Source organism: Lottia gigantea, assembly GCF_000327385.1.
Source record: "Lottia gigantea unplaced genomic scaffold LOTGIsca_15, whole genome shotgun sequence".
NCBI lineage: Eukaryota > Metazoa > Mollusca > Gastropoda > Lottiidae > Lottia > Lottia gigantea.
Genome location: NW_008707797.1, coordinates 3571840 through 3716018, shown reverse-complemented (window position 1 = coordinate 3716018; position 144179 = coordinate 3571840). Strand labels below are relative to the sequence as shown.

Here is a 144179-nt window from a genome sequence, read left to right as displayed (position 1 = left end):
AGCAGTCAATTATGCCGGAGAAAAAATAATGGAAGGAAAAATTACCAGCGTTCATCAACCATCTAAAACAGCTTACACTCTTAATCTTCAATGTATGTTCATGAATAGTGTCGACGCCTCATTTGAACACACTGGAACACCAATCTCAGATTGTCATACTAAATTGAGTGCATCCGTGGGCGACCTTATCTCTGGTACCTACAACTCTGACATGACAATCAACGGAAATAATGCAGACATTCATCTGGAAGGTACATACAAATACTATGAAATGAATAACAAAGCTTCTCTCAATTTGAAGAAAGAGGGTGAGTGGTCAAATGGAAAAATGAGTGCTGATGCCAAGATCAGCGACAAAGATGTTTCTGCCTCTGCTACCTATAACATTAGAAGAAACAACGTGAATGTCGAAACTATTGTCAATACTCCTTTTGATGGATTTAGAGACCTTGCAGCCAATTTAGATTATGCTAACCGACGCCAACGTGTTGTCAAAGCATCTGTAAGATATATGGATGGGCAAGAGGTTACATCTGAAATGAAGCTGTTGAATGATGGATGGAAGGATGTTACTGCCTCGGCTACTGTAGACACTCCATTCCAAGGGTATGAACGAACAACAGTCAAATACAATCATGCTTTGGACGATACGTCATTGAAATCAGGAATCACAGCTAAATATGGACGAAACATGGAGATTTCTACCACACTTGCAATTGAATCTGATGAAGAAAACCTATTCGAATTAGAAGTTTCAACACCATTTATAGGATACCGTGACACCAAATTTTCTGCCAAAATGAACAAAAACCGATCCACACCAAGTGCTGCTGTTACCTTGACAAACGGTCGATCCACGGTTTATGGTTTACAAGGTGAAATGGATCTCTCATCAACTCCAATGAACGGTGGGCTCCACATCACAACTCCCTACAACCAATACAGAAAGGCCGATATTACCTTCACCCACTCAGGAGAATGGTCAGATTTCAGATCCACTGCTAACGTCAACTCTGAATTAACTGGACCAATGGAAGGAGATGTATCATTTGTTTACAATTCTCCAAAATCTCTTGATACTTCTGTAACTTTCAAGAGTGAATTTGCCAACTTTGAGGATTTGAGCTTCAGTGCTAAGAGCACACCAAACAGTGATGGCGTTGATAGCACTATCGTTGCTGAATGGGCTCCGATGAAGAAAATTGAATATGACAGTTCTTATAACAGACATAAGGGATGGTCCTCAGTGGAACATGTTGGAAGCATGAGCTTATCCACTCCATTTGAAGCACTGAAATCAGCCATGGTGAAAATGTCAGTTGAACAAGCTGGTGACAAATACACAAAGAAGATTACTATCTCCCATAACGATGATGAGTTAGTTGATATAACTGGAATCGCCAACCTCGGCGATAACAAAGACATCACTGTGGATATTGAAAGCCCAAGACCAATGCAAATAGTTGTTAGCTTACAGAAGGACCATGCTCATAACGGAGAAGTTTTTGTCAACTGGAATAAAAGGGAACAGAACAGTCAAGTCCGATTACAAGGGTCTGTGACTCCAAATGGTGGTCGATTTGATAATGATAAAGACTTTGAAATCAAGCTGATTCATCCAGTGAGAACCATGGGTCTCAGTGGCACTCTCCAGTCCTCCGACAGAGTTCTCAAGAGCAAAGGAGCTTTGCTGTGGAACGAAAACAAAGGTCAAAGATTTGCATATGATTTAGATATGTCAAGCCTGAATCGACGACGAAAACAGATTATGGACTCATCATTGAAAATTGAGCTGCCAACAAGAACATTAGAATTTACTGGAGTGGTCAACAAGAATTCCTATGAACAATCGATTGATGGTTCCGTTATGTGGGATGCTGCTGAAGATAAGTCCAAGAAAGTTGGTGTTAAAGCCACTTTTACTCCAGGAAGCAAGACCAATAAGATGGAAGTTATTCTGAATTTACCCACCATCCAGAGAGTGAGTATAGACAATTGAATTCAATCTATCGATTTTTATTTTTTTTTACTTATTTCATCATTTGAACTTCGTACAAAGTTCTTAGAAAGATGCATTATATCATGATAAATCGCAATGAACAGGTGTAAGGCGTCCAATACACCTGTAAGGTTAGGAAAATTCAGATGGTACAATACTTTCAATCAATGACATTCATTCATTTCGTTTTTTGTACCATCTTCATGGTGTGGAGGTATTGCAGTAATGAACGCCAACTTTATGTTACGATTTGATCGATTTTGAGCTTTAAGAATTTAGAGTTTTTCTTCTTTTATTCATTGTGTAAAAGTATTTCCAATCGATGCTTAGAATCTATCAAAATAACAGTTTTGACCTTATTTGTTTTTCAGGATATCCGAATTGGCTCGGAAATGACTCTGGACAATGGAAAAGTAATCTTTGATGGAAAGACAGAGTTCTCTTACTCACCAGACAGCCGAAAAACATTGGTTCTTACCTCAAACCTGAAGGATGTATCTTATGACAGAAGTTTGAAGAACTACACCATGTCTCTTGGCATCAGGCATCTTTACACCAACACCGATCTCTTCCTCACTTCTCATCTTGGACAATCAACTGATAAACTTAGCACTGGAATGTCCATGCAATATTTAACTGCTTCAAGACAAAGAATGAACATGATGCTTCTTGGAGAAATTGATCAGCTCCGAAGAAGAATCAACGTCGATGTAAGTAGAATAAGTGTATCAGTTCACATACTTGATGGTTTCAGCGACGTAGTTGGTGAAGTGTTTACATTATGACTGTAGTATACCATATGTACTAGAGCAACAATAACGATTTGATCAATAAGTCTCGAAAGTTTCAGCCATGTAGGCGTATCAAAAAGAAATAAAATAACTTATAGATAATGTTTGGATATGGATATTTATATTTTGTTTGAACATATCCAATGAAGGTCCAAAGTCCTATGAGCTCTAATACTATATGAGTTGATAATAGTTTGTTCCTTTGAAAATTACCTTCCGTTTGCACCAATAATTTGCGTCTTGGAAGTGGACATAATTAATGTACTATGCCTAATTAATAAATATGCACCGAGATCCAGTGTTTTGTTTATTTCGCCAAATGTCCACTTTACCTATAATATGTTTCATTACAGGTCATCAGTCCAATGAAAAGAGTTAAAGTTGTAGGAGAAGTTGATAGCATCAAACCATTCCATGCTTCAATCCAAAACGAGATCGATGACGCACCAGGAATGTCAGCTGAACTAGCTGTTGATTGTGAAAAGAAGACATTCGACTTCCAAGCCAAATATGATCCAAGTAAGTACCATAGACCAGAAAGGGAGTGATAGGTATCGTTTCAAATACCAACGCATCTTTAATCTTTTGTGCGACGTGTATACGATTCTCTCATCTGGCAAAAATAATCTCTATTATGATCAAGGTTATGCCATTTTCAGTATAAACTTATGGTCATTTAAATTTGTTACTTATACATGTAGACCTTCTACATTCTTAATAGTTATTGCTTCGTCCTCTTTCTCCGTCTTCATTAGCACACATGGTGCAGAAAAGTAGGACGTAAAACTCCATTCATTTCATTTCATTTCCGTCTTAACTCTGTTTCAGGCGATCTTTCCAACACCTTATATATCGAAGGCCGATATCCCAATAGAAGTGCTATCCGAGCTGAAGTTTACACTATCAAACAAGGTAGAAGAATCAGTGAGAGTATCATGGGAATCAGATTGAACACTTCCAGAATCATTCACACTAAAGTTACATGGAGACCAGAAATTTCTCAGGAAATCCAGGTTAGTTGGTTAAATCGTGATTTGATTTCGGGGAAAAAGGGTTTGATTCTACCATATGTACAGGTTTAGGATGAAACAAATACTTCATTGAGAAATTGGAATAAGAGGTCTGGAATCGTTGGGTATTTTTCTTCTGTTCTGATAAAATAATATGTCGCCCAATGATAAAAAATGGAACAATCTTACAATTTGGAAAATTTTAAAGTTGATTAAAGGGATGAAATAGTTGCACGACATTCTACTCTTGGTCATTTCGAACAGTTTTACCAGATCAATGGAGTTTTGAATTATGATTCTTACTATTTTTAAGATTTTGTCACGTTATCATAATGAAATTTAATATGTACATATTCCAGGCTTTAGCTGGTAAAGGCTACAGATCCATGATGAGAGAGATGATGGTAATGGACAAAAAAATCAGCGAGGAACTCACAACAAAATACTCCAAAATAGCTGATGCTACTGTCGAGGAATTGATGCCATTCATTGCAATGATTGATCGTGAATTAACTGACCTCGGAAAAGACATGGAAATCGTCGCCACTGAAATGAGACGAATGTACGGACGAAATGACCTGTTTATCAGAGATATGGGTGAATATGTACAAGGAAAATATTTAGAAGCACAGTAAGTCATTTAAATCTTAGCATATCAGTTCTCAAACCACTTAATAGAAATAGGTTTGACGCGGCAGTTGATTTTAGCATTAAAACGCCTTAATATGCTCAAAGCGAAACTTACGGAATTCTTTCTCGACTGAGCTATCCCACTGCCTTGGTGTAAAAAAGCGATATACAAATACGGTGGAATAAGACGCATGAGTGTATAACGTACTGTACTGCTCATTTATTCGCGTACTGGATCAGTAAGCGGTTTTTAACATTAAAGAGCAATATTAACATTACGCCTGAGTTAGTTTGTAAAAACCTTTCTGGCACCACAAAAAAAGAATTGTGTCCAAATCGAATCAAACTTGTGACGTCATTAGTATTGAGTTCAATGTTTGGATATTCTATAATCTGAGCTGTAATCGGAAGGATGTCAGATTCAAATATTAAGGCTCACCCTCACAGACTATATAATACGACCTCTGTTTTTCAGTGTCAGTTTTAGGCGTTTAATTGAACAATACAAGACAATGGCAGCCATCATGGTTCAAGATCTAACCACAATGGTACAAACCATTAAACACTATCCTATCACAGAAGAATATTATAAATTTATCAACACAATCAAGGTAGGCCTAACACTTTGGTTATATTCCTTTCATCCCCTATCCAATTTAGCTTCGTCTTCATTAACCCACACAGGTGCAGAAAATAGGTCGTAAAACTCCAGTTCATTTCATTACATTTTCAAATCAGCTATTCGAAAGTTTTCTTTTTGGGGTGTCGTTAATTTAACAGATTGAATTTAAAACAGAAGAGCAATAAAGGGAAATAATTCACCCTTAGATAAGAATTTAAGACAACTGTTGTTTTAACTTTCTTGACAATAATGATGATAATAATAACTGGTTGCGTGTCGCCACCGAGCAGCGCCACCTACACCTATCGAAATACAAATATACTATCCAGATTCAAATATGTCTCTTATAAACGTCTTCTTCACATCAGTAAGATGAGCATACGATTGACAAAAAAATAAAACGGCAAAATAACAAAAAAAAAAATGAATTCATTAGACACTTAGCTTATTTCATTATCGCTAAAAGATCTAAAAGTATAACCCATTTTTATTGTATTTCCAGATGTACCGTGTTGCTCAAATGGAGAAGATGTCCGCCTATTTAGATACTGTGATTGCTGATTTGAAAGGAAAAACGCAGATGTACACTGATAAATATTCACAACATATTTTAGGTGAGTGACGAGGGACATACCTCCATGATAATAATACATGTGTATGACTATAGCGAATTGTTCCGCTTTGATAATGTACACCATACTGAACGGATGATAACGGTCGTCAAAGCAGTAAACTAGATGTTACGTGATTCTTTATCTGACGAGTTTTAAGCATTTGGTTTCACATTTCCCTACCTAGATCTGGTATTATACTGCTCAAGTTTGAGCTATTTTAGACAAATGGAGCGTGGTTCGAAAAGCAAATATTCAAACTACTTTATCCTTTGAATTACAGTGTACTCCATTATATTGTCTTTCTAGAATTGAAATCGAAAATAGCTAATCATCACAGTGTACAAGCTTTGAAGAGAAAGATCAGTGAATTACAGCAGATGGATTACAGTCGATACATCGCAGACTTTACTAATACTGTAGGTGAACAGTTTGGCAAATTAAACTTACCAGAAAAATATAATGCAGCTATCACCAATGTCCATTCTATTATTAATGATAATCTAGACAGTATTATGAGAAGACAGGAGATGAAATATCTACATTCAGCTGGTAATGAAGTCTATCAACAGGTAAATTTGCTTGCTTTGTCTCTTCTTCTTATAGACAATTTTCACAAGGTATGTGAACTTCGAAGAGTTCGTAATGCATTGACATTATCAAGATGCACAATATAGACTACTTCGTCTGATATTAGACGAGCTGGTAATGCACTGACCTTGTGAAGATGCATAAGTACCCGCTGGTTCTACTACAGCAAAGCAAGCATCTCATATTGGACTACTACTCATTCCCATTAGCTTCATGGGTGGGATGGTTCGGAATAGGAACTATTCTTAGATATACCAGATGTATTCTGAATTTTCGAGTCGATATCTGGCTCACTAGAACGCCGAATACCCCCCCCCCCCCCTTTAAATTTGCCGAGACGCATCAATAGCTAGATGTGAAGCTACAGTTGTCTCGTGATTTCAGGGCAAATGGGCATACGGTTACTGGGGAGTAGAAGAAAACGTAAAAAACCAAATTCATCAAATCGTCGAACTGGTTAAAAAAATGATTAAAGAAGAATACACCAAATTCCAACAAATCATGGCTGGACCACGTGTTAATGTGACAGTGTACGATCCCGTCCGTGGTGAATTCCAAGCTGATGTCTACCTCATCCTCCCACTAGAAACCCTAGATGAACTTCCACGTGTTACTAATTATATCGATGAAGCAACCAATGTTATGACCAATTATCTCCCTTCTAAAGACACAGTTGTCCAGATGTACAATAATGTAAGTATATGTATACTTTGATATAAAATTACCTTACAAGGTAATGAAACACATATTGAAGAACATATTGAATAGGATAAAGATAGAATTTGCTTAAATGAGCAGCTGAGACAATGATATGTCCTTGACACCGCTGCTTTCTTGACAAATCAGGTGTCAAAATCCGATCAGGACTGGAGCATTTCTGTTTTTCTCACTATTTGCTCGATTTCCTTTTCAGTATTTCCCAGAATCCAACACCACCGATCCTGAGTTCAAACAAGAACTGAATGTAAGTACAAGTCTTACCTTATAGATAGACTTGGTCGTCCTAGGTGGGTTGGGGAAAAGATGGTTTTTTGTGAGCATCGAAACCCCGTGAATAAAACCATATGTATATTTAGTATTTTACTGGGCATGAATATCTCTGATCTCCTGGGAACATGAGCATTCCAGTTTAATTTTGTAACAAAAACCACTAGTACAGAATTGATCCAATAGCCATTTTTATTGTACACACACACACACACACATGGGGAATACAGGTTATGATTGGTGGAATATTTTAGTAGTAGTATGTCATGTGCAGTATAACTGTGGTAATTGATTCATAATGGTTATGGAACCAAATCATAATCCAAAGTTTCTATTCATATTTTCAGGAGTACATCACCTCTAAACCAAAAAGACGAATGAGAAATTTGAATCGTCGAAAGAATGTAAGAAACGCGAGAAACTAAAACTGTCTTATTTGTAAAATATTGAATTATGTTCATTTATTTATTAATTTTTAATTTTTAATTAAAATTGTGCTATTATCTGTTGTGATGGAATGTGGTCTACAAAAGGAGAGGGGTCGATTTTTCCCACCACTAACATTTGATTCAACTCTGCTACGGAGTTTCTGAACGCAGCACTAAGGAAAGTTCTCGTCATATTTATCAGGAATTTAACAAGTATGTCTGTCAACAAATATCTACATCAGCACAAAGTCCTTTTCAGAAACTTTGTATGTGTCTTTGATGAAGAGTCCTTATGAATAGATCTAATACTAACTGAGGATTGGACAGTTAGAAATATAGCCAAGATTGTTCATTACGAATTGGGTTTAATACATAACCAAATCAATAAAAGATAATAATAACTTTATATAAAAAATATATACATGAAAAAATGTAAACAGGATTTAAAAATTTTCAAAATGATGACAATAAGTTGGTCCTTCAATAGAATTGAGTAAAGTACATGCAGCTTGAACTGAGTTGGTCATTGGACCTGGACCACAACTAAATACTCCAAATCTCTCCACCTGCAATAAAAACATCACAATTGAAAAGAACGTTCCGCACAATGATACTTACACTTAGTTAAATTCAACAAGACCAGTGTCCAGCTGCTTAAGCTTGCATTCGAACAACTAGACACTTATTTCAAGTTTACATATTATGTTCACTGTTAAGAACAGTGGAGTTAGCATACTGAATTTTCGATTCTCAACTGAAGACTGATTTTTAATGTGGAAGCTCGCGCACACAGGGCCTAGATTATCGATTCTAGCGACAAGATGATTATCCGAGTCACCATATGGAACCTGCATCCTTGAAAAAAATACCCAATTTATGCTATATTACCGAAGAAATTTTCTGATGATATCCCTTTTCGTCTCACCGCTGTCTAAACATGTCTTCAGAATGTACCCATTATTATTTAATCCACATAAGAACTAATCGTCCCATCTCAAAACGCTTATTGCTTATTGCATCACTTTTGCATCCTAAAATGTCCTCAGAATATACCCTTATTACATAAAAGATTTAAGCCAACCCTACCTCTGGATATTCATGATGTAAACTGTGTAAAAAGTCTTCCATCTTTGGTCGACCAAAATGTGTAACGGCTCTGAGTCCAGTGAATAAACTTTTATTTTCCACTTTTTGGAAATTTCGTTCACAAATATACTAAAAATACAAAATAGTTTATAAGTTAAGAAGTTGAGGAAAGTAAGCAGTGGCGAGCTAAAGGGAGGGGGGGGGGGGGGGGATAGACCCGCCCCATCCTCCCCTCGCAGCGCCGAAAGCAAAAATCTCATAAGTAGGTTAGAGATTCGGGCAATATCTCGACCGCTCTCGGACGTAAACCTGGCTCCGCCACTGAAAGTAAGATAGATTAGAATGTAGTTCTATGAATGTGTGATAGGTAGAGCTATCACATGCATCGTACAAGACCTACCGTTACTTGGCAAGACTGACTTACCAACATGGTGGTTCTCAGATCATATTTCTGTGTGAATTGAGTGATAAAAATATGAACATTGACAATTTCTAGCACATCCTGCTCTTCTACATCTCTAATAATATCTATCAACCATTCAAAATGTTTCTGACTCCTCGTTATCCACACAAAATATACCTGAAACACAGTCATTAGACTATCACTATATAGAAGGGAAGTGCAGGAGCAACATATCTTTTGCCAGGGTAGGGAATTTCAACCCTAATGTTTCTTTCTTTCGCATTGCTCGGATATTAATATTGCTCTAATTTTTCCATGTAATGCATCTAAACACATATATGCTATGAATTGAAGAATTATCAGTTTTTAAGTTCAGAAGTTGTTAACACTGACAAAAGCAGTATCCTGATACGCATCATCAAATTTCCTTAATTTGGGTCTATTTCACAGAGTAAGTAAAAACAGAAGAATGTTTAAGAATGTATTAACCTCACCTTTTTACAGTTTATTTTTATTCCAGCTTTAGACTTAAAGGCAATATCTTTTAATATTGAAGCGAACGGAGTCACCCCGATTCCTCCACCAACTAGTACAGCAACATCAAAGGTGAACCAATCCTGATGACCTTCTCCAAATGGACCATCAACATATAACTGTAATATGGCGAAAGAAGAAACTGGGCTTAGTGAAAATGAAGATGAAATGAACAATATTCCAGCGATTGACTACTCTCCAATGAATGGAGTTGCTTCCTTTGTTCTGATATGCGCCTGACTGCCCAAAGAAGACATTGTTTTCTAGCGTTAAAGTAAGGGGCTTGTAAAGCATAGCAGTATTGGTCTATTATAATTCCTTATGTGAAAAGTTCATTAGTTGCTACCAATGTTTCGCCATCATGTTTTTTTTTTTTTATTTGGGGTTTCGTTTGGTGGTTCGGATCGTTCCTACTTGCTTTATTTATTCTAGGTCTTGGAATCGTTAACGCGTACAGTTTGTAGCAATGGGGTTTTGGTTATTATCTGTTTCTACGTATTTTTTCCAAGCGTATCTCTTTTTAAAAAAGTATATTATACATACCAATGGTAAAGGTTTGTTTCCAATGCTGTAAAACTCATATATCTTCCTCAGGTTCTTTGTCCATGGACCAACAGCTCTGATGTGAAGACTCAAATTTTCTTCATGAGGAGCGGACGTCAGAGTAAATGGGTGGTATTCTCCCTTGCCCAATTTTAGACAAGCAATCCGTACCCATTGGCCGGATCTATAGTCAAAGTTTGCAGGTCTTCTGAACACCAATTCTGTCACATCTGCAAAACAAGATAAGGGAGTACTATTTCAGAAACAAGTAGCGTTACCTTACTTTCGGTATCAGAGGGGGGTGCTCTTCAGTACTGTTATCTACATGCGGATGAATCAGACATTATTGAACACAGTTTAACGGTGTATCCGTTATTGTACATTCTTCTCCTTTGCTTTAGACAATTTTCTTTTGACAGGCTTGATACCCATAACAAGTATGAATAGAAAGTGTTGAGATGTCACTTACCAGAGGGTAAGATGGACACTTTCTTCACTCGGATTTCAACACGATTTCGACTCAAACTGGCAAGTTTATCAAACACAAATAATACCAATGGACCAAAGAGATAGTAGGGAAATATGGGGGCCTGAACCAGTACTCCTATCCCGTGTAATATAGTCAATGGATACACTGTTAAATATAAACTATGTGTTAACCAAAAAGCTGTGAAATGATTCCGTCTTGCGAACTGTGTAGCAAACACATACATTATGAATATCACAATTGTAACAACAACTCCAGCCAAACCTGGAAATAAAAGAACAAATCAGTCCTTATGCACAATTCAGTAACTACATGTTATAGAGTTTGATTCTTGACAAAGATGATGGCACAGCTTTGGCAACTAAACGTAATATATCTGGTCTCACCTCCTTATTTAATTAGGAGTGTATTTTGAGAGAGGGGGTAAAATAAAGAACACCATTGGACCTTTAGCATTATATGAATTTTCAAATCCATCACTTGAAGCTTGAGGAATATGCTAACTTACCTGTTATGGTTTGGTAGGCCCAATAATGGAATGTGGCTATTTCATGGGATCTGTAATAAAGAAAGGCAAAATCTATTTGAAGTCTACAGAGAACTTACATCCAACAAAAGACATGCAATGTGCTTTCGTTTGCCCTTTTGATACGCTTGTGTAATTATCTAGAACTTATATTCTCCATTGCTTCATCTCAAAGCAATTCCAAGCGATGTTACCTGGTTGGATTACATGTAAGGACATTAACGCCATGATATCAAGTTCTACATACCCTCTAAAGTACTCTCTGAAGAGACAACTAACATCTTGTGGAGGTTGGGTAACAACACAATACAGATTCACAGCGTGACCAAATATATGTACAACTGAAAATAATAATTTCCCAATACAGCATGCGTGTGTAGAAGAACACCACAAAGCATACGAAAAGATTTAAGGTCAAAAAGACAAATATTCGTTAAATGGTGAAAACAGTATCTTTATGATCCTTAGTAGTACCAACTGATGGATTTTAGCAAAATGGATTTGCAATAAAGGGAAAGAAAAATGATCACCTAAATATAATGAAACAGTATTATTATACAAATCTATAATAAAAATTGAAAGGGAAACACTTACTTGTGCCTATCATTGCAAGAACAGCAATGTATTTATGGAAAGCTACCGCTGAATCAAAAGGTATAAACCGATGAAGAACTGTCTCTCGGAGTAGTGTGATGGTGTTTCGACACATCGTGACTAACAGACTAACATAGGTAAACATAATCACACTGGCTGACCCACGAATCATTGCAGTCGTCCAGGCTCCAGATAGTCTCCGCAATCCGGCGTGTTCACGACCCTCAGCATAGTCTGAAAATGAAATTAGAAAGCTGCAATGTGGTGTCCCATCATACGGAATTGTCTTGTACAAGAAGCTAGCGGATTGTAGCGGTACAATATCTAGTGATCTATTGATGCAGTTCGATCAATATGAGATCAGAGAACAGACGCCAGTACATATTGCATTGTCAAGAAAAAGTCATCAAAATGAAATACAGTGTCCTTTAATATATTATATGAGTGATTGATGGTCAAACTAACAGATGAATATCATTATACTACTTACAATATGCCCTTTCAATAAAGATACCACACGTTACGAGAGTATATAATAACACCCAGAATATATGAAGTCGATAGATCTCTATATATTTAGTTATAGCATAGATCTTCTCTTGAATTCCTGTAGGTCCCTTCACTGGTGTCGCTTCACTCTCTAATGTGACTTTACTTCTTCTATTCTTTCTATTAATAACACCTTTCTCCCGTTTTCCTCTATAATGCACGTGTATTATATTAAATAGGCCATTTGGTGGATATGAATCCAGATCGTCATTGTAAATGTTGTACTTAGTTTTAAATAAACCCTTGTAAATCCTATTGACTAAAGAACAAAATACTTCTCAAACATAGAAAGCATAAATTGTGCATGGGTAATTGCTGAATATAAAATAGCCTAAGTCCTAAAAAATGAAGACCACAGTTATGAAACAAGAAAAACGTAAAGAATATCACACAGTGATGAAGATTTGGAACATACTTGTAGCTTTGGATCAATGTGTGTCTTCTATTCCTTATTCCTTGGTTGTCTTTCGCTTTACTTGTTACTGAAATATAATGTTACATGTTATGTTCCTTTGGGCAGAACCATGCCACTTTGGTGTCATGTACCTAATTCTGACCCATGTTAAATAAAGAGTTTATTTTCATCAAAAGCAATCATTCCCTCAAAAAAGATCATTCATAACCATTTTCGGAACTACGGTGGCCTAAGACGAGTGGGAATGAGAACCAACATGGCTTCTCTGGACGTTTAATTTCAACATCTGCTGAGCATAACTTCAAAGCTGTTATGGTAATCGTCTGAAGGAATTGTTATTACAACATAATGACAGTATCTTGCACACTCTGACTACAGAGACCGAACTCTCTAGTTGGAAAGGACCAGTTCAAGCGTTTCTCACCTTGATCTGCCAATGTTGCGGATTGAAATGTAGTTTTATATTCGTCTGATGCAAACACTTTTTTAAAATCGTCAAAGTTCATAGTGTCTCTGTTGTTTAAACCAGCTTGACTATACATGACTTCTATTAGTTCCTTCACCTTGTCATCGTTTAACTTGGCTTCAGACAGATCTAACAGAGACCTGAATTTAAAACAGATTTTGAAATACAAAGGAATTGGGATACATAAATTTGATAATCAATTAGAATTACCCAATTTGTGCTGATATTAATTTTTCAATGAATTTAGATGGAATTTTACGCCCTAATTTTCTGCATCTGATTTAAGCTTTCAGCAGCTTTGTTCTTGACTTCGTTAGAGCTTCTACCAATGTAATGAGAGTATTATGTTTTGCGGTTGGGATCGTTAGTACTTGTTTTTGACATATTAGGAACATAAGTGATAGAAAGCATTATTTCATTTTATTCATGTATTAATCTTTCAAATAAAATATATTTAATGATTACTTGATCATCTTCTCAAAGTCTCTTCTATTCAATATTCCTTTGCGTTTGATATCATATACATTAAACATCAACCTGGCCTTCTCTTCAGCAGAACCTGCGATAATAACATAATCTTTTCATCACCGGGAAACATTTGAAATCTTGGTAAATCTCATTCAGAGTCACTTTAAATCAGGGTTTTTTCAACCTTTTTCTTTCTATTACCCATCTCAGCATTCTTATCGATTGCAGTAAAAGAATTGTTGCAATAGATCTAATTGGTTAAGAATAAAAGCATCGACCAATTAAATTCAAAACGGAAATACTGCGTTGCTGTATGAAGTCCTCTAAAGTTTGAATCAACCATCCCTTATAATAGAGCTTGAACTACCATGAAAGAGATAAGCTTCACTAACCTCGTGCAAATATGGCAAACATGTCCAGAAATTCTCTAAAACACAGGAACCCATCCTTATCCTTATCAGCCAAGAGAAAAACATTCCTAACAAATATTGATGATGGTTGTAGACCTAGAGCTTCAGCAAACTCTGTACGTGTCAGTTTTATATTGATAACCTCACTAGCTTGTTCTGTATCAAAATCTGTTGTTGTTGGATCGTCATTTAGGGTCTGAAATTATTTTCATAATCAAATCTCCGAATTTCAGATTATTAAACTTGTCAGAAACAAATTTATTTAGGACATCTATCAGTTTATAAATATTTTTCCGAAAGAAAATTTGCTAAGGGATCAAGGAAGAGGAGCACCGAGCCAGAGCAAAACATGTAAGATAATTACTTGGTTGCTTAAAGTGGGGTCAAAGAAACTATTAAGAGGATCAGAGTAAGGTATAGGAACGATTAGAAAAATAGTTCAGAAAATGTCCTAAAGAAACGAGAAAAGCGGACTGTGGAAAAGTGGAAACCTCGATTTTTCATTTTCAAAATCAAGCTCAATAAAGAACTGTACCTGTAAACAGACAACTCTAAAGAAAGCATCGAGTATTTTCTGGCGATCGTCCCTGTTATTGGATGTGGTTAAAATAACTTTCTCGGCCTGCTCTGTTCTCGTGATCTCTATATTTAATTCCCCTCCAAACTTCTCCAGATCAACTACAAACTCTTGGCGTTCTGTTAAGCTTTCAAATCGTAGAATCTGAAAAATCAATGACATTATTTATCATAAATTATCATGATTAAAACTAAACACTCTACTGGGGAACAGCGTAGTCCATGTTTCGCCTCAGTTGAAACCTGACAATAGCATCAGAACGTGAGCTCCTATGACTCAAATAATAGAACCTTAAGCATGCTATTGAAAGCAAAATAAGACTGGCAAGGTTATATACATCTAAAAGGCCGACCAATCCTAAAGCGTCTTGTGCAAAGGTCTTGACTAAAGCAACTTGGCGCTGGTTGAAACCTGACAACTAAAAGTGAGCTACTTTGACGTTTTCTGTAATTGGGTGTTCTTGAATTGCTGAAAGTCTGGTTATTGATGTAGATGATAAAAACTCTTACCAAATCCACTTCGCCAGGAACCCTGACTAAAACCAGATTAAATTGTTTATCGTAGGACAATTTGATTTGTATCTTGGGCACTTGTCGTAAGTTGATGAACCTAACATTCTGACCACGACAATTCTTGACGTTTATCTTCTTCCTGTCTTGCTGAAACTCTACTTTCACTTTTCTGTTTTCTGATTTCATTCCCAGCCATTCTTCAGCTGAAAGGGATTATATTATGACCTAAGGTAAGTTTGAAAAGAAGAAAAAAACAATGAAACAGCAGAAGAAAAAGCCGAACAATGGATATGGGACACTAAGTAATACATGACCGTACAAGCAAAAACACCCCATTAACCAACAACAAAAAATCGTCCGAAACATGACATTAGTGGACTCCTCAAACATCAGATGTGTCAATATGTTGTTTTACTCAGTTTCGTGTTATACTCTTTGAGAACATTATTTGCCCAATAAATTACGTAGAACGCCATGCAAAATAACGTGAACTCACCGATGTAGCAATTTGCTGATTTCTGTTTCAATGTAATTTTCTTCGATTTTGCTTCAAATTTCTTTTTACGCATTCGAATCAGCAACATTAAAACCATGAAGGATCCTTGAATAAAAAACATTTTGTCGTTATACAAGACAGTACAAGGACAAATACAAATCCGGACCCCTTCCACATAATCTCACCATAAATTCCTCACTGTAGATATTCTTCGTAATTGCTTTTTTGTAGAGCGGGACACGAACAATGGACGATTACTGTGTGATAATCATAATTAATGTTTGCGATGCTGGTCATTTTGCATAACCGAAAAGCCAGTCTGTGGAAGTTGAAGTTGAAGATGATGGAAATCGAAAAAGAGTAATGGCGCAAGGTGAAAAGTTCAATGTCGTTACCTGGTATCACCAGAAATAAAGCTAGAAACGAAAGAGCAAACGACACTTCACTTCCACTAAAATAATCATACAGTTCTAGTTGGGAACATTGATCATATCGAGTATCATTGTTACTGTCGATATTAGGTGGGTCTCTACACTGACACGAATCGGGAGCATCTGAAACAATACAACCAGAATACAAATGTACCAAATCCAGATTAAGAACGGATATATAAAAAAATGTTTCTACTGAGGCTACCATGGCTTTAGCTGAACCAATTCGATATTTACGCCAACTAAAGTAAAAGCAAGTGCTATGTTTTTATACTTCTTACGACGGTAATAAGATGCCAACCCCAATCCTTAATGAACCAACTGCTGCACAATTCTAAAAAAAATTGAGGCTATTTCATTATCATTAATGGTGTCCAATAAAAACTTACCATTACAATTAAACGCATCCGGAAGTATCTGGCCAGGTGATGACGTCACATTTCGTAAAATATCAGAAAATGTTATTCTGTTGATATCAGCTATTTCTGTCGGTGTAAACAATCTAAAGAATATAAAACATATAATCATCACTGACTTTGAGATGTATCGGGCGATTTAAGGTATGTTATATAGTCGATTGTATTCCTTTTATTGTCTGTGATAGTTAGATAGGATGAGCTCCAAGTGCTTGAAATGTTGAAAATCTGAGCCTGAAATTTCCTATGCTACATAGCAATAATCATTATTCTTGGGTCAAATATAGGTACAGAAAGGAGTAGCGTAAAAACACACTTTGCTCAATGTTTAGTGGGGTGTGACAAATATAAGGACCAAGCATTTACTACTGAAAAAACATATTTCAAACGAGTTATCATCTGAGCAGTCGGAATCGGTTACTGGTTGATGTCAATATATTCAGATCGCTATGAACCTTACCCATTGTTTGGATTTTCGTACCAGAACCTATCACCATCTCTAATCCTTGTAAACTGATCAACTATAATAGCTCGAAATAGTTGCCCGGGGTTGTTATCTTGTATTTCCAGTAACCCGCCAGTATAAAGGTCAAGGTCATCTGTGGTACCAAATAAATCCACCAAGGCATTTATCATCTAAAATACAAATAGTAAAATTACCAAGACACCTATTTTATCATATAGATTATCAGTTTTGATTCAGTTGTACTTTAACAAGGCATTCTCGCGTCATGCTACAGAATCAATATTCACCTCACACCTTGCATATAAACTAGAATGAATTGGTGTTAAATCTCATAAATTGTCGAACCCTAACCCATGTGTTTATGTATAACGTAAGGCTGATTGGAAATGTTTTAAGATATGGTTTATTATCATTTGCGTTATTTCAGGTAAGCATTTTAGTTGGGAATATGCTAAGCCAGATAAAATAATAAAACCCCGTCTTTCACGAGTACGATGGGAAAAACACGTTAAAACACACAAAATATTACATTAAACCAGTGAAGTATTTATTTTACATACCGTAGAGTTACCGGAACTAAAATCAAACCACGACTCCAAGGGAGATAATCTTAGCGATGTTCTAACAGTATTATAGGATGGAAGACCATGATCTCGGCCTTGCTGAATTGTCACTGCTACTTGGTCTCTTCTTGAGAATTCCAGTGGCCCCGGATAATATTCTGTAAAAACAAAATATGGGTTCAGGAGAAAATGTTGTCAACAATTCCCTGAATGTGTTTGGCTGAATCAAAGGATGTTCCAGTGTTATAATTCAGAAGTGTTGTCTTACCATGTATCTTATAAATTTAATAAAAAAATTTATCATATCTAGGTTGTTGTAATGTTGATCAGCTTGTGATCTAGAACATGTTACATTTCCTCGTTCTGAGCTTTGGACATGGACTAGCTGATTGACAGGATCCCGGGTCTCCTCATTATCCCAGTCCACCTAGATGAAATGTGTACGGGTAGTACACTGACAAAAGCTTTTGAGGTTGACCTAGTTGTAACCCGTAGGTTTAGTTTACTGCAAGAGAGGTTTTTTGGAAGGAGCAGATGATAGACGGGTTCATTGTAGAAAAATTGGTTCTTTCGTTTATTCTTGTGATGGTTTTGCTAGATTAACAAGAATGTTATATACCTCTAATATCTGCTACAACATCTAAATCTTCCTTTTCTGCTCTTGTATAAACCATTCCTCTGATGATAGACTCGAAATTATTTTCAACCACGTCCTAAATTGTAACAATATTTCGACTAAGATGTTATCCAAAAGTATTCTTAGCAACAATAAGTTATTACATAGTTTCCGTAAATCCATCTCAGTAACTTTATATGAGTTTTTTTCCAACTTTTGTTTCTTTTTGGCTTATATTCAGTTCTTTTCTCAATTCAGAAATAGGTTTATCATTATAATATCGTCACTTGAATTGTCAGGTTAGCTTTAAAATGGATTTGGTCATATATCCCTAAGAAATCCAGATGAGATTTAAAGAACTTAACTGTACGTCCAGATTATTTACGTGTTTGATTTCCGTTTTCGTTAAATTCTATATTATCATATTATTTTGCTCAATGACAGACTATGAATAATAATTATTTGTATAACGCTATATTAGGAAGGCGATTTACCTGTGGATCCCAATAGGTGTTACATAATCTCACGGCTTCCACTTTTACTCCTTCATTTTGTCTATTTAATACTGTAGTTGGGCTGATTTGGCAAGTATCACTGAAAAATTAAAAAAAAACGATTTTTTTCATGCTATGTACATTGTTCATGTAACACATGCCAACCAGCCTCACTTACAGTTGCGGCCTGTTTCTGGAATGCTTGAGGAAACCGGATCGGAAGGTTCATGTTGCCACAAAAGATTCGTTCAAATAGTTGATATTTGACAGATGAAGTGATAGCAGCTGCTGAATACTGGCGAGTGATATCATGTTCACTCTTCTTGAACACTGATGTTACTTTGAGCCTGATTTTGTCAACTTGGCATCTGTTTCCAAGAGTTCACATAACAAATGATGCTTGTATGCCGAGTATGGCATATATCTTGTGTAATTGGCAATTCTGGCGAAGCTGTGGTCAGATTAAATCGATTGAATTAATTCACAACATACCTCAAGGTAAAGACGCCACCGGGAGTCATTGTGTGGCTTATAGCTTCCATCGCCACTTGGAATTCTTGAGTTGCTCCCGGATGAACGGAGTTCTGATATCCTGTGAAATAGAACGTCAACAATATCATGAAATATTCAGAAATATAAATTATTCATTCTTGCATACAATATGAATAATATCGTGTTTTAACTTTGCACTATTGTTGTTGTCAAACACGCACCCAAGTATCTAACGTTATTCGAGATCACTATCTACTTATTTTGCAGATCATCTGAAATCACAATTCATAATTATCTTAATTAAATTTGAACACACATAAAAAGTACGAAATTTCCAGTGTCCATTTAGGATTCTAAAAGTCAAATTACCTTTATATGGAGGAAGTGGTGAAGAATCATTGGTTGATAATAGAAACTTTAACCAATCATTAATCACTATTTTCTGAAATTAAACATCGATTCTGATATCATAATACTAATAACCTCTTTGTATACTCCCATCAACTTATTTTGATACATTTTTACGTGATTTTTTTATATGCTTTTCCTTTTAAACAATTGACATTTGAAACGATATTACTTTTATAATGGGCTACTGGCCAAAACAATTTTTTACTTAGTGGTTTTACTTGGAAAGTGCGTGCAATATGCGACTACACAACGAGTTGTTAAAAGAGAGGAAAAGGAAGACACAAAAAGTGAATTAGCGGCTCTTTGCTATACTGCGTCTGTTTTAAAAATTAAAGTGGTTCAATCTCCCCATGAGAAAAAAAATTATTGTGAAAATTTATATCTGCCAACAATTGAGTGAGGCCAAGCTTTATCAGATCCACCCACTATTTTCAGAACCATGTGTCATGAATATGAATGCATGACCACTGGCAATGAGGCTGATGAAAAATTAACCTTTTAATATATCTGACATTATCAAGTAAATGAGTTAAAACAATTGTCAATGTGAAGGAGATAACCCAATAATTTTGACAATATTACAAAATTGGCTTGGATACTTATATTGTGCTTGGTTGAGTACTTTTAAACATTAAACAGTTCATTTTATGTCCATGAGTTCAGCAAAAAACCGTTTCTTGCTCATTCGTCAAAGTATGTTTCCTTTAAAACCAGTGTTTTCATACCGTAAAGCTAAGTTGACTGTTGACTTACAAATGAAAACAATGTTATTTTAAGTTATTAACAATTAGCCAAGTACCTGGAAATGGGCTGTTACTCTTTTTCTAGCTTCGGTAAAAATCCGTTCATCTTTCCAACCGGTGTTAGCAGCGTGGAGCTGTTCTGCGACCTGATTATGCCATCGATACCATACAATTTGTAGAGACAGAAGATAAGGATTCATGTGACCCCTGGCATTACCAATTCCTAGATGTAAAGATTAGCCGGGCTACATTAACAGATACCACCTGAATACCTTGTACCAGAATACAATTGTATTCATTGTCTTAGAATAACCTTGCTTTGATAACAATGCCATTGGTAACATTTTCAACCAAACTGTGACAAGTTTGGAACGAAATTTAAAAGAAATATGCAAAATTTAACATATTTATCAACACTAAGTCATTTCAAATCAGTACCATTTTGAAGCTGGTGTTCTCAAGCACTTTAAAATAATTGTTAAAATCCAATAGTGGCCAATGAGAATGCGAATAATGGTTTCAAAGGTTTGCGGATGCAACCAGTAGTTTTAAAGCTAAAATTAATGTTTTCAACTCACGTACTGAAAAATCTGGTTGCTGGTTTCAACGTGTGATCACGTGGCACTGCTGCGTTAACCAATGGTAGTCGTATATCATTTTTGGCGGGAAAGCGTGTGGATGTTTGGTCACTGGCCTTCAGACGACCATTTCGAAATTCTCGGATCTGGTCAGTGAAAAACTTGGTTGTTCCATAGAGAAACCCTGCATCGAGAAACGATGTTACTCCATTTTGCTAAAAAATCAAATCAATAAAAATAAGAATATACTTCGAATTATCCAACAATTTATCATTTGACCGCCTTATTTCAGTTAAGTCTACCAAAAATCCGCGAAAGATTAATCCCAGGATGTATGGCCAAGAATAATAAGGTAAAAAAATTTTTCAATATGCTTTATCGGCGACTTAACAAGAAATTGAAGAAAAGCCGAGGCATTTTTTTAATTGATCACTTTTAAATTCCTTTTTCTATACCTGTTGGCGAGGACGATTCGGTGAATTGCCAGTTTTAGCATTATAACCACTTCTCTGATACGTCATTTCCGTTGCTAGGGCTCTGTATTTATGACCCTCTGGTATAGGAATATTAGTGTATTCTGGTGGACACCCAGGGTTACCGGTACTGATCATTTCATCGGCAACCAGCTGACCTGAAATATGTGATCTTATGTGATATTCTTGTGAATTGGTAATGAATGTCTATAACCGGGGAATGCAATTTGAACGAGGTACCATCTGTAACAGTAACAGGTTTTTCTATTAAAGTTATTGATAATAATGGTGAACATTATGTTAAAGTGCCCTCACATCATAGCGATTAGCAGTTGCGTATAACCTATATCGTTTTGCAGATAGATATAACCTATGTCGTTATGCACCATAACTCACCACCACGCAATTACACTTTATCATGTAATAATGATTCGTTTTGTAATCTACCGCTGATAAGTTTTGTGCACACATCAAAAATTTGAGATAAGATCAAAATATTCACTAAATTACTTCTTCTTTAAAATCCCTTTAACAAAGCGTTTTATTGGCTACATTATAATTGACGTCATCCAATGATTATATAAAACACAGTTTGAGAACTCTGCCATCTACCGACAAAACATCAGAACTAGTTACAACTATTACAAACTTCGTCTTATACCTTGACTGCAGTAGTAATTATTTCTGTATCACACAAGCTTGTAAATGCAGCGATTTCTTGATTAGATCGTACCCTATCGTAAACAGTCCATCAAAGCTCTCGATAGAATATCTATAAACAACAAGCCACAAGGTTTACAGTATTTCCGTCCAGATCTCTGATTGGCTATATCCAGGAACGTACAATCCAATCAAATAGCTGCAGTCCATCATACAAAAATAGTGGCTATTGCAGTCAAGGTATATGACGAAATTCGTAACAACTTGATATTGTGAGAAACCATAAGAACTATTTAGAGCTATTTGTTTAGACTGAAGTCACCCTTAAATTTGTCTCAAGTAGTTTGGTCTAACTATCCAAACAAACGAAATGAAACCTTAAGATTTGTGAAAAAATAAAAATTCCCTTTTCTTTTCACTCGTCAATAATAATAACAAAAAAAAAAAATGCTTGTTTATTCTTGTTGTGTTATAGTCAAAGAATATTTTATGAAACCGCCGGGTTGAAAAAATAAAAATATATCAATGAAACTTTCAATGTATATAATTATAATACAATATAATAAAAAGTTATACATATTCATGTTTGTATAAGCAATAATATCGATTATTATGACTGATTCACTATTTATTTTAATATATACCTTTGTCATGGTACAACAAGGAAACCGATACTGCAGGCTATACATAGATCAAAGAGATCGAACGATTGCTAACCCGGAAGTGAAATCCAATACTTGTGATAACTTCCTAAACGATCATTATACGGTTTTCGATCCAAACCTCATTATTATTATGTATGGGGTTCGCGGAGTTGCCATGCTACAAATTCATATCCTCAAAAATATTCGAGATTTTAAACAAACAAAACTGCGATGGAAGTATTTACGTTCCATGGTTCCACAGTTACCTACGAGAATTTTCATGCAAAATAGACAAAACGCAAATGACTTTGTCGATCTTTGATTATAATAGTCAATAGTAATTTTGGGGGGAGAATGGAACAAACGGAAGACAACATGCGAACTTACCGAAGAACACAAATAAGGCATTTCGTCCTGTTGTTGAAGCCTTTCCACTTGGTCCATTATGTATTGTATCGCTGATAACCATAGGATTCGGTCTTGAAACACCTGATGGTTCGTAAGCACCATCACTATAATCAGGGGGAGACAACCTTCGTAGTTGATTTCCTAAAAAATGGAATCAAGTTTTACGTGCTACTTTTCTGTTCCTCATTGCGATAATGACATCTTGCGGCCCGAAAAGTTTAATGGTTTTGTTCTCTATCTTTCAATGTTGTTAGCTGTTTGCAGCAAGATAATTGTAAGCTGCTACGAAAGCAGATATTATTTTGCCTTTGTTAAATGTTGGTAGCATTTAACATTTACCTCTGAAGGCAGAAAAGCGTCTTTATTATTGCTCATGACGATAACAGAGATACTACCTATCTTGCTATAAGCAGGTAAGATAAGTATAAACCAATCGAGTGGTTATCGCCAATAGAATCTAACCCTAAGGATTACTTCAGTCTTGTTTCCTAAGTGAATTGTACCCTGCTAACGATAGTCTTTTTCATCTTATAGAATATTTATACCATATTACAGGTCAAATTTGCATTTAACAAGTGCAAAAGGTAGCTGAAATTGAGCTCTAACGTATGAAGAAGCTAGTATTAAATTAAGTCTTAACTTATGTGAATTACCTGATATTCCCCAGTCCGGGTTGAATAAATTATTATAGTATCCGTTCAACGGATGTAATTCTATCTCGTCACTTCTTGTATAGGCTGCATTTACAACTGAAAAAAAAAAAAACGCATGACGTAGACATTTAAGACATCCGGGATTGAGAAAGGGGTTTGCAGGGTTGAACTTGTACAAGTTGCCCAATAGATAGCATAGCATTTAAAGGAAAATAAAAGTATAATTACGATATTTCTAATATTAATTTCAGCTTCCATATTACTTTTCTGAGAGCAAAAAGACATCTTTTTGCCTGTAAATGATTGAAACAAGACCCTCGGGGGATGTTTTTCGCCTACGAAATAAAAACACGAAAGTGGTCTCGAGTGTTGCTATGTGAAAATGATTAAGTATTTGTGTGTATAAAAGCTTAACTTGCTCAGTATAATGATATTCTATGGTTTACAATGTATTATGATTCATCTGTGATCGAATTGTATGTGTGTAAACTTGACAATAACCAATTCGTCCCACGCTCATTGAGGAGAAACTTCCGAAATCTTCGGCTTCTGACTTGGTTTGAAAGAGGAACCACGGCTAGAGTTAAAACGAACATAAACTGCACACATGCAAGCACTATAAATAGACACTGAAAAGTTATGTCAAATACTGTGTATTTTGTTAACTGCTTGACTCTTATCCCGTTTAAAAAAATACAGTATAGCTCTTCACAAACCGCTTAAATCTAAGGTGGTTGAATAGAGCAAGTAAGAAACTTTTCCTGGCGCCATGGTAGTTTTATTTGTGGTCAGAGTGGGGATATATTTCAAAAACGAAAGAAACACCCTGAAGAGTAACAGCTAAAGTTTACAATGACCTTTTTACCTGCTGGTCCCCAAAAAACCTCTTGGCATTGATCGTTCCTGAATTATCTGTACCCAATTACAGCTGGGTCGAATGAATTAATGGAAGATCAGTAGATGGCAATCAGTCAGAATATATGGAGTGTGTTAATTTCGCTGATAGTTCAAGCCTCTGATACTAGTGTACGTGTTTCATGTTTCACGAATTTCGCAGCATAATTGCATATCAAGTACCTTCCTTGTCCAATAACAATGTCTTTTGTTCATTGGTTGTAGTTTTATTAATTACGATTTAACAAAGAGTATGAGTCGTGTAATAAGTCATTTAATACATGGTATTTTAATCAGATTGTATGTGTGCATTGTGTTTTAAAAAGTAAGGTATTTACATGCATATTATGTAAAATATTTTCATTGTTAAAAAAGTGCTCAATACATTAATTGTGCAGCGATATAGTAAAAATAGGTCAGATATGTGAAGATCGCATAGCGTGAAACTCTGAGTAACAACATTAATAGGTCCTATTTTGATATTTGCACATATATGTGTAATTATACAAGTATATCCACTTCAAAATGCAAAAATTATAAAAACGTTTTATACTAATACGCCCAATACACATAATTAATTCTACATTTTATATGAAAATTATTGAAAATATGATCAGGCGTTTATATGTAAAAACCTTAAGATTTGACTCGCTCGCCGGTGTCTTAGTTTGGATGAGTATTAGACTGATATCAGATGCTTTTAAACAACAATATGAGTTGAAAGTAGATCTTTAACTGTTTCCAAACTTTGTAGAGGCATGACGATGAAATATATTTTGAACGTCCAAATTACAATATTTAAATCCAAAGTGAAACTTTATGATGTTTTTGTGTGTAGGTTAAACAATTTGAAACGTTCAGATGATTTAGTTGTCTACATTTTAGTCAACGCAGATTTTCAGAATGAAATTCACAACATCCGGTCTGCAATTGAACTCAAATTTAAGTAGGAAGTGACACTATCCTCTGTTTCCATGTCGTTAATAGCATGCAGATTTGACTGATTACAGTGATATAGAGACGCCCGCGACTAGAAGTCACTCATCATTTAGGTTTTAATGTATTCTTATTTCAACAAGTGCTAGGGATAGCTCAAAGGCATCTAAATCAGTTCTGCGAATAATTTAGTGTGAGCATACAAGATTTACAGGTTTATAGTGCCTAATACAGGGTTGCAAAAGCACGTCTGTAATAGCAGCCATCCATTTCCAATCCTTGCAGTTAAAGCAAAAAACACGTTTGATATAAGGCATATAACCTAAAAACGTATTTACTCTACCAGCTGATCGAGTTCAATTTCAGACATCTCACTCAATTTAAACGACTAACCCACTTTAATAGTATCAGTCAATTTGGTGACCTCCCAACTATAGAAACAGATGTGTGAAGATTAACTCAATGCGGCTTTGAATGAATAAATTATTCCTCAGAATAGCGTTTCAGCGTTCAGACCGTTAGAGCAATCATTTGAACCTCTCACACACCCAAATTTGTCATGACGTGAGGTTTTTTCTCAACTTAAAATAACTTGAAATAACTTTCTCTCCTACACTAGTTGGCAACACCCCTGATACCCCAGCCTCACTAGGATCCATAACACCCTAGGTTGGGAACCGGGGTGCTAGAAGCTCGGATCATATCCAAATTGTAGAATGGATTGTTTAATTATTTACCTACATTTTACCTTTCAAGCTGATGATCTAAATTATGCTATTGATTTTGTTACCTAAGCATACATTGCACCTGTCATGCATTAAACTAGAATTCGCGTTCTTATCTATAAAAACCATACAGTTATATACTTCATACGAAAATACCGTGTCCAAATAGCCAGACAAATAGTACATTGCTTAACACAATGACAGTTCTTGTATTTAATTAGCGATAGATACCCCATGTGATACCATGTTATACAGTATAATTAATATACTTACTGATGACAAATGCAATGATCCATGAGGCCATGATGTAAAAACAAATGGTACTACTCCTTTAACAATGATGCCATCCACAACATATCCGACATGCGATCTGTTCTTTCTTGATGTTATCGCACAATAACTGTTCCTCTGTGTTCAACTGTATTCAATGCACTTGTAAATAATAATAACGTCGTGACAAGGGTTGTATGGTAATACAAATATATATATATATAAATATTCAAACTTGAATCGTAACTATCTTATACCGGAAGAAAATTGTTCATGATTCAAGTAGAACGATATCTATTCTTATATTTAAAATCTAAGTAATAGGATATGTAAAATATAGTCCGATGAAATTCTAATAAAATGCATGCCACTTAAAGCATTAAAAATATTGCAGTGTAATACATGTATGTTAGGCCGTTGATCGATCTTCCGCACGATATCAATGTAATTTTCATCCACTTGGCGAAAATAATCAAGATTAATCAAATATCTGTATGCCGGATGGTTTAAAACTTCTATGAGTTCATGTTCTTTATCATAAACCAAATTATATTTTCAGAGGAAATATGTAAACACATTAGTTTTTTATTTAAATCACGTGACATACAAAATTCATTTTCATAGAATAAGAAAACGAAATCCGAATCCACAATGAAACTGCACGATTTCTAAATCCTGTAGTCCAACGAGTCCAGTATTTTGCAATGCCACTCGGCAGAGTTGTAGAATTGTATTGTTTCAGTAACAGCTCTGGTTCGGCGTGACGAGATCTTGGCACTCTTGTGATCGCACCATCCTATTACGAGCGAGCTAGTTATTTTTTGTCTACTCACGCTATTCTGTTAAAGGGAGGAAAAGAATCACACGCCTATGCACTATGTAATAGAATAAAGTTGTGTCCGAGCGGTTCATATCTTATATAAAGAAATAGAGATAATAAACATGTTTGTATATGTATATTGTTATAAATATAAACCGGAAAATGCTCATTGCTGATTCAAAACCGGAATATCCTGATTGTGTCGAGTGGGTGAAATTGGAGACGTTTAGCATAATTCTTATCTCTATCTTACCCGTATTACGCATGCCAGATATCAATTCCACTTCCGCAAAACCCTGTTACAGAAATTGGTAAATGGCTACACTTGTGTTTTCTTTTGATTCTAAGATATCAATGCTACATAAGTAAGTGACAGTTTTTTGAGGATTAAAGCTTATTTTGCACGATCTCCGTTGTCTTTTTTATAAGGAGGCACTAAATAGTTTGCAATATTCTTATGTCACTCATAGCAAGAGTAAGAAGGCGGGGTTGTGGTGGATATGAGAATCCCATTTCCAGATTTTAAATCTATAACACAAAAAGAAACTGTTAAAAATGAAATTAAAACTAAATATAGTGCGAAACGTCTCTAAAACCAGGATGTATTTTGGTTCCATAGAAATACTATGGGAAAGAAAGAATTGCTTTGTCATTTGAATTGGTGAATAAATCACAATATTATTGTTGTTTTCATTTTCATTGTCTTTACAATTACGGATATTAAATTTTCAGTTTCCACTCCGACTACCTGCTAATAATAGAGAAATATTTACTTAGAATAGTAAAATTAAACTTCCTGAGTAAGACATCGGGGTATAAAATTCTTTTAGGGTTTTGAAAAATCCAGGATATATTTTAGTTCAATAGACCAACGCCGATTGGCATTTATGGCTTATGGCATTCGTTTTCTAAATATCCAAGCGACGTATTTTGCCATAAACATATAAATGTTCTGAAACATGTTAAACGTCTGAAGGAAAAGCCTTGGATTATTTGGATCTCTACCAACAACATGTCTGATCGACAATGCAGGGATATCGTTCACTTTTTTGTCTGGATTACTGCTCGATATTGATTAAGAGGGTTTGAATATATTGTGTTCATGTAGTTCAACAGATTTGGCACAACGGCAGTCCTTAGTCAGATGGAGTCTAAGATATTGTCCATCGTTTCCATTAAATATTGATATTCCATGATACCAGCCGAGGCCTAATGATACAGTGTCGAGCTATTTTCTGTCTTACCAGCAAAGCTCCAAAGTAAATGAAAGAGCTTTTTCAACACTCATACACTTCTCTTGTCTTTATTCGCAACTGTGCGCGGACAAAGTCAGATTCGATGATATAAGCTACTATGGCAAGAAACTTCTTATATGAAATTCCAAAATGGCGGTTCTCTGAGTCAGAGAGCTTTTCTGACTTTAATAACGGTGTAGTGTAAATATGAGAATATGAAGAGATAAGCCATATGTTAGTGAAGACTAATTCCTGATACGATGGAATTCTCATCAGTACATTTCGTCTATAGACTTTCAGGTGAAATGGAACTATAGTCTATTAGTACAATTGGGTGAGAATTGTTTTTTTCTAAGATATATTCTAAAAAAACTGTATTTTCTTTAGCAATGCTTGTTATTATAACACCATTAGTTGCACTTTTTCGCTTTTTTTTAATGAATATTTATTTAGTTTTTTAAGGCTGTATGTTTAGCTCTAACTTTAGCACCTACTTCATAAACAATGTATAACTTTTATAATGTTCTTCTGTTTGCTTTCTTAACCCAGACAGCCAACACTTTTTATTGAAGATTCATTCAATGTGATAAAAACACTGTCGTTTCTTCCTCTGAGATGTGGTCCTACAAATACATTCATTTTTCGGAAAGAGTGTCTATATAAATTGTGTCAGTATTAGTTACACAAGTTCATATATAAAACCTTTCATTTAAAATTGATATCTAAAGTAGAGATATAAACTTTAAATGAAACAGTTTATTCTTTAGTGTTCTATTTGATTTATACGCCTTTTTTCTGTGTATATACTGGGTTTTTTGTAAAGAAAGACTCATTCATCCTTTATCGATAAAAAAGGTACTTTTCTAATGTAATTACGTGTTTTGTTTTTTGATTTTGGTGTTCTTGTGATTGTATCAATTCGTTGTGAATTTCAATTCAAAGAAATTGGTAGGGTTTATGAAATAATCTAATATTACACAGTTTCTTGTTTTATTAACAATTCGCAACACCTGCTAAACATCTAAAAAACATGGTAGAGAAATTATAAATTACAGCTAATGGACTGATAAATGAGTTTTCACTCCTTCATAGCTACATTCGACACACGCGTGGTCACTGTTTAAAGAAAAGCGTCATTCGACAAACTTGTGTCAATGCAATCAAAGAGAAAGTGCGGAATTTAAGAATCTTTATCAATATACCATGTAATTTAGACTTGACGAGAATCCTAAACAAATCATTATAAGCACTGAATATTTGGCTGACTGTCAATATTACTCTTTTATCTGTTTCTTCACACCATTGTCTTAGACGGTGTTGGCGGTTTCGTAATCTACCCCGGAATAGTGCCAAGTTCCTATCAACGTGTTAATTTCTGTGTATTTTATGACAAATGGGGATGATGAACTCTGGTGTTTTGTTTTCTGAAGGTTAATGTTGATCTCGAACGGCTTGTGCTAAGTCAACTTTTTTACCATACCGTTAGATATGAATTTAATAACGTAATGGTAGAAACGGAAGTCATAACGGTCAATGCAATGTGGTCGGATAAGGGTATAGGTCAAGATTACCAAAGGGTTGGTTATTATTGAGATACAAATAGCTTATCTTTCGGATTCAGAGTACACTGCATGGACCGACACGGGTAAAACAGTTTTATGTTCCCCTGCCTGTTGACAGACAGGATGACTGTGTCTCTTCCTATTTGAAGATGCTCTTGAATTTTTACCTAGAATTATAGACTCGGATACTTGTAGTAAACTTGTTCACATTATATCTGAAGCATACATGCGTATTATCAAAGATTTGGGGAAGAAACTGAAGACTGTTTATCTTATTGATCTTAAATTTCAAGTTGTTATTTTTACACTGAGATAAGGGAGGGGTGAGACGGAGATCGAGGCACCCTAGGTCATATGATTCATCAGAATTACTAATCAGTTTCAATATAGAGTTATGTATAGCGTTGTATTTTTATATGCGGTTTTGTATGAACCACTTTCAGCATGGAATCTTAAATGAATTAAAGATATGAATTGTACCTGAATAAGAGTTTAAAAAATAAAATCTCAGTGATATCCTAAACATTTATTATTTACTATAATACACTTGTAAATTTGGTAAAATCCTATAAAGTAAATTAGATAAGACTTCTACAAATAGGATATAAGTTTTCAGAATCAATTGAAGTATGAATTAACCTTTATAAATATGGAAAGTATATCATAAAAACCCCAAAACTATTCCGTCAATCAAAATCTCGTCCAAAGAATGGCAAAATTGGTGGTATAGTAGTGGAATCCTCTAAAGAGAGGTACCATCAATTGTTTCGAAAAGAGTAAGCAATATCTGTTTCGCAAGCGACACCCACCACTACTACACTGGTCAAAATCATGACATACAACCAGATCAATTCAATGCCTGCTTTTCTCAGAAGTAAAACGGATAGCTGTATCATCTGTTGAAGGATATATTAGACAACAATTCATGGTTTTGCTTCCTGAGTAAAAGGTGTATTGTGAAAAAATTAATCTTAAAGCTGAATAAAACAGAGATAACGTCTGAACTTGTGCATGGTTTTCATGTACTAGACTAGCCCAGGTGAAAATAAGAAACACGCCTGTATCATTCTGTTAACATGATTAATCTTTGAAGATAAAAAATACTATAGGCCTGCTTCGTCAAATTACAAACTAGTAATAGTATACAACGAAATACAGTCTGGTGATAGCTTCCCTCAGTTAGATACACCGGGTCTCGGCATCAACTATCAGCCATTGCTGTCTGTTCCTGTAATTTGAATCTTGGTATTGCTTTGCTGACTTCATTTTTGGCTAAATGGATTTTGGATGTTGAAGAAAGGGCAGAACCCAATTGAATAATGTGATAACGGCCCCTTATTAAGTTTGTAGAAATGTTGCACACGGTGCTTGCCTTGGCACTCCATAGTAGTATATCTCGATATAGTCTAAATGTAGTATAGAAGTAAACCCCCTTCTTTATCGAGTAGTCTCCCATTCACTAGACTAGACGTCGACACATTCAAAGGATAACTGACAACTAAATAGAATACTTATATTATTTTAATCATAACCATTTCTAACTATTTTTTACACTAACTCATCCTTTGATTTTGTTTCCTACTTCATGACCTAGACCAGTGCTTTTTTAGAACCATAATCTCATCTCACTCTTTACACGTTTGTAAATTTGTATTTATAACCCACCGTATCTTCTTCTGATGACATTACAATAATATGAGTGCAGTAACATGTTTAACGAAAACCTGCCAAATTCCAAGGGTGTGATGTTATGGTGTAGGCGATACGTTATTAACATGTCATTGAGTCAACCTGCAGTCGTCAAAATACATGTTTTATTTCAATTCTACTTAGTCTGAAACGACTTAAAGCAGCAATCCTAGATGACTATCTGATGTCTATCAGGCCCGTAGCTGAGGGTGGTGGTTGGACGTTGCAGATTCACAAAAGGTTGTGGTATTTTTAACTTGAAGAATTTCAAAAACAGAAGTTCTCTATCTCACTATTTGTCTTTGATGTTAAAGTTTCATCATATTTCACCATGTAAATATTCGTTATTTAAATCGCTATGTGAGGTTTGTTGTTTGTTTGCAGATTGCATTGTGAATATTTAAAGGTTGTAATACGAATACGTACACGCAATAGCAATTGACATAAATAAACGTAATCTGGCTAATAATAAACGACTGTTTTCCACTCTGATGCATGTAAGTAATGACGTAAACATTAATGAATTCCAAAGCAATTGTTTGCCATTTTGATTCATATAATGTTGAACATATTCCAAACATTGAACACAGTTGATTTGGAATCATTAATATTATATCATATATTCATGTACAAATGTAAATCATTCCATTTTTCAACACAGGTGTCTATGGTTCCTGTAATTCCAGAAGCTGGAGAAGAGTATATATACCCATTGGCACGTACAAAAAGCCGAACACCCCTTTAATATTCAGTTAGTGGCATTAAATTAGATTCATCCGAGTCTTGTTGCCGTTTGCTACTTCTATAATACGACTGCCAGAGATTCATGAACATTTTCTCAAATAATTTCCCCGTTATTGATTATATTCTAAAATGTTGATCCAACTAATCCACTTGAATTCTTTGAGATATTTCCAAATAATTTCATAATCGATTTGACTATTTGTATTTCAGACGCTTGGGCCAACTATCTATCTTTAATATACACAAATGTAGAGAAGCTGGATTTTTTTTGAAGAAAATAAAGAGCCTAGAATACGATGCACTCCTCACGAGGTTTTTCCAACATCGTTCTAAACAAAGGCTGACTCTGGATAACACTTTCGATGAGCGGACAGATTTGGAAATAAAGACTGGAGATAAAAGGTAACGTATAATAATATATTATTTAAAAAGTGAATATCAAAAGTTATGAAATCTTTCAACTGTAAAGTGTTTATCTTATCACTTAGGGTTTTCACACTAAATTATGTGTAAATATTATAGGGTGCATTGTGTAAGGGGAGGAATTCAATGAAAGAGAAAACAAGGTTCTTGTGTAAACTTTGCTCTTCAGCCATTATCAAGTATATGAAAGTACATATTTAATACTTAAAAAATGTGAGATAGCTCACGACAAAAGATATTTCGATGATAAAAAATTCAGTATTTGGATTATGATTTTTATTCTTACGTACGCGGATTAACTGGACTATTGATATTGTATGAATTGAAACCTCACATAATCTTCAAAATTAGGCTTTCAACCCGGACATTAAAATCATGAAGCATGTTTTTTTCCAAAAATACGAACAAATCTGGCCTAAGATGGCTAACAATATGGGAAACGTAACGTTTCATGAGGATTACATTTTTGTGGTTTTCGTAATCTCATTATAAACTAGACAGCTAAAAGATAAATAAAGTTTGTTGTTTGTATTGATGGCAGTTAAAAGACGAGTATCATAACTGAATATAACATGGTGTGGATTTCGAACGTTCAAAAAACTTTGTTGTACTAATATGACTTTGAACTATTTGCAGGATGTATGATACCAAGAGGAATAGGATGTCAAGAAGCAGATATTAGATTTTAACTCAAAATTCAGCTTGCACATTAGTGACGATTATCAGCGAGGACAAAGTTTTTGGATGTGTCCTCACAGTAACTTATGATTTAATGCACACTTTAAAGTGATATATTCGTCTACAGTGATACTATATCTGCTGATAAATCTCAGTATTTGCGAGATATTGTGTGATTTATGTATGCGGTCATGTGAGATTATGCTCTCCATTGATGTACCCAATGAATTTGACCAGCGTGGCGATACGATGAAATCAACGCTCATTTGACATTTGAAGTCAGGTTAATACACTTTGCAGTGCACATAATTACACTGATGCATAATATATAGTATAGTGTTCTATATTTGACAATAATGCATTCTATTTCCATAGTGTTTGATGGATCGTGATGGTTTTAAGCGACAAGGTGTGGGAATTGAGACAAAGTGACATAAAATAGATTGAAATAAAATGAAATTAGATGTTAAAAAAGATTGTTATTCGATAGCGATAAATTGTTGTGAAGGCCATATTATATAAGCTATGCACACACCTCTGAGATGCTCTATTTCATATGCACTATGAGACTTAAAATTAGAATTAAATTATAAAGATAAATTCTGTGATATTAAGAAGACATGCAATGAGATATCAGATATGTATTGTGTAATTTGTGATTAATAAAGTGCAAGTTGAAAATGGATTTCAAAACAAAAGGAATGAAGGCGTATTTATCAGCAATAGAGAAGGACAAAACACCCGTCATTTCTGCAACATCTGTGAAATATAGAAAAAAGGTAAGCAGTTTTTCCAAATCCACTGTGAATTTGAAGGATTATTAATTCACTTATGCATTGATTTGTGAGTGAGTTATTTATTCCTTTGCAATGTACGAAACTTAATATGCATTTCTGTGCAACCTCATTAAATTGCCGTAGTGTACATTCAACGTTTTATTTCAAATATGGTAGCCTATACGCAGCCCAGGACGTTAATAATCGCGTGAGAATGACTCAGAGGGCTGAAGATATAAAGTAAGCTAGGCATCTAGTCAACATGACGACCTTCAATTTTTATTCAACATCTATACATGTATTGACTATCAATTCAACATCTTCTCTTTAAAATCTATCAACTATGACGACTAGCCAATATTATCTTGCTATCTTTTTCCTTTAACATTCACGGTGTTGTAATGTTTATGTTTATTCTCCATCTAAAGAGATAAATACCGGGTAAATATTTCCCTATCATTATTGATTATTCTTCGTATGTCAACTCGAGATAATACCTTCCGATTTCTAAGCCCGGTATCCCATGTCAGTGATGCAGGTAAGAGGGGCCGACATGGAAAAAGAAAAACCGAGGCCCCGTGTGCTACGGGCTGTGCTCGTTAAAGATCCCTCGACAGTTGTAAATCGAAAAAAGATCCAGATAATGCCACTGTCCTGGCAAAATTTTCCTCATTGCCTGGCGTTGCCCATCTTCATTAGACCACATGGTGCAGAAAAGTAGGACGTAAAACTCCATGTATTTCGTATGTAAACTACTTGCTATACTCTTATTGACAAACAATGGCAACAATAATACAAGAGATATAAACCTCTACAGGTTGTTATATATTTAAGATGTTTTAAGATCAGTAGCCTACGATGATGAGGTTTTTGTCGAGATTCCTACCTTACATGTTAAACTTAAGCTGTTCATTATGACAGACACATGTGATGTTAACAGGAATTTAAATTGGACTGGAGATCATCGAGTACAATCATTCGTTATCAAACTCTATCGAATAGTGACTAAGTAAACAAATAAAACAAGAAAGACAACATACAGCATATTTTCAAAAATGAAAAACTTTGGGAATGCAGATTGACCTTACGACTTCAAAAATTTTGGAACATTTGGATTTTCAACGACTGATAGCAACTGGTATAAATGAAACGAATGTCGATTGCCATCAGTTACCAAAATTTAAATGTGATTATTGATCTTAGAATTTGATATTAGCTACTGTCCAGTTCATCGCAGATACTAGTAGCTCGAGTTTTCAAAATAAGCGTTGCACAGGTGTCGACGGCATTGGTAACACGTTTATGACCGTTTCCAGCTACAACTATAGGTAATTGTTGGTAGGCGTAGTTGCTAGTAGGATCTGGATCCACTGGATTGCTTTGTTCTGTTGGTTTGTAAGTTGAGAAGCATTCTTAACGTATCCACCATCTGAAGGTATATTTGTACCTTTTGACCACGACAGGCTATTTTCAATGATTTGTATAGGATTAGAGACTTGGTAGTATTATCAACAAAGGTAAAACAAACATGACTTATAGTATTAGAATGCCATTCTTAAATCTAACATACTTTTTTACTACTACAATCGCAACTTTCTCTTTGTTTTTAAAACAGAAATCGTATCAGTTGGGTTTATAGATATTTTTGAGGTTGGCAGTTCGAAACACTGACTTTTTTACAGCTTTATTCAAATGACTTTAGATATCTTTTAAATTATATTTTGAAGTAAGGTGCAGAGAGGGTATTTGGTACTATTTTCCTGTCTACAGGTGTAACTTGTAGCTAAGTATCTTAGCTCGTTTGAAGTGTTTTCATTAGAAACAGAAAGACCCTCTTGATATCAGAGGTATATTTCGAACTAAACATTGACTCTAGTTCCAGAATGTAATAAATTGTAAGACTTTTAGCAGACGAAGTTTCCATAACCTTTTCTTCTGACGTCTGTTTTCGGTTCTGACTGTGATGGCGGCCAGGAGTCGACTTTCTACTCGGCATGAAAATCTTCGATTCTGAAGAAACAGTGATATTTAGTTGGAAATCTAGCTTTTAATCGTTTTCCAAACTTGATGGGTGCCAAGAAACAATAAAATATGGCTTATTATTATCAAAAACTTCGTTCAGCCGTGAATTTCGGATTTTGGCGCACTGGATATTACTCGTTCTTCGACCCTGATGCCGAGTCGGTAAGGATGTTGATTTTTAATTTTAGAACCTGATATACACATGTAAATAGGCCGAGAGGAATCTACATTGGAACACAAAACATATCGCATTTTTCAGTATAAATATTAGAAATAAGAAACGAGATTCTTTGAAAATGATGTTATTCAATATAAGAAAATGTTTAATTCTGATGAAATACAGATAGTTTAAAAACAAAATCAATCTAACGACTATTTTTCTTCAATATTGATTTATGTTACAGTATGAGCTTACAACAATCCTTATTTGATGCTATTTCGTTCTCATCAAAACCAAAGTTAACTCATAAAACTAATCATAGAATCAACACATTCTTTGAATCGTTGCTTATCTTAACTGACTAACTTTGACTTTGTTACGGTTTGGGTGAATCTGAATGATTCTGTATCAAAACACTATTTGACCTGCCAAGTAAAATATTGTATATTTTGTGCATTGAAGAAGCTATTTTATCAATCACGAAAAATTTTTACGATGCTGTTATTGAAAGTCTTTGAAGGTAACAAATGTTTTGGTCTAACATGAATATATCATGCTTTTATTGTTAATTAATAGGATTCAATTGCTTAAAGGGTCAGGTGTACCATTATTTTTTTTTGGGGGGGGGGGGGGGGGTTGATTTTAGTCTTGAATAGGTGTAAATATTCTTCAGAAGTACAAGAAATATACGAATATCACGAATTTCATTAAAAATACTCCAAACTAGGAATTTTACTCACTATTTCTATATATATGTTTTCTATATATCACAGAGTATCTTAAATTGAAAAGTCGTCATTGTAACATTCAAACGCAGATAACTCAGGATACACATGGATTTGAAGGCTCAAATTTCGACCGTGATCTGTGAACACTATTATTGATTGGCTCATCTAACAAAATTCCAGTTTCTAAAGTATGATTGGTCAAAAAAATGGCATACCTGTCCCTTTAAGGTCTCAAGAGGGGCTGCAATTTTTATTAAAATGATCATAAATGTTGGAATAAATTATCAATTAGCTCATGCATGCCTCTACATCTATATAGTTGTATTCTATATTCACTGTTTCTCACGAATTTGATGTCACGTGTTTTGGTATTATATTACTAACATCTGCAAACCATTCCTCTCGTATTTTGTCACTCCACGGGATCAACTTCTAGTCTAGCTTCCGGGTTCTTCAAATATTTCTGAATGTAACTTCCCCAATGGATAGCTTAAAATTGGTGAACTGGTGTTTCGATTTAGATTTATTACTCAAACATTGGAATTAAGATATGTTTAGATATCAACAATAGCTAATATCTTCCATCATCTACCCTACTTATACCAATTTCAACAGGCGTGGTTGTATTTTATTTCTATCAATAATTTGGACTGGAATCAGAACCTGCCATTACGTTGAATAATAAAATATATCCCTGGCACGATGCCGAGACAATTCTTCAGATATTTCTCTTTTCACTGATAAAATAAACCATCAGATCAGTTATTAAATTAAAAATAGATTTTATAATAAATTACTCTGATAACTGACATCAGGATGTTAAACAAAACGGTCATATAAATATACTGCATATTCAAATTAAACAAAAAATAGTAACATCACCTAAAGTGATGTCGAGTTGACAATCGCAGTCGCAGAGTCACTGTGACATCACGTGGTACGTTAATGGTACACTCAAGAGCTTAGAGCTATTCATGTTCTTTAAGCAACGGCACGATTATTTACATCTATCATTATATCATGTTACGGTGCTTAAGAAACATGATAACTATTATGTTGAAGAACAGAATTTATATTAGTCCTGGCATATTAGAAGCACAAGTTATAGATAAATAAGACAATTATATGGATATATACTTCTAGAATATTTATTACTTCAACGTTTCAATTTATATTGTTATCATCGTTATTTGTAAGGGTGGGTTAGACTACATCTTCCATTTAACCACACCAGGCAGGGCAAGGGCTTTATTCATCCTAACATAGGGTGCCTTTTAAAATCGGCATTTTTAGACCCATCATGTCCATACCACAACCCTATTCGTCATACTTCCTCATGGTCAATAAGACTATGGCGAACCCCGTATTCGGGATATGAAAAACGTTATACAGTGATGGTTAAGTGATTTAAATATGAAGTAGGATCCAATTATTATTGAATTTCACAACTGAATCCTGTTTCAATTGTTTTTTAGTAGTAAAAGTTGTATCACATGTCTATATATAGGTCACAACAATCTATTGTTTATTTATCTCTAGGCAATATGATATCATCACACGTGTTTCACTAGGGTCTCTCTTGTATTCCATTATCAATATAATACCTTTAACATGTGGATCATCTTGAAGCCTTATCTTGGTTAGACAATATATAACTAAATAGTTATAGTTGTAAAATGCAGATTGAGGCAACTTCAAACAAGCTGTTGGGGAATTCGTGAAATTAAGGCACATGTGTTTGTAACTCGCCCTCTCCTAGGCACTTCCGGTGTGATCCGTTAGGTTGGCTGAAGAGCGATACCAACCCTGTGGTCTCTTATAAAGCTACCGTTAGCGGTGCTCGGGTTTGTACTATACCATTGATTACTTACATAGAAAGATAATGTATAATGATTGATCCCTGTCTCACACCTGGTTTATCTTGTTAGTAGGTCATTTATTCTTCATTCTGACTGATCGTTACTGTGTTTTATTATTAGCCAAGAATAGTCTCTACTTCACCATAATCCACTGACTTTTTGAGTCGATATAAGCAAAAAGCGGGGGACATCTTGATTACAAATCCTTATACATGTCCATGGACTAATCAAAACGGAATGGCATTTACTTTTGAGAAATCCGATTAAAGAGATTCGGAGAAGTACCTTGTTAGATCTTGGATGACACGAAACGAAACGAACATATCTGCATGATTTTAATAATATTGCTTTAAATGCACAAAAGGTAAAAAGGAATATTACTAGAGGTTGCTCTTCTATCTCATTTTGAGCTTAGACAGCTATGAATAGAATTCTTATGTATCTTGTCGGTCCCTTGATGTCTACTGTGGAGGTCGGTCATTGGGCTATAACAATTAATTTTATTTAATTATGAACGAACGTGACGTAGACGTTGTGCTAAATATTTATATAGAATTAAACTGTAAGCTATGGGGATACCTTCAGGCTTATTAGTACATATATTCATTTTGACGTATTCTACTCTGTAATATGATGTAAACATTAGCTAACGAGCAAGTGGATGGTAACGAGATTCATACCTCATTAACTTTGCATCATAATCCAATTAACAACATTGCTAATTACCGAACATAGTAGGACACATTATTAATACAGACATTTCTCACTTACTTTCATCTTTCGTGTTTACCCCGTCGTCCTCAGGCACATAATGACACGAGGTGATGGGCAAACTATATATACATTAATGCTTATTAACTTTAACCAGTGATTATTGTTCCATAAAGCTATGTCTATATACCTTCTTGACCCAATACCTGTATGATATATATGTTATTCTAGCGCTAGCATGACTAACTAATTAACCCATGATGCGGTTTAACATGGAATTCTTTCAGTACCAGCTTTCAGTAGAAGCCGTAACAATTGGATAAAGCAATATGGGATTGTATCAAAATGTTCGACATTTGATTATGAAGGGATTGTTGCCTCTTATCTTTCCGGCTTATGCCCCGAAAAAGAACTCTCTGGTTTTATTGAGGATGAGAAGGTAAAGTAGGGAACCGAATACGTAGAGTATTGCTCTAAAGCCATTTAATATATTTTGAAGTACTGTTATTAATGGGTTGTTAAGTAATCAGTGAACCATGTCGTTATAATATGATTTTAATTTTTAATTTATCGCCCTATACACTAGTGATATAATGTTTTTTAAGAGTGATATGATTGATTGGTGAACTTCCTCCATAACACCTTAAAAAACTTTCCTATTTTTCCTCTGTTTAGTAGTGGTCAGATTATGGTCGTACGAGTTCAATATTGATGTGATATTGGTTTGAAAATAATGTTTATGAAATTTTGTTGACTTTGTGAAGTTTTGAGAATGCACTCTCTTTATGGTTAAGCATTATTGTGGATTATAATCGTGCAGTCGTGTGGATTGTTGGGGAACTATTAATTATGCCTGGAACTAGCTTGGATTCTCAGACCTGTTTTCAATAGTTAATGCTTCTGGAGGACAAACTGGAATCGTAGAGTTTGGACCAAATTCTAGTGATACGTTCCAATGTGGCATTGCCATGCACAGTTTACGCTGGTATTGATACTATCTCTATGATTTGTATCATTTATGTGCCTTGAACACCCACCACCAGTGACAAATTCAGATCAAATTTGTAAGAGATATTTCAAACTCTAAATGGACCACATTTGAAATACATGAACCCAGCTTTGTGATAACATATTTTGTTTAACGACGATGCATTAATAAGATAAAGCACAAACGTGGATAAAACCATCTTTATCTCAAAACCAAATCAGATTCGACAACAGGGCAACAAAGTTGAACTTTTGTAACAAGCTTAGAAATCTATGAAACCATGTAACTTTCTACGAGAGAAAGAGAGAGTCCAAGGGAAGCTATTAGTACTAAGTACTAATCTAACTAATTACTGGTGACATATTTCAAGTTATCTTCCTAACCTGATTCCCCATCATTTTATCATAATACGGATATGATTGAAGTTCAATGGTTTAATGAACATTTGAATATACCAATTAATGAAGGAAGTATTTTCGTTTGTGATTTGTGGAGATTAGTTTCAATTTGTGCATTTGATTGCTGTGTTGTATGAATTAGATTGCGGACGTTATTGCTGTTTACACGGACAATATTTCTGTCATCTAGAAAGCACATTTATGTTCAAATGTAAGTATTGTTTATTATTATATATATATCAGTTTTGTCTTTTGCAAAGATATATCGATATATTGTTCCATCTAAATTACTGCTTTTGTTTTCGATGTCAGATTATCTGTATGACGGGCGAGAAATAGGCTTCGAACCGAATGTTAATACCTCTAACCCTGGAACTCTATAAGGTTAGCAAGAAAGTGAATAATAAACGAATGCAAATAAGGTGCAAATAGGGTCCCTTCTTTCAATATCAGTAGATCTGCATGACTGACAGGGGAATTGTGTTGAAAACGGAAGTTATTATCTCAACTTTGGATTAGCAACGAAGTGACCAACTCACTGTACGACTACCTTTAAAGAACGTTAACCTACCAGTTACCTTTGAACTGCACATAATTATTATTTTTTTCTTTTTAATTGTGTATTTTTGTCTGATTTGACGTGTAAGCTGTCATATTTAAATCAAAATGTCGGAAAGTTTAATAATTTTTGCCTGATCATGTCTCATATTTGATATGGTATGTATCGGTCTGCGCTTACCGAGCCTTAATTAATGGCAGTTGGGCATAGTTTCCATCAGTTACTTATAGTCTACTTTCTAGCAAAAATGCACCCTGGTGTCGACTTCAAGGTTCGGAATCCATTCAGTTTATGCATCGGATCGCCAGTGAATCTGAAACCACCTTATTAATAGTTATACAAAAATATACATTATATGTATGTATTATAGTGCATTAATATCATTTATAGTAACTCGAGGCTATTTAATTTTTAAATCGTAAACTTGACATTTAGGTACACGGCTATGAACTTCACATTGCATCGTCAGCTACTGTATACATCTAGATTAAAGGCATATTTATAATTTCATTCTTGACGCTATTTCAAAAGGGGAATTCAATGAAAATAACAAAGGAGATCTATAAAATGTAAATATTGAATTGATGTCTGATACGTAATCTCATCAAGGAATCACCGCGTCCTTAATAAGTTCTGACCACGAAAACATACCATTGTTCCAATCAATCTGCTTGCTAACTTTTTTACCTTTGATCCTCAATATTGTTACAAAGACGAAAATGATGAAGAATTGTTTTTTTGGAATAACAGTATTCGGCTTTTTCATAAGTTAATAATTGATTTCGACATCAATTCAATTTTCACCTGGTGTGACGACAAAAAACCGTATGCATCACAATTAAATAATGCACAAGACCAGCAGTATAATTCCCATTAATGTATATTTGGAAAATTATCAACAACGAAGATACGCTGTCTTAGATGACACCTATATAGTCACATGAGGATGACTATTGTTACGTACAGGTTTTATTAGGGTAATGAATATAATATAACCTAGTGACTAGTGATATAAATATATCTATATAAGATAGGTTTAGGAGAGATAGACATACGACACTATATGATTATAGATGGTATAATATGACAATTGAATACCCACATCATCTTGTATCTATATCAACACTTATTACCAACTTAATTAACGTTATTTACATAATGAGGGTATATCAAAAAGTCTTCACTATCGTTGCATTGCAACAGTACGCCCTGTATACTGCAACAATATTATCCTTTTGTGTACAAAACCAGCTTATTAACGGCTATTTATATTGTAAGGGTATATCAAAAAGTTTTCACTAGGAAAGAACAGCAGTATAACTTCTTAGTGAAGGTTGGTGTGAACTGACTTCACTAACCAAACCAAGCACTCAGTGGTTGTAGTTTTTATAAAAGTCGTAAATTGAGGGTCAGATATCCTGACTGTTGCAGTTCAGGGTTGTTCAAATGGGATTAGGCAGTATGCCTATACACAGACTACAAACTGTATCCCAAAATAAACTTTTTGATACCCCCTTGTAACTATCAGCTGTTGGGTGATATTAATTACAGATCCGGTTTCAGTGGGGACAGGGTAAGTTAAGAGTCAAAATACCATAACATTGTTAGTTTATTGTAACTTCTGTCTACCTAACACAGGGCACTGACCCTGTGTAACATTGGCACATTATTATTGTATTATATGCCTAGGTGGTTGACAAATTACTATTCAACAGAAGGCACTGTACATTATTAGAGTATTTGTAGTATTGTTTTATACACCTAGATTACCCTATGATAGGGTCAACCAGACATTCATTTGATAACGATGTAACTCTAGAATAGAATATTAGATAGATTAACAGGTGCTTGATACCGTTTTCTATCCCATGTTCTGAATTAAAAAGTGTCTCGAGTTTTTTCCCTTGAATAATTATAATTGCTCTAGTTGTCGGGTTGAGTTACTGTACAGCTTTATGCTCTACTTCTTTTAAGAGTGTTTTTTCGTGTTTGGGTTATTTCCCTTGAATGATAGAAATATTTTTAAGTTCGGGAATTCATAATAACTGTGTATTCTTAATAGCCTATAGCCTGAACAATAGTAGATCTGTGCAATGCAGTATGCAGTAATATTGTTTTGTATACAATATAACAAATAAACAGTGTTAAGAGTTATTGAAATGCATTGATATACACGTACAGCCTAATTTCAAGGGCTTATTATTTATAGTTTAGTTTTTTTTAATTTTAAAAAAGACCCATATATAGGTTGTGTCAAGCGAATACTGAATTATAAGAAGTGGACTCGGGATTTATAAAACAACAGTGGATCAGGCTTACTTCCAGAAACTCGTATGATAATATGTAAGTTCTTGGTTACGAGCCATCTTTTAAACATTTAAATATATTTCCCACGCTATATTTAGGCAGGGAGGAATGTTTATCTATTTCGTAAAACAGGAATAATAACCAAGTCCTGTCTGGCAGTGACCAATAATATATAAATATTATGAATAAATATTTTGGTTTTCAAAAACCGTCCGATTTTTAGATAGTTATCATCATTATAAGTCACTTTGTGGGCTGGTAGATTTGAACGGAGGGGAGAGGGTGGAAGGCTAGATAAGATTGTCGAAGAGAAACTGTGGCGAGAAGGGTTAGGGGCGGTTCAAACGTTGAATTCGTACCATCTTAGCAAGGTATTGGGCCATCACCAGTGTCTCAAGCAACCAGTTATCTTGTTTTAATCATTTGAAATAATAGAGGAAGTATTTATTCAGTCTGCCCTGGCAGTTGAGAGGTCGGAATAATTTATTATATTTAACTCTACAGGAATTTACTTCCTAGTAAACAATGACAGTTGTTTGTTTCTTGATTTGGCTATCAGAGAACTTTTATTCGCATTAAAAAACGATATTAGTTCGGTGTCAAAACCATACACCTGTAAATATTTTACAAGGGTTAAGAGGTCGGTATTTTTTTCGAGGTACTGAGAGTTACTTAAATTAACGTATACATATTGATTACTTCGTACTATAGGATTCATTTTACAATTCCCAGATAATTGTTCTTAAATCAGACCATTGTTCGGCTTTACACAGTACAATTTTATTGAGAATATTGAAAAATTACCAATGTCCAAAGTGCTAGAAGTTAAACTTGCAGACAGTACAGTGACATAGGAGTAAAATGCTGAACAGTTAAATTTAAAACTTGTCAAATTTTTAATACCATAAGATATATGGCAATGAACATGTTACATTATTAAAAAATATTTTCGTGAATATAAATTATATTATGTTAGATAAAGTTTTCAACCAGGAAGATTAAACTATGCAATATGAACTTCGACGCTCTAGATTTCAAAACAAAGGCGTTCGTAGTGTGGTAATAAACATCCTTGTTTTGTATAGCCACTTGGTCTGTTCTAGGTTTTGCTTTTCGAGAATGTTAGTGAGAGGTCACCTATATTTGGTGGACTGGACTATAAACCCGATTTCCTACTGTCTATCAACGTCTATCGTCCTAATTAATAACTATTGCTAATGATTTTATGTTAATTATGAAATAGGTGTTGTGTTTCGCCAGAGGGTGAATAGTTATCACAACATAGGCGTACGAAAATCTTAATTTTTAGGGAACAGGCTTTAAAACAATACTGCGTAAATATGCCTAGATGCCATTTTAGGATAATCTTTGTAAGGATTTTTGATTTTAACCTTGCGAAAAGGGTAATATTGCGAAAAGGGTAATATTTATTAAATTCAATGTAGAAGAGCGGTAGAATCAAACTCATGATGGAATCATTCAATAATTTACTATCCAGTAATTATCAAAGTAATATTCAGACAACTGTTGATGCCACACGGAATTTTCAAAATTCCGTGCAGCCCAAATAGATCACGACTCTCCCTCTACGTACGCCTGTGGTGTGTAATATGTAATAAGTTAACGAGTTGATAACGTCACGACGAGCTTAATTTACTTCCTAATAGAAATTATACTTTAATAATTCATATCAAGCTTACTGTTCTCGGAATATCCCCCCTTTACTAGGTTTAAACAATGTTTTCGTTTTAAAAAACTAAATTTGGATATAGTTTGTATATTATTTTACCAACAGCACAATGTCGGTAAGTTCTTTAAAACTTTTAAGTTCAAATAAAGAAATGAAATGTGTTCAAATTGTTGAATTAAGTTTTTCTCAATTGTGTACGAAATGATTTTTAGTATGAAGACTACACAATTTGGGATTTTCAAGTAGGCACAGTTGTACTTGTTGAAAAGATGGAGCGAAGTTCACAATGAAAATATCTTATAGTACTAATTAGAAGGTTGTAGGGGTAAAGGAGAGACAGTCCAGTCCTGGAGGGGGACACAGAGCGAAATATAGAGAAGGTTGTGGCCACACCTTTTCTTGAGTCTTTGTTACCACTGTTTTCCACTCGAACTTGGCTCTTGAATGCGTTCTGCTCTCGGGACGAAATCATTCTGAAAAGATTTAAGACCAAACTCTTTGGAGTTCTGATATTACTGTATTCCTACTTTACATTCAGCGGCCCGTGACCACACCTAGACATATGTAATATCAATGTACCCTTGGGTAACCCCCAAATCAGTTTTTTACCCTCTCTTAACAAATGATCATGAATTGTTTGTCCATTCGTGATGAAAGGATATTTACTCTTGACAGACCCACTAGTTTATAGTTATCTTCTAATACGTAATCGAAAATTAAAATTGGTTGAAGATTAATTGATAAATGCTGAAATATCATGTTACTAAATATTATACTAACATCATGGAATACTGGGGTTTCTAGTTGTGATCGTAAGCCATCACCCTTCCCCTTTTTAGGGTAGGAATCCTCGTATTTAGAATATTATTATTAATAATTATCTTTGCTGTTTGAGCAAACTGTTCAAACAAAGAATAAAGATGTCCGTTTGCAGTTGTTGTCAATATGACAAAATATTTGAGTTTATTTGGAGCTATGTTTTTATAATAGATAACGTATAATCATGTATTCAAGTAGACCCCGTCTTTATTCGATATGGTTCAACACATGACATAGTTTTCTTTTGTATAAACATAGATATATTGTACTGATGAATTTTCCCACAACGTCACCCTAAAGGAAGTTATTTTTATGTACATTGAATACTGTAGGGAATTTTAGAAAATAACCATTTCATTCAATTAGTTATTTTAAGATATCATTCATTCATTGATTCATTCATTCATTATTTATTGATTTATTCATTTATTCATTTATTCATTTATTCATTTATTCATTCAGTATTTTATTATATTATTTATTAATTCATTCATTATCTTGAAATATTGTTCATTCATTTTATTTATATATTTATTTTATTTTATTTTATTGATTTATTTTAAGATATTATTCATTCATTCATTCATTCATTCATTCATTCATTCATTCATTCATTCATTCATTCATTCATTATTTTTCCTTTATTCATTCATTTATTCATTATTTTTCATTTATTTATTCATTCTCTCGATTGACTACTAGTATGTCAGTTACGTCAATGTAAAAAAATGTAAGAAATTTAACCTGAATGACTTAGCTGTAGGGGATGATTGCAGGTCAGGTTAATTAGTTTTACACCTATAATTACCTGGTGATTTCAAGTATATTGAATAAATCAGTTATTCAACTTGTCACAGCAGCCAAAGACGCAATCTGAATGAAGTATGGCTCTGCATAATGGCCGTGAAAAAAGAGTAAATACGAGGCCAATTGTCTTCTATTTCAACGGACAAATTCAATATCCGTGATTAATGTGGAGATATTATTATAGATAGATAGAATATACAGATATACACTTTAATAGATGCGAGACTTCTGTCCAGTTTAAGAAATAATCTTGGCCTAAAACTCGAACCCTGTACATGTCTAGTTGTTGAATATTTGAGCTAAGTTCTAAGTAGTATTTGGCCATTACTAAACTGTTAACTGTTTCCATTTCAGAGTGTCGACGACGGCGAGGTGTATGATGATGGAACAGCTATAAAGAACATAAGCGTGTCAGGAGTTGCTAAGAAAGCCGCCATGTTTGAACCAAAATCAGGAAAGACAACTCCACCAGTACTTCGGAAGTTTCGTGGACAGCAGCAAATAAATGCTAATGGGGGTGATTCGACTAAATTAAATCAACCTGAGGAAAAAACAACACCATCGTGGGTGAAGAAACCAGTTACCAATGGCGCTGTTCCACCCAAACCGGATGTCATTCCGAAATCTCGTACATCACCTGTATCACCAAAACCCCCGCTAGCCATTCCAAAGAAAACAGTTGGAGTCACACATAAATGGTCTCATGTAAATTCATCTGCGTCTTCAACTGTCGCAAAATCGAAAGAAACACCTGTAACAAATACATTCCGTAAACTTTCAACTGATACAAACAAACCAGATAGTCCAGTGTTAAAGGATATTAACCACAATGTAAAAACTCAACCTTTGAAATCTAATTCCGACATAGCTTCAGGCAATAAACGGTCTAGTGTAGCGGACTTACAAAAAAGTTTCCAATCTGATTCCAATAGCTCGAGTTCAGAAACTCGGGCTACAAATGTAAAACCCCTAAAAGAAAACACAAGCCCAGTGGAAACAAAACAATCGGAAGAGGTAATCCGAAGAACCTCTAATGTGTCCTCAGTTTCAGACAGCAAAAGTTCTATATTAGATCGGATTGCTTCCCTCGAAACATCTTCTGGAGCAAAAAACATTACATTTAACCGTAAATCTATGGTTACTCGAAAAGGAGATAGTAAACTGTTTAAAAGATTTATTATTTCTAAGAATGATAAAAGTTTCGACGGACCCCCTCCTTCCAAACCTCCTAAACTTACTGACATTGATTTGGAACCTATCAAAGCGGAATATAAACAATTACATAGTAAACAGGGTGAGTATAGAGTTCTCTTCTTATTCTCGTAGTGGTCTCCATTACACACAGAACATATTCTAAGGCATTCTTTCACTATGTAAAATAATCAATACTTTGAAAGTGGGGGCCAAACCCGGGCACGCCCCCTCCCCTCCACCCCCTGGCCACCATGTAGAAACGCCACTGTTGATAACCTCACCATCAATGTATATTATTTACAGATGCAGCAGGTTTTGAGGATGAAGATTTTTATGATGATATTGGAAATGTTATGTCTCAGTTCTCAGTCATGTAGGTATTTTCGTGGTTTTATTTTTGGGTGGGGGAGGGGGGATTGAAATGACGTATTCGAGATCAAATGTGAACATCATACTAAATAAATATTGCACGAATTCTCTGAACACAAGTTTAATGTTTAATTGTTGGATTGGGCAGATTTTTTTTTCTGATATTTTTCATCTCCATGGAACAGGTCCGTTGTTTGTAACTACACAAAAATGTAATCAAATTTACATTAAATTACATTGGACATGCCACTAAAATCTAATTTATATTCTTGTTGTGTATTATTAACGAAGTATTAAACCATTTCCATGTAACTATTTTAGACAACCCATGACAGAAGAAGAGGAATATGGTGATGTGGGTAACGTGATGGCGGATGATATGGAGGAATACGATGATTGCTCTACAGCAACTGCTGCTCTACAAGAACCCGATGAAGTTTATGAGCCTATTGATGAAGAACAGTATGTATACATCATATTTTTTTTTGCTTAGTGCTACGAATTATACATGTTTAGATGCTTAGATTTTATTTATTTCTGTTGTTTACTTGATGATCTGACGAAATTCAACATTAAACTGTGTGCAATTTCAGGCAAATTTAAATCCAATAACGTCATATTTTTTATTCATGTATGAAAGCCCCCCCCCCCCCCCCACCCCCAATTGTTGGAGAAATACTGTGAAAAAGTGGCATCTTTACATTGAGTCTGTTATTGTCTTGGTTGAAAATTTTAACGAACTTATTCATTCGATAAGATAATCGATGGCACTCAGTGCCGTTTCTAGGAAACATCAGGTGAGCAGGGGCCACAAAATGTTCTAAGGTGGGGTTGGGGCACTGGTGGTACTGCTACCTAACTTTCACAAAGAACTATCGAATTCAATAATAAATTTGGCGGGGGCAGGTTTACGACCGAGATAGGGCGAGATATCTGAAATTGTCCGAATCTCTAACCTAATTATGAGATTTTTGCCCGAAAAATTGCTTTCGGGGACGGCTGTCCCCTCTGTCCCCCTTAGGCTCCGCCACTGGATTAACTTGGTGTTTGTTCTTGTTGTTCAGAGCAATCAGTGGCGGCTCCGTGTCGTCTAAAACTAAAGAAAGTGAAAAGGAGAGAAAGAAACGAGATAAGGAGAAAAAAGATCAAGAAAGGAAAGCGAAAGAAGAGTTGAAGAAGAAGGAAAGGGAAGAAGAGGTAATTACCAATTGTCCAATACTTTATATATATTTTTCAGACTTACTTACATGTGACTGTTCACAATACAGTCGTTTTGACAGCATGTGGTTGCTGATTTCCTATAGTTGAACGTCAGTTGCTAACAGCAGTGATGTTTATAGGAAACATCAACTGAGGGGGCCGAGCAGGGACCACAAAATTTACCAAGGGGGCAACAATAATTAAAAAAAAATTGAAAAAAGGGGCCTGTCCCTCTTCTTAAAAATAGAACGCCACTGGCTAACTGTTACATTACTTAAAGAAAACTTAACAAATATCATGGATACTGATTAAGACACTTTGACTGTTTCAGAACCGACAAATCGAAGGAAAAAGAAGAAAAGAAATTGTTGAAAGCCTTAAAGGTAAGATCGTGAGTTCCCTCTTATATTCTAAAACTAACCAAGAAAGAAAAATGAGGAAAAATCTCATTTACGGTTTTCGTTTTCAAAATATGAGGAAGAAAACCTATGAAAAATAGTTTCGTGTCATTAGTGGTGGTATTTTCAGAGGAACCAGTGGAGGAAATCTGGTTGAAACCTTCTAATATACAATTGAATCGGCCACAATTCAATTTCCTAATCTGTAGTATCTAACTCTACTGATGTTCTCTCTTAAATGTTAGTAGTAGTTATCATTCGTACATGTACTATGAAGTGAAAAGGATGTCACGATTTTAAACAAAACAGGAAAATAACCATTTAAAACAGGAATTCCGTTTAATGAACAAAATATCACATGACAAAGATGTCAAATGTATAATCTGTCAATCCGTTAAAAGTAAAATGAGTTCAATAACCATCCTGTATATTGCCAACAAAATTTTTAAAGCTCAAGCGCACGTGAGCTCCATCTGCATCTGTACCGGTCAATAAGGGGCACAAGCTACTATTTGAAATATGATAAGATGATGGTTTACAATTGCAGGTTAGACAATCATTGTAGAATTTATAATGTAAAATTGATCATTATGGAAGAATTTAGAGTATAAATTTATAATTGTAGACTGATATAATATAGTTTTAACATTCCATTGTAGAATTTTATAGATTTATAATTGTAGATTTTAAATGTAGATTTAAACAATTGTCGTTTTATGATTGTAAACATATAATTACAATTCATGTAGATCCTTATCTTAAATTTTAAAATGTAGATTTAATATTGTAGATTTACACAATGTAGATATGTAATTGTAGATTTTATAATGTAGATTTATTATTGTAGATTTATAATATTAAGATTTTATAATTGTAGATCTATATTTTGTAGATTACTGGTAGTGAACCGAAACAGGGTGAAGGTATAATAAGAGAAGATTGTACTGGTACTAAGTTAGATTTGTCACTAAAGAAGGGTGATAGGGTCGATATTATTAGAATGGATAAAAATCCATCAGGAAAATGGCTCGTTAAAGCCACGGATGGACGATGTAAGTAACTTCAATATAAAAATATTTTTCAAAACATTTTTAATATGTTTTGGTTCTGCTATAAACGTGGGTATAAACATTGATGATAGTCCCAGTTGGATGAACAATTTTGAATATATGATAACATATTCCTTTATCAGTTAAAATTATAGATTTCAATTTGAATCATTGCGATTTTCCTTCCGACATCTGTAATTTCTAAAATCTTTTCTTCAGAATATATATTGAAATATTAAAAAAGCGTTTTCTGTTCGATTCTATTGTATGGAAGAGTATTTGTGCCAAAAGTATCGATTGTGCAGTATAATCTGAATGTTTAAATGTTATATTTTGCAGGGGGTTATGTTGACTCTTCTAATGTCGAGGTAGCTACATCCACTATACGTCAAGTAAGCTTGCTTCTGCTTATATATATAACTATATCGCACAGAGAGAAAAAATCATCACACGATAACCTACAAACACAAACAGTAGGTAAAAAGGCGATAAGATTAGAGCAAATGTAGTTAATTGTATCGACTTTTTATCTACTGTTTGCACGTTATTGTGTGATTCGTCTTTTTATTTTTTATTTATCGTACACATCGGTTTCAATTTACTAACAACTGTCCCACCAGATTATTTCAGTTTCAATTCGTGAATAAGTTTCCTATTAGAATGCCCTGTTGAAACTAAAACTGTTACGGTCAAGGTCGGAGGAAATATTACTAAAAGTACTAATAAGTCGCTGTTAGCCCAATCGGGAGCAGAATATTAGTAAAAAAAAAGACACTTTACCTAGCGCTTTATGGAGTTTACAGTCTAATTACAACACAGATACCTTTGTATTTATCTCAATAAGAATATGATTTGATTCGTAACGTCACAAGCCCCTAATGAATAAATTTCACGTGACGACGAACTTCATATAGATTACAAAATTGAAACCGAAAAACTATTCCCAACCAATCGTAAATCTATATATAAAACCGATGTGTACGAGTAACTCTTACTGTCTGTTGTAATCTTGTATTTCTTGCTGTCGCATGTATCTCTCTTGTGTGTCCTTTATAAACTCTACAGTTCGTTGATTTCCTTACTCTGTAGAGCTAGAGCAACTAGCTTGTTACAAGAAATAAGGCACACGTATTTGGTTTGTGTTGGTATTTGGGTTGGTAATGATCTACATATATAGAGGGATAGGGGCTAGAAAGATAACTGTGCACATCCGGATTCGATTCAAACATAAAATCTAACAGTCTACTTTGTTCTGGTGATTGTGGTTGAAATTCGACTCTCGGAAGCACTGGCCGTGGATTATATGGAAATCGTATCTAAGGCTAGAGGACTTGATTGTGTTAACCGTACTTCTTAAAGTACCATAAATTATGTGAACTGCTTTTGAATCATACCTGGGTGTGCACAAATACCTGTGACCTAGAATACTTTATGTAAATATAAATGTGTTAATGTCAGGTAACCAAAATGATCCTGTTGGTCTAATCCTGTGTTGATGTGCTCTCTTTATTCGTGTTCTAATGTGTGTTGTTGTTTTGTACATGTATAAGCGTGTTCAGTCGCATCTATTTGATAGACTGTGGCTCAACTATATAAGTGGGGGGCCTGTTGTCTTAAGTGGGTTGGGGTCCTTCCCTCCGGGAATTCTTTTTAAACATAATATACTCTCCTGCATTTTATCTAGCTATAAAACTCCGTTACCGAAAAAACGGATTCCCCCCTGACAAAATTATAACAACCCATGCTTATTTGTTTTGAATATATGATCTGATATGCTTGTAGAGTTATATAGGTTTTCTACTTCCTCCGAGACTACAGAATATAGTAAGTTAAAACAGGCTGTCCAATATATAATGTCCACAAAATATAAAGAGAAACCGCTTCTTGGTACATTTTCATTCACTGGCTTATGGGACAGGTGCACCTTTTTTAGGGGGTTGATTTAGGTCTTGAATATATGCAAATAGACTTCAGAAGCACTAGAAAATAGCATAATTCCTCTAAAGATACTTCAAACTAGGAATTTTACTCACTATTTCTATATTTGTCTTTTCTATATATCACAGAGTATCTTAAAATGACGACAAACGCAGATAATTCTGGACACACATAGATTTTGAGGCTCAAATTTCGACGGTGAGCTGTGAACACTACTACTGATTCTCGTTTCTGAGACTAAGGTTCCATTTATCAAAACAAAAAAATCGCGCACCTGTCCCTTTCCAATTTTCATGTCAAAGATTTGAACTGTGATAATTAGCCGTCCACATGATTATTATCACTAATCATCAAGGACTTGCTTGTCCAAAATATACTTTGCAATTGTGCTTATTATCTTTCAAAAAGTGTACAATTTAGCTAAGAAGGGAGTTTCTCTTCAAATCACAGCCAATCAGTAGCCCATGTCCAAGGGGCACGTGCTTTAGGGTTATATACAAGCTGGGTTATGTTATATTTCCCTGATCCCTTGGAGGGTGAGATATAAAACCATCCTATAGCATAACCAATACATATATACTATACCGCATGTACACTGAACTTTATTAACAACTATTTATTATGTATGATTAGTATGATCTATATTATGAATAAAACCACTATGCACGTGCAATTACGCTTTTGCTCTATTTTTAAAAGGTGATGATAGATTATATACTTCAAGAAACGAGGACTAAATGTCTAAGTTTAGGAAGTCTGGAATTCTTAAAGGGATATTCAGTAGGTTCTTCCACCTTCTATATTCTTATGGGAATTTTTATATTGAATACTTTAGGTGTTGGGATTTTGTTAAAAAAAAATTTGTATTAACAATAAAACTTGGAGGTCAATTTTTTCTTACAAATTACTTTTTTTCAGATACGGCCATCTAACCATTATTTTTTTCTTTTGGCTTTTTACACGTCGAACTACTTTCTTTGTACCCCTCGAATATGTTTATTCTCCTTTTTTGTTATGAAGTTTGAATTTGGTTTTGTTTTTATTATTATAAAGGGTCTATATTTTAATAAGGGCAAACTGGTTTAGTCAGGCAATTGTCCGAATTTGACTTTTGAGCCAGGAAATTTTATTTATTATCTTTAAACATTACATATTTTGTCTTTTTTTTACTTTTAATTTGTTTTTATTTCCAATAAGTTACATTTTAATAAAACAAATATTTTTTTGATAATATAATAAGTATTTATATTAATGTAAATATATGTTTTAATTATGTAAATTTCTATAATTATATTTAAAAGTGAAAATGTAAATATGTATTATCGTGTAAATATTTATATATATGCAAAAATATAACAATGCAACAATATTTATAACAATGCAAAAAAATCTATACCGATAAGTATTGTTTTTTTATAAAATGCATAATACATTGAATTTCTGAAATTTGTTAATTTATTAGGCCTATATCTGTAAACCTTTTCTCATCTCTTTTTCTTAAACGACCACTTTAAAGTGATAGATTGAAATAGTCACTTTAATCTAATCTGAAATTTCTATCAATTTATGAAATTCTTTTTTTCTCAAATATTCTATCTTAAATATATTTTATGATCATGGTCAAATTTTTTGAGCCCTCGTAGAATATCTAGCCCTAATATTAAAGGAATATTTATAATATTTACAGTGGATGAACGATGAACAAGAGTATATGGTTGCCGATGATATGCAAGCCAATGGGTAAGCATACAATTTGTTACATTGATTATTGATAAACTATTTTTCTAGGTTTGTTCAGCAATATCTTTATTATATAACTGTCGCTTTAAATGTTGTATAACGTTATGATTTTAAAATCCAGATTTATTATGTAGCGTTATTCTGTATATTCCTCACCATCACCGTATATTTCTATATAGCTCTACAATTGATGTATTAAGCACTATCTGAACAGTTATATCTCTATATCGCCCTACAATTGATGTATTGAACACTATTTTAACACTGGTATTTCTATATCACTCTACAATTGATGTATTAAGCACTATCTTAACAATGGTATTTCTATATCACTCTATAATTGATGTATTAAGCACTATCGTAACAGTGGTATTTCTATATCGCTCTACAGTTGATGTATTGAGCACTATTTTTACACTGGTATTTCTATATCGCTCTACAATTGATGTATTGAGCACTATTTTAACAGTGGTATTTCTATATCGCTCTACAATTGATGTATTGAGCACTATTTTAACAGTGGTATATCTATATCACTCTACAATTGATGTATTGAGCACTATTTTAACAGTGGTATATCTATATAGCTCTATAATTGATACATACATAATAAAACAAATGGACCAAGTATGTATTATGCAAAATTACAGAATTACGGGTACAGAATATTGAGTGGTATGAGATGGGGGTAGGGGGTCATCTCTTAGTGACAGTTTCAAACAATTAAACTATATGATTTCAGCTGTCTGTCTTCTAATCTACCAATTATACATACCCATATTAAAAAACGACCGAGAAGGGATCGTAAATCTCATTCTTGGTATTATTTATGTAAGTTTATAAATGTTCCCCTGTTTTAAATCCTAGCCCTTTTTAGATATTGTACATTTTTTAATTTACTGACTGTCAATATATTAATATTAATATTTTTTTGTCAGATTTTCTACGGGCTCTGATGTTTTTTTTACATGACCCAGGAGATCAGTTCAGAATTTCAAACTCAAGGAAAAAAAATGGAGCATTTAGAAGCTCAAATTTTCGGTCCAGAATAACCTAAAAAAGGCTGTAATAAAATATGTTTGGGTGCTTTTCAAAAAAAGAAAACCGCCGAGATGAATTAAGCAAGATATTTTTTTGATTTTCTCATATTCTCGTAATGTCTTGCGGTCAAAAGCTAAGGTTTGATTGGCACTGAAAAAGATAATACTTATAATTACATCTTATCATAAATCAATTTAAAAAATAACAAGCTATGTCCACCTTTAATCAAACATTGAATTCAATGTTACCATTTAATATTGTCAGTTTTCTAACAAAGTTTATTTCTATTCATATTTTTTAATATTTTTTATTTGTTACATCCCCGTATTTAATTTTGTTGTTTGTATGCCTGTGGATGATTATTTCTTTTATCGTTGTTGCAATTTGTGTACTCCAACAATATTGTTCAAAGTGATATTTTGAAAGAAGATCAGTATATCATTTGAATTGTTTTACAACGGTCATTTGTGATACAATGCTACATACTATATTGTTATGTGACAAGTGGTATGTAAGATGGCATTTCCATGAAGTAATGATGTGACATGGCATTATTTTGGTATTACAATATTGCTATGTGCAGTACTTTGACATGACATTGTGTCTACATGACAATATCATATAGTAATGCTGTGACATGATGCTATTGTTGTATACTCTTTACTTTACTATCACTCGAAAATACTTTGACATGGCAATTAATTTTGCACATTATTAACTTTGGCTTTTTTTTGTTTTTTTCAGAATAGACGGTGAGTACTTTTTTCATTCAAAGAGCAGGGGTGGGGTCATAATTACGTTGAATTTGTGTTATATCCCACATTTTAACACAAATATGCATTAAGCAAAATCACTTAAATATAAAAAGTGTCTGCAATTGCCATAGCTTAGATGGTTAGAGTACTCTGTATGGGCGTGTCATAAAATTAATAGCTCGATGTTTGATAACGCTGATTTACTGTCCACCGACCTACATCTCGATATCGCCGATTGATTGAATAATGATCTAAATATCAATATCGAAGATTGCCAGTCTAATGACCTATATTTCGATGCTGCCTATTGACAGTCTTAAAGCCTTTATCTCGATATCGTCGATTGACGGTCTACTTACCCATATCTCGACAACGCGATTGGTAATATAAATGCGTATATATCAATATCGTCGACTGACAGTCAAATGACCATACCTCAATATTGCCAATATATAACTAATGACTTATATCTCGGCATCGCGATTGGTAATCTAAATGCCTATATCTCGATATCGCTGATTGCAGTCTATTGACCTATATCTCGATATCGCCGATTGGCAGTCTATTGACCAATATCTCGATATCGCCGATTGACATTCAAATAACCTACATCTCAATATCGAAGATTGGAAGTCAGATAGACTACTTGATTTGATTGAAAGTCTGGGAACTCGATATCGGCCATGTATAATCAATAATCAAGAGACAGGTGGATTTGAATATATACTCTTCTCTCAATATTCCAGCAGTCAATAGATACAGATGATCTGGGTAAGATCCTGATGGACTAAGGGCTGTCCTTGTACAATAACAATGGTGTATTCGTATTGCTTATCCTCTCGTTCCCTTGTAGGGTTAGCTTGTCTTCTTTCTCTCTATATATATATACCTTATATACTTTCATTACAGAAAAATACCAAGAACGACTCGTATAAATCACCATTATGAATTCTATTTCATCTTTCAAATGTTGATTTTTCTGTAAAAGTCTATTTTCTACATCTAAATTTGATTTATCGGTCACTAAAATTTGATTTTCTATCTCTAAAATTTGATTTTTTTGTGTCTAAAATTAGGTTTTTCTCATTATAAAATGTGGTTTTCTGTCTCTGAATTTTGAAATTTTAGAATGAATTTCTTCTGAAAACATTGAAATTAATTTTTTAAACAAACAGCAATTCTTTCAAACTTTCAACTAAACAAATACTTACTTCAACATAGTCATGGACTCCGGGTATTATTGCTAAGTAACAAATAATAACTAGGTACATGACCTCTATATAGGGAATTTCTCATCCAACATCATCATCATCATCTACGGTGAAATAACTTCATCATGTATATTAATATATAGATAACTTATAGATTGAAAACATTATCATTCTACTAAATGGGTCGATTAACAATATCACCAACTCATGGTGCCTGGTTGTTCGGGAATCATTCCTTAACCATTATTTAAAATCTGATAAACAACAGTTTACATTAGTTAGACGGGGCGGCACAGAAGATGGCCATCTTTGTAGCTATCCTGACCATAATATTTGCAAGGTTGATGTTGAGATGGGGGGATGGGGTGGGCTCAAACAAGACAGAGCAGTGCAGAGCAAGCATCATGGTCGTCCTAAATTATTGAAAACATGTTCAAAACCGTTGAAACAGGGCGTCCTGTAGATCTATTGTCGATAGTTACACTTTGGGGATTCAAAGAATGCATAAGGATCGCTCATACAGCCACATAGAAAACGATTTGTTTGGTTTTGGTGACCATTGAGCAGTTTGGATGGCTCAAATATAGTCACTTAAGGTCGTGGGGGGAGGGGGATATTACTTCATTCATTTTGGTCATTTTCATTCATTAGAGACAACATTTTTAATCGGGATTTAAATAAGCTTGACCAGATATAGCAGAAGTAACAACATTACAATGGATTTCGCTCCTTCATCAACATTGCTCACTTACTAATGTGGTAATGAAGGTTGTTTGATTTTATTATATTTCAGATGATGTTTATGAGGAACTTTAACAAAGAACTAATGATGGTGCTAATTAACGCTTCATACTAATTAATTTTGAAATTTCAATTTTATTTATTTCATTTTAAACTATTGTTCATTATTATATAATATTTAATAGACCAAATACATGTATTTGGATAATGGTAGATAAAAAGTCTTCGCCCCCTTTACTAGATTACAAATAGGACGTAAAACTCCATTTATTTCTACCAGATTATAATTGTTGTACTGACAAAATGTTACCATTCGATACATCGAAATGCCTTTACGAACAACGAAAATATTTATAACAAATGGAGACAAATGATTGAACGTTGTTACTGGACGTTTTATGAACTTACTCCTAAGTAAACATTTGAACATTCAGATAGCTCAGAATCCTGGCCTCGTATTCTCGAAACGATCTTAGCGCTGGGGTGTCCTAGGTTCTTACCTTCTAACATTGATTCTAGGACATCCTAGCGCTAAGATCGATTCGAGAATACGGGGCCTGGGCAGTAGGCTAAACAATTGTGCAAATATCAAATATTTTCACTGTTATTATTGTTATTATATTGTATAATATGCTTTTTCTTCATGATTATATTATGTTGTTGTACAACCTTTGTTATTTGTTGTGGGGTTATTGAAGTAATTGAACTAAATGTATTCTGAAAAGCTTGGTGTTGAATTCGAATTCGAGTTTTTTGAGCCGTTATAGTTATAATTATTCGTACCATGACATTTTATAAAAATTATGTTTAAATTGTTATTTATTAATTAAGTTGATTGAACAGATCATTAAATACAGTAGAATGATTCCACTGAGACTTTCTTTTCAATTTAGTTTATTTTTTGCGATACAATAATCAAGCTTTCGTTATTTTGGTTTTTAAAGTAATAATAACCATTGTTTATTTATTTTTAGGCCTAATTATTTTTTACCTTGTCTTGATGTCATTTCTTATCTTTAGTTTCATTTTTTTTTCGCAAGAAATATCATGTTTTTGACAAGGAAATACAGACTTGATAGCTTTAATGTACTGTAGTGCTGTGCATATTACTAAACTGAAGGGTAGGCTACAGCATTGTACAGTATACGTCGTATCAGTGCTCTATCGATTGTTGAAACCATAAATATTTAAAAAGAAAAAAACCTGTATGATAAAACCATAACTTGTTTGTTACATTTTGTAGATAGACTGGTGCTTCTATCATCCATATCATCTCTTTCATTCAATTTATAATAAACTTTGTTAATGCCTTTGTTATCTTATTTGATAACCTAAATACGCCATTTGATTTAACTATACACCTCTCTCGTTGTTTGCTGGCACTGCCCAGTGTGAACGTTATACGCAGAATGTCTACCCATCGTATCACGAATACGGGTTTTGACATATTCTTACTAACCCCGAAGAAGTATGACGAATGGGGTGTGGTTTGGACACGATGACTGTCTACCGTGAAAGTTCTGTCGGAGCTCTGCAACAGATCCAGCTTTACAGAAACTGTCGAAGATTTCTGAATGCGCTATACGAGATGACAATGTTAGAATAAAACAAACTAAGAATAATGATATTTAATACAAATAAAAATACAACCTATAAACTATAAAAATACAAAATATATAAACATAAAATCTATTATCAAATTTAAAACCAGCGTCTGTGAATTCCATACGAAATTACTCACTGAAGCACAACCAGTTCCATAATAATAAACATCCTGAGCTCTCAAGGTTGCGAGTTAACCCTTGAATCAACAGATCGAATATTAGATACTTGAGACTAATGACCACTTCAGTGCCAACAGTTGCATTGATCAATAATCACCGTGCATATACCTCGTCTTACGATAGGTGAAAAGACATTAAGATCAATAAACACCTCAATGCCAGCAACCATTGATTCAATTCAACTAATAACCATTCCTGTAACATATCTAATATCACGATACCTACAAAATATGAGCAGCAAGGGTTCCTTTCTTATTAACACAAAAATATCATATCATTTAAGGCTAACAAAGAATCACTATAGCACAATATAAAATACTATAATATCTCCTACCTTATTTTTCTAAACTCAATTTTAATGAAAATAGCCCTAGTCAATTACTGACAACACAAAAATTTGCAAGTAAAACAGACAAATTTGGCACAAAAAATTATATATTTTGATTAAAATTTGTTTCAAAAGAGAACAGTCAAAAACACCAATATTGTAGAATCAAAATTGTTCTGGTCTAAATGGTTCCAACCTGGTATCACCACAGAACAAATCACATGAATTAAAACATTTCATTATTATTGCTTAATATATATTTGCCACTTACATTTGCAACACTGTAACAGTGCCAAGCAAGAAAACATATACCCACTGGCAGGTGTTTTTTAACAATAATTCATCTCAGAGGGGCAATAAATCATGTAAATTTTTACAGACATATTACAGACATGGGTAACAAAGATATACATTTTACATTACATGGGCATATGATAAATAGTCTGTTTCACCAACCTTGATTGCACATTAAAATAATATTAGTTCAATATGGTCACACATTTTGTGGTTTAGTAAATATATTATTAAAGGCCATACAACTGGCTCATTTTGATTTTAAAAGACCTAAAGACATTCAATAACTTGACTATTCTTTTAATATGTGTCTGATACATACAACTATGTCTACAGCACTGGCCCCACAACTAAAAAATATTGTAGGTTGGTGAAAAATACCACAGTAGTGATACAAAAGATTGTAAAATTTATGGAAGAAAGGTGTATCAAAAACTGTATGATCGTTAAGGACAGTAAGAGGGGAAAAGCTCATCATCGTAAGAACAAAGCAGTTTATGAATGTATTAAAGAATTGAGATATTTTCCCTCCATATAATAATAATAATAATGCTGTATACCTGACTTCTAAAACAATGACAGAAAAATAACAGACAAAGTTTTCATTGTCACATGAAAATAGGATTTCTAATAAGGATTTTACCATCACAAAGTCTTGCAAATTAGACTTAAAAGTGCATTAAGTAAGTCCAGCACTGTAATTCACTATTAAGTATAAAGCATCTGTTCTTTGTCATACAAAGTCAAGAGAGTTTGAACTTTAAAGTACACAGGGTTTCATCTCAAAATAAGTCACACACTGTAGAACATTAAGTACACAAGTTTTGTCTAACAAAAAGTCCATCCAATGAATATACAATAATCCAATAAAATACATGAGAATTTTCAAACTAAACTCTGAACTAATTAGAAATCTTAGTATAAAGGATCTTTAAGTACAAAAGGTCTGTCATAAGTAGTTTCACAAGTTAGAACTTCCAAGTACAAAAAGGTTTTTTCCCACACAAAGTTCAACTTTAAAGTACATTAATTTTGTTTTGTAAACTATGTCTAACAGTACCACATATAGCAGTCTATCACAATATATTTCAATGTCACAGTCTATTCCTGAGCCTCTTTACTAATAAATGAGGTCATGGCCGATGTTTCTGTGGGTATTTGCGTCAGTTGGACCTCTTCTTCTTGGCTTCCATCACTTGTATCTGAAAAAAGACAAAAACAAAACGGTTTGTAAAACAACTCCTACCACAATCTAACTGACAAAGCTTTTATTTCTTCTTTGAATATAAAATAAATTTCTATAAATAGTGAAATATTGTTCCCATATTGGCAAAATTCCATGGACAAAAACTGTCACTTGAGTCAGTCTTATCAGGGTAACATTTAAACACAAACTTACCATTGGTCTGAGTGTATTGTTTATGTGAGGGAGCATATAAACTCAACAATCCAATAACATACACATTCCACATACCATAAACACCTATAGATATAAAATATACCATAAACACCTATAGATATAAAATATACCATAAACACATATAGATATAATTTCATGAGTTATAAAATATACCATAAACACGTGTAGATATAAAATATATCATAAACACCTATAGATATAAAACATACCATAAACACCTATAGATATAAAACATATCATATACACCTATAGATATAAAACATACCATAAACACCTATAGATATAAAATATACCATAAACACCTGTAGATATAAAATATATCATAAACACCTATAGATATAAAATATATCATAAACACCTATAGATATAAAATATATAATAAACACATATAGATATAAAACATACCATAAACACCTGTAGATATAAAATATACCATAAATACCTATAGATATAAAATATATCATAAACACATATAGATATAAAATATATCATAAACACCTATAGATATAAAATATATAATAAACACATATAGATATAAAACATACCATAAACACCTGTAGATATAAAATATACCATAAATACCTATAGATATAAAATATATCATAAACACCTATAGATATAAAATATATAATAAACACATATAGATATAAAATATATCATAAACACCTATAGATATAAAATATATCATAAACACCTATAGATATAAAATATATCATAAACACATATAGATATAAAATATACCATAAACACCTATAGATATAAAATATATCATAAACACCTATAGATATAAAACATACCATATACACCTGTAGATATAAAATATACCATAAACACCTATAGATATAAAACATACCATAAACACCTATAGATATAAAATATACCATAAACACCTGTAGATATAAAATATATCATAAACACCTATAGATATAAAATATATCATAAACACCTGTAGATATAAAATATACCATAAACACCTGTAGATATAAAACATACCATATACACCTGTAGATATAAAACATACCATAAACACCTATAGATATAAAATATATCATATACACCTGTAGATATAAAATATACCATAAACACCTGTAGATATAAAACATACCATATACACCTGTAGATATAAAACATACCATAAACACCTATAGATATAAAATATATCATAAACACCTGTAGATATAAAATATCGTGAAAACGGGGATAAATTCTGTTGGTTGGAAAACTAAATCAATCTGATTACTATTACACTATTTAAAGGCCATAGTTTGCTATTTTTGGGGGTTGATTTGGGTCTGAACATATGTAAATAGTCTTCAGAAATACTAGAAATAAATTCCTGTTTGAGACACTTGGGTACGATTGACCAAACATGTGTGCCTTTAAGTTATTTGGTTATCCCAGCTCTTGTCTGGACAGAAGTTATACAGGGCCTCTTTTAGATAATTAGATTTACTACCTGTCAGGAAAGCACTAGAATATTCCAAACTGATTCCATCATCTCCCCACTTCCACTGACCCTCACTGACTTGACTGATGATGAAGAATATAACAGTCAATGCAGCACACAGTAGAGTTAACACCATCAAAAACTTGAACCTGAAAATCAGGCCCTGAAATAAATCATAAAGACATAATAATAGGAGTATCCAACAAAACAAATTGTAGGTTAACTTCCATCATCGTCGTTGCTTGCTTTGAGGCATGGCTGTGAAATCCAACACTGGGCCAACTCTCAGGTGTGGCATCATAACTTTTCTTACCACAAAACCTATTGTCTAGCACACAACATTTGATCTTTTCCACTGCCACAAATACCGCTAGTATTGCTTTCCATTTTCAACCATTGAGTTACAAGATACCAACTTACCAAGTAGAAGTTCTTCCTTAAGTTACTCATCTGAGGCAGAGCCGTTTTTTTAGCACTGATGTTTTTGAAGACTCTGTATATCATATAGGATAGAAACAGAAAGTAGGTACAGGCAGCTATACCAGCTAGGATAATAAAAGCCAGCTAAATTGTGGTTAAGGAAGTCATATTCACAAACTTCGTCTTATACCTTGACCCCAATAGCTGCTTTCTTGTATCACAGTGGTTTGTAAATTCAGTCATTTGATTGTACTGTAAAGAAAGGAATACAGCCAATCAGAGACCTTGACAGAAAGTCTGTGAACAACAAGCCATAATGTTTAAAGTGTGTCTGTCAAGGGCTCTGATTGGCTGAATTCTCTGGTATACAAACCAATCAAATCGCTACATTCTATGATACAACAAATGTGGCTATTGCAGTTAAGGTATAAGGCAAAATACGTAATAACAAATACTGCAAGGCCTGGATGCAGGTCGAAAAGATGCGTTTCAAATTCTGACATGTTTCAAAGTAAAGGATACTGCAAGCTGAGTACCAGTTTCTGACACCCAGATAGTGTAGAATGGATTTGCCAACTGCATCCCTCTGAAAATACACCAAAAAAATGCATTTTACCTTCATAAATATCAAAATCTCGTATCAGATAGTAAGAAAACGAAATGAAGGGATGGAGTTTTACATCTTATCCTAATTTTGACAGGACAGCATACTCTCTTTTCGATTTCCAACTGTCGAGGAATCTTCAATGTGCACAGCCTGTAGAGACACTTTTTTCATGTCAAAATATTATAAGAGATATCAGAAATATTAAAAGGAGATAATAGACATGCAACTTCAATGATAATCAAAATTCTGAATTAAGAAAGTTAGGGCCTGTAATTCCCTTGAGGTATTATCATTATTGTTGACTTACTTTTCACACATTTCAAATACAAACATACAAACACAACCAAATACAACTGATGTTAGATGTTTCCAATAACTTCTCAGGTTATTCTTTGGTACTGAATCCTGAAAGAAATGGTGGAATAGTGGTAATCAAATGAACTGGTGTTTCTCAAACAAGTTTTGGTGAAACTGAGGTAAACAAAGGGAGTTTTTAGCAATACTTTTCAGCACATTATTGGGTAATGCAGGTTTAAAACCACTTATTGACAATAAAAAAGAGATCCAAGGTAAGAGGAGATACGACGCATCATGCATGGAGGAGAGGGGAAGGAATTTAAGAGAACCTACCATAATGTGTTCACCAGCAAATATCATCCAGAATGAGAGAAGAGTGGCATAGAAAGCACCTTGTCTTATATCTGATAGTATACTCATCCAAGGTAGATTAAACCAGAGGGTGAACCATTCTAGGGGACCTGAAAATATACACCAAAATTTGAGAAACAAGAATCAAGGTTTGATTGGTTTATGAAAAATACCAAAAACAATAGAATCTTGAAGCCATTTTCATTTAACGAATATTTGTTTAAAGCTACAATGTGTTTCTATAAAAAAAAAATACAATTAAAGTTTATCTTATAGTTGTAAAAAGTTAACAAGTGTTACATCAAACTTACATCAAAAACGATCAAAAGATAAGGTACTGTTTGAAAACTAATTGAGTGAACTAATTGAGCTCCAAAGGGCATTGCAAAAACTGGTGATAATACATCTAAGTTTAATACAATACACGACTGAATGTTAAAATAATACTTACAATTCATGATAGACAACACAATACCTAGAGTTAACAAGGTCCTGAAAATAAAAATCTTATATAAGATATCTAAAGCCACAAAATTGATAACCTGCTATAGGTGTTTATCTCAGCTCAACATTGGCTTATGTATACTTAGTCTTCTAGATCTAGGCTTTAGATTTAGATCAACAAATGCTCAGTCTCACTTACCTTTCCAATAAGTTTGGTTGTCTACTGAGTAGCTTAACTCTTCTCCAGAACCACACCAGAACAGCAATAATAACAGGAAACATCGTGGTCTTCAGTGAAAACCAAACTTTGGTAAATCCTCCATTTTGAAATATTGTCTGAAGTGTAATTTTAAAACTTTCAGTAATTCTTGGCAGTTTCCATTAAACTACCAGTAAATGTACCTCAATTATGAATGGAAGATTTCATTGTGTATTCTTGGGCTGAAAGCATTTTACCAAGTGATAGTAATATTGTAACCTGAATATAGTCCATAGTTTTAAAGCCTTTCGAGGATAATTCTGACACTTACTTAAAGCTAGAAATATTTAATAATGTATTTTCATTTAATGTGCAGGTGCAATGTAAGGTAGAATAAGACACTATAAGGTACTTACAATAATGTGAATATCTTTAATTGTTCCCAGGCCTAAATTAACATCTTTAGATTGATAAACAGGAAGTCTTATATTGATAAGGTAATAATCATAATGAACACTTCCTAATTCAAAAAATGACAACAATTCACATCTATAGTAATCATCTTCTTCTACCTAGAATATGAAATGATGTTGATATCATAACCAAGTATCATATTTAAGGGACAGGTTAGTCATCCATTTGACCGATCGTACCTTAGTCTCAGAAACCACAATTTCTTTGAGTCTCTGCCACATATAGAAAATTATATGAAAATAGTAAGTGGAACTTCTAGTTTGAGGTATTTTTAAAGGAATAATGCAATTTTCGTACATTTCTAGTATTTCTGAAGACTATTTACATATTATATTCAAGACAAAAATTAACCCCCATACCAAGTATAATTCTAGACAAAAATGAAACAGAAAGCAATCAATTCAAGACATTGAAAAAATCTTGCATACTTACCCGATCTGTGTCACAGCGTAATGGTCTATCTTCATGTGTCGAGATTAATTCCTTCCAATCTGATTCATTATCCTGTTGATTTCTATAACCCAGTCTCACCTCCATTCTCATTGTAGCATTGGCTTCTATAAATATACATAAATGAATTGAATTCATAATTTGTTTAATCCATCAAACTTTTTTTTTTATTTTAGAAGGATTCTGTTGTATAGTTATGATACCAGGTAAGTCCACTGATGAATATAAATACCGATACTCTTATTGGTCAGGTATGAGAATTCAAACTTTTTATGTTCATTTTAAGAGGCATTAAGAGGATTAACAGTATAGCTTCGAAGGTGTCTTCATTTGTGGTATTTCTACCTACTTAGTAACAGGACTATACTTACTGAGAGGATTGTTATCATGGTGTTCGATATCCATCTGTATGACAGTCAGCATATTCTGAAACCATCGCGACATATTCAGTTGTTTATTTTCTCTAGGATAGGGCAGCCATAAGGAAAACACCACCATACTGGCTTCAATGCGTTTATCATTAACCACTGGATTGCTCAAATCATCTATCTGATCACAGGCATGTAAGCCACGTGGAATATACCATTTCTTTTCATGTGCATAAACATGTTTATCATAACATTTAGTCGTTAACATGTTCATAACACTTGAAGGAGCAGGGGCTGTAAGGAAAAAAGTAAATAATAATAACTAAAAATCACAGCGGAAAGACATGAAGCTTATCAATAATTAGTAGTCTATATAGGCTTATGATATTTAATACAGTACCGTTTATAAGATTTCACGATGAGAAAACCAATGGAATGAAATCCCCGAGATAAGAATTGGAAGGCTTATCGTTCTTTTAACAAATCGAACTCTAATTGATTATTTTTACTTTAGGACTACCTAAATTGGATTATCAGCATCAAAACAAAAGTCTAATGAAAGTCTCTGAATGTTTTTTGTCTGAATAAATCTCTAAATAAGTCTCAATAAACTTTTTTTACTCGTTATGTTGTTAAAAGGCATGCAATATCCCCCAGAGCTATTAAAGTTGTCGGCAAGATCAAAGAAAACATCAAAAAATAAAAATGGGATCGAGAGAAGATGACGAATCAATACAAACCTACAAGTCCACCAATCAAGAAGAAAACAAACAGAAGCAGAAGCAGAGAAACTGCCAAAATGGACAGTTTTCTGTTGCTCAGAGTCTCAAGAACAACTCCTCCCATTTTGAAGAAAATTCGTAGCGAAAATTTGCGTAGAAAATAAAATTGTCTTCATAAAAAGCCAGACAAACTTGTCGACCCCACACAGCGCCACCTAGATAATTAAAGGGAGCTGTTATTGAGCGAAAAAATTCCGAAACAAATCGCTAATATTTCTCCTATTTGAAAACCTAGAGTAATTTCTATCTATCTATGATTTTATGAAAAATATCATTACTCCAAGGTATTATATCTTGTAACATTTTATTCATAATAAATACCCCTTTGTTTTTTTCAGGAAACAATGATTTCTCATTAAAGGGACATTACTCCTCTTAACAGATTTTAGCAGAAGACAAAAACTGAATTTTATAGTGAATTTCAGGTTTTTCAGCACTTAAATTGAATTTGAAACAGAATTGATACTTCTTAACATATTGTAAGGTCTGATTATGATCTAATTTATCGTGTTAGTTATAAGGCTACCAGTGGCGGAGCCAAAGGGGGAGGGGGACCGAGGGAGCAGCCGCAAAAATCTCATAACAAGGTTAGAAATTCGGGCAATCTCAGATATTTACCACCCTCTCTAAAACAGATTCTGCCAACTCAAAAAGTTTTGGACTAATTCATGCTCCTAGATTAAGATATTCAATGTTTCACGTCTAATTGTTTATCCATTATAATTACAGATTGTATGATGGACGGGGTAGAAATTGATGGAGATCCTGTAGAATCACATGATCTAGTTCACAATACTAACAACAATAACCACAGTGAAGTTGACGTCGCACAGCAAACGACATCGACCAATAACAGTGAGGATCATAGGTAGATGTTGTTTATTAGTGATATAAAAATCTTAAACTGCTCCGCTGTCAACTGCACTTCAATGGGTCAATAGCCCAGAGTATGTACAGGGGTAGACCCCTATAAAGAAAAAAAGATTAAAATGACAAAACGAAATTGGGAAAGGTGATTTTTAAAATTTGTTGAAGCTTGACGTGGTTAGTAGGGCCTATATGGGTTGGTATTAATATCACTATCTGGTCATAACGGATCTGGTCACGCAATACACTTCAAGATTAACCACCAGCCCAACACCAGATAGTCCTGTGGTTCTATTTGTTGCTGTATCGTTATTTTATTCCAGTATGCAACAGGATATGTTTAACAATTCTTCTAGCAGTTCTAACCAACTGAGTATCCCTCATACAGACCCCTTCCCAGAGAAAGTGGTCATATCGTCTGAAATAAACCGCGATAGCCTGTCCACTGCAGCCCAGCAAATTATTGATGATTTAAACGCTAAAAGGAAACAAGACACACAGTTGCTGATAGATCTCAAAAAGGCATTGGAGAAACAGGTATGATTTGCCATTTGAGAGTAACCGATAAATTAGCATACCAAAGTCAATGCATGTGCAATAGGCAAATAGCATACGGGCCCAGGCATTATTATGTACATGGATATTTTATATGATCGAGAGTAACATAATAGATAATTACTATATTCTTTCTTTTATGTTGTGTATTGGAAAGCAAAACTGGCCGAAATCTCTGAGTACGCGTCCATCTATTAGCATGGGTTTCGATCACAGCATAACAAAGGTTTTGTACGGTAGAGATACATACTGCAGATTTTGAAACGGTTGGTCAATACAAAATTTAGATCTTGCGCCAAGGGGTTCCCACGCATTGCAACGTTTGCAGGGTTTCATCAATACGTGGTTCATGACCCCTACTAGCAAAGCACAGGCAGAGATTATAGTACATTTCATCGCGTGGCGTGTCATTATTTTTTCTAATAGGCTTTTGTTATTTTTTTAATTTTTAATTTTAGTATGAATTGTTTATTTTCCAGACAGAGAAAGTGTACAAAGCAACCGAACAACATTTATTTGCCGTGTATGATAAACAAGGCAAGATCGTCCAGGACAAGATACAACAGCTATTTTCTATAATTGATAATATTTCTAAACTTGAAACCGAATTGAAGGAGTTTAAACAGGCTTTACAGATTCTATACCAGGACATGAAAGACTGAAACTGTGTTTACATTTTGTTTTAACTTTGCAGAGAAAAGTGTGCTCAGAGAAAAAAAAAGTTATTTGTAAATAACCGAATCCGAAATTGTTTGTGGCCATCAGTCTCAATTTTGCAATTGTGAACGATTTGAAAGTGAGGGTCAAAAAGTTTCGAACAAGGGGCCAAATTCACCGGTTCATTTTGTTCTGACTGACTATGTACATATTAGACTTGTTATAAAATATTGTTATGATATCAATGCCTGTTTTAATGGTATAAAACCATAAAAGTTGTCCAGTGTTTATAATAGGGGTTTTTATTAGTATTTTGGACGCAGTGGCGGGAAGTGGGGGGTTGCACACAATATGTGTCAGAATTCACCAAATCAATAAAAATACACACATTAAGGTTGAGCATCAAGATCAGATCCCAATTACCCAGCGATAGGCCAGTCTTCCAGTCTCACAATACAAACAAAATACAGACCCCGATTACCCAGCGATAGGCCAATCTTCCAGTCTCACAATACAAACAAAATACAGATCCCAATTACCCAGCGATAGGCCAATCTTCCAGTCTCACAATACAAACAAAATACAGACTCCGATTACCCAACGATAGGCCAATCTTCCAGTCTCACAATACAAACAAAATACAGACCCCGATTACCCAACGATAGGCCAGTCTTCCAGTCTCACAATACAAACAAAATACAGACTCCGATTACCCAGCGATAGGCCAATCTTCCAGTCTCACAATACAAACAAAATACAGACCCCGATTACCCAACGATAGGCCAGTCTTCCAGTCTCACAATACAAACAAAATACAGACCCCGATTACCCAGCGATAGGCCAATCTTCCAGTCTCACAATACAAACAAAATACAGACCCCGATTACCCAACGATAGGCCAATCTTCCATATTCACAATACAAACCAACTACAGACCCCGATTACCCAGCGATAGGCCAATCTTCCAGTCTCACAATACAAACCAAATACAGATCACAATTACCCAGCGATAGGCCAATCGTCCAGTCTCACAATACAAACAAAATACAGACCCCGATTACCCAACGATAGGCCAATCTTCCATATTCACAATACAAACCAACTACAGACCCCGATTACCCAGCGATAGGCCAATCTTCCAGTCTCACAATACAAACAAAATACAGACCCCGATTACCCAACGATAGGCCAGTCTTCCAGTCTCACAATACAAACCAAATACAGATCCCAATTACCCAGCGATAGGCCAATCGTCCAGTCTCACAATACAAACAAAATACAGACCCCGATTACCCAACGATAGGCCAGTCTTCCAGTCTCACAATACAAACCAAATACAGATCCCAATTACCCAGCGATAGGCCAGTCTTCCAGTCTCACAATACAAACAAAATACAGATCCCAATTACCCAACGATAGGCCAATCTTCCAGTCTCACAATACAAACAAAATACAGATCCCGATTACCCAGCGATAGGCCAATCTTCCAGTCGCACAATACAAACAAAATACAGACCCCGATTACCCAACGATAGGCCAATCTTCCAGTCTCACAATACAAACAAAATACAGACCCCGATTACCCAGCGATAGGCCAATCTTCCAGTCTCACAATACAAACAAAATACAGATCCCAATTACCCAGCGATAGGCCAGTCTTCCAGTCTCACAATACAAACAAAATACAGAATAATACAATAAACAATTATAAATGACATGGAACTATGTTCTTTAAAATACACGATAGAAAATTATATAAGCAGTCAAGTAATCGAAGCATGATAATGATAATGTACGACTTATTCTGTATATAAAAAATGTACGAACTATATACAAAAATAGTAATGTAAATTTAGATCCCCTTTACAGCTGTATGGGGTTATCTGTCTCTGCTAATTCAGTAAAGAACAATCGAGCATTCGGAATAAATTGAGCACCCCTCCTTTAATAGTTGAAATCGGCAAGGTATTTATTATATAGGCTGATTCTGGTAAAAAAAAACTTTTCCATAAATACATTCTGAAAGGCACTGTCCACCTCAACTGCCAAATGTTACCAGATAAGTACACTTCCATAACTTGTATCTGAATCAAGACAAAAAAAAGTTTGGTCAAATAATATACTCTATCCGATTCTGAGCTACAAACATGTTTTTTTTATAAACGACCAAATGGTTTACTGTCCCCTTAAATCAAAGAATGAATTTCATTGCCAGTACAAAATTACAAAGGCATTAAAGATGGGGATTTGACAGTTCGTCGTGTTATTTGCTATTTATCAGTTGTCTTTAATTGAATTTACTATAATATAATACACGGCTGAGGATTTTTATGTTATCTAAAACCCCCAACCAGAGAGATCTTCACAGAGAGAGGGTCTTAAATGTTATATAAACATTGAAGTGTTTTATTTCACTTTTATTTTAAGAGAAACAATAAATAAATATGAAATAAGGGGAGCAACTCGTGCCTGCAAGACTCGGTAACTTCAGTGACCAGTGAGCTAGACTCTTTATTTTTTTAAGTTGAAACTTCTATCACAATATAGAGGAACTTGCAATAATCGCTTATAAACCATGAACGGTGAAAGGTAATGTTAAGTTTCTAAGGTTAAACAAGGCAATCCCTGTAAGAGGTGCAACTAGTCCATTCAAAGCTCGTAAGTTCTGTACGCGATCAGTGAGCTTCACCATCTACTAGACAAATTATTGAAATGTTGGACTAAACGAGTGTGTGAGGAAACATACGAGCTGTAAAAATAGAGATATAAAACCTCGCCAGAACATAAGAATGGCCGAGAACGTCCATTCCTTGTGATTTAATATTTATTATGATGATATTTTCAGAACGGTACATCACTTCAAGAAATCTCAACTTACCATACGGTTTATGTGGGGGAGCATATAAACTCAACAATCCAATAACATACACATTCCACATACCATAAACACCTATAGATATAAAATATATAATAAACACATATAGATATAAAACATACCATAAACACCTGTAGATATAAAATATACCATAAATACCTATAGATATAAAATATATCATAAACACATATAGATATAAAATATATCATAAACACCTATAGATACAAAATATACCATAAACACCTGTAGATATAAAATATACCATAAACACCTGTAGATATAAAACATACCATAAACACCTATAGATATAAAATATACCATAAACACCTGTAGATATAAAATATATCATAAACACCTATAGATATAAAACATACCATAAACACCTATAGATATAAAATATACCATAAACACCTGTAGATATAAAACATAAAATATACACCTATAGATATAAAACATACCGTAAACACCTGTAGATATAAAACATACCATAAACACCTATATATATAAAACATACCATAAACACCTATATATATAAAACATACCATAAACACCTATAGATACAAAATATACCATAAACACCTGTAGATATAAAATATACCATAAACACCTGTAGATATAAAACATACCATAAACACCTATAGATATAAAATATACCATAAACACCTGTAGATATAAAATATATCATAAACACCTATAGATATAAAACATACCATAAACACCTATAGATATAAAATATACCATAAACACCTGTAGATATAAAACATACCATAAACACCTATGGATATAAAATATACCATAAACACCTGTAGATATAAAATATATCATAAACACCTATAGATATAAAACATACCATAAATACCTATAGATATAAAATATACCATAAACACCTGTAGATATAAAACATACCATATACACCTATAGATATAAAACATACCATAAACACCTATAGATATAAAATATATCATAAACACCTATAGATATAAAACATATCATAAACACCTATAGATATAAAATATATCATAAACACCTATAGATATAAAACATACCATAAACACCTGTAGATATAAAATATATCATAAACACCTATAGATATAAAACATATGATAAACACCTATAGATATAAAATATATCATAAACACCTATAGATATAAAACATACCATAAACACCTATAGATATAAAACATACCATAAACACCTATAGATATAAAACATATCATAAACACCTGTAGATATAAAATATATCATAAACACCTATAGATATAAAACATACCATAAACACCTATAGATATAAAACATACCATAAACACCTATAGATATAAAACATACCATATACACCTATAGCACTTTAAGTAGCTCTGCCTTTTGCCTCATTTTAAAAACTAGCAAGTGGTGAAGATGATTTGTTTGAGGTAGTGAATTTAATAGAAGATATAGATCAATAAGGTTTTAGCATCATTGAGATGGCTCTTGGAACATAGTTACATATCGATTGGGGCCGAAATACGACATTTTAAATAGCGAACGATTTGTTGAGTTCAGTATGGTTCTAGGGATTGAGATGACACTTATCATATAGCTACATATCAATCTGGACCCTATAATTGGACACTTCATTAGCGAATGATTTGTTATGAAATGCAAATTAAAATTGACACGACCAACGCTACTCAATTTTGAATTGAACTCTTTTAGTTACTCCAGCTCTTGTCCCTGTTTTATGAAGAAATTAAGATCCAAGATAAATTCATACCTGTCAGGAGAGAACTTGTATATTGTAAACTGATTCCATCATCTCCCCACTTCCACTGACCCTCACTGATTTGACTGATAATGAAGAATATAACAGTCAATGCAGTACACAGTAGAGTTAACACCATCAAAAACTTGAAAATGAAAAAAAAAATACGAGAATCAACAAACTTCTTCTTGTTTTTCCTTTGCCAGTACAGTGGAATTAGCATCAGTGACGTTTCTACGGAAGAACCAGAAAAAAGGGCTTCCCATCGTTGTCCCCCAATTTCAATTTTTATCTTTTTCCACAGTGAAAAAATTGCCTGTACTTTGGAGTTCTGTAATGTTAGTCATAGACAAGGCAGGAATACTGTTGTTCACATGACCTTAGTATCTTCAACATCGAAGTCTGTATTAACTGATTTTGGTTGATCTGATACACACAGATATGGACCTCTCACACAAACTTACCAAGAGGCAGTTTTTCCTTGTCGGAGATTGAGCACGGGTGTTTTTGAAGACTTTGTATATCATATAGGATAGAAACAGGAAGTAGATACAGGCAGCTATTATAGATATGATTATAAAGGCCAGCTAAATGTTGGTTAAGAAGTTATATTTACAGATCTAATGATTGTTCTGTAATATATCAAACGATCCTGCTAAACTTATAACCCAATAAATTATAAATTCTGAAATATTTATGACACAATAATAAGACTTTCATTCTTTCCTTAAATGAAAATATTTCTCAGATTAGAAGACGTGTCAAGATAAATCTGTTATATGTACAGGAATTTGGCATTTTAACCATCTCCCTCTCGATGGAATATTCAAGAAAAAGGATACAGCAACACGAGTTCCAGTTTCTGTCACCCAAATAGTGTGGAATGGATTTTTCAACTGCATACCCCTGAAAGTATACAAAAGAGCCCATTCAGAACATTTAATGATGGCGATCTAATAAAAACACATATCTAAATGTTTCAAAGAGTTTCCCAATTCATGATCTCAGACAATTTCTGTTCAAATAATGGTTATTATAGAAAGCTAGACAAATGAGTAGACGGTACAAGAATATGAATAGGGTTAACTCACTTTTCACTCAGTTCAAAAATAAGAATACAGAGACAACCAAATACAACTGATGTTACAGATTTCCAATAACTTTTCGGGTTATTCTTTTGTGTTGAATCCTGAAAAAAAAAATAACTATGAGTTAGGGGCACAGAATTGTCTAATAGGGCTCCTAAGTCATTCTCTAGCATCCCTATTGGGCCAGGCCAGTTCTGGATGAGGTGGGGCATGCCCTACATAGCTACATTTAGATTAACCACAGTGTCGCCAGGTTAACTAATATAGAAAAGCAGAGTAAAAAAAATAGTCAAGAGAACCTACCATGTGTTCACCAGCAAATATCATCCAGAATGAGAGAAGAGTGGCATAGAAAGCACCTTGTCTTATATCTGATAGTATACTCATCCAAGGTAGATTAAACCAGAGGGTCAACCATTCTACAGGAACTGGAAATATATTACACAAATTATCTATTTTGTAAATTAAAGAAACAAAAATTAAAAAAAAAACATGTTTCAACCCTCATGTGATATGAAATGCTAATTTAGAAAACAAACCCATTGTTCTCAATGAATGAGATTAGTGGGTTAAGGTCCCTTCCGCGGGAATATCTTTTTTTAACATTATGCTTTCCTTAGAGGTAGGACTAAGGGCTTGGTTCAAACTGATAGAATTAAGTGTTATATATTACTTACAATTCATGATAGACAACACAATACCTAGAGTTAACAAGGTCCTGAAAGTAAAAACCTTTATAATCATATGAAATTTGGAGTTGGTTTGTCTTGCACTTTCCTTTAAGTAAGTTTCATGTTTAAGTAAATATTTCACCATGTTTATCAAATAGATATAAAGGGACAGCCTGGCTGTAAAGAAGGTGGCATGCTTCTAAACTTTGTGGATTCAAAAATTAACAGTGAAATACATCTTAAAATGAATCAAATCATACCAATACTGGCTAGGCTAATTAGAGGCATTTGATATTAGTCAAAAGCATAACTTAAAAACCTTTCATCAAATTATACCCAAATAACAAGTTTCATTATGATCGGTTAAATACTACACGCCATATTTGACGAGTAGAGGGCTCATTCTGTCTCCAGACTCATTGACTTACCTCTCCAATAAGTTTGGTTGTCTACTGAGTAGCTTGACTCTTCTCCAGAACCACACGAGAACAACAATAATAACAGGAAACATAGCAGTCTTCAGTGAAAACCAAACTTTAGTAAATCCTCCATTTTGAAATATTGTCTGAAAATTACATTTAAAATTCATAATTGAAGGACAAGGATTATTGAAGTTCACTTTTTGTCCTCTTCTCAGTTTGTCAAGGACAAGTAATAGTCTTATCGGGGGGTAAAGTAAATATTTATAAAAATAGTTTCATTTAATTTGCATGTCAAATGTAAGGGGTTATGTCTCATTAGTTAGACGTCTCATTAGTTAAACGTAGCATTAATTATACGTCCGATTAGTTAGACGTCACCTTAATTAGTTAAACGTCACATTAATAAGACGTCACATCAGTTAGACGTCTTATTAGTTACACGTTCCATTAGTTAGACGTCACATTAGTAAGACGTCACATTAGTTATACGTCCCATTAACTAGTTAGACGTCCCATTAGTTAAACGTAGCATTAATTAGACGTCCGATTAGTTAGACGTCACATTAATTAGTTAAACGTCACATTAGTCACATTAGTTATACGTCCCATTAACTAGTTAGACGTCCCATTAATTAGACGTCCCATTAGTTAGACGTTGTCAGACATCTTTAATTATGCAAATAAGAATATACCTACCAGTGGCTCAACTACCTCAGGGACTTGTTGAACCAAGTCCTCGAGTCCCACCTCTACGGGACCTCCACCCCAAGAAACATTGCAGGAGAGTATATGTTAAAAAAAACAATTCTCTGGGGAGGGACCCCAACCCAATAAAGTCCACAGGCCCCAGCTCATCTAATTCAGTCAATGATACCTACAGTTGTGTGGATCAATCCCAATTCTATTAAGGTGCTGAGTAGGGACAGGGGACTCACAGCATAATGTACTTACAATAATATGAATATCTTGAATCGTTCCCAGACCTAAATTAACATCTTTAGGTTGATAAACAGGTAGGTGTATATTGATTAGGTAATAATCATAATGAACACTTCCTAATTCAAAAAATGACAACAATTCACATCTATAGTAATCATCTTCCTCTATCTGAAATAAATAACGATAAAACAGTCTGGTACGAATAGTTGGATATCTTAATCAATACGTGTACTGTATCTTTATGAATCGATGAATGATTTTGATTCAATATTTCCCAAAAGTCATGCCAAGTCGGCAAACTTAAGTCGGTTCCTTAACAACAGATTCAGACATTCAGAAATTGCCAATAAAACGATTGCGATTTCTCTCATATTTTCTCTCACAACTTTACTGCTTTAGTTGAGAGTGAGACCTCTTTTCTTACCCCATCTGTGTCACAGCGTAATGGTCTATCTTCTTGTGTCGAGATCAATTCCTTCCAATCTGATTCATTATCCTGTTGATTTCTATAACCCAGTCTCACCTCCATTCTCATTGTAGCATTGGCTTCTATAAATAGACATATTAAAACATCTTAAATAGGTCAAGGTTTTACGAACCCCGTCTAATACCTTGACCTAATACCTTGATTATCATTAGGCACTGATGTTATTGTATCACGATAGTTTGTAAATACAACAATTTGATTGCACTGTACTCACTTAATTCACATCATTTTCACAATGTCAAGCTATTAGTAACTTCATTTACTGCATTTGCCGCTATTCTTATACCACTGGATGCAGCGATTTGATTGTATTGTATACCAGTGAAAACAGCCAATCAGAGTCCTCGAAAGAAAGGCTGTTGTAAACATTATGGCTTTCTGTCGTTGTCTCTAATTGGGTGTATTTGCTAATCCAATCTCTTCATTTACAAATTTCCATGATACAAGAATGGTGACTATTTCAGTCAGGTACGAAGCTCGTAATAGTTTGACTTTGTGAAGATGGATGCACATAAGCTATAACAATACATTTATCTTGTTTTTTATATGTAAATCAAAATGTCAGATTTTCATTTCGTAAACTACTAAACTACTATGGATAACTGCAAACTTACTGAGAGGATTATTACTATGGTGTTCAATATCCATCCGTAGAACAGTCAGCATATTCTGAAACCATCGCGACATACTAAATTGTCTACCCTCTCTAGGGTATGGCATCCACAAAGCAAACACCACCATATTGGCATCAATACGTTTATCAATAACCATTGGATTGCTTAAATCATCTATCTGATCACAGGCATGCAAGCCACGTGGAATATACCATTTCTTTTCATGTGCATAAACATGTTTATCATAACATTTAGTCATTAACATGTTCATTACACTCGAAGGAGCAGGTGCTGAAAGAAAATAATAAATTAACAGAATCTGTACTATGTCAAAAGTTCTCACTGCAAAGTTAGCTTTCAATTCAATTATTTTTGGATATGAATAAGCTGAGATGAATAAGCTTTTTGTCCGATTATGAAAGCTTAAAATGAATGGTTGGAATAAAAATGAATCACTAAAATAATATATCCTTCCTTGAGCAACTCAGACATTTGGCAGTGTACCCATCAACTGCCTACCGAAGAGATCCGGCGCAGAAGATAGGATGGATTGGGCACAACCTGATTAACCGAGCCATTACTATCATCAGACAGACTTTGTCAGGTTTATCAAGATCTGGCTAGTGCTGACATCTGGCTTTTTTTAATACGGGGTTGTTTTTAACTTTAAGAGACTTGTCACCTATTCTATTAAAGTATTTGAGCTTTGTGGCCCCCGTCCATGGAGTTATATATACACAGTAATATTAGAATTATTCTATATATTGATCACTATTTTAACAGTGAAAATATTTTGTTGTTTGTAATATTATATTTTGTATAAAGATTAATCATATTGCTAATGTGTTGCTGTGTTTAGGTTAAATACTAGCTGACCTAGTTATTCACCAATATAACTGCTATTTTATTTTACACCTTACCTTTGCTAATTTTATTGAATACTTCAATTGTCTACCTCATTGCTTTCCCATTGCGAGAGCAGCGAAGCGTATGACAGATTTGTGCAATTCAAATTTAAGATACATATTATTTTCTCGATCTTTAAAGATGCGTTTATACTTATTTGTCAAATTAAGTAAACCAATTTATTAATTGGCGTTTCTAATGAATTATCATGTATTCTTAATCATATTATTATGTTTTTATTGCATATAATTTTAACTAATCATTAATGTCCATGTAAGTACAGTCTGGATAAACAAAAAAAAAAGACTTTTTGACCTTTTTTGATCGGTCACTCATTGGAATTCTGCTGGTAATTCTCTTCTAATTTAGCTGATTATGAATTAATTATGGAGATGTGAGATAAACTGGTATTTTTTCAAGTCATGAGAACACTTCTACTTTCTATTCACATAAGTATTATAAGTATTCATAAATGAAAGTAAGGGAACCCATCTTTAACATGCAGTAAAAAGACATACGAAGACTATGGCAGCGTCCACAGAGCTATTTTGTCGATAAAACTCATCCAAAGAAAATAAAATTGCGAGTCGGAGAAAGAAATATGACAATTCCATACAAACCTACAAGTCCACCAATTAAGAAGAAAGCTATAAAAAGCAGGAACACAGTAACGGCCAAAATGGACAGTTTTCTGATATTCCAGGTTTTAAGAACTACTCCCATTTTGAAGAAAATTCGTAACTTTGAGTTGAAAATGAAATTGTCTTCTATTAAAAAAAAGAGATTTTACTTGTCGGCGTTTTACAACGCCACGTGGATTTAAAACACTTTTACGCATGAATAATGCAATAGTGCAAATAGGTGGTGTTGTTAAGAAAGGTATTAATGCATTCAAAAAGTAATGTAGGCCTACAGTATACACATATTTTGTAAGTCAAGAATGGAGTAAACCACAACAGTAACAGTATATTCTAGTGCTGGCACGATATGCCGGTGAATCGATGTATCGCGATACGACATTCCACGATACGCGTATCGTATCTCGACGTCATGTATCGATACTTGGCGATACTTTTTATTCCATAAAAAGTGCGGATTTTCTGTTAATTTTTATCCCATTACCCCATACCGCGATACGTATCGTACCGTGACCGTTGTATCGCGATACGTATCGTATCGTGACATGATTGACGATACTCACCACTAGTATATTCCACCAGTATTTGATATTGATGTATGAATTTTCGTCTAAAAATATGCTTAAAGAAAGTGGTTAGTTTAATGGTAAAATCCTACATAAGATCAAATTTACTGGGCGTTGTCTTAATACGGCCACCTCAGAGATAAACATAAAATTAGCGAGTTAACCTTGTTCTGATTGACAATGCACATACTGAACTTGTTATAAAATATTGTTATGACACCAATGTCTGTTTTATAATTAACCATATTAATATTCAGTGCAGTCCTAGAACATTACCACAGCTCACAAGTTTCAAAGTGGCGTTATGAATCAGATGAGAGGGCCACAGAATTTCATAATAATTTTCCTATGTAAAATGGTAATAAATTTGAAAGTGGAGAGGTGGAAAGGGGGGGGGGGGGGCTAGGCCTGGCTAGCCTCAGTTCTCGGTGGCATGAACATGCGCCCCTCCCCAACCAAATTATACGACTCGATATTTGTTGATTTGTTATTGATCATTGAGTAACAGCCACAGTGTCGAATGTAATTTTGGGAGGGGTGAATGCGCAAATGGGACCAAATTGAACATCATTCTGAAATATGGCTTAAAGATCTCACCATCGACAGTTAAAATTCGGCAGAGTTTGTCTGATTACCCAATTCTGTCAATATTTTCCATATAGCATGACACTGCAAACCCAATCAACCCCAGGGAAGAGGATAATATAAAAGCAATTCTCTTTAAATTTACTCAAAAACTGTATCACATCAAACTTGAACACTGTTGTATTATTATGAAATTTGGTGCTCGTTACCTAAACCAAACTCATAACCTGTCCTTCAAAATTAAGTGACCAAGTTCAATGCTGACAGCTCACAATCAGCTGAAGAAAACATCATGGGGTACCATGATGCTCTGTCAAATGATATAAAAGCAAGTTAGGATCTTAGATTCGTCAGTTTGTAGAGCCTTGCAGTATGCGTTTACTACTCCTTTGTTTGGTCATCGGCCTTGCCGGTAAGTTTGTATTTTCATATCATTCTTGCATTTCTTTCAGATCTCGATAGTACAGATATTCGTTAGATATCACTGCTGCGTTGTATAACAGACTTTTTTGCAGTAGAGAAAAATATGTCTTGGGTGATACGGCCTTTGGGCAAATGGGTAACACATACCTAATAGATTTTGGTTTAACTGAAACAAATTATCCAAATGAAATGTTCAGTAACTGCTCTGAATGGTTTGATTTTTGGATTGCGACGTGCTTCCACTTCACCCCTTTTACAATGCTCTTTGGCCTTTCTTTGTACAATATCTGCCAAAGAATGAAGCTGTAACAGGTGCAAAAAGTCTCGATATCCAAAGATTTCCAAATTTTCATGTTAGAATTTTCACCGAAAACTGCTAAGATTTTTGTGAAACGAGGCTCGTTCCCCGAAAATAGCAATCTCAAAAGTGACATTTGCAATCTGTTATTTTCATAATGAAACAAGGCAATCAGTAATTTAAATTGAACGTCTTAATGTTTCTTGTTCCATAAGGTTTTTTTATGTTGAAAAGCTAGTAATCTATATCGGTTTATACTACTTTTCGTTTCTTTTACAGGTGCCAAAATCGAGGAAAAGGGTAAGAGATATATCGATAACTTTGTAGCCAATAGATATCCTTGTATATGGTAAGAGTAACTGTAAAAGCAATGGTTAAACAAGAGGAATTAATGACCGACATAGCTTTTATATCTGTATCAGGAACATTTATAACTTTGTTTTAGTTCCAACTATCACATAGATGATTAACCGGAAATGATGTTATTGTCTCAAAGGCTTCTTATATTATTAAGTTGAATTGTAAAACTCACAGACGTCAGGCTGAATACTCGAATGGTGCAGATTGATGCCTCTCCGATACACAAATCCCCTTAAAGACTCAAATCTAAAATATATATTACTATTTTCAGCATATCGACCAGAAAGAGAATATGTATACCTATATTATACCCAGGTTGTTTCCGGTCTTCCCGGATTGTCCGCTGTATACTCTAGTATACAGGTGAAGGCAATAGTTCGGGCTCAGTTCGTTACGGCTTCACGGGTTAAAGCAGCGGTAAGTCTTATAAATTATGATTACTGTAATCATACAGCAAGTAATCTTTCCACGCCGCAAGCTAACTGTAATATATATCACTCCAAATCGCAAAGTCAATGTCAAAAGTCTCCAAAGGAATACAAGCGAACGTAAAATGAATCTGATTCATTCTTCTGTTTAAATAGTTAGATATTAAATTTACGCCCAATTCTGTTGGAGGAAACAGCCATGCTAGAACACGTTTTAAAATGTTTGTTCAGTTAAGAGCGATTTTAAAGCATAATGTTGAGTTTGCCAGTGTTTGCTATCCTGCAGCTCCGGTGTAGGTTCAGATGGTACCTTTCGCAATTACAAGCAGATTCTGTTTACTGTCCGTGATGATGATCAGAAAGGCGTTCATTAGATTGTCACTGGCCATAGTATTGTTAAATAGCTTGACTGTTAGAAAATCTAAAAAGATCATTATTTACTCTGTCAGAAACAAAAAAGTATAGAAACTATAAATACTGCTCCGTTAAACCTTACACTTCGTTAGCACAGAACGGCGGCACACAGGTATTCATGTATATATATTATAAATGTGTATTATGTCTCTAAATGTTTTCTAGTTGGAAAATGTGGCACTGTTCAGATACAACGAGGAGATAGAATCCGCAGTTCCCACAAACCAGATACTGCCTGAAAGGATCATGATTCCTATCACCGGCCCAATCGCCGCAAACCTCACTACTGAGTTGATGAAGCCGTTTGAATTTGAGTAAGTATTTTTTCGTAAACTAGCCAGCTTGGCACCCGATATCTGTGACATATACTCAGATTTTTCATCATCAATGAACAGTTAGCAACTTTCAGAAATGAAGTGAATGGAGTTTCACGCCCTACTGACTCTTCTGCATCATGTGGGCTAATGAAGTCGTAGCAACTTCCAGAACTACAAAAAAAAAAGCTTGAGAAAAAGTAATGTCATGGATGGAGGTATAAGATGTATGTAGCGTCACAAAAATACAGATGCTACTCCATTTATCAATTAGGTGAAGAACAAGACGTAAAACTCCACATTTCCTATTTCAGCTACGTAGCTGGTCATGTTGCTAACCTAAGAACAGAAGCAGAAGATCTCCATTTCTCAGTTAATCTAAAGAGAGGTTTGGTTTCGCTGTTTGAGGTGAATCTAGAACAACGGTTTTCATTAGAAAGGAACACGACTAAAGCTGATTTCTCAACCAGGGCCGCTACTTATAAATGCATGGATGTAAGTAGAAAAAGATTTGCACCAAATATTTGATCACAGGGTGAGACAATTCTCGAGACATTTTTTTAATTTTGTCGCCTGGTTCTTGGACTCAAAGAAAAGTATTTTGAGATGTTACATTCAACAAAAGTTTTCCTTTTAAAGAATTTGTGTAGTGGAATGACTTAAACCTACTCCTATGGGAGGAGCTGAGTTCGCCAATCTCCATTGAGATGAAAGCTGGCCATCAACCCTATCCAATGATCGAGGGCATCCCTATGGGAATGGTTTGGCTCATCCACCATTCAATGCAATTTGACGTGTTCGTCAGCCTTTTCGATTGTGGTTTGGTTGGCAAGTCAGCTATCTCACCAATGCGAAAGGATTGATCGTTTCGTCAATCTTAATGAGAGACAAATGCCAGATTTGACTGCCTTCCTCACTAAAGTACGCCGAGCATTTAATTGTTTTCTTCGTTTCAATTCTAGCCTTCTCCAATGGGATTAATCGAGACAGCCTATACTGTGGTACCATTCAGCTCTATTCCCACTGCTTACCAAGTTGTCAAAGCCAGAAACTATACCAATGTAATGAGGAACTATTTCTACAGAAAGTCCAATGTTGCTACTGAAATGTGTTCACCACACGGACGAGAAGAACATCCTACCAGTGTAAGTAAAAGTATTCCTTATAATTATCAACATTTCATAGAAACAAAAATTCAGATCGAATTGTACACAAAGCAACTGAAGAATCCCGATAGATCAGAGTCTGACGGCCCAGCTTCTGGAATTCACATCGATAATCGATTTTTTGTGCAATGCAATGCAATACTCGTATTCTGATACATTGACATTGTGGTTATGAATTTCAATAGTGCTTATAATGACTTTGATTATTTTTCTTGCAGCAAATATACACTGGTGTCAGCCATGTGAGATATTCTATCTATGGTGATAAAACCAAGTTCTTGATCTCCAGTGCAATAGCTGAAAGTACATACACCATACCAATCCATGATAGAACTAACGGAAGAATCGAAACGTCTGTAAAGTGAGTGTCTTTAACTTGGGAAAAATTCCATTTGCAGTTGGGTTTGTTTAATATGTTCTTCTGGATGGGTATAAAATAAGAAAAAGCTATCCGCTTGACTCTCCGTCTCCTGATTTTTTACAAAAAATGGTTCTCTTGCAATGTTACTTCTCGTCAAGGGTTATCTTGTTACACACAACTCTGATACCTTTTTTGGAAGAGGTAGTGGGTAAAACGGTTTCTCTTCCAGTTGTGCCATTTACCAATCATACTTAAGTCTCAGAAATGGGATTTGTTTTTAGCGAAGCCAATCAGTAATAGTGTTCACAGCTCACTGTCGAAATTTGAGTCTTCAAATCCATGTGTGTTCACATGAAGACTCGCAATTTTAAGATACTCTTTGATATATAGAAAAGACATATATAGAAATAGATCGTTAGATTCCTAGTTTCAGGTATTTTGAGGGAATTATCCGATTTTAGTACATTCCTAGTACTTCCGAAGGCTATTTAAACAGTTTCAATACAACCCCTGGAAATGGCACAACTGCCCCTTTAAATACACAAACAAAAAAACAAACAAACAAAAAGTTGACGCGTGAGTGACATTGGCTATTGAATTTAATTGACTGTTCATAATCTAATTTAGTCAAACCCTGACCCTCATCGATGCTACAGACATCAAATCATCAACACCAATTCCTGCAGTTGCATCTCCAGTAAAGCGAAAACTAACCACATTCGTTCCAGAGATGGCTTTCGACCCACTTAATCCGTTCAGTAATGAAACTGAAAATATCGCTAGCCGAGCTGGGCACCTGTCTTTTACTAAGGAGAAGGTATGTTCTGAATCATTTTCAATTCTAAGAAGTAAATTTTTAGGTTAATTTATCATGCCTTAAATGTGGTAAGAATTTACGTGGAAACAACCCACGGCGCGAATCATCATATCAAACAAGTCCAACAGTTTCGTGCAGAAATAGAAAAAAAAACCTTTAACCGACCCAAATCCCCAATTCTTGTTTCGTAATTTATCGTTGATTGAATACAGGTCATGGAAATTTTGAAATTGGCTGCTACCTATATGGATGATAATGTGGGTATGGAAGCTACACGATATGTTGGAGTCGCTGTAGATATTCTCAGGAACACCGAACCATATGTTATTGAGGAGATTATGAAACAATACATAACACCGACTAAACCAGCTGAAACTATTGCTAAAAATATCAGGTAACAATGTCATATTTTTGGAATTGTTTATTCATTGGTATGTCCTGTTTTAAAAACTTTGGTATGTTCTTGAGGTTCTGCTACTGCGTGTAGATACCTCTTTGGGAATGTTTGGTATTTTTGGAATTTTGATTGGTTTTCTCGTATCATCTTTTGTAAACATAAGACTCATCAATTGACAAGTTAGCAACCTTCCATTCATATTATTTAAAGTCCGACGAAGCTTACAGACTCGAAAATTACGCATATCGGTATAATGCTTTCATTTATAATTCTTACTGTTTCAGAACAATCCTGATTCAGATCTTACCCGTGGTTGGAACTTCTCCAGTAGCCAGACTTATCGTTAGAGATCTGGAAACTTTCCCACCAAGGAGACAACCATATGTACTTGGATCTCTTGCTCTGGCTGTGGAACCCAACGTTGATGTGATGAAGATGCTGATGGTAAGAAACCTCATTAATTTTACACCAAAACACTGTACAGTCGGTCGAGTTTAGTCAATGTATTTTGAATATTTCATATTTTTATCCAGATTGCGCTATTAATTTTCAATATAAAATAAACTCTATGTGGTTTATAGCATCGATTGCTCAACAGTTTACGTCCATTGTTTAGGAAATGGTGTCGACTAACAAAGTAAAAGCCAAGACGAGAAGAGCTGCAGTATTAGCCATTGGTACTTTGACATGGAAGCTCCAGAAAATGGCCATCCGATACAGAGAAATGTTAGCAAGAGAGATGAACTTTACCAGGGTAATGCTTGAGACGGAAGATTCTAAAGTTGCTCAGGCTGAGCTCAACACCCTGAAACAGTCACTAGAAGAAAGATTATCACAGACCGGTACCCTTACTAATGCTCTGATACAGGAAGTTGTTTCGGTAGGTGCTATATTCTAACGTCTTCTGTCTGCTTACTGGTGACAGAAAGTTGCAAGACATGTTCTTCTTTTTGTCTTTTTAGTTTCAAATTTGCTCTCTTGGTGCACTTCACGTTGTTGCGTTTTCTTATAAGCGGGAGTAGAAAAGTAGGACGTAAAAGTCTTTCGATTCTCAGCTTTTGAAAAGTCTAATGCAACATGAAATTGTACCTCAACTCAAGTTTTCTTCTCATTGCAGACTTTAAGAACACTCCTCGCCAAGGCTGAAACAGAAGAAAAGATCTTAGCTCTGAAAGCAATTGGTAATGGTGGTTTGATTCCAATGATCACCGATGTAGAGTTCATCCTGGCATCTCCTACCATGTCGCCAATTGTTAGAGCACAGGCAGCTTTCGCTCTGAGAAGAATTGCTCCCCGGTTACCAGAAAGGGTAAGCAGCAAAGTTCCTGAGTCTTATGGTAGTCCAAACATTGTTAAACACACAAAAGGGATGTACTTTTAGCACACCTGCATTACTGGCGGTTGAAAAAATCCTAAGGCACCCTCACATCACAGAGCATATACAAAAACAAGAAATTTGAGAGTGCATGAGAGGATTTTGGGCAATTCTCAGGTGAGGTCATGCTCTAACCCCAAGATCCCCCCACCCCTCGTTTTAACGTCATTGTTTTGTATGTAACAGCTTGGCCAATAAAGCTAACTGTCCGCAGTTATTTAATTACCAAGAAAGCCATTTGTTTTCTTTTGAACATACCTGTCTCAATTTCAGACTGTCCATGTATTGATGCCTGTGATAACTAGCTATGCTGAACCAACAATGGTTCGTTTGGCCGCTTTCGATGCTCTAGTGTTAAGCAAACCCTCATTACCCATCTGGCAGACCATTGCTCAACATTTAAGATTCGAACCGGACATGCAGTACTCGTCTTACGTTGGATCAGTTCTGCGTACTTTAGCGAACACGACCAACCCATGCATGTTGAGAATGTAAGTATTAGCACTGCCATGGGTCACGTATCTGTCCATTCTTGGATTGAAATGAATATGAATATGGCCGCCTTGAGACCCTAACTGAAATGGCTAAAAAGAAAATAAAAACTAATAATAAAGAGAACGAAAGTTTGGTCTAACCTGTATCCACCTTACTCTGGGTCAAGGATTATTTTCAATCTGTCAGCTTAAAACTTTGTAACGGTTAATAAGCTACATGCTTCACCAGATAATTCTTTAAAATACCACACTATCTTTGTTTCAGGTCTGCTGACGTAAATGCTGCAATTACTGCGACCGTTACACCCATACCTGGCATGCAATATTCCAAATTTTTTATTTATGACAAACAATACGGTAAGATGCATTCTTTTCAGCAAGGTCGCTAACTTTGCAGGGACTCAACTAGAGGGCCACTGGAATAAGTGGGTTGGGACCCCTCCCTCGTGAATTTCTGTAACATATGCTCTCCTGCATTGATTTCCTGGTGACTTGGTTCAGCCAGTCCCTGTGGTAGTGAAGCCACTGTCACTTTTTTCTCACAATTGCAGTGTGTATGATACAGATCATTGCAGCATTTTTACGAAATGATTGAATTTAATATTATGTGTTTATTACAGTGAAAGGTGGAAAGTCTTTATATGGAGCAAGTGTGGCTCTGAGTTATTTCGGTACCAACACTTCGATCGTACCACAAGCCGCCGCTGTTCGAGTTAGTGGTAACTTTTTCCACAGACATGCACAGTTATTCGAGGTAATATAACATCTAACTACATAATGGAAAGAAACTTTTTCTTTTTAATTCGAAAATAAATCGATTGAGGTTACTCTGTCGAGTCCCGAGAGGTTACACGTTTTAAAGACTATAAAAAAAAGTAATTACCATTTGAAGACCACACTCATTTTATATTAACTAACTTATTAGTGCCGAATAATGCCATTAAATGCATCCTCCAAGATCCTCTTCAGATACAAATACAGATGGTTTAATTCATTCACACTCTCCGTTTTCTATTATTTCTCTTTTCTCTTTATTTAAGGTTGGTTACAACACAGAAGGTCTTCAGACTATCTTGGATAAATGGTTCGGACCAAAAGGTCTCTTATCATCCAGGAAGTCCTTATTCGATGTATTATCACGAGCTGCTAGAAGTGTTACTAGTGATGCTAAGATAGAAGAGATCTTCAGAAAGGTGGGTACAGTTTATACCATATGAGATCTTTAATTCTAATGACAGTCTTCTATATACTTCATTTGTGGTGGTAAATCGCAAACTCTGAAATTTTGTTATCGATAATGTTGCAGCTTGGTATTAAAGAAAGAAAAGAACCAGCCCCATCAGGACATGTGTACTATAAATTTAATGGCGATGAAGTGATGTACTATCCATTATCCTCTACTCTTAGAGAAATCATCTCTACTGGTAAGATACCAGCTATTTTGTCATTATACACATTGCTTTGGTATAGCTACCAGATAGATACCAATCTCTTTCACGAACGACATTTAAAGTCATGATAAACGCACATACAGGACTCCGTTCAGCTGTAAACTTCTTTATGTAATCTTTGTTCCATTGCCAGTATTCAAATACCGGACCGATTATTCGAATTGCATCAGAATGACAAATTTCATAGCTGAGGAGCGAAAATCTAGGAATTGTACGACGTTATTACTATTTGACAACCTTCAATGAATTTCCAGGAAAAATATCGAGCAGAATTTCTCCATCAGAATTACAAGCTGGTAAACCAGTGGATGTAAGAAGATCATGGGTTTTGACTGACATTAGGAAGATTATCCCAACTGAATGTGGTCTGCCCATTCACCTTGGTTTTACTGCTACACATATCATGGTTGCTACTGGTACTGTTGCCGTCAGTGTTAAACCGGCTATGATGGAATCTGCACGTAAAGGAAGCCCACCAATCACTGCTGAAGCTAAGGTTGACGTTAACATAACGTAAGTCATCTTCACAATGTCAAGCCATCATAATCCCCGTCTTATACCTTGACTGCAATAGCTATAGTCAATCAGAGCCCTCAACAGAAAACTGTAAACATTATGCTCGAAGCCTCTCATTGGCTGTATTCGCTAGCATACAAGCATTTTAAGGGGATGTTGACAGGACCATGTCCATTTAAGGCTAATGTATGATATACTTGTGAGTTATACATGAAATGATCATTTACCTTCAGCAATGCTATGGAGATGTTGATCAAAATGCATATTGGTGGTTTTGTGTTAGAATCCGGAGTTGCTGTCAGATCCGCCACTAGATCAAACCTTCCAGTACAAGCATCCGTTACAGTTGATCTGGAAAAGAATAAGATCCTCTCTGAAATTACCCCACCAGTCTCTGTAAGTTGGAATATTGTTTTTAACCAACCACCAACCCTTTTATTATTATAGTACATGTATTATATATAGAAACCATGAGATGATCTTTATTAATTTGATTTGCGTCGAAAATTCATATTCTATTTCCAAAATATTTGCCCTTAGGATGGAGTTATTATCCAGAACACAGATCTTACAGCATTATATGCATTCAGGCAATTACCATTTCCCTGTTTGGTAATGCAGCATCTAGCATTAACAACACCACAAACAGAAAACCTAGCCTTTTTTGGGATTCGCAAGCTTTGTATACCAGTTATATAAATGTACATTAAGCTAATGTTGTACAATTGCAGGGAAACGTCTTTGGTAACCAACTCTTTTTTTTTTTAAATTTCTTGCTCAGATCGTTATTAGGGTTTTTTTTCCGGTTTCCACTGATTCTGGGTAACCTTTTTGAGTCTCGTTTTCTTCTTTTGTAGACTGAACCTCTGTACACTCTTGAAATGACACCACTGACATACATTGACATTATTCCTGTATCACCAGAACACGGAAAGTTTGTCAGATCTGTCAAATACATCGAAAGAACCGCCAACTCTAAACTAATACCCGTAAGTTTTAAAATTCGGTCTTCGTGTGTTGGAAATCAATACCCGGTGTTGTTTGTATAATTGAGAATTTCCCTTTAATGTTTTTAAGGCTGTGGATCTTGATGGCATTGAACACCTTTTTAAAGTTGAGCGAGAATCTGTGATAGCTAGCTATATTGAAGAGCAATCAAATGTTGTGTGAATTCCAGGTTTTTTATAACGTCACCCGAGGATCTTCTGGACTCAAGCTTACCTTAGCTGGTAAAACAGCAACCAGAGGCATCAACAAGCCGTGGTACGCCTGTCCTCTATTCGGTTTAACTAATCTGTATCTCACCGCAAGTCCTGCTGAAACTACACCCAAACCAGTAACCGTAGAAATTGCCTTCACATCTGCATCAAGAAACGAAAGTTCCGTTGCCAAATCCAGCAGCTGTAGCAGCATTTTCTCCAAACTGACCATGTGTCTTTGGGATGACAGTGAACCATCTGAAAGTGGGGAAGATTCGGGCTCCGTAGAAATTGAATCTTCTTCAGGTATGTGTATAGGGCAACCCCCGTTTTCTATAGCAACCTCCCTTCTGAACATTAGAAACTCTACTTCTGAAAATGTTATCGTGATATTTCTTTGATTTCACGTATTTATTTCGTATGTGTGGCTCAAATGATAGCCTCTACAAATAGTAATGTCTAAAATTGTGAGTTAGATTTGTTTTGTCAATAATTTTAAAGGTGTGACAACTTAAAAATTTTAATTGATTGTTACTATTTGCCACATACTGGATCATTTTCTTTTTTTCAGTAAAACTAGCTGACTTCGCCAATCTGAAGAGAGTTGAAATATCCATCGCCTCCCTGAGATCGAAACTCAAGGCAAAAATCAGAGACGTCCATGCCTTATCTGCAATGGGTAGAAAGTGGGGCTTAGTGGCTGTTGTTAAAGCAGGAGAAACACCGGTGGTTCATACTGAACTGATGTGGGTTCGAGGAGAACGAGGATTTACTCATCAATTCGCCGGTCGATTCGTCCGAGCTTCTGTCCCTGAACTGAATGTTGAACCTAAGGAGGTAATGTTTTTAAATCGGTTTCTTAACACAATCATGGATATTGAGTGTAGGACATAAAACCCCAGTTTATTTCATGATTTTTAGGCGGGTCTTTGGAGTTGAAATAAGTTCATATCAAGATTAATTTTACGCTAGCACATTCGAAATTCGAAAGGTAGCCTAAAATGAATTATCAAACGACATGGAAGAATCAACCTGGGGCCAAATACAATGGTAAATACATGTTAATATCCTACTATGGAGTGTTGACGCAAGTATGTTATGGACTTGCTTTAACCAGTCCCTAAGGTAATCGAGCTACTGTAAGTAAACCGGTTTCAAAATGGTATTGAATTCCCAATATTAAGACTCTTCTTCTCTCTTTCTCCTTCCAGGTCCTCATCCACAGTGAAGTAAAATATCCAAAAACATTCGTTCTACCAGAAACTTTGTTCGAACCTGCATATCTAACTCAACTACACAACAGCATGAAATTTATCTTACAACACAAGAGTCATCATGCATTATTACGGTCAATGGAAACAACTGCTCTGACAACTGCTACACGCCGTGCTTTCCCAGTCGAAGAAGATCCCTTGGAAACAATCGAGCGAGCAGTAGTAAATATTGCTGCTGTCTCCAAGAGTCCGACACTGAGAACATGGGAACCCATATTGAGACAATTGATTACTGGTGCTAATTTTGTAAAAGATACCCTTGTCACCTCTCTAGATCCATTCAACTACTTTATTGGAGAGGCCAAAACGATCGATTTGTACAACAAACAAGCTACATTATTAGAAGCAGTTAACAACCAAACTGCAAGAATCACCAGAAATAAAAATGTCAATGCAGTTGAAAATACAGTGGCTCAATTCGCCATCTTAAAACAAAAGGAAATTGTAACTGCTCTCTCTGCCATGGCCAAGGACGTCAGTAATATTGTTGCTTTCACCAAAGGCGAGGAATTATGGACCAAAACGCTAACGATGATCAAAACCTTCCAGGCTACAATTTCTCCATACTTTGCCATGATTGAGGAACACAATGCACAATTTCCATCAGAGGTGACAAACTCTCCTGCTATTGGTCCATTAGTCAAATTGACTAAACTGCAAGCTGGAATACTGAAGACTTTAGCATCATCTTACAATACATCGGTACCCAACACAGAGCCAATCATCAACACCGCCAGTGAATCATTAAAATCCATAATAAAAGTCCGACCACAAGACCTGAAAGCCAATGTAACTATATCTGCAAACCTGATGACCCAAGCCGCTATTAAACATCAAATCATTAAAATGTTCACCATGAACGCTTATGTTTACAAGTTCCACCCAATTCCCTCTTCTCCAACTGAAATCCTTAGACTTGGCAAGTTTGCAAAAATAGCAAATGTACAAACTCGATTACTAGGTATCAAAGCCTTGAGCGTATTTTACACCGAATTGTCTTCCAATAGAATTGTACCAGCTCTTATGAGTGAAGATAAACAGGCGTGGACTGCAGTTCAGGAGATTTACAACTACATGATTGAAGCAATTGCTGAAGTGCTCACAATAGAAGCCGAACCGGGAGTAGAAAAAGCAACAGCTAAATTAACCAGGGCTTTGGAATTGGCCAGAAAAATTGTCAACGAGTTGGAAACAGTAACAACAAGTTTAACTACCTCACCCACGCCACCGTCAATTCCAGTTGTTGTCAGCCTCTTGACAGCAGCAACAGAGTGTAAACAGATGATCAGCAAAGTCAAGGTTGGCCTAATGAGTATTCCAGCTGAAATAGCTGCCGTCCAGGAGGTGAACGCCATTAATATGAAAATGAACACACTCATTCCATATCTTTCAACCGCCATTAAGAAGTATGCCGCATCAGCTCCTTCTCATGCCGAAGAAAGTCATGTCTTCCTTTCCAGAACTGCAATGAGATCGGTAGATATGAAGATCCACGAACTGATGGAAGAAGTGTCAAAGGTCAGCAGTATCGTCTCTAGAATGTCATCAATGGCACCACCAAAGATGAGGCCAATGTGTGAGGAAGCAAATGCCACTGCAAGCAATGTCATCAGAGAAATGAGAGCCATCATGAACTCTGGTGCTTTATTTGAAAAACCATCTCATTCTCCTGAAATGTTCAGTGAAATGGCTGAAAAGATGAAGGTTGAATTATCACATGCTGCAGAAAAATGTAAACGCATGTCACCAAAATCTCCAAGAATTGAATCAGAATTGGCAATGTCTATGAAAGAAGTTGAGAAAATGATTGAAGAAGTCCACAGACGTGCTGCCGAACACCACATTCCAAGAATGCCAGAGGGTATGAGTCCAGTTCCAAAGATCAGAGCAATGGTAGAAAAAGTCAATGAATTAAGATCAACTATTAACAAAATGCCCTCAGAACCCAAAACTACCATCAAGAAGACGTGCACAGAATTAACTAGAAAAATTGAAAATCTTATTCCTGAAATAAGAACTGTCTTGACATCAGGCGAAATCTGGACCAACCCATCCGCAAAATCAGAAGCAGAAAATATGTTTTCTGAATTGTTGAGAGAACTCCAAACGACAGTTGAAACTGCCAAAAGAGAATCCAGCAAAAGATCTGCTCCTCAGGGAATGGAGACGAAAATAGAAGCTTTCCTCGCAGAAATTAGAAAACTCATCACCCGATACCACGCTGAAGTTGAAAAGCACAGAGGAAAATTATCAGCTGGTGGACCAACAACCGAACTAACAAAGTTATTGGTCATTCTTACAGCTGTGGAATATAAGGTCAAAATCATCCCATCTTTGACTTCCGAAACTGATATCAAAAGAGACTGTACATATATTACTGAGAAGATTCGTTACGCTTTGACGGAGATGAACACTATTGTAACTTCTGACACGTTCTGGACCGACACAGCAACCTTACCAATAACCACTCGCATATTCAAGAAACTGTGTGCCAAATTGAAGACTATTTTTACTGAAAGTATGAACGAGGCATCACAGTTTAAGAACAAGATACCAACGAAAATGACAACTGTAATCCACAAATTCCAGACTGAAACAGAGACGGTATGGCAGACATACAAGGAAGAGGCAAAACGTCATAATGTTCCACCGGGTGTATTAAATGCAGATGTAGATGCAGATAACACTCCAACAACGGACCTGACGAAGTTATTGACACTTCTTACAACTGTGGATACCAAGGTGAAAACTATCCCAACTTTGAATTCCAGAACTGAAATCAAAACAGCCTGTACCTTTATTACTGAAAAGATTCGTTACGTCTTGACGCAGATGGACACAATTGTTACTTCTAGCACCTTCTGGTCCGACACATCAGCTTTACCAACGACTACTCACATCTTCAAGACGCTGTGTGCCAAATTGAAGGCTATTTTTACCGAAAGCATAAACGAGGCATCACATTTCAAGACCAAAATACCAACGACCGTGACAACAGCAATCCGCAAATTCCAGACCGAAACAGAGACGGTATGGCAGAAATACAAGGAGGAGGCCAAACGCCATAATGTTCCTCCGAGTCTCTTACTTCAAGAGAGATATGGAGTGCAGCCACTTTCTGGTACACCAAATGGAATAGTTGGCTTCATCAACGTGGAATATGGATCCTCTTCACCATCACCATATCTAAACATTAAGGTTCGTTTTTTGGGGTTATTTTGAATTTTGAATAGGTCCTCTTCACATAATTCCAGTCGACCCAGCTGTAAATGGATAATCAAGAAAGGATGAGTGCCAAGAGGATAGGCCAAGGATCAGCTGGTAGAAAGGATCCCCAATTGCGAGTCTCGGTTGTTGTAAAGTGGGATCACATAGTCTGAAATTTGGCTCAGGCTTCAATTTATTGAATCCCAAAAATAAATGTTCGGAGCATTCAACACAATCTTTCGTGACGATTTTCTGTTCAATATATGACTATTTCGTAATGTTTCGGTTTAGAAACAGAACATATTTTGACAGTATTCTAAGATCTGTAAAACTAGGTGATCCTAAATGCCACACTTAACAAGTGACGTTATTATCATTTTTGCTATTTTCAGATCTATGGTTCGAAATCTGTTGAACAAATTTTGAATGAGATGTCTCAGATTGACCCCTTTGCTCAAGCAGCAACCTTCCGTAGAGCTTTGATGGAAGGTACCGGACCTGCTCGTATGATTTCTGCAACGAAGAAATGGATCGTTGAATTGAATGTATACAGACACATTCATATTCTTGCCAGCTCACCAAACCCGGTAAATTTACAGTCTTGTTTTCAATATGAAATCCCTGAACAGTAACTTTCTTACTATGCGCGTAGAAATCTCTCCATTTAAGCATTCCCCAGCCGTTAAGCTCTTACCACCTGTAACAGGGGTTTTCAACTTCTATTCTTTGTCATACCCCCTTCAGGATCCTTGATCAATTGCATTACCCTCCTCCTCTATAAATCCATACTATTTCCCTATTTTCTCTTAGGTTTTCCGTGCAATCTGTTTTATGACGCAGAAAATAATTGATCAAAATTGATATTAATCAAAATATGTTATGCTAGACTACAAAGCGCCTCATGAACCTCTCAGTAACAACATGATTCGGGTTCTATTTTAATATAAGGCTCTACAATTGATGTATTGAGCAGTATTTAACAGAAAAGATTTTATTATTGGTTACTGTTTCAGACAAGTCTTTCACCAAGAGTAATGCGAGTTGTGTACTGGTTAAGAAATGCTGTGGTTGGTTCGTTTTATAAAAATCTTGTGTCTATACCAACACCACCTGACGCCGTGACACCAAATAAACTCAGTACATTGATGGTATACAGAGCTATCAATGAAAGAGTAAGTAGTGTAGGGTGACATGGGAATAGCATGCCCATAAATACACGGGTCACGAAATTAGAATATATATTTGTCTGTTGTTAAATGTAGTTAGAACATTTATAATAACGAAATGAAGCGTTATCATAGTCTGAAGACTCTGACTCATCACAATCATCTGAAAGTAATAGAAATAACTTATTTACTGATATATTTTGCTCTGAAGCTGTTTTAAACGCCATAGTCTGTTTTATAATACTGTTATACATAACACAGATATGTCAGAACCAAGATTTCAGAGTGTTCCAGTCAGACCACAATAAGCGTATCCTCCATTGGCCCAAACAGTAGCGAACACGTACAGTGTAAAACTCCTTTTACTTTCACTTCATTTTTTATTTTAGATGCTGGATATGTTTGTTACTGCACCAAAAGAAAGTGCCATTTTCACTGGATTACGCATTTGTCCACTTGTTTGGAGTGCCTTCCCAATATCAGCTTTGCCTAGAAGCACTTTAGTTGAAGGTACATTGACATACTGGAAACTACCAGGTAAGTGTGTGAAATTCAATTTCATTACAGTGCAGATCCAGATGTTAAGTTTATTGTTTATTTTGCCAATTTCTTATCAATGATTTGAGGAAATTCGGTTCTAAGTCTCTAAAATATCATCCAATCAAATGGTCTCCTCTTTTCATTTTATGCTTTTCTTGTTGATTGGCAATGTTATTCAAAAGAGTTATGAGCATGTATTCATGTATATGTATGTAGTTTCAAATGTTTGCTATATTCAACTGAATTCGACTCCGTTTCACTTTTGCAAATGACAAGCAGGTTAGCTTGTAATTACAGAAAACCGTATAACCGGAAGTTAATATATCGCCCATTGTTAATTGATCGATGGTATTATATATGTATTGTTTTTTTTTATATGTAGCTAAATGCGAATGGAGCGGACCCCTCATCAGGACATTTGACACTGCTTTTATCCCTGTACCAAAACTGGGAACTTGTCCTACAGTATTAGCTATGGATTGTTCACCTAGTAAATCATTCGCCGTAATTGCTAGACCAACCGTTATGCCTGCTGCACCACGAGCTGTTTGGAATGCATCTAAGGTAAATTGAAAAAAAAACCAAGATGTTCAACTTTACCCATAAAAACTACCACAGGTGGCAAGAAGGATTCATCCTCTGATTCATCCATTCCATAAACAATTGTCCCTTATATAATTAGTGGGGCTGAACATATCTATCCCATAATATGTTATTTTAATTATAGGTAATAGAGGTAATGGCTTTGGGTCACGTGATTGAAATTGTTCCATCGGGTTCTGAAATTCCAACAGTAAAAATTGATGGCACCGTTAAATCCGTTTCCATGGAAACACCTGTTGTTATCGAAAAGACCCTTAGCTACAATAGGTAAGTGTATGATTTATAAAAGCTAAAATGGGATCGTCAGAAAAATATGAATCACCATCTAATTTGGCCATTATCAGCATCTTTCTGAGCGTTCTGTCTTGGTGTTTTGGCAGTGAAAGCCAATCAATGATCATGCGTTGAAAAATTTGCATGTTGTTGGTATCAGTTGTTTGTGTAATAAAAATCTGCACCAGTAAGACATTTCCGTCAATCAATAATCTCATTCAAAAATTTGCAAAATCGGGTGTAAAGGTAGTATAGTAGTAGAAACCTCCAAAGTAGTTATAAGTTTAATAATATTAGTTATTATCTGATATATTTTTATTTGACTGCACCTGCATGACATTGTTTTCAAAATGACCCCATAATTGTTAGTGAGGGGTATGTTTTCTTGTTTCAGACCAGCTGTTGCTATCAAGATAATGGTTGTCTACAAATCTTACCAGAAGATGATCATGGTGGACCTGCCAGTTATTGGTCTTACTGTAATGACTGACGCTTACTATGTCCAAGTTTCAGTAAGTAACTTATTCTTTGATAAAAAAAATTGCGATATTGATTTACACCAACAAATACAGACTTTGTGTTTAGTTATATTAGCGTATTAGCTCGATTTGGTCAATCCTAGATTAAAAGAAAGGGCTTCATAATTCCTGTTATATGAAACTTGCTCAGACAACCGAACAATATCCTGATTTCGCTCAGGAACTTCCTGCGCCTTTCCTGAAATTGTATTGTTTGGGTTTGATACAGCTTCCAAGCAACTTCTCTTTATAATGTTGAGGTGTTGAGCTAATTGACCAAGACGGTTGAAGTTTGAAAATTAGAGGCTGAATGGAGCTTAATTTTCTTCATTATTTATCATTTTTGTATGAATTCATTTGTTTATAAAATCAAGTTTTAATTTTGATTGCAGCCATCCGTGATGTTCCGTGGCAAGACTTGTGGTCTCTGCAGCAACTTTGATGGTCAGATAACTAAAGAATTACAGGGTCCAACTGGCAAGATCTTCGAATCACCGATGCCTTTCGCTACCAGTTACATTGTCAATAACGGAAGTTGTTCCGCACCAAATGACCCAGATACCCCAGCCACTGCCAATTACCCGGATGATGAACCCTCAACCATGAGTCCTAGTCCAGTACAATTTAGCCGAGAAGGTAAGCATATCTTTATAACATGATCGACAGGTTCTTACAACATTGGCCTCAACGCCATGCAGTATGCAACGAGGAAATTATTACCAATGGCCGATCACTCTGTTACTTTTAAAGAGATTATCACAAACATTTTTTAACGTTATTTGAAATATGAATTTACATTTATTCAAGGCCGGATATAAGTATGGCCGTTTACAAATGGAGAAAACAAATGTGTTCTTGTAAGTCATGGGTAAAGACAAATTAATCGAAGGGTATTAAATGTCACCCTGTTCCAATACCCATCTTTTTAAACTAACGGTTACAGATTTAGAAAATATTTCATCATATGTCTTTCTAGGTCCTGCATGTGCTCCCGTAGAAAGAACCATAGTAAAAACACGAAGTAAAGGAAAGAGAGCCTGTTTCTCTCTAGAGCCTGTTGCTGAATGTCCAAGTGGCTGTCGATTCGCTGATAGAAACAAGAAACGAGTTGAATTCACTTGTTTGAACACCAGTACCAGCGAGGCTCAGAAGTTAATCGCTGAAGCAGAGAGACGAGTTTTAACAGAAGTTGAAGGCAAGCCTGTAGCATTCAGTATAATCATGAAGAATGCTAAAAAATGCCAGAAGGCTTAAATCTTTTTTTATTTTACTCAATTTTACTGTATTATGATCTCATTGGACTGATACGGCAACGACTTGGAACGTCTAAATCGACTTCAAGGAGCAACACTGCTTTCAAAACCACTTCTGTGGTATACGTATATATCTCATAAATGACTCGGGTATGGTCTATCCAATACCGTAAATTATTACTTTTAGAACAATTGAACTATTTACTGTATCATATGAAACAAATTTATCTTATCTCCCCTAGTTACATATTCCAGTTTGCTCCTTGAATAAACTATATATTGCAAAATATAATCGGCTTATTGTGTGTTATGTATATTTGTATAAGAGTGACGTGTCTTATTTTAAAAATAAGCATATTTTATTGGTAATTATTTATACTCCTTAAGATTTTAACCGGAAATGAAAATCGGCAATCATCGGCAGTTTCCGTATGCTGAATCTGATGCAAAGCTTGACTAAATAAAGATTTTACTAAGTGGCATTGCTCTCATACACTTTGGTTTGGATCCTGATACCCATGATTATTAGGTCAAAAGTCAAATATACCTCATAACCAGTCTTTTTAACAGTTTTTTGGGTGCCTCCGAATATAAAACTTTTTCAAAGGATAATGGGAATATGAAATATGTTTATTTTTCAAGAATCTAGTTTGAATCGATCTATATTGTTGTTTATTCGTTAATTGTTATTGTTTGTGTCTCCATAAAAAATGAATATAATAAATGCTTGGCTTGCAGAAAGAATATGTTCTATTTTTCAAACTTCTCTACTCTATGTCGTACAAGCCCATGAAACGAATCGCATATTGACATCGCATATTGATGCCCAGGATTTATGTTTTCCATTATCTGTAGATAGTCTGAAAATTGTGCCATCACGATAAGTCCTACTATTCACCTTACCCTCAAGACCATAACTACAGTGGACAGGGGCAAAATTCCACACCCCACTCAGGATGTCTTCCACCTATCCACGAAACACATTTATTTTGGTTAAGTACACGTAAACAGGAAAATTTTAATCTACTTTCGTTTAACAATTTTACAGTTAATAAAAGGCGGTTGTAAGGCACTATTATTATCCCAATAGGCAGAATCTTCTGATGCGAGTTTGTTACTTCCGGTTTGAAATTCAAACTTCTGTAATAGTGTTGTCACGTATAAAAACAGACGAGACTTGGCAAATGATTCTCCGACACAATTTCGTTTTCCAATACCAAATGGGATCCACCTGAAAAGAGACAATATTTTAAAGTTGTATGGGCATCCATAACGTTTTAACAATTGGTCTACATAATTTCTCGAATTTTAACACTTCAGGTTGATTCGTTGGTTCGCTTTGCCCTTCCAATCCGAAACTACAGACTTTAAAATCTGCTGTTCTAATAAGCATAGGACATATCGATAATAGCTTTAAGCAACAGGTAAAGTAAGCCTTAGCAACTTGGTCGACAAAATCCAAATTGCATCAGTGGCGGCACCAGCCTCACTCAATGTGGGGACACTGCATAGGCTTGTAGGTACCATTAAGTGTGAGGGAGTAGTAGCGTTAAGGTCAACTGTCAGCCAGTATTATTGGGTCGCAGCACTAGGTCAGTTAGTTCTACCACCAAAACCAACCCTCTCCCCCTATCAGTTGAAACGTATAACATGATATTTAGTTAAGCCAACTTACTGCTGTCTGAGGGGATGATCAACTGGCAACAGTTTCCACTCATTATCAAGAAATCTTTCCGGTTTAAATTTATTATCATCTGGTCCCCAGTCGTTACTGCCACGAAAAGATGTCCATAAATTGGCTATGATCTGGGGAAAAGAAATAAAAGTAAGAGATAATACTAAACCTACACATCCAAATACAAGGGTTTTATTAGCCTAATGTTTTAGTCTTGAAAAAGTCAACCCAATACTATTAATCCTTCTAGGAAACATACGTGCGGGGGCAAAACAAGAGGTGTCAAGCCCCTTGAATGGCTTGAAGCCAACGGATTTCAACGGATTTCGCTACAATATAAGTCCTGTCACAAACCTAAGAGGTACGGGATATGGCCTTCTGCAACTGCTTGCTTAATTTCACCGTACCGTCCATGTTGTCAACAAACCGCCTGTTTGAATACATACCGGGGAATTAGCTGGTATTCTATAACCTTCTATTTCAATATCCTCTTTACTCTGATGAGGTAGAGTCAGCGGCACATGTCGTATATATCGGAAAACTTCTAATACTGTAGCATTGGTATAATGTAAAGTCGGTCTGTCGTCTAAACTAGGTTGTCTCCCTTTGACCTTCTCGTCCAGTTCTTCCTGTATTCGATGCTGAACTTCGGGATAATGAAGCATAAGCAGAAAGAATCCACAAAGTGCTCCAGCTGTTGAGATATAACCACCAGCCACGGCGTCCATTATCACTCCTTGAATACAAAAGATCAGTTTGAAATTGTTGTACACCCAGTGAATCATAAGATGAGGATGGCAAGGAGGGGCCAAAGAATTGTTAATAAAGGGTTTCACAGACAATGCTTGGACTGTGTACAATGATAAGAAATGGGAAGTGTATGGGGAGGTGTGTACAGAGGTCAGTGTATTGAGTCAAAGCTAGCTCTTTTTTCGTTTTTTGGGGAGGCCAAACCTTTACCCCTGGCTCCCAGTAGTAGAAAAGCCACTGTGTACGCTTTGTTAACAAAGATATGACATGAGTCAGAAAGAGTTAAGTGAAAGTGATTTTAAACATTATGTTGGAGCTTTACCCTGGAGGAATTCATCAGTAAGTTGGGGATCTTTCGCCTGTTCTGTTAATAGAGTATCAATCAATCCACCATTTCCTTTAACATGCTACACACATTTGGATAATAAAAAGTAATAATATTGTATTGAATTGATACACTGAATGAATCAGTTAAATAATTGGTGTAAAGAAAAGAAAATTGGGCTCATGTCTGCACACCTTTTGGCATTCAGTGACTGTGTCTTTCACTCTTGTAAACTTTCATAGCCAACGATAATTGAAAAAAAGCCACATGTCATGTATCGTTAAGAGAGGATAGAGAGTACATTATGATTATGAAAACAATATTGATGTGTTATTTGAAATTTCAATTTAAGAAATTTTAAATTCTAATGAATATGTTTATGAGTCATTGCCATATATCAATGAAAACAGAATCCCCCCCCCCCCCCCCCCCCCCTGCACGGTCCCTCTAATAATGCTTCCTAGAAACACCAATGACAAGTAATGCTATACCATTTTTAGTTTCCCTTACGGCAGGCTGATGGTCAGTATTATAAAAAAACAAATCAATATGAAAACAGACCGTGATTGCCACCCAAAGAATAAATAAAAGTATTCGTTAAGAATACAAAACCTTGACAAATTGCAACACACTAAAGTTGTATAAATGGCATAATAAATGTATTTGGTTAATCAATATAAAAAACTAACCTCCCTGGCTTTTGGATTGAGGTAAAACTCTATCAAGCGTTGACTATTGGTATCCAACTCCTGAACCAGTCTTCGATTGGCACCTGGGAGATATTTCAACCATGGGAATAATCCTAGAATGATGTTTTTATTGACTGTCAATGATTTATTAAAACTAGAGTTAAAATCACTGACAACTGAAACTACTTCTTCATCTGGTGCTTGGTTGGTTATCTGAAAAATGAAAAATATGATGCTACCTCACGTTCAAAAGTTCAATTTGGCAATACTATACACAACTGAACCATTATTGATACTATCAAAACATTTTGGGCCATTTTGCAATGCCCCACATAGTACTATAACACAGTCGAGGAATAGGCTTTCCCATTCTTCTTTACAACTCCGTCAGTTAAATGATTAAGGTTTTGATGGAGGTTTTTATACACGATATAATGATATAAAATGTATGTAGGTACTTACAAAGATATGAACTGTTTTGATTACAGATTCGTGTAATTCTGTCATCAAATCAAACTTTTCCTGTCCGACCCCTTTTTCTAATTTTTCTTCTAAATCACGGAGTTGCTTTGACACCATCTCTTCAAATTCCCGAATCCCGTCACCGTACAACCTCGCTACATTGTGTACAATTTTCCTTAATTTCATAACAAAATCGCTGTAATCACAGAAAGCTATGTCTTTACCACCACGATAGAGATAAGCTCTCAGAAACGACGGAGCTCTATCATTAGTTTTATCACGGTAACCAGCTGCAGAGTAAACCTTTCTGATCACCCTTGAATTATTCATAAATACCATATTGTGTCCTAAAAACCGAATAACAAATATATCCCCGTATTTGGAAGCTAGTTTATCAGCAACGTTGATTACATCGTCCCTCCAGATAAAACCCATCATTATCTTAAAACTGTTCACGAGGGAGGGTCCCGGGGGTAGAGCTCTCTCAGTACAACTTTGAATCCAATTCTTTGCCAAGAGAAGAAGAATGAACACAGCAACTAAAATTACTATCCAACTCATCTTGTTAAATCCGTCTGAAAGTTGAAAAGTTTTATAATCGTAGAGACAAAAAATAACTAGAGATAAAAGTTAAAGGCTTATTAATCAATTAATTGAAATTTGTTTAAATTATTGCACGTTTAACCGGGGTCATTGACTGGTAAAATGAAATAACATTCCTCCTACTAATGTACGTGGCATAGACAAAGTCAAGCTAATACGAACTTCGTACTTATACCTTGACTGCAATAGCCACAATTCTTGTATGATGAAGGGCTGTGATTGACTGTATTCACTAGCAATCCAATAACATCGCTTCATTTACAAACTTCTGTGATACAAGAAAGGTGGCTATTTCAGTCACGGTATAAGTACGAATTACGTAACAGATTGACATTGTGAAGATGGCTAATAGGCTGTATACTATAGTGTACAATAAGGGAAAGCGATATCGGTTTAAGCTATTTTGCAACAGACTAGGAATCTTTAACAGGCACAAACTGACTAGAAAAACATGGTTTAAACGTCGCCTGTAATATAGATAGTAATTGTTTTCTAGACTGTCTTCTATAAAATCAATTTCTCCTACACTCCCTTCTTTTCAAGTAGTACCCACATCGCGACCCAACAGAAGCCGTTTTCGGACTCCGCTTATTTATAAAGGCCTACGCCAAATTATCAAAAAATATGAAACGATATTTACCTTTTCTACCAGTCAAAGAGAAATTACCGTTACAGATGCTTGAACATTGAATAGAGACTATTCACCCTTCATCTACATAAACAATATAAGCTGACAAAATATGATACTTAGCCAGCAAGGTGAGAAAACAGGTCAAGTATAACATTATATATACATTAATATTCAAGAACAAAAAATCGTTAAAACAGAAAATAAATCGCTATTGTAAGACTAAATAATTCTATTTGCCAGTAGTATTGGTTGCATAGACATAGCCTACTATTAATAACGTTTAAAGTTTGTAGCCCTAATACACGATTCTTTACAAATACGAGAAATGTTTCGGCTAAGGCTACATGTAGCAATTTTGGACGGTATTGATTGTACAGGACCGTAGGGTCGACGGAGTCATTTTCTTCCACATACATACCGAGTTTTGAATGCCAAACTCTAAACTTGTCTTGAGCCTTCAAATGCAAGTGTGTCCGGAATTATCTGCGTTTGAATGTTAAAATGGCAACTCGTCAAGATATTCTGTATAGGGAGTAAAATTACTAGTTTGAAGTTTTTTGAGATTTTCGTACATTTATAGTACTTCTGAAATCATAAACTTTTGTTATGTTAGTCAAAAGGGTACAGAAATTGATTTGAAATAAGTAGGGTTTATGATTAAGATGAAGAATGTTCAGATGTTATTTAACTGTAATTTGACATATACCATTAAAATGGAGTTATTCCCCTTAAATTGTAATTCTTTTGTTAGGGAGGTTAGAGAATATAATGTAAACATCTTCCATAATCCAAGAGAAAGAAAAACAAAAACACAAGAATTTGACAGCTGAATTTAACCTTCAAATCATTTCATTATGTGAACTGACACAGCCATCTTTTTAACCAACATTCTGGGCGTCTAGGCAAGTATTTATACTCTTGAAATGTCATTCCATCTTGAAAATATTTGATCTGCCCTGATTATGATGCGCAGTTGATGTCTACCTTTATTATTGATAAATGTGACCTATTTATAGATCAAGAAATTGTGTCAGCCCGTAAATTTAGATTTCTTAGTAAGATTTGTTATTATTACACGTGTGGGATGATGACTTTTAAGATTCATATTCGTGCAAATTAAAAGTAGAGGTATTTAAATGTCTGTCAACTGTAAGTTTGTGTTGTTATTTTGAATTTTGAAATTGAGGTCAATGTCTGTCTGTCCTACTGAACCTTAACTGTTTACTTCTGTATTAAGACTATCTACTATCTTTATTTATTGTTGCATAATCATTCATCATTCAGCTTGTTGAAGCTTTATAGCTTATAGGAGGTTTATTTAGTAGGCCCAGGTTTGCAAGATCAAAAGTCATATGTCAGCAGATTTGGTGTCTAGGCCTATAAGCCTAATAAGATTGCATAAAATAAGCTTATGCTTCATGCATTCAGGGTAATAGGTTTGTATGCAAAAGTTTTTCAAAGGATCTCATGTGAGACATAAGCAGAAGCATAATTTTCCACTTTGATGATTTGAGTGTATAATCGTAGCTGAATTTCTGGATTTGAAATAAGGTATAACAGATTCATATGAAGGGAACTGCTTTCACATCGATGCCTTGCTTAAGTTGCAATAGGGATGGCATTGTGTATCAAGACCTTGTAGAAAATGATTGTTTGTGTCTTTCTTTCTTAGCTATGCATATAAAAGCCTAAGCAAACTAAATTAAATGTTGAGTAAATTTTGAGTAAAGTGAGACACAATTGTTTTCAAAACAAAGAATTTGTAGCTTAATTTTTTTATCTGTTTTGTACACTTACTAAAGATGAAATATTGATGTAAAAAATAAAAAACATTCTGAGGAAAATTTATCAAAACCTCTCTTCAAGTAGTGTAAAGTAGTTACTTTCCTTGTTTCATATTCATGGTTTCTTAGTACTACCTGTAGTATGAATGGTTAAGCTTTGATCTATTGAATCAACAATTACATTGAAAGGCTTCTTATGGACCTATTGTATTCATGTATTTTGATATTATTTATTGTTAAAGGCAGGTTGTTTTTTTTTTAAATTCATTTTGCTTAACTCCTAACTTGTTACGGGGAAATCACCTATATTACCAGATTTTAGGATGACAAAAGACTGAAGATTAATATTTTAAGACTAAATATTTGTAATTTGTGAAAGCCATATGGCTTCGACAGATCTTGTTTTTGATTTAAATAAATAATGTGTTGTTTAGTTGTATTTTGATAACATATTACATGAATGAAGTTACTGTTTAAAAAACAAATTGAGACTTGTTTGTAATTTGTTCCACGTTTAATATTATATTATTAATCGTTGCAGGCTAGTAGATATTGTAAGTAATGGTTCAGTTTGACAGTTATTTAAGATGACATTAAATAGTTGAGGTGGGAGTGAAACTTAACAGCCATCATGTTATATGTATTTCTAGTAGATACAGGCACCATGTTGACCTTTGACATGAACCTGGCCATGGAAAGGTGAGTGGAACTTTTGAATAAAAAATAATGTTTTCTATGAGAGAGCACATTAGGACCTGACTTATTCTAACATTGAATAGGTGATTTACAGTGCAGGGTATATGATACAGTAGAAAATGGCATAGTAGCAAACAGACTAGGTACGAAACAGTACACTCTGCAAAAACGATTCACTTCCTCATTTTTCTATAATCCTCGCCGTACACCTCACTTGACACTGCAGGTCTTGTCTATTTGCAAACATATTATTTTGGTTGCTTAGTTTGAATTTCATCTCACTATCGTTAATATTGTGTGGAGTTCTGCTAGGAAGACTTGCAATGCATTTCGTACACAATTAGAATTATTTCTTCTTTAATTTTCAGTGTGTCTAAATTACAAACTGTAATATCAAGAGCTTGTCATATCTCGGAAGATAAACAAGTATTGTTGATTAGTGGTGGAGAGAGTTTAGATCCTCATGCTAGAGTAGGGCGGTACTCAGCTGGCACTGTAAGTATAATCAAATCAATTTTCAATCAGTTTTTTTTACCTGTAACGTACTACTTGAGATATATAGGATGTAGATACCTGGACAGCAAAAGATGAGTTACTATATTTATTTTTGTAGGATACAAATCCAATCTATTTATTCAGTAAAACAACAATAGAAGCTGCCACCCCACCATCACCTAGTGTACATCATGGATCAGGTAAGGATTTACTGACAGGTCAATGATAAGATAAGGTTTCAGGGATAGTATTGTTCTAGTTTTTTTTATTTAAATTAGATATATGTCCTGTATTAAAGGCTATATTGTATCATACTAATATCATATCCTGAATGAGAAGTTGAAATAGAAGCTAATTGTAAACTGATTAAGCTGAACCATATTAATTTTATTTTATTTATCAATCAAATATCTTTCCCTCTTTACAATGCCTGAAGATTTGTGTTCACAAGCAGATAGAATTAGAGTCGATAATGTTATTTGAAATGCTAAAGTTTATTCAATATTATTACTTGACCATTGTATTGTTCCAGATATAGATCTACATGGTCAGGTAGAAGGGTCATTATTGATGCCACCAGCGTATGAAACAGTGGTATCTAGAACTCAACTAGCTGTGGTAGGTTTCTGTACTTTTTCATTGTAATGGTTATGGCTTAGTGTATGGATTCCTTTAGATTCTTTTATGGATATCTGCATATAATTCTCTTTGTTTAATTTTTTCATTATTGTATAAAAGGTAATTGAAATAAAACTCTTTTCATGAAGGTGTCAAACTTGGAAGTCAGTTCCTGATCTTTCTATTTGGTCCTTTATTTCGAACATGTGAATTATAGGCTAAAGTAATATACAGTTATAGATCAGTTTTGCTTTCTGAATCTGCAATTTTTTGTTCACTTTTCCAGCAATTTCATGAAGTAGATGAAGATGAATTAAAAGCGTGTGTTAATCTGGTTCATGATCAACATCTACAACAACAAGGCTGGGCAGCTGTCGTAGCTAATCTTGAGGATATAACTGTGTAAGTAATCAAACTTATTTCTCATATTGTGGTCTTAAACTTCATAGCATTTAGTTAGAGTAGTCTCCCTTAAGATAACTGAAGAGCCTTGGAAATAGAATAATACATAGTCTCTATAACAGTACCGCCTCGGCCAAGTTTCCATTGAACTACTTGTTCCATCTTAGGCCTGTACATTTGGTATACTCAAACCCTACCTTCCCCGAAATCAAAATAGATGTAATACCCATTTCCACTTTTATTTATTTCAGAGCATTAATACGTCGATCTAATATATTTCAAAGTGAATATGAGAAATACTTGGCTAAAAGACAAGACTATTTAGACACTTTAGCTCAGTAAGTAACCTATATTATTTCAGAGTATAGGCATGAACGATAAAATTTGTAATTTCATTTGGAAGTTGCGTCGTTTCTATTACCTTGTTTCAAAGGGCCATTTATCTCCAATTTATTGTTGCAATTGCAATAATTTCTTGTAATATACTGCCTCATTTCACCTGATAATGTCAATATAAATTGTTGAAATATGTACAATATAACCTAGGAGTACTATATTCTAATATAATCTCTCTTTATTTATCTGTTTTCAGCATTGGTGAATCATTGCATTTACAAACTAAAATACCATTATTGAGTTGTCTTCCCATTAGTCAGGGAATGGGCGAGGTGGCAGCACTATCTACTAGTAGATCTCCTGGTAGTGAAGTATCGGCAGATGTGACGTCTGTTAGTACGCTGTTTCAATGGATAAATTCACAGGTAACCGTTACAGCTTACTACTTCAACTCTTTCAAATGTTAACGTTATACGCTTTAGGTCATTTTATGTGGACATTCAGTGGAATTACCTATTTCATTAAGAACTTACGTAATGATTAAGTGTTGTTTATATTTGTAGGATCCTCATCATACCCTACAGGATATGGTAGATAGATGTATAAAAGCTGCTGAACAGGTTATTATCTTTTTATCATCACCCATTTCTTTATAAACTATATGTGTATATACATCTTTGTTTTTACAAATTTGATAAATTTTATGATTCTTGTTAATTTGAAGCAAGTGCAAATTTAAACAGACTGTTTTCATAAGCTGTCTGACAGAATTTTCCTGACTTACTTGAAGATAAGAAAGCCTAAATGGGTTGTGTATATACAAGCAGATTATATTCTCAATTATACGGTGTATGCAAAAATTATAGACCCACTTTATCAAGGGATTTATGGTGTCTGTCTAACTTATACACAATTAACAATACAGTAATAACTTTAATTCTAGTTCGATGACGCAGTACCTGAGAAGCTAAAGCGAGGAGTATCAGTAGCAATTGAGGATGTTAATAACACTAGTATGAAGGAAGTTAAAGGACTGGAAGATCGGCTTTACGGTTTAGACCAGATCATGAGTGGTGCTAGAAAATTAGTTGAAGAACAATCAGACATGGCTAAGGTTAGTATTCACCTAGTTTTTTAATTGCTCCTCTTTGTAATCCAGTCAACCCAGCTATAAATGGTAAAGATCAATGCCAATATGTTTGACCAAGGACCAGCTGTAAGACAGAACCTTCTTCAACCGTGACAAAAGGCCCATATTAAGTATGCCTTCCTATTGATCTATTGTCAGCTCAGCAATATGCAAATAGATGTTTTGTTGCTATCTTTGAGAGTAAATGTTTTACCTTATATCATTTCAGGGCTTTAGACAGAATCAAAGTCGTGCGTCAAACCTGAAAGATAAATCTATTCTACCTGATCTCTGTGCTAGTCATAAAAAACAACTAATATCCATGTTAAGCAATCATAAAAAATTACGGGATATCAAGAAGAAATGTAGAATGGCGAAAGAGGAATTGGCTGTTAATCTGCACACAAGATTAAGGTTTGTGTTTGATTCTATTTATTATTTGCTAGTGCTGGTTTTACTGTCTGAAACACTTGGGGACTGTTCGGAGGATGTTCTTACTTATGCACCCATACAACTCTCGGTCAACTATCTTATTTGCAACTGATATATTTGTTGAGAAGAACTTGTTTTATGTTGTCAATGTGTGTTAGTAATTTAAAATCCTCATCAAGTTACTGATTCTAACAATCTTTGATCTTAACCCTGAGTGTAAATGAAATATAACGTCATATACCCTGAACTCCAAGTAATAAAAGTAAAAGCGTATGACGTTAACGTTGTATGACGTCACTTAGCAACGGCCGGGTAACCAGCTGCTCGGGTATATATTGTGTAAGTGTATGGTAGGTACACTGGCCACTAGGGTTGAAACGGTTAAGGAAGACTCATTTTTTAAGCAGACAATATAGATGAACAAGATTTTAACATGCTTTATGTTTTGTAGATGGGTAATGTTTGTAGAGAAGAAGATTTGTGATATTGATGGGAAATTAACGTTGTATCACGAGAGTTTACGTCGACTTCACAAACAGTTAGATATAATGAAACAAATAGATGAAGCACCACGAGTTTATGCACAGCTAGTCGTAGAGGTGGTACGAAGACGCATGTATTCTGTACAGTTTCTGGAGGTAAGAATGATTTTATACCAATCTGTCTCAAGAATACCATTTTATTAAGCTGTAGAAATGTGAAAAATTTTACAATATTTTCATGTTATGAGATCTCACTAGAGAAAATGGCAAGCTACATCCATTTTGAAGGATATAAGAAAGTAACAACAGTTTTTAAACTTTGTAGGAATTACGCAGAATATTTTCCTAGAAATTAGTGAAACAAAAGAAAAAAGAATTGTTAACAGCTCCCTGATATTATCTTTGTATTTTCTAGTGGGCCAACAGCCTGGCTGAAGAAGCTAAACAGTTACATACAGAAGAAATAAAACGTAGACATGCATTTCAACAAGACTTAGGTATTAAACCTTTCTTCTTTATTCCTTTTTACTGTTCTCAGTCCTCAAGTAAGACAAGCCTCATGGTATTGGCTTTGTTTTGGTTTTTCAAATGTGGTTTTTATGTCGGTTGTAACGGATCAGAGAAATGAATAAAATACAGAAAAATGTAGACATAAGACTAGAAATATATTCTCAGTGTGTAGAATTGTTATAGTGATAATTTAAAACTTCTTTCAGGAAAACATTTTCTCCAGTCTTTATTTCAAGGTTTTGAAGATCTTCCACCTCCCTTTGCAGTAAGTATCATTAATCCTATTTCAAGACATCAACTTGTGGTGTGATTCACTAATAACATGCTTGAAGACTGTAGAGTGGTTTAACTCTGCTCTGAAAATGTCCATCACAATAAATCTGACTAAACCAACTACAGCCACTCTTCCCTCTGTATACTCACAAGGTATAGTCTCAAATTGTTTCATAATGACAGAATTTATATCACTTTAATGGTGTCAAGACTTTGAATGTGATACAATTGTACCTTTTCAGACTGAGGCTCCTGTTGTGTTTGATAAAAATTTACCAGAAATAACGAGTCAAGATGTTGAAATGTTACGACAAGCTGTTCCTGAATTACAGGATGTATTCAGGTAAGACTGACAGTTTTATCATCATTTATAGAGCGTTAACTACAACTCGATATTCATCTAGATGATCAAATGCTGTGAGTTTGAGATTGTGATGTCTCAGCAAGAAGTCCTTTGAAGAGTATTATTTCAAATTACATAAAATGCAACCTGCATTTTCGTTACACCAACATCATTTTGACCATATTTAACTACAACTGTATTGTCATCTTTAAGTTAATTTTTAGTGAAGGTTACAAACCCCCTAAAAGAAATATATTCTGATAATTTGTGTTGTGTTTTCTAAATTAGACAGTCACCACTCTCTCTGCCAATTTAACTTTCTTAGAGTATTTAATGAAATAGTCATTTTGTTCCATTCTAATAGACACAATTAATTGTACATACTTGTGATTTCAGGGTTCCAAATGACATTCCTGTTAGTCAAAGAATGTCATTCCAGACAGTGGGTACCAGTGTGAGTTTTCATGATAAACCAGGTTCTGATGGCGCTGTATCAACAGCTCATTCAGAGATTGATGTCCTGCAGGGAAGCGCTGAGCAATTATTTGTACATATAGACGGTAGTAAGATGTCACTGGGGGAGCAAGTGGCTGTGTGTGAAAATTCACAAATAATAATCGATCCTCAAACAATACCCATTGTAGAAAAACCAGAATTTCCAATTCCACAGAGTCTTTCAGAAACATTGACTGCAGAGATGAGTTCTCAAGTCAAGGCAATAAATGTTGGTAGTCCTTTGGGAAGGGATGAAATAGTTGTGCCAAGTCCGAGAAAAGAAAGAGACAGATCAGCACCGTTTGTTGAGACAGATGTTCAGAAGTCGTCAGAAAGTGAGGGAAAGAGTAGTGAGAAAAGTGTGCGTAAACAACCTTTAAGGAAGAAAAGTTTAGGGAAAAGTGGGCTCACTTCTGATACATCTCCTGAAATGGAAACATCTCAAGAATTTGCTACGGCTGATTTTTATTTCGATGAGTCGATGCCTTCTTCTATGATTGATTCTCCACCGAATAAATCTGCCGTATCGGAGAAAGGTGGTCTCTCTTCAAGTTCTGATAAAACAGAAATTATTGTGAGTTTAGAAAAAGAATTGGGATCAAAACAAGAAATTGTCGTAGATCTTGAAAATAGATTAAAATCGTTACATTATTTAGTGGTTAAAGATTTAGATCCTTTGAGAGAAAGTATCTGTAATCTAAAATCCCTAGTATCAAGTGATAGACAAACATTGAAGGAACACTTAACCTCGACCCAAAACCAAATAGTGCAAGTTGTAAATAAATTTGTGACTCATTTAGAATATTCTCATGGAGATTTGGCTCAGAATCTGAGCAAAGAATTTACTTTAGAGAAGGAAAAACTCCTTAAGTCGTTAGAAACAGAACAATTGTTGGTTCGTGATTTGAAAGAAAATTGCGAGAAAATCAGACTCGAACTTGAGGCGCAGAAAGTCGTGAAAAATGCTCTGGAAGTACAATCAGAATCAAAATTAAGAGATTTAAAAACTCAGCATTCCACCCAGTTGGATGAAATGAAACAGAAACATTTGCTTGAGTTGGAGTTAGAGCTAGATAAACTACGTGAAGAATTAGGTGAAAATTTGACCAAACAAGAAACCACGATCCAAACACTGAATGACCAGATCCAAAAATCCGAAAGCAAATTGGAGGAATGTTCTCATGGGAAAGAGGTTGCCATAGAAACACTGAATACCAAATTTCAACGTGAAAAAGAAGAAATTAGTAACATTTTGGAAGAAAGTTACAAAAAACAGAAGGATGATGAAATTGCTGAAATTAAGGCCATTTTAGAAAAAGAACAGAAAGAAAATTTGTCTCAATCTGAGGCAGAAATGAGGCAAAAACTTGAAAAAGAAATGGAAGAGTTCAAGAAGAAAATTTCAAATGAAAAAGATGCTGAAATTGAAAAAGTAACAGAAAAGTTGAAGAAAAACCACGAAGAAAAACTTGCAGAACTCTCTCAGAAATTTCAAGAAGATCAGAACAAAGCTTTGGCAGAGTTGAGGGAATCCTTAGAGAAAGCTAACTCTGATAAAATGGCTGAATTGAAAAAGCATTTTGCTGATGAAAAGGAGAAATGTATAAAGGTACTGGAAAACCACGAGCAACAGACTGAGATGTTACTGGAAAACCAAGAACAACAAACTGAATATTCAGCAGAAGAAAGAGAACAGCAAACAGAAATGTTACTTGAAAATCAAGAACAACAGACAAGTTTAAGACTGGAGAATCAAGAACAGCAGACAGAAAAGTCTCTGGAACATCCAGACCAACTGACCAATTTAGAAAGAATTGAAGCACAATATAAAGAGAAGCTGGAAAAGGTATGTGAATGGTCTTTGCATACTGTCTAATGCTATTTCAGCCATTTCAGAACTGAGCTTTCTTTTAGAAATAGTATTTAGTTGAGTTTTACTTCACACTAATGTAAAAAATTATGATCAATTTTTTCAGGCCCTTCAAGAAGAAAGGGTTCAACATTTCCTGGAAATTTCCAGCTTGGAACAACAATTCCAGAAGGAAAGAGAAGACTCTTTGACTAACTTTAAAACTAGCATTACTGCTGAAAAACAGGTAGGTAATCATCATATTTTTTAAATATTGGAACAAACCAATATAAAACCTTTCCAGCATTTATTTTGTTCACCAGTTTATGTCACCTTAGTCCTAAATCCAGCCTTCACATATTTCTTTTGTACAGATACAGTTTAATGAAGCCGTAGAAAAGGTGAGAGGAGAAAAAGATAAAGTCATTGAGAGCCTGAAATTATCTGAACAGAAATTGAAAGCTGATTTAGAGGATCAGAAATGTAAGTATTACTTCTTGATTTCTATGCATAAGGTAGACTTGAAGGATAGAAAATATTCACTTCCCTATTGCTGGAGATCAATTTCCAGCATCCATAAGACTGTTAAGAAAGGTGAAAGAAGAATGATCTGAGAAGTTTTACAGGCACTTGAAATGAAGCTTAATTTTTCAAATTCAGTTGTATTTGTCCCAAATTACAGAACCCAAAAAAATTTCCTTTTTTATTTTAAAGTGAGTTTTGATAAACTTTCTGGTGCAAAATCAGAAGAGGATACTTGGAGTGAAAAAATGGCTGAAAAGGAAAAGGAATTCAAGTAAGAATTATGCTTTCATAATTTCAATAGCTGGTCTGTTAATTCTAAGATAAATACAGGACATGTTAAAATTATCTCACTCAATGAGGTGGTCATCTATATAGGTGGTCAATCACATTTATCTTTTTTGCATATTTATTTGATCTTTTGTTTAATATGGACATTGATAGCTGCATATGTTTGGTAATAGTGATAAGATGATTATGAATATTTTCAGTTTAATGCGCTATAAATTAGAAGATGAACTAGCCATGTCAAGACAACAGATCACACAATATCAACAACAGTTGATGGGACAATCAGAAACATCAGTGGCTATAGTGGAAGAGGGGTAGGTCCACCACAATTTTCTTCAGAGCTCTGTAGAGAGAGTTTAATTTTGTGACATGCTGCCCATCTGATCATACAACCCTCATAGGACCTTAGAGATTTGAATATTGAAAATAAGAATTAAAGCTGTGGTCTACTGTTTTCTTGAAAGCTCTTTAAAGAGAGCTTAATTTTGTGACCAGAGCACATGTCATGCTGCCCATTTGATCATACAACCTCCTCATAGGACCTCAGAGATTTGAATATTGAACATTTAAGCTGTATAACTTAAGTAACTGAAAAAGACCCTAATTGGTTGAATAAAATTTGTGATTATTCAAAATAATATAGGCCTATCTGATTGATTTTAAGATGATCTACTGGTTTTCTGTGAAAAGTCATGACCAAATGATGATATGTGTTCTCCAGGAAGCACCCGGTCTTGAAGGTCATCTTTATACCTTTGTGTCGATCTTTCTTTTCAGATCATCTTGTTCAGACTCTGTATATCAATTACCAGTACCAGAGATGGAGAGGGTGAGAATGTTAATCAGAATTAATATAGGTTAAATAAGCAAATTGTTCATTTTCAACATAAATACGGAATAATATACAATATAAGTCTATAATTATAATATTATAAAAGAAAAATTTATTATAACAATTAATAACAAAATTTTGGAAGCAATTTAATCTTGTCCAATAAAGATTGTGTACAATTGCTGCTTTTAGAATCAGTATATCGGATACATTGGCCACAAAATTTTGAACTACTTTCAATAACTTATATGCCAATGTTTCATTTATTCTGATTGTGTTTCTTGTTATGTTTTTAGATGTTAATAAGTAAAGATGTGGAAATTTCTAAGTTAAAAGAAAAGTTTGTAAGTCACAAAATTTCTACATTATTTTCTAGAAAAGATCTCTGTAACTGACTTACCAGGTTAACAGAATTTACTCTGTTGCCAGGTAATGGGGCATGAGAGATTGATTGAGATGATATAAAAGCTTGGCTGAACTGCAGTATTGGTTGTAGAATCTTCATCAATCATGCTCGTTGTCAATCCGTAGGTGTAGGAGTCTGATACACGTTAAAAAACAATTTAAAAACAATTTAACTCATACTCCTCTAACTCATACATTTTCCACCGAATCATGTGATTATCTAACCTGTACCAGTGCCTATCTTTATCTTACTTCAAGGAAACTGTTTGTATTTCAGATGGATATGTCTATGACAGTTAGTACTAAAACTTCTTCCCAAGATAAAGTCTCAATAATGAGGTATAATTATTGTTATTTTTAATATTAATTAATGCTATTAGCTATCTTCATTAAAGGCAGTCTGAGTTGGAAAACCTATTCACAGAGTAGCATTAGGTGCGCCCAATTATTGCAAGATTTTTTGCAAAAATATGGTTTTATATGAATTATGATTTTGTGAAATAGTCCACATACACTCTAAGTTATATTCTAGAGTGTGGCCCACAGCTTGTGATTATTTTAATTTTATATTTTTCAGTTTTAAGATAGGTGATCTAGTTTTGTTGTGTTTAGATGAACCCCATGATCAATATGTTGTATTTACTGTTAGAACTACTCTACATTTCCTACACAGTGATTGTCTGGAAATACTTGGACTGAAAACAGGTAGGACTACTCTATAATTTCTGTTTGACAAGTGAAAATTAAATGTGACTTTTTTTTATTAAATGTTTACATTTGTAGATAAGTGAAATACGGTTCGCATGTGGTCTGTAGCTCTGTATTAAATGTTATTCATTGATGTTAGGGAGTTACTATAGACTGTTGTAATTGATATTATTTTATGTAAGGGAGACAACTACATTGAATGATGTCAAATTATTTCTTACTTTGTTTGGTCTGTAGTAATTGATATTTATTCGTGTAAGGGAGATAACTACATTGAATGATGTCAAATTTTTGGTCTGTAGTATAGAAAATTATTATTTCATTACAGCCCCTGGTGAACCTAGAAAATCCTGGGTTTTAGCTGAAATAACTGATAAAGAGTACTGCCAAGCTAAGAAGGTAGGTTGAATTAGTTTGTGAGGGTTCTTGTGGAGAATATTTATAGAGAATATGTTCCAGAGTTCCAAGTCTTATTTCTTTTAAAGATCAATATCCTCTTCCTGTACTTTTATATAAAATCTATGAAAGTTAGTTCTTATCAGCCAGAAAATTTGTTGACCTTAGTTTTACTCAAATTCAAACTAGACTATTCTGATCCTTATTCATTTATTTCAGCCTCAAAATAGATTTAAAGTTGCAGTTGGTACTAAATTTTATAGGGTCAAGGCCATTCCTTGGTCACGTGACCCATCAGCATCATCATCTGGACAAAGTCAAAGCTCATCTCAAGCTGAGAAATCAATAAGTTGAAAATTATATTTCTAGGTTTTTAAAATTAGCATTCTTTAAATTATGATAATGTAATGAGCTTCAATTTGAGTTCTTGTAAAGGTGTATATTGCAAGACTGAACTATTATAAAACTATCTGACTAATGGCTTGCTATCTTACGTACCCAAACTTAAAATGGCATGCAAATAACATAATATTCTTAACAGCTACTTGTATCAATTGCTTTCTTTTTGTGATAAAAAACTTGACCAAAGGCTTTCTTTGTTCATGAAATATAGCAAACGAAGATATCTTATAAATGCTAAAAGTGGTTATTTTGTTGCTTTCACCTTAATAGAACTATTTTGATTATATTTGCTTCATACATCATATGTTTTTTGTTTTTTTTCACTTTTAGCAAATTTCTCTTGCCATTGTCACTTAAACCTGCTTTAAAAAAATTTGGCTTCCAATATATATCCCGGTATAGGATGCTTGCTTTTAAGGCCTGGAACATTTATAATGCTGCCTTTTGTATTTGAACTAAGAGGTATTTAATGCTCTGTTTTTGTCATTGTGTGCTTGAGTCATTGTAGCTTATTTGTAGTATGTAATTGTGACTGAATCTTTCGAAAATTTCATGCATACTGCCCAAATAACATAAGTTCAGCAAGCCTATCACTTAGGGTTCTTTACTGGTATGCATGTTTTCTTTTATTTTTAGTTTTTTGCTTAGTGTTTTGTTAATGGGTATGGTAGAGTGAAGATTATAGACTGAGTTGTCTTGTTAGTTGGTTATTGACTTTTGTTTAGAGCTTTTCTTAATATTTCAAGTAACGGACTTTGTAAATGGATAGAATCACTTAAACTTATGGAATTTAATTGACTGATACTGAACGATCTCAAAATAAAACTATGACTTTGTCAATGATGCAGTTTAAATGTTCTGGCCGAAATGACTAAAGTTCTCACTTTAAAAAGTTAATATTTATAATAAAATAACCATTATTTTTGTAAAAATATTTCACATTTTTTTATTTCCAGATATAAAACTGTCAAATACATCATAATAATATATAGGCTTGTCTAATATCCTGCTTGTCTAATATCCTTTGTATTTTTGTAAATTTTTTTTTTTTGAATTTTTAAAACATATCAAAACATGGTGTAAAGTGTGCCAATATCCTTACTAACTATGCCTTTTCTATTAGTTACCATGTAACAATTTTTGTTTAATTAAAATTCAGTGTATTTTGTATCAACGGTAACATCTAGAAACAAAAAATGCATATTGCCGAATAATTTCTTATTTAATGAATGTAGTAGCAACAGGAGGACCTTATTCTAGAAATGAGAAAGACTTGATGAAATACAGTCATCTGATTGGTCGACAAAATCGATATTTTCAACATATTTGTTGATGACCAATTAAATAACTGGAATGAACTAATATTTCCAGAATAAGGCCCCAGCTGGAAAAATGTTGTTGTTAAAAATGTATACATATATATAAATATATTTATGTAAATAGTGTTCATTACTAATATATGCCTGAACAAAGGTTTAAATTTCCATTTTGCTTAATTTGCCTCATCTAATTCAGTCTCAAGTTGGGCTAAGATTTTTATGCAGATAGGGGGTTCCGGAGCAATAATTCCTTACTCAAGCAAAATGGTAATTTGATAACCCCGACCACTGATTTATAAATGTTTATTATGTATAGTACTTATTATTTATTACCCTTTCAATGGGAAACGTATCTAATAAATAGTGTTGAAATTTACAATCTTGTCTCTTTTATCTTCTTCTGATTGCATAAACATTCAATATAGGTTTTTCCTCTACCGATTATATAATAATTCATCATGTACCTAAATATGACTTGTATGCAGTGTAGTAGGTGATCTGCTTCATCCTAACCTGGTGCTGTTGGTTTTAATCTAGACTGAGCTCGAGATGATACCTTCATAGTATTCAACCTGCTTTCCCTGCTTAAGCTGTGTCCATTATGAATCCATGCCCCAAAAATTATCATTAAGAATGATAGGTGAATATTGGGTTGAGATATTTTTAAAGTTTTGACATCTTTGAGATTTATAAGATGAAAACTTGCTGTATAACAGACCTCAGTATTTCTTCTCAGCAGAACAAAATGGCAAAGAAATGACATGTCTTATTTCAGCTATTTATTTATAACAAAAACAATGGCTTGATTAGGGCATCACAGTAACAAATATAACCAAGAATTTAACAAACAAAAAATAAATAACAGTAAAATTATTCAGATAAAAATGTAAAATTTAATGAAAAGTTAAAGGTAAAATTGTGTTCTATCACCTCAATTAACAAATATTTTGAGGATAATTTTTTGAGGTATTGTTACAATATATTGAGGTATAATTAGAATATTATGAGGTCTTATCACAGATATCTCTATTTCTTGCTTCAATCCCAAGTAAAGCACTGTTCTCTGATTCATTATGTATATACAATAGTAGAAATAAATATACAATTACAATATAATTATAAATACAAAGTTTGTAAACACTTTCTTACATTCATCAGTTGATGTTGTTGCTGAAAAAACAAAATTCAAACATATATTTACTTAATTGTATACAAAGGTGAGGACTTATACACGAAGTACATAGTGTAACTATATTCTAGGAAACAACTCTTTCACTGAGATCAAGTTCCAACAGACAGCTGAGGTGCACCACCCCCTGTACAATGCAGGTTCCTGGAGCTGTTCTTGAAGCAAAGCAATAATTATTATAATGATAAGCCTGTATTGCTCAAGAATTGCCCTAAAAAAGATTATTTTGGTAATCTGTGGATTATGATACAGCCCTGACTTACCGTTTCCTTCAGTAACCTTTGTTGTAAATTCGACATATCTTTCTTCAATGTTGTCTTGAAATTTTGCTGCAAAAATATATATAATATTCCCACAATTTAACAATGATAGTAAAAGTTCTTTTTGATTATCATATCAGATTTTACAAAGGGATATGTACAGCTCTTAGCATTTTTACTTCTTTCCCGTATGATATGATGTTATAAAGAAAAGCACTGGTAATGAAGTGGACAATGAGGGGAGTGCATAGTAGAGCTGGCCTACAAGGAGATCTGTGAGATCATTTAAACATATAAAAACATGAACTGATACCTGATAATGATGAGTTACTTCATCTGCTTTATTTAATTCTTGTATTAATTCTTCTTGACAGTGACTCATATTCTGTACCCTGGTAATTAATCAGAAAGTCTCAATAAATGGATAGATGGTTCTTAAAAAGACGTTCTTCAAGAAATATCCAGAAAATTAAAGTGAACCTTAAATACAGATACATGACTGTCAAAACTGTTATATCTGATTAATAATGACTAGTAAGTGTAAATGTAATTTTGTGGTCTTCAGATAGAGTGTCGAGAGTTGTCCCCCTTTGGAGAGCAGATTGTGTTGGCCTTGACAGCTCAGTTGTGTTCACTTAAAAATTACCATTCTTATCATTCAGGTAAGGTACCAACTGAATAAAATCCTTCCAACCTTTTTTGTTGAGAATCTCTGTAAGTCTTTAACATTTTCATTTGATGAGTGAAAAAATTCTGAAATCAAAACAATTACAGTGATTGAAAAATACTATTCCAGGGCAAGTAAAAGGGGACACCATTGCAAGAAGTGATAACGATATAGAAAACTAGAAATTGTATTTCCTCACCAAGGTTCTATCCTCTTCATCTTTCAACATGATGATCTCTTTTTCTAGAATTTCTAATTCAGTTAATATCTTCTCTTCATATTTCTCTAATACTTTATTTCTAAAATAGAAAATAGCTTTGTGATATATCTCCATGTGTGGTATTCTTTTTTGTCATGTGGATGCACTGAAATCCTCAAATATAGTTTGTCACACAACAACCTATTTGGCATTCTATTCTATTTGGACATCTAATTGATAATTTTTGTATGAATCTTTTCTGTCAATGCTAGCAAATTAAATTAATTACGAAAAGCAAACCTTCTACTGTGTTGTTTTGACCACATTTTAGAGGCCATTTTCTGTGAATTCTTAACAGCTTCTTGTGTTATTGTTTCCAGCTGTTTTCTTTTGGCCTGAAAATTAATATCATATTGAATTCCAATAATCAAAATCAGGAGTGTATTGATTTTGTCTTAAAAGGTGAATATTTACTCCAAAAAACAGGAATTTAAACAGTCCTATCTTCCTGCAAACAGTAACATTATATGATACATTAAATGAACCCATATCCTCTGTATAGTGCAGTAAACCAAATGAACAATAAACTTTTTTGTAGGCAAATAAGGCCTTTAAGTAACAAACTTATTGCCCATCACTGTCTTGTACCAAAGTTTCAACGTTTAATCCAGAAATAGGACTGATATCCTAACTTATATATAGGATAGCATACCTTTAATTGGTTTTGTATATCAACACCAAAAGTTCTAACTACAGCAGTAACACCAGTTTTCAATGATACTTCTTCCTCTTCTAGATTATTCATGTCATTCTCTAACGAGGCATCAGTAGCTTCTGTTGATATTGATCTTATATCACTGGATGTTCGGGCTACTCTATTCTTATTATCAGGTCTTTTTCCATGCAGAACATTACTTCTTGATAGTGATTCAGCTGAAGATCTCTCAAGTTCTTTTTCTTTCTGAGCTAAAAAAAAAAACTTGAAAGTCAATTTCTACTGAAGTTATTAGTGATAGTTGACAGGTAAACTAATGTGAATAGAAAGACTATGAATTAGGATGCTAATATCAGCAACCAAGGCCTGTCCAAGATGTCAAAGTATGCATTAATTCAGCCATAAAACAAAACCAACCTGATCTAAATAGTTTACGTGGTATAAAACTAGAATCATTATGTTCCTCATTTGAGATCTCATCTGATGTATTGCCTTCTATACCTTCATCATTGCTTGATTCATGGATACTCTAGTACAGGTTAAGGTAACTATTCATAAGTTTGATGTGGGATCAATAGTACACTGACAAATTATATGTTTTTGAGCACCAGATATTTTGGAATTGCTCCCAAAAGCATACCGGTGGGTGAATGTGCACATAAGAAACTGGAGGCACAATACAAGACGTCCTATATGCTGTTGGGGTGGAAAAAGGTCTTGTCTTGTCATTTTTTCCAGCATTCATAGAGGTCGTCAGCTCTTTAAAACAATTAATACCATTCAATACAACTGGTTTTTCTGTATATGAGTTAATTCTCTGAAAATATTAATCTAAAAGGATACAGGGTATTTTCTTTTCAAAGTTGATTTAGTTGGCCTTACTCTTGATGATGGACCTGTTGAAAAATTATAATTTAAGACAATGCTTACAGGCATATTGTTTTAGAAGCCTTTGAAAAATCATCTAATTTCCACCCTGAGCTTAGTTGAAGGTGAAGTACTTCATTGAAATTATAATTCCTATTTACAAGTTTTGATAAATAACCTCCACAAAAAAGCCACAATAAAAACAATGGAAAAGTACCAGAGACAAGACCAGCTTGACTTAAATTCTGTTCATCAGTAGAATCATCAGCTTCTTCAGGATCTTCATTTAACACAGCTGGAGTTTTTACTTTCTTCAATGGAGATTTCTTACTTTTTTTTTCCACCTTCTCAAAATTATTATCTTCCTCACTATTATCATCTTCACCTTTTAATATTTTCTGAAATACAATTTCTGGACATATTTACAAGGCCCAAGGTACATTAAACCAATCACTACATCACTTTGTGTGAAAAGATGATCCTCATATTGGTAATTTTCTATTCAAGAGAAAATGATAAAGTCCAGCACTGTATACGAAAACAGTAACAAAGCAATACTTTCCTATCCATTCCTAGCCAAGAATCTAGGTCCATTAACATAGCCTTAACTATAAATAAAAGGAATGGCAAATCAAAATACCTGAAGAAAGAGTAACAGTTACCTTAATATGTTTTGGTGTTGCCATTTTCAGGAGCTCATTAAGAGAAGTTATTTGAGAGAATGTAGGTTCTGATATAATCTGGCTGGCTGATATTGATACTGGTACACTGGCATCTTCTATGACCTCGCTCTCCTCACTCTATACACATTAAAGAATACATGTTCATCAGAGACTTGCAAGAATAGATCAGTGTAGCTCAAATGACCACAACAGAATAAATGACTTAATGAATTCATACCAAATGAGACTCTTTGCTTTTAATTATTTTTAGAACCATATAATGACAGCATAACAAAGTGATATCTGTGAATTTACCTCTAGTTTCCTTGACTCTTGTAATTTCTTTCGTCTTTGTACTGAATTAGGTACTGTCAGAGCATCTTCAGAAACTGAAACAACAAACAAAGCTTAATAAAAGAAATAATAAAAACAGTATCTGTTTTGACTCATCCCATAAGTTGTCATTCATACCCTACTGATAAAGACAAAAAATACCAAAGAAAACCTAGCAAACATAGTACACCTGTAGAACATGAGGTCTTTATTTCCTACTTTTCTGCACCATGTGGGCTAATGAAGACAGAGGTTTTTCATCCCAAGAGACCATGCTTTATCAATATCACTCAGCCTCATCAAAAACATACATGTACATACCCACACATAATGAAGGAAGTCCTGTACTATCAGCAGGTGTATGTGGGGTTTTAGGAGTCAAACCTAGTCTAATATCTAGAGGACTACGTTGTTTTTTATAACTAGGAGTCATCCCACAAGGTGTTGTAGAGGATGAAATAGTTATTTTGGGTGTTTTTTTGTCTGTATGAGCTAATCTGGAGCTGGTGATCGACTTCTGCTGTTCCTAATATAAAACAAATAGATGCTGTCAGTGTCCCTAATATAAAGTTCTTTACAAACCTTAAGTCAGGGCAGAAAATTCGTTTCATTAAATGCTAATGGCATTTTAAAAGTAACATAATTTCATAATTCTATCCGCAATATCTGTTTACTTTACCTCTTCTGATGATTCTTCTCCTTCACTAGAAGATTCACTGTCTTCATTCTTATATCTTTTATTTCTTCTTCTTTCTCTCTCTACTTGATATGTTTTCTTAAACTTCTTTCTTTTACCAGATGATTTCTTCTCCAGCCAACTCACTTCAGATCTGTACAATTTAGAAAATAAATTAGTTATAGTTATTTCAAAGATATTTTGGGTTAAGCAAGATCATCAATCTAAACTATAATTGTAATACTTACTGAGCCTCCTTTCCAGTAGAACTCTCCAAACATTTTAGTTTACTTCTCTGAAATGGTAAACAAAACTAATGTAAACTAACTACAGTAGAGTTAGAAGTAAATGATCAAGGATGGTTCAATGTGAAACATGATAACATGCTTGAAGTATATGAGATCAATGCCAGTCTTTGCCAAAGATTACCATATCGTACACAGGCAATTACAAAAAAAACTTACACTTTGGACCGAATCTGCAGACTTGGATCTGGAAAACATACAATTAAGATTATAAGATAAAGAATTGAGAAGTTTCTACCACATTCCAAAACAAAAGCAATTTAAATCATTAAAATTCTTAATTGTATTTGCCAAACCCCTGCATGTGAATCTAAGCCACAGAATGATTCTAGTAATGTAATTATGCATAAATCAATCCACCATTGATCTACATATTATATTAATAGTCTGATAAACAAAACCTGGCCTCAAAACTCAAAGCAAAATCCATGTTTTTCCTCCAAATCTTTTTTATCAACCATAAACCTTTATCAAGATAAAGAACTTTTTCTGTCTATGATTTCCTAATGTTGCTATGAGCATTGGCATGCAATAATTACTATTTAATTTACCTTCTATCCTTCTGTTTATTGCTTGTTTCTCCTTCTTTGTTCTTGGAGTCCAACAAAAGCCCCTAAAATGATAGATGATAGAAGCTTATTAACTCTCCATCAAGGACATCCTACCTCCAGTCACATGATAGCATGGGCAAGCAACTTAATCTGACTAGAGATAAGTAACTCTTGTTCAGAATGGACTAATCCAGACCATAATATACTTACAGTACAGATAGCTGTAAATTTTTCTATCACACTGTCTGATTTACTGGTGTTGATTTCTTTCTCTTTGATCCTGAAATTTAATCAACAAATTCATGCTTTCATGTATGAGACCAGGTTGGTAGCTTCAGGTTTATAGATAAAGCTAGTTTAGGTTTAATTAATTGTTTAACATTCACCATTCACCAATAGGAAAATAAGTAATTTACCTGTCTTTATCAGTATGGGGTGTTTCTAATGGGTATTTTGAAATACTCGGGTCAAACTTTGGTGTTTTCTGAAAGAGAAAAAGTTAACATAAATCTGCATTATAAAATGGAATCCTATTAAAACCTTGTAAGCAAGGATTAACACTGGAACACTCATTTGAACTCCTGATTAATTTTGCAGTTTTTAAAGTAATATAAAAGATATATATCAGGGTTTTGTCTGAATGTGTTCCCCTACCTCAGCTGATTTTCCTGCACTCCAAGATTCCCTATTGAAAATGGTAAACTTGTTAGAATCTCGTATCTTTTGAATCTTGTCAAGAGTAGCTTGCTTCCAAGTTGGTATTGTTTTTGCTTTGGTCTTTTTTGGTTCTTCAACAGTTACAAGATCTTCCTCGGGCTCAATTTCATCTTCAGAGGGTATATAATAACTTTTAACACTCTTGGCTTGCCTAGATGGATGGATACTTTTGGGCTCCATTGGTACTTTGGATAAATTTGGAAGAGATCTGATGCCAGATACTGATAATTTAGATTTTTCAGTTACAGCTACAGAAATATCATCATCAGAGAATCCTGAGTAGGCTGAGGCTGACTGGTGTCTTTTATTTTGTTTTGATGATGGTTTTGACACAGTCTTCATTTTCTTTGAGTTGACACACGATTCACTTTTACTAGCCAAAACATTACTTCCTATATTTCGATATTTGAAGAATTTGTTCTGTGCTGGTTGCTTAACTGTTTTAGGGCGGTCATCTGCATCATCATCTGCATCATCAAAAGTATATGGATCATCAGTCACAGATTTCTTCTTGGATTCTTTAAAGGTTTCATTTTGTATTGAATTACGGTATGAATTTGTAACAGTTGTACGGGTCTCGAAGAAAAATGCCTTCTTAGATGAACTTAATGTTGCAGTATGGGAATAGCTGTTATTTCCCTGGGATTTTTTAGGGCTTGTATATGTACCAGTGTAATCTTCAGCGCTTGTGCTTTGGATCGTTGTTATGGTTTCTTCTACAGTTTTATTCTCTTCTTGTTTTCGTCTACGAAGACTTCTCGTAGCTGTGTCTTGCACAATTTCAGATTTATTATCTCCCTTCCTACGAGATTGCTTATCCTTGGTAATTGGAATAATAGTTGTTGATTCTTTGGCTGTTTTTGATGATTGTTCAGTCTGATTTGTAAGAGATACAGATTTACAAACTTCTGTCGCAGGCTTCTCGTGAACATCGGGTACTCTTTTGTTATTAGCTTTTTTGGAGATTTTGCCTTTTTGTTCATTTATCTTCAAAGAAATGCTCTCGCATTTTGTTTTTTCACAAACATTTTGCAATTTTGTATTAACAATCAAAGGTGTTGAAGTCTTTTGAGAAGTAATGTCTAACTTTTGAGAATCATCTTTTTGTTTATCTATTCCTAACACACTGGCTATTGAATCTATCTTTTCCTTGGATCTTGAAGACACTAGTGCATAACGAAGGGGAGGCTTTTCTGAAACTGGTGTTGCACAAAGAGGTTTGTCAAATTTATACAAAGAATGCCCTTTTCCTTTTCCATATTTCAAATCCCTCGGCTGACTGTTTTCATCAGATTCTATGATTGGTGGTTGGCTTCTTTCGGGAACATTTCGCTTTGGTTTGCCTGGCAGAGAAGATTTTGATTTGTTTGGTTGCTTGTTGGCATGTTTTTTCTGGGACAAAACTCTACTCTGTTTCTTGGATAGAAGAGGAGGTTTGTTCATAGCTGGAGATTTTTGTTGATCTTTTTCTTGTACATCTGGGGCATGCTTTTCCATATTATCCTCATGAATTGAAATAATTTCTGAAGACAAATCACTAATATTTTCGTCAGATTCCACACAAATTTTGGAAGCCTCTGCCACACTCATTAAAGGTTGTCGACCCCTGGGTTTTTGGCAATTCAAAATTGAAGTGGAGCATTTCTTGGCTTTGGTACCACGATCTAGTTCATGATGTTTATCACTCTGCTGCTCTGGTTCTACCAAACATATTCCACTATCTGCTTCCCTTAATTTACTATAAATAGAAAATAAGAAGCCATTAGAATTAGTTGTTTTAGATTGTTGAAAATCAATATTCAAAAACCAACAGGGGATTGTGGGATCCCTTGATCTCGTACAGAGTCAATTAGATACCCACATTTTATAATTTGAGTTACCAATAAGTTTAGAGCTTCTTTTCTTTTCTGTATTTTTCCTTCAGAACAGAGGGCAACAATTTGAATTCATATGTAATTGTATATCAATGCTTCGCTATTTAAAATGTGCACGCTATTTTCATGAAATCTTCAGTTTCCAATCATGTAAATGCAAAAGTCCCCAAAGTACTTACTGTGAACTATGTTTCTTTTCTACAATATGAACAGATTGAGAAGGCAAAGAATCAGGTATAACGATATCTTCTTCAACTACAAATATACAGACCGATAAAATAATAACAGGACACTGAGCTCCCAAGTAGGAGAGCTGCTGACTTGACTACAGATGTTGGATTTTTGGAGAGCTGATCAGAGAAATTCAGGACAAAAAGCTCTCAACAAGCTCTATGTGCTGGTATTTGGCAGCTGAATAGCTCAGTTTTGTAGATAGCTAGATTGTCATTAGCTGGGAGATTAGATGCTTTGGGTTTGAATCATCCTCAAATTAATTCTGATGCCATGACCAAAAAATTCTCCTCTGGACACATCTTGGTATAAGAGATAGCTTTTCATAACTATTTACCCGCTCTCGGGTCTATGTTTTCTTTATTACCATCTATATCATAAGACTGTTTTCTTTGGTTGAATCTTTTATCAGGTTCCAATACTACAACTGGAGTTTTTACTCTATGTTTTGTTGGTTCTTGTTTATTGGTTACTGGGGTAGATGGTGCTTGAAACCATTCTAAAACAAAACAGAAAAAAATAAAGAGTTTTCCTCACCATCAAATTTGACTGAATTTGGATTCCAAAGGTCCAAAATGTCCTGCTACCATGTTAGTATTTACAATGTTCATGGTTTATTTAATTCAAAATGCTTTTGTGAATCTATAAATCAATATCCACAATAATATTCTCTTAAATTTACTTTTTTTAAATTGGGTAAAAAGTAAAACAAACCTTTCTTCTTTGAGGATCCACAATTGATTTCTGCTAACGCAACGCTAGCTTTAACCTTCTCAATCCGAGGCTGAACTTTCCTGTTTTCCTTACTGGACCCAAACTTTTCACCGATTGTTACACTACTAGCTGGAGTAGACATTGGAATAAACGGTACAGAAACTTTCACTCGTCTTGGTGTACTTGATACAACACTTGATGCTACACTCATTTGACTGCTGGGCACCATCTCTGTATCTCTCTTATCATTCTTTGTTGAGTCACTTGTTCTTAATACTATAGGTTCACAAACTGAAGACACCTTCTTCTGAAATTAGACATGACTTCTTATATTAAATGATGTACCGGGCTTTGTTGAATTGTTAGAATCTTTCAAGTAAGCTTTCATAACAGAAGTAGTAGCTCATCTTACTTTCAAAAAAACATGAATTTATGTGTTATGGGATTTACCAAGCCTTGTTCAATATCTTTAGTCAAGACTTAATTAAGTTATTTCTAACTATTTTTAACAGTAACAGTATCTCAATTTGCTTCAAGTCTCCAAAGCGGGTAAGAAAAGTATTTACAGTATAATTGCGAGCATAATGCACACCTTCTCACTATCAAGTAATTTTGTTTTTATCCAGGTGAAGCTTCACGGTTGTTTATCTGCTGAAGGATTTTTGATTTTTGAGAACTGAATGGAGATTGGTTGCTTTCCTTATGCATAATTACAGTTGCTAGGTGTAGGGCTATTATAAAGATCAATTCCTTCTTGTAAATAGAAGCCATCTACCAATTGTTTTAAGAAATAACATAACAAGTTATACATACCACACACTGTTGGGTAAATGTCTTTCTCACAGCTACAGGCATATTATAAGCCTGATCTGATATAATAATCAACTGATTGCCTTCTATATTTCTCATCTGAGAGAATATATCTGTTATATTAGCTGTTAGATTAAATACACCAGTCACACAACGATTAGAATCTAAAACAATTAAATTAGTATCTTAGCTAAAAGCTAAAAGTCATGTTGATCAGAGGTTCTAACCAGCTTTACTTGTGGCTTTATAATCAGAAACTAATGTCAAACCCAAGAGCATAATCTTTCAAACCTTAATTTAAAGTAAACCACTTTTAAGTGAAAGTGTCCTCCAAAACTAGGAGCTACATGAGAGTCCTTTCTCCGTTTGAGCACAAATCTACATTGCATCATTTTTTATACATATTTGAAGGTAATGCTATGGAAATTACATAAAATTCATTAATAAATAGCACTAGAAAATACCTGAAAAATGGTATGATTCAACATCTGTACTGAGAATACTGATAGTTTCCCACAGATCTTCTTCTTGTGTTGCCTGAAATGAGGAAATAGCAGAAAAATAACATCAAGTTAAACCACAACACGACACTATTGATATGCAGCATTTACCTGATTAGCAGGAAAAGATGGTGAAGATTTATATAAGGACATACCTGAGATGCAAGCATGGAAGACTCTTGTTCACAGAAGATAGTAATTCTCTGACTACCATAGTTAAAATCTACCCAAAATTCAGTGTACCCAGTGTCAGATGGCTTCTGCAGCTGAAAATGATTTTATGAAAATACCAATTAGAATAACCACCTCAAAACATTATTTTAAGGGCATCACTTTCGGGCAAGCTATGATAGGTTCAGTTTAGCTCAGTTTCAGGGGTATTTTGAAAAGACTTGGCAAATGCCAGCTATATGGAAAGAAACAGGGAATTAAATGGAGTTTTATAATTTACTTTTCTGTTCCTGAAAGGGTGCCCAATGACATATATTTTGTCAGGACAGCAGCAATGACAATTCAAATTTCCAACTATCGAGGTATCATTTATGTACACAGTTCCTCTGTTTATTTCCAAGGAAGGAATGAAAGGTGGAAATAACTTGTTACTTACTGGTCTACTTCCAAGTTGTACACTAATACAAGGTATAGACATCACTCTGAAAATCATAGAAACATATCAACATGCATTTAACAGGAAAATTGTCTGTAATAGAGCTTAATTTAAGGTATATATACCATCGCATTAAGTAATAATTTCCAGAATTAAAATCTCATGTCTGATTTCTGTCTGGATGTTTAACCTGTCTTGACTTTCAGTAGGTGCAATTATTGATAATATAGTTAATATCAGTCAGAATTATCATACATATTAAAATAAAAATATAAAACTGATAGTAAAGTATTAATCAATTTTTCAGAAAAGACTTACCTTTTTCTGTCACCAAGTGAAGAGTTTAGATTATTCAGAAATGTTCTGCAGTCCTAGAAATTAAAAAATGTTCAATAAAAAATAAGAGTAAAATCATGACAAAAGCTTTAAAATCTTCCAACATGCACACATATCACAACCTGAGAAGTGTATGATTTAGAGGTGATCAGAAGCAAGGTACACTGTTACCAATGAATAGAAAGATACTTTAATCTTATCATGTCTAATATAAACTTCTCTGACTACTTGGTTCACAATTCACTCAAATAAAACAATTTTATGGATAGATATTTCAATCTTTATTCATCTATAAATTGTTCTTCTCAATATGCCATTGAAGGATAATCTGTGTATTATTATCTTATTTGTTGTAATTCTTGAAAACATACTGACCGTTTCAAAATTACTGTCTTGTATAATAAGAAAGGTAGCGAGTTGTCGGGGATCATCTATAATCTTCTGACCAATCATTTTCCGTACTTTACGTGGAATCAATCGAAATAAACATTCTAGTGCACCCACTTGAAATTCATAATCTGCAGCGAACAAGACAAGTTTGTATATTTGTGGGTAATTAAAACCCTGGACCTCAATAGAGTGCAAGCGTCTTAAATACACAAGAGACCCTGAGATATATTTAATACGAAAGTCTAAAACTTAATACAAATTTTAAGTATTTTTTGCAGATAATTTTCACACTGGCTAATCATCCTTTAAAATAAAATCAAACAAAGTAAGCTTATCATCTGTAGCTATTTAAAAGCAAATAATCTGGTTATATGCTTCAATGACTAGCATTCAGATACTTAATTCAGGTAGAAAGAAAGGGACAATAACTTACCACCTATGTATAGTATCTGGTTAAATAAATTTTTCCTGTTGAAGAAAAAAAACCTTTATCAAATTATCCTACAACAAGCAGGTTTGAACACTGTTGAAGATATTTTTACACTGAATGTCATGGCTTAATTTCGATACTGCTATAATATTGGTCCATAAAAGTTGAGTGATAGAATTTCAGGTTGAACTGTGCATATCATTGGATTGAGAGAGTACTCAGCTCTTGCAGGATACTTGTTTCAGGGCCTATATTTGTTCCATTCAAATCACTAAATACCTTGTCCTTATCATAACCTCCTATCTGCACTGATACTGGAAAAGGCGGTGTTTAAGGCACCATCTCAATATCTACTAGGATGAAACCTCCAAAACACCAATCTATCGAGCTAGTCGGACTTCCTAAGCCACCACAAGCTCACTTAGAAAGCATGGCTTAAATTTTGAGACAAGCATATGATCATTGGCAGGATCAGCCAGATAGCCTCCCTTTCTTTAAAAGAGAGTCACTGACTCCTTGTCTGCTGCTATCCGTCAAATGTAACAAAATGTGAAGAAGAACTTACAGAGTATCTATGAATGATTGTTTTAATAATAATTTTTCTTTCACTAGAAATGTGCTGTATTCTAGTAAAACATTCACTGATTTTAATATCTGAAAACACAAGAAATGACTTCTAATTTCAGGATTTCAATGGTGTTTCAGTCTTTAAGAGCTAAAGTCTTTGTATATAGTTTCTGACACCTAGACTTCTACTGTCGTCATCCAGGATAAAGTATTTGGGACTTTTGATGAATGAAACTTTCAAGTTCTTTCAAGGAAGATTAGGTAAAAAAAATCTCAATCCTACAATCAAATCCTTGCATTAAGTGTCCAATGATGTCAAGGTATTAGAGTGAGTTTGTAACAGCTTAACATTGTGATTCCAACGTGCCATGTAACTTCAACCTTACAATTTAAGAAAGGCCTGCTTTACCTCCATTTTTTGTTGAAAATTAAAAACTTTATGAGTTAACATATCTAATAACTCAACACAGATATTGGGTACGATCAATTCACATGCTGAAATATAGCAATGGCGTTAAGTCAGTTTCCACATCAATAGGTTTTATTTCTCTAATCAGTTTTGAAGAGCAATATACATATAGTTGAAACACACTCTATAAGCTGGTAAAGCTAATAGCTAGATGACTATGTCCTTTTTCAAGTTCCCTCTGTACATCTCTGAATAAGATTAAGTTTAATTCCATTCATTGCTACATTAATGTCCATAAGAAATATAGCTAAAAATACAAGTTTTATTTTCATATTCAGTAGAAACTTCAAGTTATAAATTTGTTTTACCTTTGACACCGCATTCTGCTAAAACCTGCAATTAAACACAGTTAATTAATAATTATCACAGAGTTACTTCCCTTCAATAATAATTTTATAATCAGGATTCTATCACCATAATTATGCTATAATTGTCAAGTATTGAAGCAGGTTTTCAATTTATAGGACAATTAGTATTGCCATCCTCAATATGTCTCAGGCACCAACAGATATGTGCACACCATTCGAATTAACCACCAGAACATGAAACACAATTTAATTTCAATAATTCCATCTCTACAAAAACTTACATTGACGGTCTCTAATACAATATCAAACAGACTTTCATTGCTTTCATCTACAGCATCAGACTGATCACAGAATGCTTGTAAACTTTCTAGCAGCTAAAAAAAAAAAAAGTTTAAGTTCACAATTTCACAAATTGTAGATAAGTTTAAGAGATAATATTAAATTTCAAGACCCTCCACAAATACAATGTCCATATCAAAATACTATTTGCATTAGTAACATCACACTGGTCTAGAAATGAAGAATTGTCAAACTAAACATGAAATGGTGTAAATAAGAGATAGTTTCTCCAATACACATTAAAAAAAGACTGAAAAACCCTGTAATTACTATGGAATTCCATTGGAAATACAAAATGTGGTCTATAAGCTATGAAAATAATGTATCGAGCTTTCTATCTGTATCAGTGCCTCACTAATAAGCAAATATGACAGTTGATTAAAAAATCCTACCAATTTTTCCAGTCCATATTTGAGAAGTTGGAGCACATTTTCTTCATCTCTATTAGATTGAAGAGCTTGCTGACATTCTGAGAGAACTGACTGTAACTTTTCTACACAATCAACTGATGATAGATCCACAGGCGATACCTAAAATGTAAATCATTCTTACTCTAATTTTAAACAAAACAATTAACCATAAACTACTACACCCCGCAGCCTATCGGAAGCACTGGTCATGGCATAAGTATTTTTTTTTGCATGAGGAGGAATCGAGATACTAAGATTTGAACACAATTATATATACACCATGTTAAAGATAAAAATCTTTTCTGACACAATTAAACAGAAAATTCCTCTTTTTTTTTCTTAGTTATGGGATCATTTTGTTTTTCCATTCACATCTTTGTTTCATGGACAAAAATTATGAGATTCCCTTCCCAAAAGATAACTTTTTCTTCTTCCGATGAATAATATATTGTTATTGCATTTCAAAATATACTCCAATATAGAGAAGCTCACCTCTATCAATTGTAGTCTAATAGGTTGTAGTTCTTGACTTAAATTATCCATTTCAGATTCGGAATTATTTCAACTTTTTGATGTAGTATGGCGCTACATACCTGCAAAACATGTGTTTATTTATAAAAAGATGTAACAATAAGAGACAAAAGAAGAAAATAGTATGACATCATGTGCACTTATCTACGATGCAATCGGAAAATTTAAGCTTAAATATATCAAAAAAAAAAACAAATTCAGACTTCAGGGTACATAAAATATGTTTTTTGGTGATTAAATTGCTACTTAGTTGAGGCTGATCATTTTAATAGTGATAATTCTTTTGATAGATATAGTCAAAAATGCCATGCAATGAACAGTCATTGTGCACAGGCATTATGCCTGCATTTAATCCCTTATTGTTGGACACATTTAAAGTTCATAGTATAAACAAATGATAGATAATAGTCCTTGATAAGACTTTAAATTGGATAAGGTGTTAAAAATAAATCATTCTGAACCAGAAACCCACTGAATAACTGGGGCTTTAGTACTTAATCCAAGTTGACAGTCACATGTATGTTCTAGTCACTGTAATACTACTACCAACATATTGTGTTGACTTTTGGACTAATAAAAATTTAGGAAGAAATTGTCACCTGCTAAATTGTAATTCAATCTGCAAGTCTTGGTCCGTTAGATGCCCGTCTAGGTGGAAAATCAATATAAGGAATTTAGATGATATCTCAAGAAGACAGCTGTCCCTGACAATAACTAGCCAAATACTTCAATGCTTCTATATTACATTTGATCAATTGGAATAATTACAAGACACATAATAGAACTTGGCAGACAATTTGCTCAACACAAAAAGTCATGTTTTTTTTAACAGAAAAAGATTAGGGACTTAATGGTTCCTCAGGTCATGGGTCAATGAACCTCTTGTGTAATAGTTTTCTTCAACCTCAACATTTATTATCTTCTTTTGAAAGGTGTGATTAAAACTTGTTCACATTTCATTTAATTCTGAGGCATTTATTTTGATAATAATGGTCAGATAAACACTGACACCCTACCTTCAATGGAGTTCGAAATTGAGACAAATTGGTGCCTGTCACCTTTCCTATAATAAGAGGGAAAGGGGCAGCCACAGAATTGTTAGACGTCTAAGAAGGTGAAGTGAATTTGTCCCAAAATACCCCCTACATCAAACAAGTTCGTGCCCCTACAATTTGCGACATTTTCTTCTAACATGGACAACATTGGCGACGGATATTTGATGGTGGTAACGCCCCAATTAAATACGATTCATTCTGAACCAGACCCCGTCTTTTTGTCATGCCGATGCGATGTTATTGTTGTTCCGATGTTCTGACAGCATCCCCAAATCAGTTGGTATGAACCTGATTCTAAAGTAGATCTAGCTAGTTAGATCTAATTACTAACAGGCTAACGAGCTAGATCTAACTGACTAATGTAGGATCTAGATCTGTAAGCAATGTTTGTGTATTGAATCATTTTAATGATATATCATGTTATTAGATGATCATTCTTAGCTTAAAAGTTTGATTTGCTTGAAAATGGCGACTGCGAAAACGAAACTTTTAACAACAAAACACATCAAAATAGACTTGTTTCTCTTCCCGCCTTTTACTATTGAAAGAAGAAAGAAATCTAAACCATCTTCTTCAAATTTACTCACAGTAGTTTGTCAAAAATTACAAGTAGACCCTTTCAACAAAAAAAATGATTGATATGATGCCATTGAAATTTCGATTAGAGTCTTCTCATCTTGTAAGCAGACGACAGTCATGGTCAGAGTTATAACCTTTGACCCGGACCAGTACTACGTCACAGCGCGCCAATAAGCACATGGCTCATGTAAACAAACTAAAAGTAGACGAAAATTCTCCAAAATATAGAAATATCAAACTCAATATGAAATTTTTTACTTTATTAATTAAATACCAATCAATTTCAAATTAATCAAACTTCACGAGAAGAGAACTGTTCTCTCTTACATAACTTTTCCCCTCTATTTAGTAACATAACGGTAGATTTCGCATCGGAACACCTCCATTGCAGCGTTCGTCGAAACCACAGCAACGAATGTCAAATCTCGGTCAAATGCGGAATTTTCAAATTTCCATTGTTCTATATTATGAGATAAAAATCATAAACTTTTGCTAAAATTTGAAAATGCTACAAATTTTTAACATTTTTGTGTAAAAAACATGCCCAAAACATGCATTTTATGCCTAAATATGCCGTTTTAAGCAGTTGAAGCGAGAGAAAATGGACGCCGTGGTCTATTGTTTGAAGTGTATTGAGCGCCACCACGCGCAAACAATACAGTAAAAGGTGCATAACTCTACAGGTATGGCGCGACTTACAAACTTTTCAAACTTTTCCCAAACTTTCTCAAAGTTGCGTACATATGCCATGATGTAAATTTGGAATTAATTTTCAAAGTAATTATATGGCGTGTCAAAAAATAACAAAAAGAAGAATAGGACATTTTTTTATATTCTATTTGAGCGATAATATTGGAGTTACAGGCAATTTATGTTTCCACCTTGCTTTTTCCCAGCTGTATCGACTGATCTGCGCTTTATTCTTTCTTTAGCTCATTGATTGATTAATATTTATAGTTTTATGTGTCTTATATCGTTCCTTGAATAATCTAGTGTGGAAGAAACTAGAGAACTGCCCCTATAACATTACTGCATGCAGGTGTTAGGCAAAGAAACGGTACCACCCCTTCAGTTTTCTCAGCCAAAAAAAGTGCGACGAGGGTCTGTAAAACCTCTTTGTTGACGAGGAAAACTAAAGTAAAACATCGCGTGTAATCCCATGATTATCTTGGATAATTATTACAGAATAAAAGGCAAAATCAAAACGTAAAAAACATGTATGGGAGGTATTGTGTGGGGAGGACGCCGCGCAAACGTCTGAAACGAAAGCTAGGCAGGTGAGATAGAGTACAAAGCCTGGAATGAAAGATTTGCAGCGTAGCACGCAGAATAGACGTTATTGCAACGACCAGATGATTTATTGGGGTACTTGAACAGCAGATGAGTTGTTTCCTACACAAAAGACAGAATAATATATGGTAGAATAGAGTGAACAGTTAGAGACATGGGGAGGTCGAAACAAACGTCAACAAACTATAACCCCTATCAACATCCCTCTCTCTCCCACCAGCTAGCTCCCTCACTTAAACTGTTAACCGCTTACCCTGGCATTCGTCCTTGCCATATCAAATGAAATAAATGTCAAATATCTGCCGGCACCTGGACCCCCTCTTAACACGGTCTCATTACGATCCCGCATACCCCCTAATTTGGCGGACTTAATATGTACCGTTACATTAAGCCACCAACCGAAGCTTTTCTCCTAACCTTTGGTCATATGGCACCGTTCCTCTATAGACTCCATTTTCTACCAAGAAATTAAGTACATGCTTCAGACGATAAACGTGTGTTTCTAGTTGTTACATTATAAAATTTATTTATGCCCAATCACGTAAAGGGCGTGATTTGGACAGGAAATGCGCCATGCGGCCATGTTTTATAATAGGGGTGTAACAGTGGAAACAGGGTGGATAATAATATAAAACAGAAGGCCTCTACACCCAGTCTGTTGATACAATTGAGGCAAATAAAATTTGATATGTCACTTGTATTGAATCATGAAGATTCGACTGTTAGTTTAGAAAAAGATAGGGGTTATTCAAGAGCTTGATAAGAGGGTGCCATCTTGAAGTAGGGACTCGACATTTAAAAAATTCCCCCTGCTCAAGTTGATTTACCTTCCCCATTTCACGTGCGTGTAGACCAATTACACAACACACGGCATATTAAGCACGTGCAACTTTCTTCAATTAAAAATAACCCAAGAAAACTCAAGAAAAAACTGTCCCTGTTCGAACTTGTCTTTATCTTTGTAGCAGATTTTAAAACAAGATTTTTGTAACACCTGAATAAACCGAGGGTCTCTAAGTTTTCCCGCAATTTCTTGACTTGACGTCAAACGTTACGTAATGATGGGAGATCGTGGAATCAAGGCGCGTGTTCAATCAGATAGAAGCAGATGTAATTTAAAAGGTTCCAGAAAGTCTTTTAAAGTTAATAACACACTGCTTGAAAGGAGTTTCAATATTGCTTTTTACTTGTTTGGTGGGAAAATGAAATAGTTTCTGAATGGTATTGTGGCAACTGTTTACTCGGTATTGTCATAGTTTAATCGTTAACCGTTTAAAATATCACATTTTTTATCAAAATAGTCAATAAACTAATGTGAAGTACCAATTTAGGGGGAGGGAATAAACACTAGAAGTTAAACTGTGAAAAAAGAGACGATGACAAAATCATACTGAACTAAATACTAGGTGTCAACGCTTTTTCTGAAAAGGCTAAAACTTGAAAGAAAAAAGATTCTGGGCTGATAAAAAGCACAAAAATATCAAACATTAGATTAAAAGAATACACATGCGGTTATGACAGACGATGGAATGGAAGGCGGGAAACCATACGATGTCAGCAAAACTTAAAATGAAATTAAAATAACGTTCTGCTCACCTGAAATTGAAGTTTAATTGAGCTGGAGACGAAATGAGGGCATGGGAATTTTACCTTATTTCAAATCTTAGGTCTATCAAATTTTACTTTACCACCCAAAACAAAGCTTAAACACACAAACCTCTCAAGTCATACGTCAGAATGATAAAATATTGCCACTCGACGACTCAAGTTGTGGTTTAGTCGTTTATTTTTTAAAAGAGTAACATAGTGCCAGAAAACCACCTTAGTATAAGAAAGAATACCAACTTCTGAAAATTACCTTAAATGACACGTGTCGTTGCCATTGACAACAAATGAGAAACGTGTAACAGCTGACGTCAGTATGGAGGGTAAATTAGGCAAGGATTAGAATGCCGAAATGAGTTTTATTTTCTCATCAAAAGTCTATTTCACATAATTACTTCAATTTTAAGCATTTTAAATGATTCCTTGCACATTTAAAGATTTTTTGATAGGATTTTGGTAATAAAACAGGTGAAAATTATCAAAGAATCGAGAAAAGAACGTCTTTAATGAGGCTTGAAATGCAAACGACGTACATCATCACCGCCAACGCTCGTGGCCTCTCGAATGATTCCTCGTAACTTTTCAAATGGCTCTTCTTAATTGGAATTTTATTTAAGTTATTTAACAACGCATAAAAACAAACCCGTATAATTACTTGTTGTTTTCTGTGATATATTTGGACTCATTTCACCTAGTATGTCACTAGTATTGGTTACATATTTGCAAAAATTGTGAACGTAACCATGTAGCTACCAGCGTTTTCCTTTGGAGTTCCTAGTATCGACACTTCCTTTCCATGTTCCTCATTTCGTGGTAAATAATCTTGCAGCTTTGTGAGGTCGACTTATATGTTATTTCGTCAAGTTGGCCGTTAGCATACTGGATCAAATAACCACTGAAGTTACCTAAAAGGTAACCCTTATCGGATTTCTTGAAATTGGCTCCCACCTCCTCCATCTTCTTCTGAACATAAATTTACGATTGTCTGATAGTTGAACCATGGCAATTTCTATCGCTAAAATTGATGAAGCAACTCATGTTTTGTATACATATAGTTGATATGGTTTTCTTATGGAATCAACCCTATACAAAATTCTTTGTCGGTGTGTAGGTTAATATTATTACCAGTTTACAAATCTTGGGATACATTGCTTGCTGGAGGACAGGATTACAAATCTTGAGATACATTGCTTGCTGGAGGACAGGATTACAAATCTTGAGATACATTGCTTGCTGGAGGACAGGATTACAAATCTTGAGATGAGATACATAGCTTGCTGCAGGACAGGATTACAAATCTTGAGATACATTGCTTACTGGAGGACAGGATTACAAATCTTGAGATATATTGCTTACTGGAGGACAGGATTACAAATCTTGAGATACATTGCTTACTGGAGGACAGGATTACAAACTTGAGATACATAACTTGCTGGAGGACAGGATTACAAATCTTGAGATACATTGCTTGCTGGAGGACAGGATTACAAATCTTGAGATGAGATACATAGCTTGCTGCAGGACAGGATTACAAATCTTGAGATACATTGCTTACTGGAGGACAGGATTACAAATCTTGAGATACATTGCTTGCTGGAGGACAGGATTACAAATCTTGAGATGAGATACATAGCTTGCTGCAGGACAGGATTACAAATCTTGAGATACATTGCTTACTGGAGGACAGGATTACAAATCTTGAGATACATTGCTTACTGGAGGACAGGATTACAAATCTTGAGATACATTGCTTACTGGAGGACAGGATTACAAATCTCGCGATGAGATACATAGCTTGCTGCAGGAAAGGATTACAAATCTTGAGATACATTGCTTGTTGGAGGACAGGGCGCTTACTCTTATTCCGTACACACGAATTTACTACTTTTGTATGGTTCATTAGAAAGATTAAATGTTGATAGGGTATTCTTATTTTGCAATAGCCGCCTTTCTTGTTCCACAAATTTGATTGAATTCAACCAATCAGAGCCCTCGTCAGAAAAACTCATTATGGCTAAGTGTTTACAGACTTTCTATCGAGAGTTCTGATTGGCTGTATTGGCTGGCATACAGTTCAATCAAATCACCACATTTAAACACTTCAATGATACAACGAAAACGTGAAGATGCCTTCTCTTCTGTTGTGAAAGCTTTTCGAATACCTTCTTTGGGGATACCTTGATGCCCCTGGGACTACTATTTCTCTGTCATCTGAATCGAAATGAACACTTCTATAGTCAATTGTATCAACCCTTTCCGGTTTCTTGAAATTAAGAAATTAAGCTTCCGGAAAAAGCTATATGTAATCTCCCAGATGCAGCATGCATTCTCTATGGCATGGGCGGCACTTGGTCTCTGATAGTAACTCGAGATGAGGATTGGTCTCTAATGGTAACTTGAGATGAGGATTGGTCTCCGAGAGTAACTTAAGATGAGGATTGGTCTCTGAGAGTAACTTGAGATAAGGATTGGTCTCTGAGAGTAACTTGAGATAAGGATTGGTCTCTGAGAGTTGCTTGAGATGAGGATTGGTCTCTGAGAGTAACTTGAGAAAAGGATTGGTCTCTGAGAGTAACTTGAGATGAGGATTGGTCTCTGAGAGTTGCTTGAGATGAAGATTGGTCTCTGAGAGTTGCTCGAGATGAGGACTGGTCTCTGAGAGTTGCTTGAGATGAGGATTGGTCTCTGAGAGTTGCTTGAGATAAGGATTGGTCTCTGAGAGTAACTTGAGATGAGGATTGGTCTCTGAGAGTTGCTTGAGATAAGGATTGGTCTCTGAGAGTTGCTTGAGATGAGAGTT

General features: G+C 34.6%; 10 protein-coding genes across 10 annotated transcripts in view; 5 read left to right on the top strand and 5 right to left on the bottom strand.

Moving 5' to 3' along the window:
• Positions 1 to 8112: 8112 nt before the first annotated feature.
• On the bottom strand, positions 8113 to 23985 carry LOTGIDRAFT_112352 (hypothetical protein; the record flags this gene model as incomplete). Its single annotated transcript, XM_009050585.1, has 29 exons — positions 8113 to 8235; positions 8756 to 8884; positions 9180 to 9335; positions 9653 to 9811; positions 10236 to 10465; positions 10705 to 10986; positions 11231 to 11280; positions 11496 to 11589; positions 11843 to 12076; positions 12333 to 12650; positions 13231 to 13412; positions 13738 to 13831; positions 14133 to 14296; positions 14612 to 14871; positions 15237 to 15442; positions 15736 to 15840; positions 16131 to 16264; positions 16552 to 16668; positions 17043 to 17218; positions 17609 to 17769; positions 18231 to 18324; positions 18722 to 18821; positions 19214 to 19313; positions 19583 to 19655; positions 20424 to 20590; positions 20950 to 21160; positions 21401 to 21576; positions 23110 to 23271; positions 23784 to 23985. 29 exons carry the CDS (start codon positions 23983 to 23985, stop codon positions 8113 to 8115), a joined length of 4659 nt encoding a protein of 1552 aa, XP_009048833.1.
• Positions 23986 to 46066: 22081 nt separating this feature from the next.
• On the top strand, positions 46067 to 56528 carry LOTGIDRAFT_158006 (hypothetical protein; the record flags this gene model as incomplete). The annotated part of the gene is made up of 11 exons (XM_009050584.1): positions 46067 to 46072; positions 47938 to 48877; positions 49081 to 49150; positions 49468 to 49608; positions 50211 to 50343; positions 51637 to 51796; positions 52133 to 52185; positions 53576 to 53617; positions 55419 to 55471; positions 56214 to 56302; positions 56410 to 56528. The coding sequence occupies 11 exons, from the start codon at positions 46067 to 46069 to the stop codon at positions 56526 to 56528; spliced, it is 1806 nt and encodes a 601-aa protein (XP_009048832.1).
• A 6198-nt stretch (positions 56529 to 62726) lies between these two features.
• LOTGIDRAFT_112162 (hypothetical protein) lies at positions 62727 to 68948 on the bottom strand (the record flags this gene model as incomplete). Its single annotated transcript, XM_009050583.1, has 13 exons — positions 62727 to 62827; positions 63025 to 63108; positions 64499 to 64655; positions 64913 to 65056; positions 65435 to 65498; positions 65827 to 65917; positions 66146 to 66277; positions 66619 to 66659; positions 66811 to 66947; positions 67227 to 67375; positions 67713 to 67838; positions 68097 to 68396; positions 68843 to 68948. The coding sequence occupies 13 exons, from the start codon at positions 68946 to 68948 to the stop codon at positions 62727 to 62729; spliced, it is 1632 nt and encodes a 543-aa protein (XP_009048831.1).
• Positions 68949 to 69873: 925 nt separating this feature from the next.
• Positions 69874 to 70968, top strand: LOTGIDRAFT_158004 (hypothetical protein; the record flags this gene model as incomplete). The annotated part of the gene is made up of 3 exons (XM_009050582.1): positions 69874 to 69896; positions 70075 to 70288; positions 70786 to 70968. 3 exons carry the CDS (start codon positions 69874 to 69876, stop codon positions 70966 to 70968), a joined length of 420 nt encoding a protein of 139 aa, XP_009048830.1.
• Positions 70969 to 73683: 2715 nt separating this feature from the next.
• Positions 73684 to 81426, bottom strand: LOTGIDRAFT_112226 (hypothetical protein; the record flags this gene model as incomplete). Its single annotated transcript, XM_009050581.1, has 12 exons — positions 73684 to 73913; positions 75589 to 75760; positions 76041 to 76163; positions 76419 to 76482; positions 76668 to 76806; positions 76964 to 77092; positions 77342 to 77382; positions 77764 to 77900; positions 78709 to 78858; positions 79109 to 79245; positions 79798 to 80088; positions 81324 to 81426. The coding sequence occupies 12 exons, from the start codon at positions 81424 to 81426 to the stop codon at positions 73684 to 73686; spliced, it is 1716 nt and encodes a 571-aa protein (XP_009048829.1).
• A 1438-nt stretch (positions 81427 to 82864) lies between these two features.
• LOTGIDRAFT_230838 (hypothetical protein) lies at positions 82865 to 102187 on the top strand (the record flags this gene model as incomplete). Its single annotated transcript, XM_009050580.1, has 31 exons — positions 82865 to 82904; positions 83493 to 83513; positions 83845 to 83990; positions 84581 to 84729; positions 85044 to 85224; positions 85692 to 85874; positions 86114 to 86256; positions 86884 to 87073; positions 87286 to 87467; positions 87755 to 87914; positions 88087 to 88350; positions 88588 to 88779; positions 89119 to 89336; positions 89605 to 89696; positions 89960 to 90093; positions 90380 to 90532; positions 90646 to 90763; positions 91045 to 91303; positions 91540 to 91702; positions 92164 to 92295; positions 92484 to 92811; positions 93077 to 93342; positions 93717 to 97080; positions 97482 to 97676; positions 98103 to 98261; positions 98645 to 98792; positions 99178 to 99359; positions 99523 to 99665; positions 100066 to 100183; positions 100582 to 100825; positions 101166 to 102187. The coding sequence occupies 23 exons, from the start codon at positions 82865 to 82867 to the stop codon at positions 96999 to 97001; spliced, it is 6999 nt and encodes a 2332-aa protein (XP_009048828.1). The 3' UTR covers positions 97002 to 97080; positions 97482 to 97676; positions 98103 to 98261; positions 98645 to 98792; positions 99178 to 99359; positions 99523 to 99665; positions 100066 to 100183; positions 100582 to 100825; positions 101166 to 102187.
• A 175-nt stretch (positions 102188 to 102362) lies between these two features.
• On the bottom strand, positions 102363 to 105801 carry LOTGIDRAFT_158000 (hypothetical protein; the record flags this gene model as incomplete). The annotated part of the gene is made up of 6 exons (XM_009050579.1): positions 102363 to 102570; positions 103015 to 103145; positions 103461 to 103750; positions 104087 to 104171; positions 104779 to 104991; positions 105241 to 105801. The coding sequence occupies 6 exons, from the start codon at positions 105799 to 105801 to the stop codon at positions 102363 to 102365; spliced, it is 1488 nt and encodes a 495-aa protein (XP_009048827.1).
• A 3088-nt stretch (positions 105802 to 108889) lies between these two features.
• On the top strand, positions 108890 to 109675 carry LOTGIDRAFT_112121 (hypothetical protein; the record flags this gene model as incomplete). The annotated part of the gene is made up of 3 exons (XM_009050578.1): positions 108890 to 108957; positions 109323 to 109449; positions 109568 to 109675. The coding sequence occupies 3 exons, from the start codon at positions 108890 to 108892 to the stop codon at positions 109673 to 109675; spliced, it is 303 nt and encodes a 100-aa protein (XP_009048826.1).
• Positions 109676 to 118946: 9271 nt separating this feature from the next.
• Positions 118947 to 119760, top strand: LOTGIDRAFT_78353 (hypothetical protein; the record flags this gene model as incomplete). Its single annotated transcript, XM_009050577.1, has 3 exons — positions 118947 to 119073; positions 119405 to 119475; positions 119692 to 119760. Coding segments are annotated over 3 exons (267 nt in total), but the record flags the coding sequence as incomplete, so codon positions are not given.
• A 24064-nt stretch (positions 119761 to 143824) lies between these two features.
• Positions 143825 to 144179, bottom strand: part of LOTGIDRAFT_87301 (hypothetical protein) — a gene marked incomplete at both ends in the record, with an annotated part of 564 nt that continues 209 nt past the window's right edge. Inside the window, one exon of the mRNA XM_009050576.1 lies at positions 143825 to 144179. This exon is cut by the window's right edge and continues 209 nt beyond it. Within this exon, the coding sequence (XP_009048824.1) occupies positions 143825 to 144179 (355 nt within the window).